This window comes from Cervus canadensis, chromosome 4 (genome assembly GCF_019320065.1).
Source record: "Cervus canadensis isolate Bull #8, Minnesota chromosome 4, ASM1932006v1, whole genome shotgun sequence".
Classification (NCBI taxonomy): domain Eukaryota; kingdom Metazoa; phylum Chordata; class Mammalia; order Artiodactyla; family Cervidae; genus Cervus; species Cervus canadensis.
The window spans coordinates 98,276,436-98,402,789 of NC_057389.1; the positions used below are offsets into that span (position 1 = coordinate 98,276,436).

The 126,354-nt window shown below is 51.2% G+C and overlaps 1 protein-coding gene and 1 long non-coding RNA gene across 2 annotated transcripts; one reads left to right on the forward strand and one right to left on the reverse strand.

The window, feature by feature from the left end:
* Positions 1 to 10,601: 10,601 nt before the first annotated feature.
* Positions 10,602 to 72,636, reverse strand: LOC122440964 (obscurin-like). The gene is made up of 65 exons (XM_043467611.1): positions 72,604 to 72,636; positions 72,177 to 72,567; positions 71,760 to 72,026; positions 71,246 to 71,518; positions 70,393 to 70,662; positions 69,885 to 70,081; positions 69,626 to 69,701; positions 67,105 to 67,377; positions 65,791 to 66,057; positions 63,439 to 63,711; positions 62,429 to 62,704; positions 61,843 to 62,130; positions 61,450 to 61,725; positions 60,567 to 60,940; positions 59,178 to 60,042; positions 58,141 to 58,419; positions 49,653 to 49,731; positions 49,286 to 49,410; positions 48,936 to 49,133; positions 48,028 to 48,060; positions 47,791 to 47,889; positions 47,461 to 47,679; positions 47,011 to 47,083; positions 46,670 to 46,737; positions 45,541 to 45,657; positions 45,250 to 45,389; positions 44,618 to 44,818; positions 44,432 to 44,514; positions 44,034 to 44,207; positions 43,193 to 43,349; positions 42,728 to 42,844; positions 42,481 to 42,645; positions 42,231 to 42,389; positions 41,901 to 42,078; positions 41,253 to 41,366; positions 35,272 to 35,439; positions 34,769 to 34,871; positions 34,319 to 34,448; positions 33,556 to 33,664; positions 24,123 to 24,335; positions 23,337 to 23,433; positions 22,907 to 23,022; positions 22,273 to 22,385; positions 21,948 to 22,116; positions 21,695 to 21,782; positions 20,792 to 20,992; positions 20,049 to 20,109; positions 19,502 to 19,579; positions 18,963 to 19,135; positions 18,848 to 18,874; positions 18,007 to 18,159; positions 17,877 to 17,922; positions 17,659 to 17,736; positions 15,318 to 17,328; positions 14,681 to 14,761; positions 14,254 to 14,364; positions 13,916 to 14,083; positions 13,089 to 13,211; positions 12,709 to 12,879; positions 12,358 to 12,442; positions 11,897 to 12,136; positions 11,439 to 11,662; positions 11,240 to 11,315; positions 10,965 to 11,114; positions 10,602 to 10,865 (listed from the first exon to the last, which is right to left on the reverse strand). The coding sequence occupies exons 1-65, from the start codon at positions 72,634 to 72,636 to the stop codon at positions 10,688 to 10,690; spliced, it is 12,918 nt and encodes a 4,305-aa protein (XP_043323546.1). The 3' UTR covers positions 10,602 to 10,687.
* A 1,499-nt stretch (positions 72,637 to 74,135) lies between these two features.
* Positions 74,136 to 97,516, forward strand: LOC122440605. The gene is made up of 4 exons (XR_006269132.1): positions 74,136 to 74,741; positions 88,048 to 88,131; positions 90,431 to 90,675; positions 97,285 to 97,516. It is a non-coding gene; the product is annotated as an uncharacterized LOC122440605 (long non-coding RNA).
* Positions 97,517 to 126,354: the final 28,838 nt, after the last annotated feature.

Consider the following 126,354-nt stretch of genomic DNA (forward strand, 5'->3'; position numbering starts at 1 on the left):
TTATCAGAGCTGATAAAAAGATAAGCAAGGTTTTGCAGAATATAGTGGGGGAGAATTATTCATTCTAAATATATTAGTGGTAGAATTTGCTTTAAAAATAGTCTTCTGAGTTCACATAAATTATTCATGTAGCATTGCATTGCCATCTGCCTTAAGTCAATACGTTTGTGGGTCATTTTTCCCCAGTGTCTGTGTTGTACTGATATTTTTGTTTTTTTGCTGCCAGTTTCTTTACTATTCCTATTGACTATTCAGCCCTTCAGGAATCACTAAATTCTTTTAGAACTATGATTCTTTTCATTCCTTTAACCATATATCCTCCAGACTTCCTGATGTTCATAAAAGTTCTCAGTTTCTGTACTTGGGAAAGTATTTTCATTTTGTGTTTATTCATTAATGATATTTCATTAGGTTTACATGTATAGCTAGTTTGCCCTCTTTTTTTGTTTTGTTTTGTTTTCTGAATCTGAGAATTATTTTCACTTTTAGAAAATTTAGAATTCATTATTTTATTCATGATTGCTTTAAAAAAAATCTCTGTTCTCCCTTTAGTTATCACTTGTATGTAACTGTATTTATATTTTCTAGTCTCTTGTTTCTTTGCTGCAGTTTGGCTAAGTTTGTGCATCTTAATTTTCTAGTTCACTAATTCTTTTTTTAGCCCAGTCTAATTTAATGTTTAATTCACACCACACTTTGAGTTTTAATTTCAGCTATTATGGCTTTCTATTTTAGAATTACTTATTGGCTATTTCCAAAATTTTCTGGTCAGATTCATAGTATCTTCCTGTCTACACACGATTTTTACTTATCTTTTGTTCTACTTTTTATGTATTGGCACAACTTACAGTCCCAACATCAGGAGTGCAAAGATCTGTGGTTTCTGCCCTTTACTCAGTGGCCACCTTCCTTTGGTACCTCACGATTTCAGATTGGATGCTCCTGTTTGTCTGGTCTTGGTTTGTGGCTGCCCAACCCTCTGCAGACAGGGCAAAACTGAGTGTTCCCATTTCAGTGGAAGATCTCTGTCTCACTGCCCACTTGCCCTGCCTCAAGTTGTGACCATTGTTGAAACACAGATGTCCAGATGCTGTGTTCAGCCCTGGTCTCCTCTGTCTTTGCTTCTGCCCTGGGAATCCCCTGACTTCCTTGGGAACTGTGATAGAGTGGGCCTGCTATAATTTGCTTCAGGATTTCAATTTTCTGAATCAGAAGGAGTTTTCAGGTTATCTATTGACTGATCAATCAATCTAATCTATTGATAAACAGATTTAGTCTATCTGTAATCTTTCTACCATCTATCATATCTACCTATCTTTCATCTATCTATATATCCCTAATATCATCTCATTCATCTACCCACTCATTCATCTATCCTCCATCTATCTAATCAATGTACATATGTATCCATCTATCTATAGTTTCATTTTTCTATTTATCTATAATTTCATTATCATCTATATATGATAGATTAATTATCATCTATACACCTATCTACTTAATATACTAACCCATCAATCAATATAATCTATCTATTGATAGATATATCTAATCTTGTTGTTGTTCAGTTGCCAAGTCATGTCCAACTCTTTGTGACCCCATGGGCCTCCCTATACCACACCATCCATCTCCCGGAGTTCACGTCCATTGAATTGTAATGCCGTCCAACCATCTCATCCTCTGTCACCCTCTTCTCCTTCTGCCTTCAATCTTTGCCAGCATCAGGTTCTTTTCCAATGAGTTAGCTCTTTGCATCAGGTGGCCAAAGTATTCTGCATCAGTCCTTCCAATGAGTATTCAGGGTTGATTTTCCTTTAGGATTGACTGGTTTGATCTCCTTGCTGTCCAAGGGACTCTCAAGAGTCTTCTCCAGCAACACAGTTTGAAAGGATCAATTCTTCAGCGCTCTGCTTTCTTTAGGGTCCAACTCTCACCTCTGTACCTGACTACTGGAAAGACCATAGCCTTGACTATACAGACCTTTGTTGGCAAAGTGATGTCTCTGCTTTTTAATACACTGTCTAGGTTTGTCATAGCTTTCTTGCCAAGAAGCAATTTGTCTTCTAATTTCATGACAGCAAGCACCATCCGCTAGCTAGCTATCATATCTGTTGACCAAGCTGCCCAAGGGGTCAGCAAATTTACATGCACAGGAGCATGGGAAAACCTGTATTGAAGGTACATTGACTCACAGCTGCAGAGAGTGGTGTCTTAGAAGAAGCCCCCAAGAGTGTGTATTCTGAGTGCTATTTTTTTCCAAGGTACCATCTGGTAACAACAGTTTGTATAGTGTGAGCATATGAAAAGTTAAGTTCTCATTTAAAATTTTGAGTTCTGCAGTAATATCACCCCCATTTTAGTGAAGAGAACCTGAATATGACCAGAACGGATTATTTTCCCCAGTGTTTGCCTGAGAATTCCAAGAGTTGGGGGAACAAAGGGGCATCCTTTCCTGCTAGCTTCATGCCTCAATCATCATTTCAGCTTTCCATTTAATGCAGAAATTATTTAGGATGGTTTATAAGAGTTCCAGGTGGTTATCTATAATTTGTTTATCCTTTCACCAACAGTCAGCAATGTCATTTTACAGTGGTCAGAAAATATGGCCTGTATCATTTCTGCTTTGAGGGGTTTGTGAACCAAAGTCTTCTCATTTTTGAGGATGGCATCTAGGTATCTGAAAATAATATGGCTTCTCCATTTCATGAATACAAAATACCACTTATCTTTCTATCTTTCTAACTCATAAATATTTCCAGTTGTGATATCAAAACTTCCACAAATTTAAGTATTTTTATACATCTGATCTATGGCTTCTAAACATAGTGTATTAAAATCTTCTACCATGATTACCAATGCATCATATGAAGTTATGATATATCACATTTATATGAGTAATTTGCTTGCAATAGTACTTAACTATATGAGATGCTGTAAAGGTGTAAATCACCATCTTTAAGGTTATTTGCTATCACTTATCAACATTTTGGTCCACTGGTGCCCAGATAATGTTATATTGATTCTTACTGAAAAGTTACTGGGGACAGGAGTCTGGACCTACTCCATTCTCTAAACATAGCAAATGTTTTGTGATCACTGAGAGCCTTCAGATTCAGATCTCATATATTTCAGCAGGAATTCCTGTGGCAGCCCACTCTCATACCTATGATCTCTGCTCTGGTTCAGGCAGGTAATTTCTTTCCACTTTAGTAGTCACCAGCCAGATGGAAGCGATGCGCAGGACAAGGTGCATAACTCTCCCTACATGCTGGCCGCATGCACCTTGTCCTGCATATCAATGTGGCACCAGGAAGCTCCGTCTAGCCCTGGGGTCGAGTGTTTTTATTGGGGTTTCATCAAATAGACATAATTGATTAAATCACTGCCTCATCATTAAACTGTCTCCAGCCTCCTCCCCTCCCAAGACGTTGGGGTTGGGGGATCAAAGTTCCAAGCCTCTAGTCACATTCCTGTCATTCTGGAAACCAGCCCCCATCCTAAGTTATTCAGGGACCTCAGGGGTCATTCATTAGCATCGCAAAATGCTTCTGTCAGTTGGAAAATTTCAAGTTTTGAAACTTTGTGCCAGGAACTGAGGACAAGAACTGTATACATTTACAATACCACAGGCATGAAGCCCCAGGCAGATGCAGAAAGCTCAATGCTGTGCAGATACTTCCTTCCTCCCTTCCTCAATTCCTCCACATTTGAGTCACTCTCTCTAGGAAGAGATAAGTGCCCAGCTGGCAACTATTCTTGGAAACTTATTTTCCACATCTCCAAATCCATCTGCCCAGAGGCCAAGTCCTCCTCCTTTTGATTTCACCTCTCGCCTACCCACCTGGGTGCTGCTTACTTGATGCAGCCAACCATTTCCACCTTTCTCATGAGAAATGCCCAGCATTCTTACTCAGGTCAAAGAAAAACCACATCAGTCTCTCCGGGTCTCAACCTTTGTATCTTTCAATGACAGAAAACAAAACTAAATTTAAAAGAAAAAGGAAATAAAACACTACGAAGTTAGTGGTTTGGGGTAGATATTCTTATCTCTGTAGCTCTACTGCCTTGAACAGTTCTTAGCATTGTAGGCTATATTTTCATACTTAATACACATATATGTATATTACATATATATTGCCCATTATGCTAATGAGGTGACCTACAGTGGGCCCTACATAGCTTCAGGATGGGGGCTGGTCACCATAAAGACTGCAGAAGCGGAGGTGGAGCGGGTGGCCGTGCGTCGCGAGAGATCCAGATGCGAGTGGGCCGCCAAGGAGTGACGCGGGGGGGTCTCACCAGAGGCCGCCAGCACAGGTCTTCTTCGGCCGGGGAGGGCGCCTCTCGGGGCCAGTGAGAATACCCTCCTGCACGTGCGCCTGCGCCCTCGCGCCGGTCACGCGCATGCGCGGCGCCAGGCTCCCGGCTCAGGTCGGGACCGCGGGGCAGAGCCAGTTAGGTCCCAGACAGGGGACGATGGCTGGTCGCCTGTGCAGGCAGGCGAGGGGTGGCGGCGACCGGGAAGGGCAGCGCGCACACACCGGGAGGGCCGCGGGGCAGGGGCTCAGGCGCCGCCCCCCCCCCCCCCCACACCCCGGGAGACAAGCGCGCGGCCCCATCTCACACGGGGGCCTCCTGCGACCTGGCCCTGCCACCCGGGCCATCCATCATCCATCCATCCATCCTCGGCAGGTGGCTCTTCATCTAGTCCGGTCCTGGGGCTCACGTCCGGGGAGACGCTCCCCAGCGAGGCGGCCCAACCTGAACCTACCTGCACTCTGCCATCAGCTAAAACCCGGGAGGAGGGCACGCCTGACTGGCTCCTGGCGGCTGCTGGACTGGGGAGTTGGGACCAGGCGCCCAAGCGCCACCTCCACCTGCAGCGGGGTCACTGCAGCAGACATAGACACGCAGGGCCCCAGCTGAGGCCGACAACCCCCACCCTCCAAGCCCTCCTTAAGTCGGACAGTACTTAGACGATGAACAGTAACAACAACTGAGTTAAATTGCCGATTCCCACCCAATACTTTGGCCATCTGATGGGAAGAGCTGATTCATTAGAAAAGTCCCTGTTGGTGGAAAAGATTGAAGGCAAGAGGAGAAGGGGATAACAAAGGACAAGATGGTTGGATGGCATCACCACCTCAATGGACATGAGTTTAAGCAAGCTCCAGGAGATGGTGAAGGACAGGGAAGCCTGGTATGCTGCAGTCCATGGGGTTGCAAAGAGTTGGATGCAACTGAGAACTGAACAACAATCCATTTTAGTTCATTGATTCCCAAAATGTGGGTGTTTAATCTTCCCATCTTCTGCTTGACCACATCCAATTTACCTTGGTTCAAGAGCCTGAGGTAGTAGGCAGATGGGCACCCTCAGGGTAGAGCAATTGGAGATTTATTCCCTATTGACCAAAATTCGAAGACAAGAATAGCAGGGCAATTGAGGAGGTTAGACTCTGCAGAGACCACATATTTCTCATTGGGGAAGTCAGGAGACCTCTCTGACCACACATATACAGAAAAGACTCCTTGAAGGCCAAAGGGGAGTCACATCCAGGTGTCTTTTTGGTAGAATCCATTTTGGCTAAGCAATGCGTACACACACAGAGGAAGATACTGAGATATGGACTGTAAACCAGGCAAATCATAATGATTGGCCAAAGGAAAGCTGGAAGGAACACTCCAAAAAAGTAATTCAAACTACCACTTGGGCATGACTCAGCAACTCAGGGACTCTCCTGTTGAGTCTGCCCATGTGTCTATCCACATGTACTGTACTCTTTTCCCTCCTAATACTTTACTTGTTTCACTACTTTCTGTCTTTGTGGAAATTCTTTTCTGCAAAGCTGAATGACCAGGGCCCTTGTCACTGACCAGTGGTCTACTGGTTAGGATCTGGTGCTTTCACTGCCGTGACCCAGCCCAGTCTCTGGTTGGGAACCCAGGCCCCACTTCAAGTCATTGCAGGCTGAGGCCACTTGAGATCATAACTAACATTTCTATAACATCAGATTTTACTTTCACCTCCAGATACATCACAACTGAGTGTCCTTTTGGTTTTGGCCCATGTATAGCTCTTCATCCTGTTCATGATGCCAATTGTCTTGCTGTTCACAGTCCGCATTTTTCGCCGAACCCAGGGTAGGCAAGGCTCAAGCTAAGAGGCTGGAATGAGATGTGAGGAGCTGTAGGAACTGCAGACACGTTTATTCTCTGCTGGCTGGTGCAGCAGCCGTAGCATGCTGCTGCTGCTAAGACACTTCAGTCGTGTCTGACTCTGTGCGACCCCATAGATGGCAGCCCACCAGGCTCCCCCGTCCCTGGGATTTTCCAGGCAAGAACACTGGAGTGGGTTGCCATTTCCTTCTCCAATGCATGAAAGTGAAAAGTGAAAGTGAAGTCGCTCAGTCGTGTCTGACTCTTTGTGACCCCATGGACTGCAGCCTCCCAGGCTCCTCCGTCCATGGAATTCTCCAGGCAAGAGTGCTGGAGTGGGGTGCCATTGCTTTCTCCGCTATAGCATAGCCTAACACAATACAACCTCTCTCCTGGCTGATGCAGCAGCCATATCACAACTCTCTCCTCTGTGGCTTACCCAATGGACACAGCCATGACACAATAGTAAATGCTGCTGCTTGTCCAGGTGAAGCTTATATATGCGAACTGCACACATCCTGTGACCAAATGAGCGCCTTGTAAGTCTCATGCACAGGGATGCACATGATCTCAGCTGTTACATAGACGTTATTTACAAAACATGGTGTGAGAGAGCCTGAACACACCGTCTTGCCCAATTTGCTGTCTCTCACAGCCCAGCTGCTTCCTTCTTTCTGGAGCTGTTAGTAATTGCCCTCTGCTCTTCCCCAGGAGCATATTGGAGACCTTCTGACCTGGGGGCTCATCTTCCAGTGTCAAATTTTTTTGCCTTTTCGTACTGTCCATGGGGTTCTCCAGGCAAGAATATTAGAGTAGGTTGCTGGTTCTTCCTCCAGTGGAGCATGTTGTCTCAGGAGTCTTCACTGTGACCCGTGCATCCTGGGTGGCCCTGCACAGCATGGCCCAGAGGTTTATTGAGTTACGAAAGCCCCTTCCCCAGAACAAAGCTGTGATCCATAAAGGGGAAGATCTTATACGTAAGAAGCCCTAAAGATTCCACCAAAAAATCTGTTAGAGCTAATACATGAATTCAGCAAAGTATCAGTATACAAAGTCAACACACAAATATCAGTTGCATTTCTATACAGTAACAATGAAAAGGAAATAATGGAAGCATTCAATTTACAATGGCATCAAAAAGAATACAATACTTTGGTATAAACTTTACAAGGGTTTCCCTGGTGGCTCAGCTGGTAAAGAATCTGCCTGCAATGCGGGAGACCTGGGTTTGATCCCTGGGTTGGGAAGATCCCCTGAAGAATGGAAAGGCTGCCCACTCCAGTATTCTGGCCTGGAGAAGTCCATGGACTGTACGTATAGTCCATGGGGTCACAAAGAGTCAGACACGACTGAGTGACTTTCACTTTCACTTTCATAAACTTTACAAAGGAGGTGGAAGACTTTACAGTGAAAACTCAAAAATCTTGTTGAAATAAACTAAAGAAGACATAAATAAATGGAAACATATCCCATGTTCATTGATTGAAAGATCTAATATTTTTTAAATGTCAATAATACCCAAAGCAATCCACAGATCCTATTGAATCCCTATCAGTATTCTAATGACTTTTCTTTTTGCAAAAAATAGAAAAACCTATCCTAAAATCCAGTGACGTCTTAAAGGACCCCAATAGGTAAAGCAATCTGGAAAAAGAACAAAACTAGAGGATTCAAATTTCCTGGTTTCTAAACTTCCTGAAAATCTACAGTAATCAGAACAGTGTAGTACTTGCATAAAGGCAGACACACCAGCGGAAAAGGCTAGAAATCCCAGAAACAGACTCTTGCATATATAGTCAAATGATTTTTGACCCCAAGACCATTCAATGGGAAAAGAACAGACTTTTCAACAATGATGCTGGGAAAACTGGATATCCTCATGGAAAAGAATGAAGTAGGACCCTTACTTAACACCATAAACAAAAATTAACTCAAAATGGACCTACGACTGAAGGATAAAACTTGAAACTATTAAACTCTTAGGAGAAAATATTTAGGGTAAAATCTTCTGTCATTGAACTTGGTAATGATTTATTGAACATGGTACAAAAGGTGTAAGCAACAAAAGATGATACAGACAAATTGGACTTTATGAAAAACCTTAAAGAATTGTGCATCAAATGGCAATATCAACAAAGTAAACTGGCAACTCATAAAAGGAAGAGAATATTTGCAAATCATATATCTAAAGAATCAATAGCCAAAAAATATTAAAAACTCCTAAAACTCAACAACAATACAAACATGGGCAAAGGATTTGCATAGACATTTCTGCAAAGAAGATATTTAAACAGCCAACAAATTCATGAAAAGGTTCTCAATATCACTGATCACTGCTGCTGCTGCTGCTGCTAAGTCACTTCAGTCGTGTCTGACTCTGTGCGACCCCATAGACGGCACCCCAACAGGCTCCCCCGTCCCTGGGATTCTCCAGGCAAGAACACTGGAGTGGGTTGCCATTTCCTTCTCCAATGAGTGAAAGTGAAAAGTGAAAGTGAAGTCGCTCAGTCCTGTCTGACTCTTAGCGACCCCATGGACTGTAGCCTACCAGGCTCCTCTGCAAATCAAAGCTACGAGACACCACCTCATACCCATTAGAATGACTTACTATTGAAAACAAAAAACAAAACAAACAAATAAGAAACAGAAAACAACAGAGGTTGATGAGGATGTAAAGACGCTGAAAAATTCTGTGGTGTTTGAAGGAAGGTAAAATGGTACAGCCAATGTAGAAAATCAAGGGAATTTCCTCAAAAAATTAAAAATGTAATAAGCATATGACTCGGAAATTCTCCTTCTGGATATGTAATCAAAAAGATTGAAAGCAAGGTCTGGAAGAGGTAGTACACCCATGTTCATAGCAGCAACATCCACACTAGCTGAAGCATGGAAGCAACTGAAGTGTACATCGATGGATGAATAGATAGATAAGTGAAAGGTGATATGCACATGCAGTGAAGTATCATTCACCCTTTAAAAGCAAAGAAATTCTGCAATATGCTATAACATGGATGAATCTTGAGGACATCATGCTAAGTGACCAAGCCTGTTACAAAAGGACAGATAATGTATGATTCCACTTAGATGGAATATACGGGACTTCCCTGGTGGCTCAGACAGTAAAGCACCTGCCTACAATGTGGGAGACCCAGGTTTGATCCCTGGGTCAGGAAGGTCCTCTGGAGAAGGAAATGGCAACCTACTCCCATACTCTTGCCTGGAAAATCCCATGGACAGAGGAGCCTGGTAGTCTACAGTCCATGGGGTCGCAAAGAGTCGGACACAACTGAGCGACTAAACTTTCACTTTCACTTTCCACTTACATGAGGCATCTAGAGGAGTCAAGGGCCTTCCCAAGTGGCTCAGTGCAGGAGATGCGGGTTCAATTCCTGGGTCAGGAAGATACTCTGGAGAAGGAAGTAGCAACCCACTCCAGTATTCTTGCCTGGGAAGTCCCATGGATAAAGAAGCCTGGCAGGGTTACAGTCCATGGGGTCACAAGAGTCGGACATGACTTAAGTGACCAAATGACAACAACAAAGAATAGTCAAATTCATAGATATAGAAAGTAGAATGGCAGGGGCCAGGGACTGAGGAGAGGGAAGACTGAGGAGTTAGTGATTAATGGTTATAGACTTTCAGTTTTATGAGATGAAAAGAGTTCGGGGGATGAATGGTGGTGATGATTGTAAACCTTACAAATCTATAACTACTGAACTATACTCTTAAAATACTTAAAATGATTAATTTTTATTACTACAAAAATAAAGTTGAAGGAAAATTTTCCACGAAGCCACAAAATGACATGGAGGATACTTAAATTATTACTAAGTGAAAAAGCCAATCTGAAAAGTCTATATACCATATCATTCCAACAATTTGATATTCTGGAAAAGGCAAAACTATGGAGACAGTAAAAAAATAAAAATCCTGTCGGTGGTTTCCAGGAGTTGAGAGAGAAGGAGGGATAATAGGGAGAGCACAGAGGACTTTTCTGGCAGTGGTACCGCTCCACGTGACAGGAGACTGGTATGACAAGAGGTGGGTGCGGGCCAGCGGAGGGCCGCGCTGGGGGGCGAGGGAGGACCGCGATGGGAAAAGCTGAGGCCGCAGCCTCTCTGGCCACACCAGAACCCTGCCGTTTGGCTCCCTTCCCACCTTGCCAGGTGAGCCGGTGAGGGGGAGGGGTGGGGGAAGCAGCCCACGGTCAGTTTTTCTCTGAACATTTCCTGGGCGCGTGTCCATGTCCGAAGCAACCCTGACACAGAAAAAAACCCACCCACCCGTGAGAGCATGGAGCTGCCTCCACACCGCGCGGGCTCAGAGCTCCAGTCCTCACGCTGCCTTTGCCCGCCCGTAGCCCAGGACAGCCCTGCCCGCCCCCCGAACACCAGGAAGGCGGCAGGGCCCTCACCCTCTCCCCAGAACAAAACAGTGAGACAGAGGACAGCTCATCGGCGCTGCTTTTATTGCTGCGTGTGCACATGCAGGGCGTCCTGAGAGGCGGAGGCGCGGCCCCGAGGCCGGGGATTCAGCGCACGCGGGTCGGGCTCTGTTTCTTGAACAGCAGTGCCCGCCTCTTCTCGCGCTCTCGCACAAACACGCGCAGACCCGTGGTTGGGAAGGCCACCGCCGCAGGCTGGGAGCTGGCTGGGCCCTCCTCCGTCAGCCACGGGCTCTGCAGGCAGCTGGACGCACACGGCCGGACCCTGGAGACACGGAAGGGTGGCGTTTACCGCCCTCCCCCCGGCCACGGGCAGGTCAGCGCACAGGGGCATGGGCCGGGCCGAGTTGGTGGAGGTGCTTACCAGGGGTGCACACACAGCGTGCTTCGGAGGAAGGCCACAGCGCCCCCAGACAGGCCGGCATAGCAGCGGCTCAGCTGGATGAGCCCCTTGCGCAGGCCCTTCTGCGTGTCTCGCGTTCCCTCACCGCTCACCGGGTACTCAGCGCTCAACCTGTGTAAGTGGTGGTCACGTGGCTGACGTTACCCTCAGTGGATGGGAGTCACAGAGACCTGGGGTCACCATCAACAGACTTCCTTCCCGCCTGCCCACCCCGCAGAGCACGCGCGGAGACTCACATGATGAAGGCTGTAACGCCTATGGCCCAGATGTCAGTCTGCGGGACAGCACCCTGGCCCTCCAGGAGCTCCGGAGCTGGGGACGGCACAGGTGGGGGTCACAGGCTGTTTGCGGTGGAGGGGGCAGGGGGACAGGACTGGGGCTTGCTCCCAGCACCCCCCTCCCCCAGATCAGGCCTGGTGTCTGCGCCCTGCGCACCCATGGTCTCCATGTAGTCCTTGAATCTCTCTGAGGGCAGGACCCTCTCCTGGGCCAAGCTCTGGGCGTTTCCGAAGTCGATGACCTTGAGCAGGTTATACTCTGTGACAATCATGTTCTCCGACCTGAGGTCTAGATGCAGGATACCCTGGGCATGCAGGTACTGGGTGGCACTTAGTATCTGCCACAGGTAGTCCTTCACCTCTGATTCCGAGTAGGAGGCCCTGGGGGCAGAGGGCCAGTTAGGGGGCGCACGGGGAGGGGCACCCAGGCTCTGTCCACAGCCAGCCCCAGGGCGATCAGGAGGCACCAGCCTTCCCTGTGGGCTTAGGAAGGAGGTCCCAGATCTACTGAGCAACTGGTGGGCTGACGGGCGGAGGCCGGGCAAGGAGGTGGGTGAGGAGGCAGACCACAGTGCTCCAGCCAGGGCCTGGAGTCCAGGCCAGGGCGCCCCTCACCTCTCGGCCAGACAGGGGAGCAGCTCAGGCCCGGAGCACAGCTCCAGGATGAGGACCAGGTGCCTGGGGCTGAGGTAGGCAGCCTGCAGCTGCGCCAGGTGTGGGTGGCGTAGGCCCTTGAGGGCCTCGTACTCCCGCAGCACGGCAGTCCTGTCCGCGGGGTGGTAGGGCACGATCTTGGCAGCCAGCACGCGCCCACTGGCCTTCTCCCGGCACTGCCGCACCACGCTGAAGCGGCCCCTAGGGGGGAGCGCAGGCCAGGCTGGTGGCTCAGGCCAGACCCCGCCCTCCCTCCCAGTCTGGAGAAGCGCGCCCAGCAGGGAGGTCCGGGAGAGGGTGGCAGGTGATGTGGACACAAGTGATCAGAGGGGCAAACGCACGGGGCTGGGGTAGGAGCAGAAAGAGCCAGCGGGGTGGAGGAGGCCCTGCCCCCGCCGCCTGCCCTCCCGGAGGCCCTGCACCTTCTCATCTGCGTCTGGAAGGCGAAGGTCTGCATGCTGGGGAGGGGCCGGGCTGGCCCCGCAGCACCGCTCTCCTCTTCAGAGTCTGTAGGAAGAGGACAACCCTGCATAGCCATCTCCCCATGACTGGGGGCGGGCAACCCTGCACCGCCATCTCCCCCCAACCTCTTCTCCCATCACCCTTTCCCAACACGACAGGAAGACCCTCTTTGAACCCTCAACACTCTGCCCTCTCATGCCTCAGGCTGTTGTGGGTGAGGGGCCTAGTGGGCAGAACGAACCACCCCAAGTGAGTGTGGGACCGGCTGCAGTGGCGGGCGCATTCCCACAGAGGCCTGCCCAGGGGCTCACCCAGGCGGCTGGGCCCTCCCAGGAGGACCTGCTCCGAGGGGCTGCTGTAGGGGCCCATGCCCGCCTTGCTGACGCAGGCCGTCCGGAAGGTGTACGCCCCACCCCGGGACAGCTTGCCGGTGAGGTAGCAGCAGTCAAAGACGTCCGAGGCCAGCGTGTTCCAGCTGCCGCCTGGGCCACACAGGAGTGAGTGAGAGGCAGCCCAGCCGCGGCCGCCCACTGCCTGTCAGGGTGGAGAGGCCCAAGAGGGGCGCAGAGCGGCCAGGCGGGTCCCCAGCCCCCTGCTTCCGCCCACAGCGACTCTGGGACCCCCAGGAGTGGCGGGTTCAGGAGGGCCCCACACTTCCCCCAGGAGCAGCGGGTTCGGGAGGGTCCCACACCTTCCAAGCTGCACTGCACAATGTAGGTCACAGGGCCATATGACTCCACAGGCTTCCAGACCAGCAGCACCCCATCCGCGTGCACCTCCCCGATGTCCGGCCGTGGCGAGGAAGAGGGGCGCTCTGCGGGGCCCACAGTCAGCAGTCCGGGGTGGGCTTGCATGAGCTCTCTATGGAAGCCCTGAGCCCCAGCCGGCCCGCCTCATCCTCCTGCACCCTACTGTCAGGCCCCTGAGCCTACCCGCACCTGGTCCAGTTCACTCGGGGTCCTTTCCAAGGCTGACTAGTAGGAAGAGCCCAGTGCCTCTCCTTCGAGGGGCCTCGGGAGGTGTCTGCCCTGCCCAACCCCACCAGGCTCCCCTCCCACCGGTGCCCACCTAGGAGCCTCATGGAATGGCCTTTGCTCACAGGCCCCCACCAACCCCAGGCTCTAGTCAGGGGGGCCTCGGCTTTGCTGGGCTGTGGTGCAGGGCAGGTGGGGGCTGGCCCCCTCCGGGGATCAGGTCAGAGGTCTGAGAGCAAGGCTTGCAGCCTCTGTTTTGGATCCCCCAGAAACGCACCCTGGCGCTATGTTTTGAGAGCATGGTTGGACTGTAATAGCAATACAAGATGGGAAGCCGCTGCCTCCTGCACTACTGGAGAGACAGGGAGGTACCGTGGGAATGCAAGAAGAAGAGTCCCCAAAGAGGCGTCAGGGAGGGGGCCTGGCCAGCTGTGTCACCCTGCTCCCACGTCCCCTCCCAGGGCCTCCAGCCCCTGGCAGGGCCAGGCTGTGGGTGCCCGGGTGGTGAGCCGCACGTTCCCTGGGCCCTTCACAGCCGACCCACCTGCCCTGCGGAGGATGGCCGTGGTGGCTGCTGTCCCCAGCGCATTGCTCACACTGCACGTGTACACGCCCAGGTCCTCAGCAGTCACCACCAGGATGGTCAGAAGCTGGAAGTTCTTGAGCGTAGAGGAGATGAGGAGGCGGCTGCTGCTCTCAAGAAGAGCCCCGTCTGCAGCAGGAGAGAGTGAGCCTCAAGGTAAGCTCCCAACAGGTCCCTGGCTGGTGGTCACGCCCAGGGCCCACACCTTCTTCGAGCCCCAGTTTTGCTCTCCACAGTGAGAGTAGCGCCCGAAAGGAGGACCCTGCCTCCCTGCCCTCAGCCTCAGGAGAGCTCTTTACCTTTGCTCCAGGTGGCCTTTGCAGCTGGCTGGGCCAACACCTGGCAGGCCAGAGTCACAGACTGGCCCAGGACCACCGTCTCATCCGAGAGCTCCCTTAGGAACGACGGTGCTGGGGAACAGAGGGAAGGTGAGCCTTCAGAGGCGACCCTGGGTCTGAGTGCAAGGCCTGACCCCCACTGCAGGGATATAGGAGATGAGCCCCATCCCCAGCCGGCTCGTCTCCAACACCAGCGCCTGCTCCAGGAAGGCTTCCAGGACTGCCGGCTCATGACTGCTAGGGCACCAGAGTCCCCCTCTGTGCACTTGAGCTCCTGTCGATGTGAGCTGCCCCTCGCCACGTGCATTGGTCTTGACAGGGTTCCCCTTCCCCACAGTAAGGTCCCTTGGGCTGCAGGCGGGGCCTCGCCTCTGGGCAGTGTACCCACCTCGGTCCTTGCTCTTCAGGCCTGACAGGCGGAAGGAAGCGAAACCTGCCTTCTTCCGGGGAGGACCCTCCTTCTCCAGACCTGCAGTAAGGAAGTGGCCACAGGAGGGAAGTCACACTCTGGGGGCCCAGCTCCTCTGGGAGCATGAAAGGAAGGTTCTGGGGATCCCCATGTGGCAGAAAACCCCAGTCCCAAGGGGTCTTATTGGCAATGAGCTAAATCCACGGCAGAGGCACCACCCCTCCCTACCCCATGCGTCAGCCCGTTATGGGCAGGGCACCGCGGGCAGCTGAAGCCAGCAGTTCAGGGGCCCCCCGGCCATTGGCTGAGGGCTCTGGGATCAGGATCAGGGAGGGCCGGTCCAGTTCAATCTCCACGGGGGTGTAACTGCACTTGCATTACGCTGGGCTTCAGGGGCTCATGGGGAGGGACCGGAGGCCGCAAAGGTGACCTCAGAAACGAGCCAGTGTGTCCCGGGAGGGGTGGGCAGCATGGGGTCAGGGGAAGGAGCATAGGCTGGGGGGCTTCCTGCATCACTCAGGCAAGCTCCAGAGCTATCCTTTTGGCCAAGGAGCCCCAAAGTGCAGAGCGGGAAACGTGGATGTGCCCAGTTCCGGGGCAGGGTAGGGGTAGTAACCTTCAGGCCTGCCCCTCAGGAGGCGGGAGATGTGGGCTACCGAGGCCTTCACCCTCTGGCGTAGCCCCAGCTCTGTGGGTTCCTCCAGCAGCGAATGCCTTCCGGGGAAGTGGAAGAGACTGCCGGAAGGGGGTGACCACTTGCGCTTCCTGCCGCCAGCAGCTTTCCCGAGCAGGGCCTCCATGTCCTCTGGCTCCTCTGTGATCTCCAGGCTGGCTGGCCAGGGCCACGCAGCCTCCGGGAGCTCAGCCAGCTCCTCCCCAGCCTCAGACTCAGGGGAGGATGGACGCTCTGGCTCCACTGGCTTGGGGATCTTCCTAAAGATCATGAACTCAAATGGGAGATATTTGATGTCATACAGATCGGACAGGTTGAGGTAGGCAGGATCCACCTCTGAGATGTCCAGGGACACGGTGTCTGCTGCTTCTGAGTCCCCAGACAGGTCCCGGATCTGTACGAGCGACACTTGAGAGCCCTCGCCAAAGTCTTCCCACGAGCTCAACTCCTGGGCAGCCCCCAGGAGGGCTCTATCGCCCTCGGGTACAGGCGATGTGCTGGCCTGGGGCGGTGGGCTCTCAGTCCCTGCCTCGTCCTGCTCCTCCGAGGACTGAGAGACGGCCCAGGTCATCTTGGCCCACATGGGGCCCTGCCCCAGCATGCCACCGGCGTCCCCCCCAAAGGCAAAGGTGCCATAGCCCGCCACCCCTGCGTATCCCCCACGGGACCCCAGGGAGAACTTCCGCGTGGTCGCCTGCTCCTGAGGCCGCTGTAGGCTGGGTGAAGACTGGGACAGGTCCTCCGTCTCCTGGACCAGGCCTTCAGCATCCAGGGAGGGGCTAGGCTCTGTGCCCATCTGGGAGGCTGGCTCTGGGGGCCTGGGTGGTCCAGGCCTCTTGGTGAGAGGGACAGCCTTCAGCCCACTCTGAGAGTCTGTCTGGGGGCTTGCTTGGGCAGGGGGCAGAGAGGCCTGAGGCTTTCCTGGGAAGGAAGGGCTGGGGGATGACAAGAGGGCCTCTGTGCAGGGCTCTGAAGGGAAGGAGCCAGGAGGCTGTGGTGTCAAGGCCGCAGGGGGGCCACTGTCCTGGGGGGCCGAGACCCACTGGGGCTGAGAGAAAGGGGCAGCCTGCCCTCCACAGAGGTCCTGGGACGACCCCTCTGGCTGAGTGGAACACGCATCACCACTGGCGGACGGTAGTCTCAGCCCCTGCGGGGTCCCCTCTGGATGCTCCTTCTCCCCGGCACGTGCACCCCCTCCAGGCACGCCCTCTTCTCTGGCATCCTGAGGGCTCAGGGGAGCCGGAGCGGGACACTGCCCCTTGCTGCAGGCCTTGGTGGAGGAACTGGCAGTGTTCGGTGGGTCAAGGTCCAGGGAGCGGCTGGAGCCAGAGGCCTCCTGGGTGCTTGCTCTGGGCATCTGCACGGCCGTCTCCAAGGAGGCTGCTGTGGCCTGCAGGGCAGCCTGCTCCTCCATGGCAGCCGCCTCCTCCAGTGCACGATGCTCCAGCAGTGGCTCTCGAAGTCCCGGCAGGACGCCCGAGAAGTAGCCACCCTTGAGAAGGTGCCGCCGCCGGGCGGGGTGCCGCCGGCCCCCTGTGGACGGGCCCCCTAGCTCTGGGCCCTCGCCCACCTGCTGGTAGAACAGGCTTCGGATGACACTCTGCCGGGGCACACAGCCCAGGGCAGCTGCTGGCTCCTCACCCTGCAGCGATGCGGGCAGAGCCGAGGCGGAGGCAGGTGGACAGGCCTCGGCCTCCTCAGGCAGGCTGGCCGAAGGCCTCAGGAAGCCCCGGGGGTGCAGCAGCGGGGAGTGGGTCACCGGGGAGGATGGCAGCGACTTGGCCCGGGCGAACGGGGCCAACTCGTTGTCGGAGGAGGAGGAGCTGCTGGAGGAGGCGCTGGCGTCGCCACGCAGGTGCCGGGCAATCCCGAGGGACGGGCTGTCGGGCGGGCCCTGGAGCAGCTCCGGGATGGAACGCATCACCAGGATGGACTTGTAGCTCATCAGGGAGCGCTGGGGGCGTGGAGGACAGGGGGCTGTCAGCAGGGGACCGGCTGCTTCCCAGGCCAGAGGGGAACTCAGGAAACGGTGGGCCGTAAAACACGTGGCCCCCAGGGCTGTGTCATCTTGTCCCCACCGTGGCAGAGATGTTGCGTGTTGCCCCGCTTCACCGCAGTGACTCAGGGGGCAAAGACTTGAAATGAAGGGTGCCTGGCCCCACTCCCTTGCTCTGCAGACCCAGAAGGGACACAGAGCCAGCCTTCTGGGCCTCATTTCCCTCTCTGGCCTCCGACCACTTCTGCACCCCGCCCCCTCAGCCCTCCACAAGGCAGCACAGCTCACCTGCCAGCGACTGCGGGCCAGGAGGAACTTCAGCTGCTTGGTGTTGATGAAGTGGGCCTCCTCTGCGGGCACAGACTTCTGGGGGAGCCCAGGTGAGAGAGCCACGTTGGGGGTGGGGAGAGCCCCTGGGGCATCCTGCAGTCCTGGCAGGCCCCCACTCCTCTTGGCCTCACTTTCCCCCACTGTGAGCCAGGCCAGCCCACGTTCAGCCTACTCACCTGGAACCAGGGGTGGGCGAGGCACTTGGCAGCACTGGGCCGAGCCCTGGGGGAGGAAAGGAAGGTCCAGGTCAGGCCGAGGTCAGCTGGTCACTGAGGCAAGCCCGGGACCTCAGATGTGTGTACTCACCCCACGGCCTTCTGCAGAGCAGCCTTGATAAAGTCCTGGGCATCCTCACTGAGGTGGGTGGCCATGGGGCTACTCCAGGACACCCGCCCTTCCAGGACATTCAGAAGGGTTGCTCGGTCACTCTCTCCAGCAAATGGGGATGAGCAGGTCAGGCTGGAAGCAGAGACATGGCTAGCCTTCAGCTGTGATGTGAATTTCTGAGTCCATCAGAGGCAGGTTGCCAGGACAGGGGTCTTACGGGGATGGTAGTGACTGGGGGCCCCCAGCCCTGACTGGCGATGCCTCCTGACACCTCTCTCCTTCAGCCCTGAGAATCCCAGCATGTGTCTCAGATTTGCCCAGAGATCCAGCTTGGAGCTGGGATCCAGGCTAAGCCTGCAGTGGGTATCTAGTCTTAGGCTGGGGTGAGGATCCAGGCTTGGCCTGGGATAAGGGATCAAGTGTCATCTTGAGTTGGCACCTGGACTTAGCCTGAGGTGGTGATCAGGGGTCCACCTGCAGAGTAAATCCAGGCTCAGTCTGCACCACTAATGCCCTCGGGGCAGCAATAGCTGTTAAAAGGGACCTCTGGACAAACTACCCGGACCCTTTAGGGAAAGAGCTCCATGCTCTGCCCATGACCTAGCAGAGGTCCTCTATGACAGGGTGTGAGTGAGAAGCGCTTGGCAGAAAGCCCATATCAGAACTGGCGGACGGCATGTTCCCAAGATAGCTGCCCCTTGGGTCTTGCGTCTCTGAGCCAAGGAGCAGTTAGCAGTTCAACAGCTTCCCATTGGCCTGCTGAGGAGGGGTCTGGGCTGGCTTTGGAGGAGAGAGCTGACAGGAGCAGGGGTCTGCTCACCTGAGGTAGGTGATGACCCCCATGGCCCTGCAGAACAAAATCACAGCTGTGAGTCTCTCCAGACCTGGTCCGATGGGGAGGTGGAGGCCTGCCCCCCCGCCCCCCCCCCACTCACCAGATGTCAGAAGCCTCGTTCACGGGGGTCTGCTCGATGATCTCGGGGGCCACAAACTCGGGGGAGCCATATTTGCTGTACTGTGGCTCTCCCGGGGTGATTTTTTGGGCAAAGCCAAAATCACAGATTTTAATGTCTTCCCGGGCAGGATGCACCATCAGGATGTTGGGAGGCTGTCAGGCAGAGTCGGGAGTGGGTGAGCACACCCTGAGGAAGGAACCCCCAGGGCTCCCAGGCCTGGGGACACTCAGGGGTCTCTGAGGGGCTGCCCCCGCAGGAGGGTGAGGCCAGCATGAGACCATAGGCAGCCCCGGGAGCAGGTTTCAGCGCCCTCGGGGATGGCTTCTGCTCCATCAGAACTGCCCCCCACCTGAAGGTGAAGGGGCTGCTGTGAGGCGGTGAGCTCCCTGTCCCCAGAGGTGAGGAAGTCCTCAGAGGGAACTGGAAGTGTTGGGCCTTCACCCCCTCAGCCTATAGGCCCCAGGCTCCCAGCAGCTCTTGGGAGCCTGGGGGGTTGGGGGCAGCAGGGAGCCGCGTACCTTTATGTCCAGGTGAAGGATGCCTTGACTATGCAGGAAGTGCAGCCCCTCCACCAGCTGCTGGATGTAGACCTTGACCTGCGGCAGAGCTGGTGCTCAGGTGAGCTGGCCAGCCTCCAGCACCCCTCTCCTCACCTCCCTGCCTGCTCCCACCAATCTTCCCTCCAGATCTGAGCCTGGGGTTCGGGGGGGCTCCTGCAGGACAGGTTCTGTGCAAAGCCCCAGGGAGCCCTATAGCTGGGAGATTCCTCTGGGCCCCCAGGTGGATGGGTTTGGGTGTATGGAGCAGCTTGAGGAAAGCAGGAGGGGGCCGGGGGAGCAGGCAAGGGCTGGGCAGCTTGGTTAGTCCCATCGGGGGTGGAAAAGCAGGGAGCCCCGGCCACCGGAGGGCTTTGAGAGCCGACAGGAGCTGCAGCAGCCTGTGAGGGTCTCTGAGGGGGAGTGCTCTGTTGGGAGCTGGTCTGGTCTGGGCTGGGGCAGCGGGAGGCCTGCCCAGGCCCACACGCAGCCCTGCAGCTGGGTGGGCAGCCGGGCAGCAGTCAGTCACCTCGGCCTCGGTCACCACACTCTTCTTGAACAGGCGGTCCAGCAGCTCCTCCGACGAGCACCTGGGAGTCTCTGTCAAGGAAAGCTGTAGGCTCTGGAACCCTCGCAGCCTTGCGCTGCCTGGGGGGAGTCTTATCTCCAGGCGGGGGTGGGGCTATGCTGGGGAGGCTGGTGCTCGTGGTTGAGGAGGATGGGCAGGACAAAGCCCCCCAAGTAGAAGGACCGAGGACAGTGGGAGGCAGCAGAGTGGGAGTGGCACGCCACCCCGACTCCTGCAGGCGATGCTGAAAGGGGAGGTGGGGGTGTGGCGAGACCCCCAGCTGGGCCACACGCAGGGATGGGTGGGTGGGGGCGTGTGCCCTTCTCTGGAGCATGGGTTGGCAAAGATGCATCAGTGCCTGGGGCATGCCGAAGACAGGTAAGAAGCCCAGGTTTCCTGCTGGAGGCCAATGCGGGGAGCAGGAGGAGACAGACTTCTCAATGAAGCCATGCCTTACCCAGGGGACTGGGAGCTGGGAGCTCTGGGCAGTGGCAGTACGTGCGGGGGCGTGGGGGGGGGGCCGGGGGGGCGGACAGATAGTCAGGCAGCATCGCACTGCCAGCAGCACAGGCTGCCCCCATCAGGCAGTTGGGCCTGGGATCACCAGCACCACAGACCCCACCCAGCCCTGCAGACCCGTCTGCTGGGGCACTCCCCCCCACCTCCCGCCCCGCCACCTGGCGCCCTCAGGGTGAGGTGGATACAGCTCCAGGATGAGGATCAGGGTCTTCCGGGTCTCAAACTGGTCCAGCAGTGCAGTGACCAGCGGGTGGCTCAGGCCTGCTAGGATGTCCCGTTCTCGATAAGCCTGGGCACGCGTCCTGCTTCGCAGCGGAATGAACTTGGCAGCGCAGGCCATCTGGTTGCCCTTGTGCTGCACCCTCTTCACGAAGCCGAACACACCCCTGGGGGAGGGCACAGCGCGCTGGGGGCCCTGGGGGCAGAGCTTGGGGGCGAGGCTTCTGGGGGCAGAGCTTGGGGGCGGGGCTCCTGGGGGGCAGGGCTTGGGGGCGGGGCTCCTGGGGGGCAGAGCTTGGGGGCGGGGCTCCTGGGGGCAGAGCTTGGGGCGGGGCTCCTGGGGGGCAGAGCTTGGGGGCGGGGCTCCTGGGGGCAGGGCTTGGGGACAGGGCCCCGGGGGCAGAGCTTGGGGGCGGGGCTCCTGGGGGCAGGGCTTGGGGGCGGGGCCCCGGGGGCAGAGCTTGGGGGCGGGGCTCCTGGGGGCAGGGCTTGGGCGCGGGGCTCCTGGGGGGCAGGGCTTGGGGCGGGGCTCCTGGGGTAGGCGGTTTCCTGAGAGGAGAGGTGCCGGGAGAGTAGGGGCTGCGGCAGTGGGCACTGGAGGAGGCCAAGTTGGCATGGGCAGCGGGTACTCTGTGGACGGGCGTTTGCAGGAGGCAGGGGCTGCAGAGGGTGAGGGCTGGGGAGGCAGGGCTCTGGGTTGAGGGAGTTCAGTGAGCTCTAAGGGGGGTGGTAGGGGTGCAGTGGGCGGGAGGGCTGGGGGCTCCTGGTCGGAAACTGGCACAAAGGAACTCTGGGAGGCTGGGCCTGCGGGTCTTAGGGGGGTGGGGCTCCAGCAGACGAGGCTCCTGGAGCTGGGATAGGGACGGTACCTTCCAATTTCCTCCATGACCTCATAAAAGGAGTGCAGTTTCCTCCTAGAGCTGCGCTCACTGTCCCGCGTAGCCAGGGAAGGGGAGGCTGTAAGAGTGAGTAAAGATGATCACCCAGCCCCTCTGTCCCCCAACTTCATGCTGGAGCAGCTTCCCGTGCCTGAACCTGTGAGAGCTCAGGGGACCCCCATACCCATGGCCCCCACACCGGCATGGAGCCAAGACAAGGCCTGGGAAGGGGTCCCGCACTCACCCCCGTGGATCAGCAGCTCTGCCTTGCACAGCACCTGGCCGCCAGGGTTGTGGGCCAGGCACGTGTAGACACCTGCGTCGTGCTGGGCCACGTCCCTGAGTACCAGGGAGTAGGTGGTCCCTTCCTGCTGTTGGCTGAGCCGGGGGTCAGCTCCCAGCTGGGTGCCGTCCTGGAGACACGGGAGGGTGGGGAGGCCATCAGTTCACCCTGGGGGACCCCAGCACCGCGGCCCAGCCTGACCTTCCGTGAGCGCCGTGCCCAGTCCAGCGGGGGCGTCACACCTTGCCCCTCCCGCAGGCAGGCCCTCACCCAGGCCTGGCCCTACCTTGTACCAGGTCACTGTGGGCTGCGGGTTGCCCTCAATGACAGCCTGGAACTGCGCCGTACCGCCACTCTGGGCCTGCACGTCCTCAATGGTGACCTGCATGGACGGGGGGCCTGGGGTGGGGGAAGCAGCCGGTGGGCAGGAGCCAGGCTGTGTCCGCCACAGCCTATCCTGGGCTGAAATCTTCTGATGCCTGGCCTCCATTCACAGAGACCCAGACATGGGTGGACTGGCAGCAACCCCAGGTGTGTCTTGCTGCCTGAGCTGGGCAGGAAGGCCCTGAGACATACTCCAGGGTGAAAGAGCCCAGCTGCCTCCAAGGGAAGGGACCCATCCCTGACGGTCCAGAAATGCAGCCCCTGTCTTTCCTGCTTCAGCCTCAGCTCTCTGAGGGCGGGCCACAAGACTATGCCAGCTCTGCATGGGGTAAAGGCCCTGACGTCCCGGTCACTGCTGCCTCCTCTCCCCTCCCAGTGATGCCCCCTCAGAAGGGGACCCAAGCAGAGAGGCAGCAGGGGCCCTGGCCACAGTAAGGCTGGGATGTGCCAGGCAGCTTTGCCGGCCTTTCCATGGAAATCTCTCCTTAGCCTGGGGCATGGAAAGCACACATGTGACCTGCCAGGCCCCCACCTACTTGCAGCAGGCGTGTCGCTGGTCTGGTACACGTACGTCCTGTGTGTGGTCTCCGTGAACACGTGGCTGTGGACGTCCCAGAGCTCACCTGCTCCTGGCCAGGCAGGGCCCTCCATCCTGGGGCATGGAGTGGAATTAGCTGTCTGCCTCGCCCTTCCACTCTTGGGGCGTGGGAGGCCGAGATGGCGTTCTTGCCCCTTGCCTACTCAGGGGGCTGCAGGAGACTCTCTGGGAGGGGATATACAGCCCGTGGCCCCAGTCCGAGGTAAAGAAGCGAGCTCCCCCCACTTTCCTTGCCCCAGGGGTGGCCTCCCCCTGCCCTGGTAAGGAGAGTGCAGGGGTGCTGTGATCCCACCCCTTGCTCTCCTTTTCCCACGCCCCACCCTGCCCCCAGGACGTCCCCCCACCCCCCAGCCAGCTTGGGAGGTTACCGGATGGGCACCGTACGTTCCGGGACCTCAGCGTGTGCCTGAGCCGTCTGCTCCAGGCCCTCGTGGGAGTGAGGCTGAGGCGGCTTCGGAGGCTCGCCTGGTGGGAGGCAAGGGGCCCGGTGAGATGGAGCCCAGGACAGGGCCGGGGACAATTCCCCAGGACAGGCCTCTGCATCACCTCCAGGGCCCAGCATACAGGAGCACAGGCAGAGCAGGGGCTCCAAGAGCACTGGGTCCTTGAGCACAGACTCAGCGCCCTAACCGCGCAGGGGCACCTCAGCCCCTGGGCCGGGGGTAGGGCCCCGCAGCACACCCGGGGGTCTGGTCTACCGGGGCTGCGCTCACTTCTGCCCCTTCCTGTCCTCCTCCTTGCCCTTCACTCCCTCCCCTCTTCCCCCTCCTCCTCCTCCCCCCCATTCCTCCCCCTGCTCTTCCCTAGTCTCTCCCCTTCCCCTCCCCCTCCTCCCCATTCCCACGCCCTTCCTCTCCTCCTCTCCCTTCCTCCCCAGGAGCACCAGGAACCCAGGCTGAGGGCTGACCACAGGGTGCCACATGCTGAGAGTGGGCAGGACCTCCCGGAGCCCATCCCAGCATCCAGTTCCATAGGCTGAGCGAGGGGCAGGCCTTGTCCAGGACCCCCGACATGTAGAGCCAACAGAATGTTGGGGGTCCTCAGGCTCTGCCAGTTCACCCCCAGGGGAGGGCACCCAAAGTAACCAAGGTGGGGTCAGAAAGGAGGGGCTGTTATGGGTGGGGGCAGGGGTCCCGGAAGCAAGGGTACTTTGCCTTCACCCTGCTGCCAGGCCTCACTGGATGCAGCCCCAGCCTCCGCAGCTGGGGGCTCCGGGCTGGCCTCCTGGAGTGCAGGCGGCCCCCCAGGGCTGGGGCTGGGGCTGCCGTGATCCCCTGTGGAAGGTCCTGGAGCCTCAGGGCACGTCTGTGTCCTCTGGATGGGCGTGCTCTCCTGCCCCGGGGCAGCGGGGGCTGGGACGGCGGCGTCTGTAGGAGAGGCAGGTCGACGCACAGGAGTGAGGGGGGCCGGGGCCCGAGGGGGACACTGCTGAGATGAGGGCAACCCTTCCCACCCGCTGGGTTCAGGAAGCGTGGAAGGTGGAGGCCCCTGAGAAGGGGTCTGTGCCAGAGATGGCACTCCAGGCAGCAAGTGCTAGACTGGTCCACCCCCAGAGTGTCGCCCAGATGCCCTCATGAGAACGTCAGTTCCCACAGGGACAGCTGGGCCTGGATCCCCACCGTCCACTTTGGGCAGCCCCTCGGTCTCAGTCCCATCCAGTCATCCTGGGCTGGCCTTGCTCTGTATCCCACTCTGGATCCGAGGGTACTAGGTCACCCAGGCCCAGGTGGGTCCAGCCCCACGTTCCAGGAAAGTAAGCACAGCCTGATGCCAGATCAGGAGCCGAGAGCTCCTTACAGGGCTGGCTGCCTTCCTGCCTCCCAGGGCAGCCCCCATTCCCCACCCAGCAGCCCAACCCAGACCACCACACTCTCAGCTGGTCGCTGCCCAGCCCCCCACATAACTCCCCAAGGGAAGCTTCAGACCCTCCAGGAGCTTGGCTTCCTGCCCTCAGCCCCCAATTCAGCTCCTCCTCCACCTGACTGCCAGTCCCCCTGTGGCTGTTCTGGGACGCCCACCACTCCATTTCCAGAAAGGCCCCCTCTATGGAGCACTCTCCCATGCTCCAGAGCCTCCCTCCTGTTGATCTGCTACATTCTTGGGCCTCCCCAGGCTGAAGAGGCCACTGGGCAGGCTGCTGTCTGTCTGCAGTCTGTGGTGCTGGGGCGACCATCCTGTGCTTCCCCATCCCGAGGAGGTTGTCAGGACCCCTGACCCATCATGCCTGCATGGCTCTGACAAAGGACCCAGGCTCATGGGACGCAGGATGACCTGCTTGACCCCCAGCAGACTGAGGGCAACTACTATGGACACTGCAGCCACACTGTGTGCACCTGTGACCAGCCCTGTAGCCCACATGTGGGCAAGCTGGATAGGCGAGCTGTCACGCCTCCACCCAGGACCCGTAGGACTGACCAGGACCCACAGGTTGACGCTGGGTGTCCACCCAGGGCTGCCAGTGGAAAGGGCCTGGGCTGTCCATTGGTTGGTCTCCAGGGTCTCCTGGGCCAGGAAGGTCCCTCCCTCCTGAGACGCCGGAACCACCAGGTGGAGAAGCAAAAATAAGAAAAGCAGAGGCAATGCAAGGAACCGGTTTATTAGCATCATCAGGGTTGACTGATGGGACTGCTTCCCATGCACAGACCCTGGTCCACCCTGCTGAGAAGGCCCAGGAGGGCCTGTAGAGCTGGGCCCCACACAGGCCTCCTGGAGGCCAAGAAAGGTATCCAGGTTAGATGGGGTTTGACGGGACCCACAGCCTGGGTGAGAGCCAGGGCTGGACTAGGCCTGGACACTGGGACTGCAGCCTAAGCTGGCACACGCAGGGCCCATGTGGCCCCTGCCTGGTGAACAGAGCAGGAAGGATGCCCGAGCGCCTTCCCTGTGTCTGCAGCCCTGAGCCCAGAGCGGCAGCCTGCAAGTCAGTCCGGTCCATGCTCTCAGAGCAGCTTAAGGAGCCTCTGAGATCACGGATGCGTGCACCGTCCTCAGGTGACAACCAAGTCCTGTGAGGTAGGAATCGCCTGGTTTGGAAGGGGAGGGCAGGCTGGAGTCCTGAGTTGGTGGACAGCCAGGGGAGGTCAGAGCACCCGTGTCTGAGGCATGCCAGCTTTGGGACTCTCTCCTGATTGGAAACCCAAGGCGGCTGTGAGGTGAGTTGATGCTGGTGCCGGGCAGGTCCCAACGCCGCTTTCCTCTTCCTGCCACCCCGTGCAAGCAGGGCAGCTTTGTCAGCGGGATCCCAGGTCCAAGAGTCTCTCATCTCAGCCCCAGCCACCCCGTCCCTGCGGGTCTTGGCCTCAGCCCTGGGAGGGGCTGGGGTCCATGTCCCGGTCTGGGCGAATGTGTAGGGTGACAGTCTCCCCCACGGTCCCAAAGCTGACCGTCTGGGTTGAAACCTCGGTTTTGAAGCTGCTCTGGCCGCTGTCCGCAGAGCGCTGAACCTGAGTGCAGAAGGAAGGCTTCTGGGTTGCGGTGCCTCCAGCCCGGGCCTCCCGAAAGCAGAAGGAGACGCCCGTGGGGCCCCGGCCCTGCGGCCCCGATGGAAACGCCTCCCGGGGCCTGGGCACGCGGCCAAAGCAGCCGGGGGGGGCCCGGGAGTCTGGGGGGCGCCCCACACTCAGCAGGACGGGCTGCCCAACGGTGGGCTCACTGATCTCTCTCTGCAGCACCGAGATTTCGCAGGGCGGGTCATCAGCAGCACTCGGCCTGGGGCCACTGCAGCCGAAGGTCTCCCCTTCCTGGGGCACGTAATCCTCCAGGTCGGCCAGGGTGAGGGCACGGCCATGGTGCATGAGGATCTTGGGGTCACGGCCCTGCAGACCATCAGTACCCAGAGGCTCCTCCCCCTGGGAGGCATCTCTCTCCTCCTCCAGGGGGGCTTCCTCTTCATCACCCCAGGGAGGGGACGGCTCAGGGCTCTCTGGCCCCGTTTCCACGCAGAAGATTAGGGGCTCTCCAGCAGTGACCGTGGCCGGGGGCCCCTGGGTCAGCAGCTTGTTGTTGGAGTTGTTTGTATTTGGGTCTCCTCCAGACACCCTTCCAGGCAGCGTGAAGCGAAGCTCCTCAGAGCTGCCAGGCGTCTCTCTGGCCAGAGACGCACCCTTTGAGCCGGCCTTCTTCACCCGGACTTCAATGGTCTCCTCAACCTCCACCCATTTGGGCTGGGGCCTGGTGCCCCCCGGCAGGCCTGCCGTGTGGGTCTCAGGCTCCGTCACGAACAGAGTGGGCACAGCGGGCCGCCGGCCTGGCTCTGCCTCGGGCCTGGAGGGTCTGCTGGCCTCTGGCGAGGGCGGCAGCTCAGGAGCCAGCGGGCCTGGCCTGGGCAGGCTGGCGGGGTGACCGTAGCGGGAGGGAGACTTGCTGGGGGACTGGCGTCGGCCACGGGGGCTCTTCACCACAGTGGTAATGGTCTCCTCTCTGTGGGGAGAGGGCCGAGAGGAGATGGGCACAGAGACCCACAGCCTCGCCCGGCGCTCTTGCCGTCAGCACATTCGGGGGCCAGCAAGGGAGGTCAGGTTAGTGTCCAAGCAGGCAAGTGGTGAAATTGCATAAACAGACTCCTACGCATGCGCCAGTGCCCAGTCTCCAGATCCCCACCCAAAGAACCAAAGAACCAAAGCACAGTTTCATCTGGCCATCTGCGTACACCTGGGCTCTAGTGAGATCTCAAAATGAGAGGTGAGGCATGGGGGGAGGCGCATGCAGTCACTCAGGTCTCTTCCACCTGAGATGGGTCTGTAACGCCGCGTGCCAATCTCCCTTCCTATGTGTGACTGTCTCGTTCTGGAGACACCAGCCCTCCTTACAGAGCTGAGGGACGGGGTGCAGGGACAAGCCACACCGCCTTCCTCGTCAGTCCCACGCTTGCTCCGTGCTCTGTATCATGGCAGGAGGGCAGCGGGGGTTTGGGGCACTTCTCAGAGGGCAGGTGCCTTAGAGATCCTCGTCAGGGACTGCGGAGCCAGGGGAGCGCCAGAGTTTGGACTTGCAGCCCGTGCTTTGGGCCTCTGGGTCTGGGATGTGAGGCCTGGCAAAGACACCTGCCTCTGGGCATGGCCTTGCCGTCATGGGCGGTGTGAGCTCAGCCCGTGAGGTCAGATGGGGATGCAAGGGGATGAGGGGAGAGAACTCAAGTCCATGTGCATGTGAGTGTGCATGGGGCTCTGGCCAGGGACCTCGCAGCAATTCTGGGCGGTGCGTCTGATCCCCTTTGACAGGTGCAGACAAGGTTGAAAAAGGGCTTGAGACTTTCCCAGAGCCAAGAGTCAGAAGTCCACCCATCAGCCCAGACCCTCCTCTGCCAACAAGTACCCTAGTGTGCCAGGTACTGAGGGTGAAATGAGTAACAGGCAGGGAGCAGGAACACGTTCAGTAACACAGCTCTCCTGGGCCCTAGGACCTGCATTTCCCCTTGGGCTCAGGAAGAGGGATCTGGCATGCATGTGGTGACAACTCAGTGCTGCTACCAGCTGCCGGCAATGACTAGGACTCTGTCTCTCTCTTGTTGAGCTTTACTTCTGGCTAACTCGTGGGTACGGGCACAGAGCTGTGTGGCCACGCCTCGGGGTGCAGAGCGATGACAGATCCTGCCTCCACCGGCCCTCCCCTGGTCAAGGGGAAGTGCGGTGCCCCCTTCACTGGTGGGGAAGCTGAGGCATGGAGACGCAGCCTATTCAGGGCCACAGGCCCGCCTTCCTGCTTCACACGAGGCTTGTTCCTGAGTCAGAGACTGCCCAAATGTCAGGGCAACCTGGGCAAGGACCCACCTTCTGGCCTCAAGTGGCCTGATTTACTGAGGCAAGACAGTGAGCCCACGCCTCCTAAACGCTCCCCCGAGCTCGGCTCACTGCTGCCCCCATGAGGACGCGGAGGCCTCCAGCCCCGAGCCCCGCAGCACAGCACTGGAGGCCGCCAGGTGGCAGGAGCCTCTCTCCAAGCCCTGTCTCCTTCTGGTACCCGTGGCTCCTCACTGTGTGCTGTGCCCTTGGGGGGTGCGGTGCCAGGCAGTTGCCGCTCTCCACTCCTCAGGTGAGGGGGTACATGTCCTTGCAGGGTGACGGCTACTACCTCCCTAAGCCTGGAAAAGACTGGACGTGAGGACGCCTTGTGAGTTACCTAGTCCAGCCTCCCATATGCATGAGTCCCCAGTGGGGCTGCCTGGCCCCATCTCTGCTCCTTCATGTTTTTATTCATAAAACGTAGATGACAACGCTCCCCTCACAGATGAAATGTAGAGCTGATCTGCAGGAGCTCTGGCATGGCTGCAGACCTCCAGGGATGGGACTTCTTTCTGCCCCAGGCAGTCCCATCTACTGTGAGGTCGCACTCTGCTCTGGGGGAGAAGGGAGAAAGTCAGGGAAGGACTGACCCAGGACCTACCCAATGTCTGAAGATGGGTTCTGCAGCAACATTACCAGCTGCAGGCCCCTACAGGAGGTCTTCTGCCTAGGGGGAATTAAGAGGTTCCCCATCTTACAGCCTCCCTGACATCTGGCTTTAGGAAATCATAGTTTCTATCACCTCCTGGCTTTTGCAAGCTCTTCCACCCTTCCACTTCATACATTTCCGACTGCAAATCTTTCCAGATCATCCAGGTCAAAACCAGTCCTGCCTTCTGCGCATTCACCTAGCTCTGGACTGCTTTGCACCTCTTGTATTATTTAATTATCAACGATATGTATGGCTTTTCCTCAGCCTTGAAGGCACTGGAGAATGGAGAAGGGGACAGTGGCTGTGGCATCAAGGAAAGGAGTTCTCAGCCAGCTTCCGATCATGAGCCCCCCTGAGCAAGGCTTGTCTCTCCCCTGAACCTCAGTTTCCCCACCTTCTCAGTGTGAGGGCTGTTTGGAGACCTCTAAGGACCCTAGAGCTGTACTGTTCATTAAGGTTACACTATTTTAATTACAATCAAATTAACTAAAATTAAATAAATTTTAAAATCCAATTCTTCAGCCACACTAGACAAAGGCTCAGTAGCCACATGCAGCTAGTGGCTGCTGGAGTGGGGTGTAAAATAGAGATCACTTCCATCATCACAGAAAGTTCCCCTGGACAATGCTCTAGGTCCTAGGATACCAGATGGCAGCATTCTGCCTCCAGCACACTGGAGAGGAAACTTTCAGGCCTTGCTCTTCCCTGACTAGTATGACTGAGTCCACGCCCTGGGTGAGCCCTGGGACGTGCAGAATAAGTCAACCCTGCTGAGACAACAGAGCCATGAGAGGGTACCTGGACCCTGGAAGGGACAGCTTTGAAATGTGGTAGCCAAGGTCTCAAGGGGAGGTGAATGCCCTGGGAGTGTCTGCAAAGTGCTGGCGGTCTGTGTGGTGGACAAAGGCCATGGGAGCAAGCAGTCACGCAAGCCAGGGGCCAGGCTGCACAGGCAAGATCCGGGAAGGTTAGCGGGCATGCAGGGAGCACTGCAGTCAGATGGAAGGTTAGGAACACGCCTGCACTTACATGATGACGGTTTTCTTGGGGACCTTAGTCTCCTGCTCAGTGACTACAAAGAAAACAGTCGGAATAGCGAGGGTTACAGATCAGCCAGTGCTGGGGGCTGAGCTATCCGAGTGGACCGGCAGTGTGGTAACTCGTTCCGCTTAGGACACTGGCTCCAAACCCTGCTTGACTCTGCACCCCCTGGGAGGAATGTCTCGGCTTAGAGCCCCAGGCCCTTCACCCTTGAAACAGTGACAGTGCCTCCTCCAGGGGTCTGGGGAATGAGGCGTGGTGGTGACCATGTGTCCCCCATGAGGCAGGAAGCCCTGTCCCCCTCGAGGGGTCTTGCGGGAACTTCATGGAGAATAAGTGCCTAGTTCAGGCTGCCCACACAGAAATCCAAGCTCTTCCTTTAGTCCATGTACCCAGGGAGCCCTGGGTATTTGTCAGGCCCTGAAGTTCCTCTTTTCATAGAAACTGAGGTCTACAAAGGGGAAAGGAATGGCCTGTGTCTGGCAGCCAAACTGGGATGTGGAGGGCTGGTGCCTAGTTCACAAAAAATTCTAAGACCAAAGGACCTCTCTCCAGGGCAGAGATACTCTGGAGTCTTAGAGATAGCCCGTCTGAAAGCTGGGTGTCAGGCCACAGCAGGCCCTCCGGGAGCAACCTGAGGATGTCTGAGCAGGGTGCTGGGCTCTGAGCGAGCCAGGAGCATCCCACACACTCAACTGTTCTTGATTGTGCTAGCTGTCCTCCTCCCTGGAGCCAGCAGGGTAAGCCCTGTGGTTCCTGACAGGGACCCACACCCCAGAGACAGCCCGGGACTCATCCAGGACCCGGCAGCACCTACTCCCCACCATCTGGAAGCCTCTTCCTCTGTAGCTTCTGGGCAGGGTCAAGCTTGCCACAGATATGCCCCTCCCAGCCTCATCAGCGGGCGAGCAGGCAGCCCACCAGCTTCCAGCACCCATACATCTCAACAGTCCCTCTCACCAGACTGGGGGAAAGCTGAGGGGGAGGCTCAGAAAAGTCAAGTGACGTGGCCCAGGGCACACAGCCCCCTAGTCTGTGGGATTTTGTGCCACATAGAAAAGGACTTCTTTAGATGACCAGATGACCGTGACTATTTTAGCCTTGTTTCCAACTAGACAAACATGAATTAAATGTCCCAGCTGCGTCTGTGTGGCACTTGGGTGCCACATTTCCTATGCATGCGTGTGTGTGCGCGTGCATGCACATGTGTGTCCGTAATGTATGTGTGTGCACGCACATGTGTGTGACTATGTGTGTGCCTGCATGTGCTTCTGCAGGCAGCCTCCTGGGCAGAGGGGAGCCTACTGGGAGAGAAGATGGGATGCTGCCACAATGCCCTGTGTTTTTAGACGAAGTTGGGCCCAGAGAACACCAACCCGTTTCTGGCCTGTGGGCCACCCCCTGCGTACAGAACAGTGAACGATCCAGGGCCCTGATCCTCCCTGATGGGGGTCTCATTCTGTTGCTCCTGGGGGTGGTGGCCAGGGCCCCTGTGGGCTGCTACACTCCTGGCACCTTTGTTCACCATCTGACCTGCCACCAGAGCGGCTCTGGGATCCAGTGAGTACTGGCAACTATGGAAGGGTTACAGCCATGCCAAGCTGGGCGCTCGGCCCTGCGCAGTTTCACAAGCAAGGGGGCAGCGCCCCACCCCACGGGGCGAGCCAGGGCCCATTCTGGCTGCAGAGCCACTGGGTTAATGATGAAGCAGCAGGACAGGATTAGGAAGCAGGAGGCGGCGGGCTCCAGTCTCAGGGGCTGTGAAGACTGGCCTCGCCTTGTGAGGCACCAAGGCCATTTCCGACATAGGTGCGCCGCCCCCGCTCCAGACCCTGCGTCCACGGGGCCCAGACAGAGGCCCATCCTGACGGTGGAGTGAGAGTTCCGTGGGACGCGCTTGTTGCCGCCGAGACAGGGTGCTGAGTCCTGCCGTGCACCACGTAAGACCACCAGGGGCACGGCAGAGGTGCTGGCAGATGCCGTGGGGGCCTCCAGTGGGAGCCGGCTCGACCAGTGCCCTTTGGGGCTTGACGAATAGGACCCCTGCCCACGAGGGAGGAAGGGTCTCTGGGCAGGCCCTACAGAGTGGGAAAGGACCCAGGCCTGCGATTCTGGCACCGGATGGCTGACTCAGTGAGAGTCCAGACAGACAGCAGACCCCGCACGCTGGACCCTGGGAGGGACTGGATCTGGGGGCTCAAGGCATCCGAGGAGCCAACTTTCAGGACTTGGGAAGACACAGATCCCAACCCACCCCCTACTGTGAGAGCTAGAGCTCCCCCAGGTGTTTTTGTGTAGCTTCTGCTTGCATGCCCCCGAGGATGGGAGGCTCAGTCCCTGTCCTGGCAGCCCCTTCCAGGTAAGTGCGTTCAGACCAGGAGAAACTCTCCCAGAGGCTGTCACCCGCCCTGCAAGCCCTGAAGGCCACTCTCTGAACTGAACAGACACCAACTGCCCTTCTCCCCATCCCAGCCATCCTGGTTGGGACCCTGGAGCCACGCAGGGAGGCATCCCGTCACCCTTCACCTCCTGCCTGGGAGCATGCTGCTCCCTAGTGAGGCCCATTCTGCAGCCCAGACCCCTCCCAGCCTGGCGCAGGCCAAGCCACAGCACCCTGTCCTTTCCTCAGCCAGGGCCGCCCTCTGCGGAAGGATCGTGCTGCTGACACTGCTCCTTCTCCCAGGAGCCAAGCTGGGACCCGGCAGCCTGCTTCTGTGGAGCTGCCCCTGCCACCCATCCTGTAAGACCTCTCTGAACGCTGCCTGGCAGGCAGCTCCAGGCCCAGGTCTGGCCTGCATATGCACTTGTTATTCCCCCCAGGAATGGTTATTAGCAGGGCTTAGGAGGTCCCCCTGACCCTTCAGACAACCCCGTCAGCCCTTCCCAGGCTCTGGTTCACAGCCCACCCTTCTCTGGCCCCCACATACACTGCTCCAGTCAGGGATGGGCCGCCAGTGCTGGTCCCCCATCCCCTGAGTCCCCTCCTCTGAACGTGCTTCCCTTCCTGCAGGAAGTGTGCTCTGCTGAGAAGGGCTAAGGGTTCTACCCCTCCCGGGCCTGCCTGGGCCTGGGGGAGGGTCCAGCTCAGGCTGAACTGCCTGTGGAAGCACTCACCTTCCACGGCCGCGAGCCGCTCCACGCGGTGCTGTTCCCGGGCCTGCAGCATGGGGCTCTGCATGAGCAGCTCCGCACGGCTCCGTTTGGAGCCCAGCCGGTTCACCAACTGCGGGGCACAGAGCAGGGGCTCACCTCCAGCCCGTGGCTCCCCAGGGCCCCGGACAGTCTCTTTGAGGCCGTACAGGCCAGCGGTGGCGTGGAGGGCCCACCGCAGCTATTTCAAGAGCCGCAGAGCCTGGCCACATGGGTGAGGGTGCCGTGTCCCTTGACCAGAGCTCCTTGGGACGGGGGGACACTCTCCACCCGCCCTGTTTAGCGCAGTGGCCACGTGGGCTCTGAGTACGTGAATTAGAAGTGAATCTTTACTTAAGCGTTAGCTTTAACTGATTTACATTTAAATCACTGTGTGGCCAGCACAGGTCCAGAGCTGACTGGGGTCTGCCTCCGTCTCTGAGAATTGCCTTTGGGAGCAGGCACCACAATGTCCCCTGCAGGCTGCCAGCAGCAACAGCACGAAGGAGGCTGGGGGTCGGGAAGAGCCATGGCTGGCCCATGCCCTGCCCCGCCCTGCCCTCCACCAGTGCCCCCAGGTCACAAGGACCAAGGGGGCTCTGCCCGGGGCCTGCTCCTCTGCCCCTGTCTTCTCCACACGGACAGTGGGCAACAGTGGCCTGGGGTCTCCTCTCTCACGGTGGTCATGGATGGTAGTGACCAGGCAGGATTCCCCAAGACAAGGCCCCCCCCCCGCCCCCCACCTCACCTCACACTCATAGACGCCCAGGTCCTCTGTGCCTGCCGCCCGGATCTCCAGCACCAGCAGGCCGCTGCGGGGCTCACTCAGGGTCTGGTATTTGCCCCCAGGGGTCAGCAGGGCACCATCCTTGTACCACCTACAGCCAGCCACAAGCGCAGTCAGGTGGGTCTCCTGCCCAGCTTAAGACTCTCTCCTCACCCATCCCCTAGTTCCAAGTATCCTTACGGCCACCCACCCAAAGAACAGGCGGTCCTGTGTCCTCGTCACGGCAGCTAGAGCCGTGTTCGGAACTGCAGCCTGCTCACACCCACTCCTCAGCGGACAGGCGGCGGTCCTGTGAGTAGCTGGCCCTGACCCAGCTAACAGGCTGCCCACCCGCACCTCTCAGGCAGGCAGGACAGCCCCAGGGCAGGCCCATGCGTCCCTGCTGCCCCACCCCCAAGCCACCTGGCCCACCTGATCTGAGGATATGGGGCACCTTCGATGGTGCAGGTGATCTGGGCATCTTCTCCATCCACAAAGGGCACTGCCCGGACCTTGTTCACAAACCGAGGCGGGACTGCGGGGCCCAGGGAACGTGGGGAGACGAAAGGGAGATTTGAGAGACGGAGGGAAAGAAACGGAGAGACACAGAGACAGAGACAGACACACAGAAAGAAAAACAGAGACAGAGAGATGGAGACAGAGACAAAAAGAGAGAGAGAGACAGAAGCAGATAAACAGAGATGGACACAGAGAAAGAAACAGAGAAGGAGGTGGAGGCAGAGATGTAGACAGACAGAGGCACAGAGACTCAGAGGGAGACACCATGATGGACCGGACCCCACCCCCGCCAGTCAGTCTCCCAGACTTGTCAGGTATTCACAGCCACCCCTGCAGCTCCATCCATATGCCCCCAAGCAGGGCTTATACCTTCACAACGCCCAGGGTGGGGCCTGGGCCTTCCCCTCAGGGCTCACCTTGCACCAGGACTTTGCCCAGCGTGCTAGCATTGCCAGCAGCGCTGGCTGCAAAGCACATGTACTGGCCGGAGTCAGCACCAGTCAGGTTGTCCAGGATGAGTGCGCACGAGCCGTCGGGGTCTTCAATGAGGATGTGGTGAGGGTCCACCTCCACTGGCTTCCCATCTGGAAAGGGGGGGAGGGCCATCACAGGGGGAACACCATCGGGGACAAAAGGCTGGACCTGTCTGGGGGTCACAGTCACAGGGTCTGGCGGAGGAAGCGACCCCTGTCACACAACAGCCAGTGGACTCCCTGCCAAGGGTCTAGCCGGCCAGGCTGACCTGGAGCCCTGGATGGAGCGGTGGTACTGACCTGCACCACCTTCTTCCCCAGACCTCACTGTGCACAGTGTGGCCTCTAAAAGGCCAGCTCTTAGCTGGAGGCGGGGGCCAGGCTGGGGGACCCAAACCCACCAGAGGACGTCTCCTTCTGATAATAAGACCCTCAACTTATGAGTGGTTCTGCAACTCCCCCAAGGTACTGACCCCACCTAGCAGACAGACAGCATCATCTCTTTAATCATCCTCATCCAAACTCCCATCTGACTAACATCTCCACATTTCCTTCCTGCGAGAGGGGTGGGGAGATATGCATCTTTCACTAAAGAAATCTTTCCTCCATAAATATGTAAAATTTCATAGATGAACACTTTCCAATAGCTCTGTACATTCTGAACAGGGTTGTTTAAGTTAAAACATCTTGACATCTGATTCACAGAGAAACGTAACAATTTAAAAACATACCCCCCCCCCCCAAAAGCTTCCAGCTGCCACCCTATTTCCCTGCGTGGTAATTCCAAGAAAGAGTTCTTCTCATTCTCTGTCTCCAGGAGCTTTCCTTTCCATCTTTTCCCAAACCACACCTCTTGGCTTTCATCTCACACAACATAGCCCTTGGCAAGGACACCAGTGACACTGTCAAAGTGAAAGTCGCTCAGTCATGGGCGACTCTTTGCAACTCCATGGACTATACAGTCCATGGAATTCTCCAGGCCAGAATATTGGAGTAGGTAGCCTTTCCCTTCTCCAGGTGATCTTCCCAACGCAGGGATCAAACCCAGGTTTCCCGAATTGCAGGTGAACTCTTTACCAGCTGAGCCACAAGGGAAGCCCAAGAATACTGGAGTGGGTAGCCTATCCCTTCTCCAGCGGATCTTCTTGACCCAGGAATTGAACCAGGGTCTCGTGCATTGCAGGTAGATTCTTTCTTTACCAACTGAGCTGTCAGGGAAGCCCACTGTCAATCTGTGGTCAACTCTCAGCCTTCATCTTGCTGTCAGAAAACAATTCTCCTTGGACTTCAGGCATTCCTGCACAGTCAGACTCTTTGGGCAAAGACACCCACAGACAGGTGTTCCCTGTCACCTACTCCCTGACACAGACACACCCCTAAGGGGGACTGTCAACAGCTGGCACGTGGGCTTGTGGCACTTGGATGGTGTCTAGGAGCTGGTGACACGCTGGAGAAAGTGATCCAGAGAGATGTAGGTGCTTCCTGACAGGTGGTCCTGCCTCCTTGGAAACCTCCCCCAGGAGCCATCGACGTCAGCAGAGACAAAGGCCTCAGCTTCCTTCCCTGTGAGACATGTGACTGCCTTCTTGGGCCGTACGTCACTTTTCTCTTTGGAGGGAAGGAGGGGAAGATGCACCAGCAGCCCCCTAACAGTTCAGTATCTCCTAAAACTCGGGGTTCCTCTCTTGTGGAACAGTTCACTGCATGAAGCTGACATCTGGTGCCTGGATGTGGAGATCAAGGCATGGGAAGCCCATGCAAAATGCTGCTGCTTTTGCTGTGACAAACAAGCTTGGTCTCTTGTATTTGTAATCTGGCTGGCTGACTGGCTTGCCGACTGGCTTGCTGGCTTGCAAGCCAAGACATATCTCAGGTCCTTCAGTTTCTGATTTGCAGTTTTGGCAGCAAGGAAGGGACACTGTAAGAGACACACCATTCCAAGAGAGAAAGGTGGCGGCCCGCGGACCAGTTAATAGACCTGAGGGAAGGGGTGTCCATGGGAATCAGTGGTGGACGTACTGCCCAAACATCATGGTCATCATGCAAGAAACAGCTATTTCCTGTGAATGGAGAGACTGAGCAGGCAGCTCCAAGCCGAGCACTGAGAAGTGGGTTCAAAGTCTCCCGGATGGTGCCTCAGCTGATGCATTCTCTCTCCCTACAGTGGGGACGTTGCTGGTTCACCTCGGGTCAGCCCCACTTCCCAACAAACATTAGAACCCACGCTGAATCCCAGGAAGTCTCTGTGCCCTTCTGAGTCCAGTCACAGAAATACACACCCACACTGGGTTCAAAGGAGAAGCCATCGCCAATCCTGGGGGCAGAAGGCAGGCAGGAGCAGGGCTAGAACTCAGGGATGAGAGGCCTGGGCACCAAATACATGAAGGATTCCTTTAGAGATAACAGGAAAGGACCCTGGTGTTTGCTGCGAACCCTGGCTTGGGACAACTCCCTGACATAGACAAACCACTATGGGGAGCGGTCAACAGCTGGCACATGGACTCATGGCACCTGGACGGTGTCTAGAATGCTGGTGACACGCTGGAGAAGGTGATCCAAAGAGATATGAATGCCTCCTGACAGGTGGTCCTGCCTCCTTGGACACCTCACTCAGCCCTCATGGGAAGACCCAGAAAGGGGATAGGAGATGTTGCCACGGCTCTGGGCCGGTGGAAACCTCTGCTAAGTGGACCCCATCCAAAATGTCACCATCATGCCAGGCTAGGGACACAGAGCCCCTGAGAACACCGCAATGTGGCTGGTAAGTCAAGGGGTCCCTGAAGCTAAAACAGATAGGATCTGTAGGGACAATCTTGCCGCCTCACCTGAGTGAGTCCAAAACACTAGGTATTACTGAGCTGCAGAAGTGTGTCTTCTTCCATCCCTGCGCCCTTCCACCTCTTCCACCCTTACTGCTGCTTTAAGAGAAAAATCATCAGAAGTGGGCCTCGGTCTCCCTGGGCTCAGAGGGACTGGAGGCCCAGCATGCCCCTCTGATACGCCAGGCATGCAGGCATGGGGAGAGCTTAGATTTTCATGGCTCTGCTGGATACAGGTGTCTGGATTCCACTGATGGGATTTGAGCAAGGTTCCCACAGAGCAAGAAGAAAACTGTCCCCTTGGGGCCAAGTCAGGGTGCTGTGACCATGGCTTCCATCTCTGGACCCTGGTGTCTGCTGCTTGGAACACCCTGCTCCACACGAGGGGGGCGAGGCCCTACATGTGGACAGGCTACGGAGCATGTAACCAGTTCCAGCCCAGCAACATGTCACTTGCCAAGACTGCCAGCAGAACCCCAGCAGGAGAAAGGAAGCTGCCGGCCTCCTGGGAGATGTGAAAGCAGCCCAGCTAACAGGAGAGGCCGACTCCAGAATCAGCAGCCCTGGAGAGCCACAGAGAGTGGAAGCGGGCAGTCACTGCTCCTGTGGCCCCAGCTGGTAAGCACAGGACAGCCGTAATGGGGTCTCCTGTGCTGGCGAACAGCTCCTGGCAGGAGTCCTGGGCACTGCGGCCAACTGCTTTTCCTTCCTGCTGGCATGCAGGGACCAAGACCATCACCGGGGCTCCCTGCCCCAGGGGTGAATTAGAAGGTGGCCTTCTGCCCCCGACACTTAAACTTCCACCAAATGAACGATGTTTTGCTGGTGGGTGAGTCTGACTTCTCCTGCCAGATGCTATTTTTCCTGGCAAAGGTTATGTGAGATGTTGTGAACACCCTGGCTATTTAGTTTGACATTTAACAGACTACAGATGGGTGGGCTGAAGACACGCCTCCTTGGGTCCATGAACCATGGAGACAAGATGCGAGCATGACAGGGCTCCCACCCAGACCCCCGGGGTCCTGTGCAGAGCAGCTGCGCTGTGCGTGGGGCCGAGTTCCGGTGCATGCCAGACGGGACTGCCCAGGGTGACGCTCTCACCTGGCACATGGGTGTTTCTCACCATTTGGGTGTCTCCAACTGTGAGGGTGCTTAAGGTCAGTGAACCGCCAGCTCTGGCCACACCACATGGCTGTGTGTGCCGCCTGGCCCACCAGCAGTCTGAGAACCTGTCGTTCGCGGGGGCTGCCCAACGTGAACTGACCACCTGCTGGCCCTTGCTTCCTCTACTCCCCAGACACAGCTGTCCTCAGAGGAGTCTAAGCCTGTAAGCTGCTCACCGGGCAAAGGTCCAGATGAAAAAGACAGTGATGGTCTGGATACAGTTGGGATCCCGCCCTGACTGTCCTTGGGCATGGTGCAACCCCCCTTTCCCTCAGACACAGCCCAGCTGGCACACGCTCCTGAGGGCAGCCTAGCTGAAGGGTGGTGGCTGAGGGGCCTGTTTTCAATTACTTCTGTTGACTGGGTTTGTCGCTCTGAACCCACTGTCACAGATGAGAGGTCTGGTATGAGAAGGGATGGCGGGGAAGTGGGGTTGCACTGCATGGGTTCTGTGAGACAGCAGGGAACTCCGCAGACTTCAGGACCCCACAGGCTCCGGAAGGAAGACCCCCAGGGTGCTAGGGGAACCAGTCACTTCATCCACCAACTCTGCTCTGAAGCCCTACCCATGGGCCGGGGATGGCCCTCCTTTCATGTCCCAGCAAAATGGCCTGCGTATCTTCTCCAGCCCCATTCTCAGCCATCCGTGGTGGACACATGCACCTGACTGGTTGTGGACAAGCAGGACGGGAGGATGGACTTCTCTGGGACCATGCCCCAAAACCCGGAGTGGACTCGGCTATTGGGACCAGACTAGAGCGCAGGACTTACCTTTCAGCCCAGATGAGACCTAGTGAGAGTATCACGGTTTACCTGAGACTTTGAGACTCACCAGATGGTCTAGGCTACACTGTGAGGTGGTGGGGGTGGGGGGCTTTAGGCCATACGGCATCAGCTTGACCTCAGAGGGGCCACAGACTGAGGTCAGTCGTGCAGGGGGGCAGTCTGTGTGAGGGCCCCGACCGAAAGCTGACGCAATGAGGCTCAGCAGAGGAGTGTCCCTGGTGGGCCACGCTACCTGTGCTGGGACACATCAGAGGTGACAGACACAGGCATGTCCACACGACTCTACTGTGGGGACATCTGGGCCACGCCTGGACCCTCACATGGACCCCACCCCATGGACTGCTTCCCTCTTACTGCGGTGAACCAGAACCCTGACTGGCATGGTTGTGCTGAGTTCCGTGGAGCCCCTGAGATTCGATCGCTGAACCTGAAGGTGGCTGTGGGACACCCCCGTGTGCAGTTGGTACCCAGTGAGAATGGTCTTGGGGTCCTGAAGTTGATGTCATAAGTGAAGCTGTTCCTGGGGGCCCCCAGAGTTTGCAGCTCCCATCACACAGGGGAGTCACACCTGAGAACCACACGGCGGCCCTCAAAGCCCAGCATTCTCCAGCCTCATTCCCCACTACGCCCGCCTCAGCTCCCCTCTGCCTCCTGTTCCCCTGGAGCCTCGCTGCCCACTGGGAGTTCCTCCAAGCTGTCTGCCCTTCATTCTTCCGTATTTTTCTGGCTGGTCATGCCACTTCTGACTTCATATCGCATATCTGTCTATGTCCTTGTCATCTGTCTCCTCCCTGAGAAGGCCAGCCTCTATCCATGGACAAGGATGACCTGCCTGGTCACTGCTATTTCCCATGCACCTGGAATGGTCCTGGGCACTCAGCACAAACATGATCAAATGAGGGAACGAATGAGCGAGATTCAGGGGTGGGCAGAGTCACTGTGTCAAAAGCATGACGCACACGGGAGCAAGCTCCACCTCTGTCTCACCTCACCCCGTGCCTGGCTTTGATTCAGGGGCAGGTAACCAGAACAGGAGGCCTGTCTCTTGTGCCCAGGCCCTCCGTCAGACCCCACCCTGGATCCCTGGCCCCCTGCCCAGCCTGATTCCCTCTGGGTGGCTCTTGCCTGTTGCAGGATTAGCACCCAAAGGCTTACCTTTGTACCAGCTGACAATGGGCTTGGGTGTGCCTGTCACACGGCAGGCCAGCTTGACTGTCTCGCCCAGCTCAGCTGTGCAGTCGGCCAGTTCTTCTTCAAAATCGGGGGGGCCTGGGGACACAAACACAGGGCCTTGATCACTCACGCATTCCCTCAGGTGTCCACCTGGCAGGACCAGAGCCCCCTGACCAACAAATGGTTGTGGCAGACACCACCCCTTAGGAGCCTTTATCCGCAATACCACACTAGGAGATGGACAGGACTCAGGGGAAGGGACAGAGGCCCAGGATACGTCGGGGAGCATGGTAGGGACTGTGGGAAAGGAGGGCGTGTTGAAACAGGATCCTCTCTCCCATTCTAAGTGAAGAAGCAAAACCAAGACTGCTGGGCCCTTCACATCCCTAACACAGCCTGCCTGCCCTGTGCTGGGCAGCCAAGCGCGGACCCCGAGGCCCCCACCACATCTGGCTAACCAAGGGTGGAGCGCGCCACTTGCCCTAGAATTGAGTATCTTCCCTTGTGCTTGCCCAGGTGGGGACAAGGGCCCAGAGCTCAGGACCTGCCGACTCGGGTGCTCTCAAGCCAGGCGCCCAGGTGAAGGTTCGGCCTCCCTCCCAGCCTTGCCCCCGGAGCCCAGGCACTCACGCCAGATGGGCAAGGACAGGCGCTGCTGGATGCCACAGATCTCCTTCACCCAGGAGTTCTTGGTGATGACCGTCCGTGCCTGCAGCAGGTACTTGCGCACGGAGTCCTCCCGCTCGTGCCAGATCTCAAAGGCTCGGTCATCGCCCTCCACCTGGTCGTTCAGGTCGATGCTGCTCAGCTGTGGGAGGAGGGCACAGCTGACTGCCGGGACGCAGGGCAGGCCGTGGTCACCGAGGCCAGGCTTGCAGGACTGACCCCTGGCCTTCCCCTGCCGGCACAGCCTGCACGGCCTCCCTCTGCCCACCCAGGCTCCGCCGGCACCCTGCCAACCTTCATCATGTTCCGGAAGACGTAGCTGAAGGTGTCGGTGCGCGAGTCCCGCCGGGGCTTGCAGACCACCAGGTGGTGGCGGAACAGGAAGACGTGCCGATGGTGGCCCTTCCAGGGCATCCGCGCGCCCGGCGCCCCCTCCCACACGATGAAGTGGCCCTGGGTGAGCAGTCAGCCGAGGTCAGCCAGGCCCAGCCTGGCGTCCACCCTCCCCTGCCCAGGGCCCGCCTCTGCACCCTCAGCCCCAGACCTGGCGGATGGGCTCGCCCAGGGCCTCCAGGGTGCCGGGGTAGTTCTCCATGAGCGACACGTGCAACTGGTTCTCCGCTCGCTGCGGCAGGGCCGACACCACCGCGTAGGCTTGCTCGAGCAGCGCGCAGTTCTGGCCGTTCCGCGCCTTGTTGCGGATCAGCTCCTGCGGAAGACTGCAGGTCAAGGCAAGGCCTGGGGTGGCTGGGCACGAGGCGGCCCCACAGCCCCTGGACCGGACGGCCTACCTTGAGCAGGGCCTGGTACTGCTGGACCCGCTCTACCGGCTGCTCCAGGAAGTGCTGCAGCGGTGGGGGCGGTGGCTGCGAGGGGTCCGCGGCTGACAGCACCTCCTCGGTGTATTTCTGTGGGGACCACAGTGCTGGGCTCAGGGCAGGAGGGTGCAGCCCCCAGAGGGCCTGTGCCCCCGGAGTCTGAAGGCCGGTGGACTGGGGGCCCAGGGGAGCTGGCATGCTCACACACAGACCCTCCTCCCCGGGTGGGTCCCACTGCTGACCCAGGGGGTGGCCAGTGTCACCGCCTAACACGTGAGCAGGGTTGGTGGGGGGACCCTGTCTGCTTTTCTAACCTGGGGGTCAGGGGTCCTGGGAAGGTGAAGCGGAGCCTGAGCAGGGTCAGGGGAGATGATCTAAAAGCCAGGAGCCAGCATGAGGCCTGGGGAGTGGAGGCAGGGCTGGGGGGCAGAGGGTCACCTTGTAGAACTCCTGCACAGCTGTGCTGACCATCACCGACTCCGCCTGCACTCGGCCCACCAGGAACTCCAGATACTTCTCGAAGGCTGCCTGGTTCTTGATGAAGCACATGGCCACGTCGTCATCTGTGTCACAGCTACGCAACTCCTGTAAGAAGCTGCCACAGAGCGGAACTGTGGTCAGGTGAGGGCTGACATCAGGACCCCCACCCGGGACCCACAATCCAGCCCCAAACTGAGGGTTTGGGAAGGAACAGGCTGCTACCCAGGCCCGAGCGCCTATGGGTAAAAGCCAGTGCTCTGGGCTGTGAGGGACACACACGTTTTCACGTGTGCCGCAAGTACACGTGTTTGTGGGCGTGTAAATATGTAAGGGCCAATATGTCTGAGGGTGAACATGTATACGTGTGTGTACCATGCATATGCATGCCTACACATGAAAGGGTGTGTGTGTGCGCAGGTATGCACATGTACTTGTATGTGTGCACACTTCTGGGGCATGCCTGTGTCCTTGGGTGGCAGTGGGTAGGTGAGCTGCAGGCACTTCTGGGCATAAGTGAGGCACACGTGCCTGAGTTCCTGGGGACACGTGTGTCCTTGTACAGGGCTGCGGTGCACCAATGGGTCAATCAAGTCATCCAAGGGTCTGTCTCTTTTCAACCCCTGCCCACTCCCCTGAGGCCCAAGCCTGCCAGGACACACGTGTGCAAGTGTGAGCATTCACGTGCGTGTGTCCTGTGCACGTGTGACTGGTGTGTGCACACATGTATCTGTGTCTGAGCACGCACACACATACATGCATGCACACACATACAGACCAAAGGAAACGCCTCAAGGCCCACCTGCTGTGGAAGTGGCCAATGTCCTGCACGTTTCGGAAGATGACCGCCTTCTGGCTGGCCACGGCTGTGGGCACGTGGGGGCAGCGGTCCAGGTACTGCATGTGGTGGCTCTGCAGGAACTGCAGCGCGCCCACGAAGGACTGCTCTGAGCTCAGCAGGTCCCGGATGATGGCACTGGCAGGGCGGCAGCCGTGAGGGGAGACCCAGGAGCTGAGCTGCTCACCGGGGCACTTCTAGGCCACATGCACTGTGCTGACCACTTTCAGAATGGGCCGGGCAAGATGACGGAGGGAAGGGCGCCCCCACACCCACCAGGCAGCCCCGCCACAGGAAACTAGTGTCTCAGAGCTCCCCAAGAGAAAGCCACCTTCCCACAGCACCTGTGTGGGGGCCCTCACCTCAGCCTCGTCTTGTACTCGTCCTCTGACAAGGCCTCCCCGGGGAACTCAGGGGCCTCGGCTGGCCCCCACTCGGGAGACAGCTGGTGAGAGATGGAGGCACAGGCAGCCTGAGCACTGGCCTGCCCCTCGAGGGTCAGGCTCCCACCTGCGACCCCAGGACCACCCCCCCAGCCACCTAGTTACCTTGAGCCGCCTGTCCAGGTAGGCAGGGGACACCCAGCCCTGCCGAGAGGGGCTGTTTTTAGTAGGTTTGGTGCGCACGAGCCAGCGCAGGGGGTGGGCAGAGTCCAGGACCTCCACGTACTGGCCCTCCCGCAGCAAGATGGCATCCTGCTCAGCCCCCAGGGGCAGGTAGTCAGCTGTGACCACGTAGATGTCAAAGATCTGCGGGTGAGACGGAGGAGCTGCTGTGTCGGACCTGGGCTGGGGCCAGCCCGGTCTCCCAAGGCCCCAGGGACCCCGTGCAGACACCAGAGGGGAGCAGGGCTGGGAGAAGGCCAGTGGGCCTCCCAAGGCCTCAGGTCACAAGGTCCCCAGGAGTCAGTGGAGAAGACACAGCCATTCTGACATTCTCTGAGGCTCTAAAAGAGGCCTTACCCAGCTCCGGGTAGGGAACTCATTTCAGGAGAGCAGGTGGCCCCCTCCAAAGGGACCAGGAGGAGTCTCGGGACGCTGGGCGTGTCCTGAGTCAGGGTGGTGATGCTGGCCACGCAGGGGTGTTCCCCACACCTCCTTCTCCCCCATACCAGCTTGACCTGTGCCCTGCCCCGACGGCTCTCACCTCCCCTTCCCCCACCCCTCGCCTGCCCACGCACCTCTCCCCGGGAGTCCCCGTCCTCGGACTCCGAGGACGACTCCTGGACGCTGGAAGAGGGGCGTGAACGGCCATGCCGGGGGGACGCGGACGGCGTCTTTGACTCCTCGTCACTGTCAACTCCAGGCACCTGCAGCTTCGCTGAGGGACAGAGGACACAGGAGGCCCTCAAAGGGCCTGCCCCACTGGCCGTCTCCCCACGGGTCTCCAGGGCATGCAGGTGGGGAAGGTCCAGGCCTGGGGCTCGGTCTCAGCCTTCCCTGGAGCTTGCTCCATCATCAGCCAGCCTTACCCTGTGTGATCTTGGCCGACACCATCTCTGTGATCTGCGAAGTGAGCTTCTTCAGGAACTCCTCCGTGCCCACCTCGGCCAAGGACAGATGGCCACGGGCCTCTGCTGCCAGGAGCTCTGTTGGGGCCAGAGCCTGGCTCAGCCAGCTGTGTGTGCCACAGACGTGCCTGAACACAGGCACCCAGGCCATCCCGGGCTTGGGGTCAGAGGTGCCGACACACACAGAGCTGGGCCAGCACTGCCAGAAGCAGGACATACTGACCACGACTGGGGTCTCTTTGGCTCAAAGGCATCCGAGCCAAGGTGTGATTTAGGGGACCATGAACTTGGGGAAGCAGGGTCTGGGCAGTGGAGGCGGTAGGTGGCTGGAGGGAGAGCAGACAGTTGGGGGCAGCGGGCAGCCTGCAAAGGTGTAGGGCGGTGGGTGAAGGGGAGCTGAGGGCAAAGCTGAGCAAGTGGTCAGGCTAGGCTTGGAGCTTGGAGCTCTGGGGGTCCCCGGGTGGGGGGAGGTCTGTGCCACTTTCATTCCTGTTGTCCACTTGGCCTTTGGTCTGGGAAGGGGCTCGGGAGGGACAGAGATCAGAGGGAGCCCCGCCAGGCAGTGTAATATGAGGACAGGTTCTGGACACCGAAGGCAGTGGGCAGGACCCCAAACTGTGGCTCAAGGGCTGGGAGGCCAGAACCCTGGCAGCTTCAGGTTGACCTTGATGGACGTGGGATCCTTTGCAGGGGCGATGGGTCAGGGAGGTGTTGGGGTTAAGGGGCAATGAGGATGACCCATGGTGGGCAGCACAGGAGAGGGAGGAGTGGGCATATTAACAAAGCAGGTCGGTGAAGAATGATCCCACAGGCAGTGGGCACATGGATGTATGGCTTCTTCCTCCTGACTTCTGTGCAGACTCAGTATTTTCCATAAAAAACGAGTTTAAAGCACACCAAGGTGCTGGGGCCCTGTGCAGGCCAGAATTGGGTCCACAAGAGGCCAGGGATCCCTGGCCCGAGCAGGGCCAGCTGTGTTCCTAGGGCCACACAGCCCAGAGCAGCCCCACAGTCCTGGGGCGGTCCGCCGAGCAGCCTCCTGCACGCCCCCATCCCTCCCTGCACAGACGTGTGCCCACACGGCCCGTACCTTTCTTCTGCCCAGAAAGGTCCATGAAAGCTGCAGGTTCTGACATCTGTGCAGCAACAGCTTGGGTCCTAGAGGGGGAGGAGATACCCTGAGGAGCCTGACAGAAAGGAGGGTCTGGGGGCCGTGGGGCTAGACGCCACAGTCACGGTCCTGGGGATGGACTCCTCTCCAGTGGGGAGCTGAGCCCCATGACCCAAGCAGAGCAGAGCTGGGCCGGGGTGCAGGACGGGGCTCCACCCCAGTGGCAGCACCGCCCCCACTCCCAGGACCTGCACCCCCAGGGCCCACATTCTAGGGCCCTCTCTGCTGGCCCCCCGGCTCCTGAGCAGCCCCTCACTCACCCCTGCAGGAAGGTGGAGATGAGGGCCTCCTTCACCTCGGGCTGCTCCTCCGCGGCCCCCGCCTCCTTAGGCACTGTCGGGAGAACAGGGTGGACCACCAGAGTGATACCACACACCCTTGAGCGCGGATTCTGGCCAGCACCCCTGCCAGTGATGCCTGGCCCACCCACCGGGGCCCTGGCCCTGTCCCCTGGAGCCCCGAGGAAGCCTGTGCCCACTGCCCCAACTTGTCCACAGTCACTCCACCAGTGGCAGGAAATGGAAGGAGCGTGCACTTGATTCACCAGCCCTCCGAGGAGCTGAGAGGGCCCGGGAAGAAACCACTCAGGGTGGTGGGGGCTTCTAGGAGGGTCTAGCTGAGTGGAGCCCACAGGGTAGCGGGTGGGGACTGGCCCAGGAGCTCGGAGGCTGCACACGGCCCACTCTGCCCCCGCTCCCATGCCCACTCACGGCCAGAGACGTGCAAGCCTGCGGAGCAGAGGGCCTGGCCGGCAGCGTTGGAGGCGATGCAGGTGTAGGTGCCCTGGTGCTGTCGGCCCACGTCCAGCAGGACCAGGCTGTGCTGCTGGGCAGAGCTGGCCACCGTGTAGCCCGGCGTGTGGCGGCCGATCCACAGCACACCCTGCTCCGCTTCCTCCCGCAACCAGTGCACAGCCGGCGGCGGGCTTCCTGTGGGCAGGAGTGCATGCTGGACGGTCCTTCCCCACACCAGGAGGGCGGCTCACCCCCGAGCCTCTCAGGAAGTGTCCTGATCAGGGGCGGGGAGGCAGGACCGCCTACCTTCCACCTTCACGGAGAAAGTGATGCTAGAACCCTTTTTCACCTTCTTGGAGGAGAATTTCTCCAGGAACCGGGGTGGCACCAGCTGCTGCTGTGAATCTGGAAAGACACAGGGCATTTGGCGGTAAACAACACGGATCCCCAACTCCACATGGGAATTCCACAATTCCCCCTCACACTCCCTCACTGAATCTATGCCCAGGGCCTCCCTCTCTCTGCCCTCTGGATTCAGCTCACCTAATGCTGGCTTCTCTTCTGGTTCATTGGGGCCTGAAAAAAGCATACAAGTCAGATCTACAGCACCAAGGTGCCCCCTCCCCAAACAGGTCTGCCTACCAGGGTGGGAGTCTCAGGGGGTCCCACCCACTCCCACACACCACACACAGCACCGTTCCTAAGCCTGGCTGGCCATGCAGACCTGGGATTTGCACTCAGGCCCCAGGACCAGATGCAATGCTACCCCATGTCAGCCCAGGGGTCTGGGGCACTGCACTGACACCAACACAGGGAACAGGTCTGCTCAAAAAGTCACACTGAAGGCAAGCCACAGGCCCTGTTGGCTCCCCAGACCAGCGCAGACTTGGGTAAGACTTGCAATCACCTTGCTGTGCTCAGGACTTGGAAAAGTAAGCAAGTTCAGACTTCTGCTTCTAAAATGACTATGTGCCTCTTCCTCTCCAGAGTCTCCCGAAGGCCCCATGCCTGCCTGGGACTACTCCACCAGCTAGCGAGCCTTCTAGCTAGTCAGTTTTCATGGGCCCCTTGCCCCCTCAGCTTCCCTGGTGGTTCAGATTGTAAAGAATCTGCCTGCAATGCAGGAGACCTGGGTTCAATCCCTGGGTTGAGAAGATCCCCTGGAGAAGGGAAAGGCTACCCCCTCCGGTATTCTTGAATGGAAAATTCCACGGCCAGAGGAGCCTGGTGGACTTCAGTCCATGGGGTCACAAAGAGTCAGACGTGACTGAGCGACTAACACTTTCACACGCACACTTCACCCCTTAGGGGCACACGTTCTCTGGGAAGCAGTCTCTGGCCACCTGTGGCTTCAGTACACAGGGGCAGTGACCCACTGGGTCCTGGCTTCCAGGCCTGCCACAGCAACCCTGGTGTGGACGCCAGGCCCTGCCACCTTGCTGGGCACCCACCTCGGACCAGGAGCCGAGCAGACGAGTAAGCAGCACCCACGGCATTGCTGATGTACGCCGAGTACTGGCCGGCATCCTCGCTGGTGACCGAGACAACCTCCAGGGTGTGCAGCATCTTCCTGTCCGACATACGTATGTGCGCGGATGCAGTCAGGGGCTGCCCGTCTTTGAACCAGTAGAGTCGGGGTGTGGGGTAGCCTGAGGCCACAGAGGGAGCAGTGAGCACAGGGCCCCAGCCCAGTGGGCACCATGCCTGCCACAGGCCCTCAGAGAGCCCGGGGTCACAGGTGATCATGCAACCGTGGCTTGGCAGGGGACAGCGCCTTGCCCTCCGTCCCTCTCCCGCTTACCTTTCACCTTGAGCTGGAACTTGGCCAGCCGTGTGCCAGGGGCCACCTGCAGGTCTTTCAACTCCTCCACGACCTGGGGCAGCTGCCCCTCCTCTGAGGTGGACTCTGTGCCCTCCTGCTCCCGGCTGGCAGGGAGAACAAAGAAACGGCAGCCGTGAGGAGGACCAGTGAGGGCTCCAGGACAGGAGGGGCCCGGGGTTGGGGTGGGTGATTCCTGAGCTCTCCTCTGTGCTGGGTGGAGGGTACTGTGGGCTGGCTGAAGCCACCACGGTTGGGATGCTGTCAGTCCAAGCCAGCACTGCCACCCCCGCGAGGACCTGGGACCACCAGCCCAGCGGGCGCTGCCCACCTCCGCCTGGCCCTCTACCTGGACAGATAGCCCTGGGCGCTGAAGTAGGATGAGGTCTCTGTGGCGTCCGCGGCAGTCTCATAGTCGGTGCTGGTCACTGCGGATGAAGGGAGGGGCTGAAGTGACCTGCACCTCATCTTCTTCCCAGGCACGAGCCCCACCCCAGAGGGTACCCGACGCTCACTGCATCCCTTCCCAGGGACACTCACACTTCTGCACTTCTGAGTCAGAAGGAACGGGGGACGCGGCTACCCCATGACCCCTCCCTGTCCCCAGGCTATTTACCAGCCCATGTTTCCAGGCCTGTAACTGACATCAAGACCCAACAAATTATCAATACTGGGCTTCATAATAGTAGACAGTGGCAATTAACTTAGCTCCTTGGTTCCACCTAAGTAAGGAACAAGGGTGACACAGGTCTCAAAACCAGCAGCTGGGGTTTCCTCTTAGAGCCACAATGAAGAGTAAGGACTAAATTTATCCTCTGCTGTGGTCTGAGTGCTGTATCCCCCCAAAATTCATATGTTCAAGTCCTTACTCCTAACATGACGGTGTCTGAAGGTGGGACCTTTTCACAGTGATCAGGTTTAGATGACTTCATAAGGGTGGAGCCTCATGAATGGGATTAGTGCCCTTCTAAGGAGGGGCCCCTTCTCCCTTCCCCTATGTGAGAACACCATGAGAAGACAGCTGTTGGCAACTTGGAAGAGGACTCTCACCAGCACCCTTCTGTCTCCATGACTTCAGGCAGTGTGCTTCTATTATTTAAGTGGCCCAGCCCATGGGACTGTAATAACAGCCTGAAATAAGATACCCACCCCCAAAACAACCAAAGGAAAACAAACACAATAAAGAAAATAATGGCTGTGATGTAGTGATTTATAATAAGAAATAGAAGTTTGGTCTTCCTCCTGTTCCTGACTCAGAGTTCCTACATGCTTGGAATTTCCTTACTGGACAGGCGTAGAGACTGGGATTTTTTAAAAATTTATTTTAATTGGAGGTTAATTACAATATTGTGGTGGTTTTGCCATACATTCACATGAATCACCCATGGGTGTTCCCGATCCTGAACCCCCCTCCCCCCTCCCTCCCCATCCCATCCCTTTGAGTCATCCCATTGCACCAGCCCTGAGCACCCTGTCTTATGCATCAAACCTGGACTGGCGATCTATTTCACATATGATAATTACATGTTTCAATGCTATTCTCTCAGATCATCCCACCCTTGCCTTCTCCCACAGAGTCCAGAGTCCAAAAGTCTGTTCTTTACATCTGTGTCTCTTTTGCTATCTCACATATAGGGTCATCATTACCATCTTTGTAATTCCATATATATGCATTAATATACTTTATTGGTGTTTTTCTTTCTGATTTACTTCACTCTGGATAATAGGCTCCAGTTTCATCCACCTCATTAGAATGGATTCAAATGTATTCTTTTTAATAGCTGAGTAACATTCCATTGTGTATATGTACCACAGCTTTCTTATCCATTCATCTGCCGATGGACATCTAGGTTGCTTCCATGTCCTGGCTATTGTAAACAGTTCTGTGATAAACATTGGGGTACACGTGTCTCTTTCAATTCTGGTTTCCTGGGTGTGTACGCCCAGCAGTGGGATTGCTGGGTCGTATGGCAGTTCTATTTCCAGTTTTTTAAGGAATCTCCACACTGTTCTCTATAGCGGCTGTACTAGTTTGCATTCCCACCAACAGTGTAAGGTTCCTTTTTCTCCACACCCTCTCCAGGATTTATTGTTTGTAGACTTTTTGATAGCAGCCATTCTGACCAGCATGAGATGGTACCTCACTATGGGATTGATTTGCATTTCTCTGATAATGAGTGATGTTGAGCATCTTTTCATGTGTTCATTAGCCATCTGTGTCTTCTTTGGAGAAATGTCTGTTTAGTTCTTTGGCCCATTTTTTGATCAGGTCATTTATTTTTCTGGAATTGAGCTCCAGGAGCTGCTTGTATATTTTTGAGATTAACTGTCAGTTGCTTCATTTGCTATTATTTTCTCCCATTCTGAAGGCTGTCTTTTCACTTTGCTTACAGTTTCCTTTGTTGTGCAAAAGCTTTTAAGTTTCATTAGGTCCCATTTGTTTATTTTTGCTTTTATTTCCAATATTCTGGGAGGTGGGTCATAGAGGATCCTGCTGTGATTTATGTCGGAGAGTGTTTTGCCTATGTTTTCCTCTAGGAGTTTTATAGCTTCTGGTCTTACATTTAGATCTTTAATCCTTTTTGAGTTTATTTTTGTGTATGGTGTTAGAAAGGGTTCTAGTTTCATTCTTTTACAAGTGGATGACCAGTTTTCCCAGCACCACTTGTTAAAGAGATTGTCTTTTCTCCATTGTATATTCTTGCCTCCTTTGTCAAAGATAAGGTGTCCATAGGTGTGTGGATTTATCTCTGGGCTTTCTGTTCTGTTCCATTGATCTATATTTCTGTCTTTGTGCCAGTACCATACTATCTTGATGACTGTGGCTTTGTAGTATAGTCTGAAGTCAGGCAGCTTGATTCCTCCAGTTCCATTCTTCTTTCTCAAGATTGCTTTGGCTATTCAAGGTTTTTTGTATTTCCATACAAATTGTGAAATTATTTGTTCTAGTTCTGTGAAAAATACCATTGGTAGCTTGATAGGGATTGCATTGAATCTATAGATTGCTTTGGGTAGTATAGTTATTTTCACTATATTGATTCTTCCAATCCATGAACATGGTGTATTTCTCCATCTATTTGTGTCATCTTTGATTTCTTTCATCAGTGTTTTATAGTTTTCTATACATAGGTCTTTTGTTTCTTTAGCTAGATTTGGATTTTACATTAATGACATGATATTTTTTTGAAAGCCCCTAAGGATGTGGTGATTTTTCCATAAGCTAGGGTAACCAACCACAGGATTAGGTTGGGAACCCCCTGACCTCCAGGAAGGAGAGAAGGGCTGGAGATTTACTTCAGTCACCAATGGCCAATGATTTAATCAGTTGTGTTTGTATAATGAAACCTCCATAAAAACCCCAAAGAATAGGGCTCAGAGAGCTTTCCTGTTGGTGAGCACATGATCAGGGGAGAGTGGCAAGCTCAATCTGGGCCCTTCCCACCTGCCTGGCCTATACATCTCTTCCATCTGGCTGTTTCTAAGTTATATCCTTTTATAATAAACTGCTGACATAGTAAGTAAAATGTTTCTCTGAGTTCTGTGAACCACTTTAGCAAATTAATCAAAACCAAGGAAAGAATCACTGGAACCTCTAATTTATAGCATATTGGCCAGAAGCACAGGTGACAATCTGGACTTGCAGGTGATATTTGAAGTGGCGGTGGGGGGGGGGGCAGCTTTGTGGGACTGAGCCCTTAACCTACGGGATCTGATGCTATCTCCAGGAAGATGGGATCAGAATTGACTTAAACTATAGGACACTCAGCTGGTGTCTCAGAGAATTTCTTTTTGTGGGAGAAAAAATACCCACACATTACAACTGGGTACAGAATCAGCAGAATGGTTTTCATGTCACAGGCATTACACAAGTGAAGGACAGTGATCTGTTAGAGACAGGAATGCAGGTGGATTCTTTATGAACTGAGGGAAGCCTCAGGAAACAACAGTGGGCCCTATAATTGCCCCAGCTTCCTGCCTGAAGTTTACATGAAGGGGAAACTGAAGCAGAGCCAGGCAGATTCTGAGTAGAGGAAACAAGAGCTGATGTCCTGAGGGACAAAGGCAGTCTTTGTCTAGGGAACAGAAAATCCGAGAAGAGAAAGCTGTGCAGAGAGGGCCCCCTCTCTTGAGGATTCAGCAGAGCACCAACTGGTACATGCAGACAGGAGAGCCATCTGAAAGGCCCAGAGGAGACACTGCCAGAGGAGCACAAGGGCTGCAACAGTGTCTGTTTACAGGCAGACCGGGCACTTTCAGAATTCATGGGGCATCAGGTAGAGTGCTCAGGAACACTCTTACTTCAGCAGACAAAGGCGACCAGCCTTGGACTGAGCACTGCCTTGGCCCCACCTAACAAATCACACAAGGCAGATCCAAAAGGATCCAGCTGCTTCCAAGTAACTCACTGTATTACTCAAGACGACGTGCAGAAACACAAAATACCCACCTCCCAATGGGGTTAAATTCACACTTTCAGGCATTCAGCCAAGACTGTCAAGACATGCAAGAGGTCAGAAAACACACAACACATAACATGCAGAATAACCTGTCAGTGGAAACCAACTCAGACTTGACACAGATGTTAGAACTGAGAGAGAAGGACATTCACACAAGCATTAGAACTGTATTCCATGTGTTCAAAAAGTTAAGATGAGATCGAGAACATATCAGAAAGATTCAAGTAGGGGGGCTTCCACAGTGGTCTAGTGCTTAAGAATTTACCCACCAACGCAGCAGACATGGGTTTGATTCCTGATACAGGAAGCTCCCACATGCTGCAGAGCAACTGAACTATGCATCACAACTACTGAGCCAGCCCTCTCGAGCCTGCGAGCCACAACAAGAGAAGCCACCACACCAAAACAAAGAGTAGCTCCCACTCCACGCAACCGGAGAAAGCTCATATGCAGTGACAGCCCAGTGCAGTCAAAAATTAAAAAGCAAAAAAAAAATCACTTTTAAGAAAAATGATTCAAGTAGAACTTCTAGGGATAAACAATACAATGGATGGGATTGATAGCAAATTAGATACTATAGAAAAAAAGGACAGTGAATGTAAAAGCATAGCAATAGAAACTATGCAAAATGAAATGCACAGAAAACAAGAATTTTAAAATTTAAAAGGATTATGAATAAGCTGTAGTACAACTTCAGTTGTGCTCAGTTCTCAGTCATGTTTGACTCTTTGTGAACCCATGGACTGTAGCCTGCCAAGCTCCCCTGTCCATAGTATTTCCGCGGCAAGAAAGCTAGGGCGGGTTGCCATTTCCTTCTCCAGGGGATTGTCCCGACCCAGGGACTGAACCTGCATCTCTTGCATTTCCTGCATTGCCAGGCTGATTCTTCACAAGATTCTGCAAGATAATTACAGAAAAACATCTACTGCTGCCTCACTGACTAGGTCAAAGCCTTTGACTGTGTGGATCACAGCATATGGTGGAAAATTCTTACAAAGATGGGAATACCAGACCACCTTACCTGTCTTCTGACAAATCTGTACGTATGTCAAGAAGCAATAGTTAGAACTGGACATGGAACAATGGAGTGATCCAAAATCAGGAAAGGAGTACGTCAAGGCTGTATACTGTCACCCTGCTTTTTTAACGTATATGCAGAGCACATCATGAAGAATGCCAGGCTGGATGACTCACAAACTGGAATCAAGATTGCCAGGAAAAATATCAATAACCTTCGATATGCAGAAAGCAAAGAGGAACTAAAGAGCCTCTTGATGAAGGTGAAAGAGGAGAGTGAAAAAGCTGGCTTAAAACTCAACATTCAAAACCTCAGATCATGGCATCTGGTCCCATCATCCCATGGCAAATAGATGGGGAAAAAATGGAAACAGTGATAGACCTTATTTTCTTGGGCTCCAAAATCACTGCAGACAGTGACTGCAGCCATGAAATTAAAAGACACTTGCTCCTTTGAAGAAAAGCTATGACAAACCTAGACAGCATATTAAAAAGCAGAGACATCATTTTGCCAACAAAGGTCCATATAGTCAAAGGTGTAGTTTCTCCAGTAGTCATGTATGGGTGTGAGTGTTGGACCATAAAGAAGGCTGAGCACCAAAGAATTGATGTTTTCCAACTGTGGTGCTGGAGAAGATTCTTCAGAGTCCCCTGGACTGCAAGGAGATCAAATAAGTCAATCCTAAAAGAAATCAACCCTGAATATTCATTGGAAGGACTGATGCTGGAGCTGAAGCTCCAATACTTTGGCCACCTGATGCGAAGGGCCAACTGATTGGAAAAGACCCTGATGCTGGAAAAGACTGATGGCAGGAGGAGAGGGGGGAGACAGAGGTTGAGATGGTTGGATGGCATCACTGACTCAATGGACATGAGTCTGAGCAAGCTCCAGGATTTGGTGATGGACAGGGAAGCCTGGCATGTTACAGTCCATGGGGTTGCAAAGAGTCAGACACAACTGAGAGACTGAACAACAAGTGCAACTTCAAGTGGCTCGATTATGTATAAGTCCCCAAATGAAGGGGAAAGGAAAAATATTTCAAGAAATAATGCCTCACAAATTTTAAACAATGAAAAATATTAAAATATAAATATTAAAAATATTACAAGTATTAGTTGCTAAGTTGTGTCCAACTCTTTTGCAAACCCATGGATTATATAGCCCACCAGGCTCCTCTGTTCATGGAATTCTCCAGGCAAGAATAGTGAGTGAGTCAGCCCTTCCATTCTCTAGGAGATCATCCTGACCCAGGGATCAAACCTGGGTTTCCTGCATTGTAGGCAGATTCTTTACCATCTGAGCTACCAGGGAAGCCCCATTAACTCAAGAAACTCAATGAACTGCAAGACAAGGAACATAAAGACAAGTGCACCAAGAAATATGATTAAATTACTCAAAAACCATTGATAAAAAAGAAATAATAAGTATCCAGAGATTATGTTTGCAGGAATTGACAAGCTGACCCTAATATTCCTTAAAAAAAATGCAAGAGACTCGGGATGTTCAAAACAATCTTGACCAAGAACCAAGTTGGCAGACTCACACTCATAGTTTCAAAACTGAATACAAAGCTATGATAGTCAAAACAGTGTAGTAATGGCATAATGACAGACATCTGGATGAATGGAAGAGAACTGAGAGTCAGAAATAAATCTATATATTTAATGGAAATTCATTTCTGGCAAGAAGAGTTCCAACACAATGTTATGAGGGAAAATATTCTTTTCAACAAATAATACAGGTACTTTTCCCCAGCCCATAGCTTTTCATCCTCAACACTTGATTTTTCACAGAGCAAAAGGTTCTAAGTCTGAGGAGGTCCAGTTTACCAGTTTTTCGTTTTAGAGTCAAGTCTAAGTAGTCTTTTCTTAGCCCTTAATCCTGAGGATTTCTTCCTACTTTTTCTCTAAAAGTTTGATAGGTTCATATTTTACATTTAAGTATGTAATCCTGCTGCTGCTGCTAAGTCACTGCAGTCGTGTCCGACTCTGTGTGACCGCATATAAGGCAGCCCACCAGGCTCCCCCGTCCCTGGGATTCTCCAGGCAAGAACACTGGAGTGGGTTGCCATTTCCTTCTCCAATGCATGAAAGTGAAGGGTGAAAGTAAAGTCACTAAGTCGTGTCCGACTCGTAGCGACCCCACGGACTACAGCCTACCAGGCTCCTCCGTCCATGGGATTTTCCAGGCAAGAGTACTGGAGTGGGGCGCCATTGCCTTCTTCAAAGTATGTAATCCATTTTGAGGTAATTTTCATACAAGGTTGACGTTCCTATTTTTGGTTTCTTTTTTTAATTAATAAATTTTAATTGGAGGATACTTACTTTACAATATTGTGATGGTTTTTGCCATACATCAACATGAATCAGCCATGGGTACACACTGTCCCCCCATTCTGAACCTCCCTCCCACGTCCCTCCCCACCCCATCCCTCTGGGTTGTCCCAGAGCACTGGTTTTGAGTGCCCTGCTTCATGCACTGAACTTGCACTAATCATCTATTTTACATAAGGTAATATACATGTTTCAATGCTATTCTCTCAGCTCATCCCACCCTCGCCTTCCCCCCCAGAGTCCAAAGCTGTTCTTCACATCTGTCTCTTTTGCTGCCCTGCATACAGGATCATCATTACCGTCTTTCTAAATTCCGTATGTATGTGTTAATACACAGTATTGGTGTTTCTCTTCCTGACTTACTTCACTCTGTATAATAGGCTCCAGTTTCATCCACCTCATTAGAACTGACTCAAATGCGTTCCTTTTTATAGCTGAGTAATATCCTATTGTGTATATATACTACAATGTCCTTATCTATTCATCTGCCGATGGACATCTAGGTTGCATCCATGTCCTAGCTATTGTAAACAGTGCTGCAATGAACATTGGGGTACATGTGTCTCTTTCGATTCTGGTTTCCTTGGTGTGTTTATATTTTTGCCTACAATTGTTCAAATTACTCCAGCACTATTTGAAATTCCATCCTTGAATCTGCAATTCTGTGTTTCCTCTAATTGTTGTTGGATTTTTGTCAAAAATCAGATGGATTTATTTGTACTGAAGCTATCTAGGGGCCCACCAGGAATCAGGAACAAAGATCAAACATATATATTTCTTATTATGCCACAATGCCATTAACACCCACTGTGCCCATGGGGTACCTCCAAATTTTCCCAGGTTCTTCCCCATCCCATTTTCCTCTCAAGGATGCTCCAAGAGAACTCTCCACCTGCCACAAGACATTCCAGCCCCAAATTCCACCTGGCCTGGGACCAATGCTGGGTTGGCAATCCTCCAATCCAGCACTGCCTCTCACTGGCAGGATCCCTGCCCTGCCTGAATCTTCACACCCACATGTGCACTCACGGTCCACTCGGAGCTCTGCCTTTGTAGAGGACACACCCACGCTGTTCTCAGCCAGGCAGCGGTAGACGCCCATGTCTGCTGGCACCACAGCCGTGATGATGAGCTGGTGGCCACCCTGCTGGTCCTCACTGATCATGTAGTGGTCATCCTCCTCCAGCATCCTCCCATCCTTGAACCAGCGCACGGTGGGCACAGGCTGGCCTGTCACCACACAGTCAAAGCTCACAGGGTACCCATCCAGCACCTCCTGATTCTGTAGCTCGGTCAGGAACACCGGGGCTAGAAGAGAAGGGCAGGGCATACAGCACGTCAGCCCTGGGTTCCCCTCAGCTACTCCCGCTGCCAGTTCAATGCTGCATGGCGCCCATCCACGTGAGTGCTCATAGACTGGCGGCCAAACAGAATTCTGTCTCTGTCAACAGAGCTATCCCCTCCTCCCCATGCTCTAGAAGAATCCTCTTTGCCAGCCTGGTTCCCAAGCTCCCATGAGGTCAGAGAGATAGCAGACAGGAAATGGGGAGGAAGGGGAAGTAAAGGTAAGGCCAGTCTGGGATTGGAAGCACCCAGGCAGCTGAGAACTAAAGGGAGGAATGATGCTGGGGTATCATTATGATGGTAATCATTATGAGGGTGATGATGTTCCCTGTGAGGGAGACAGAAGTAAACAGCGAAATGACTTTTCAATTAACTTTAGTTGCCAGAGTGGGAAATGGGGTTCAGACTGGACTATGTGGGACCCTACCTTTTATACAGATTACATCTCAAACCCTCATGGGGGAAAAAATAAATCCCTAAACTCTAGGAAGTCAGTATCCCCGAACATATTTCATAGAACAGGACTCTGAGGCTCAAAGAGGCAGAGCTGGAATTTAAACTGAGCTTTGTCTCACCCCAAAGTCAGGGCTCTTTGAAGCTCAGTGGGCCACATATGTGCACAACCGGAAGCTAAAGCCCAGCCACCTCCTTGAGTCTTCAGCTGACGCTGGATCGCCAGCCTGGCCTTGCTCATCCTCCCCGCGTACAGCGTGCAGACTCACCAGCCTCTGCCGTCAGCGCTGGCTCCAGCGGGGCTGAAGGGGCGGATGCCACCTTGCCGATGTGCATCTCCACCCTGCGCGGTCCCTGCTCGGACAGGCTGATGTCCACGCGGATGCCCAACACGCCGAACATCTCCTGGAAGCGGCTGGCTGCCCGGCGGGCCTCCGCCAGCGTCTCAAAGCAGATGCAGATGGAGTGCTCATCTTCGTGGTACGTCTGCCAGTCCCCGGGCTCCTCAGGCTCTGCCTTGCCCTCGTCAGCGCTGAAGAAGATCTCCTCGTCCGAGACCTCCGCTGGGCCCTTAGTGCGGAAGAGGCGGTGCAGCCGCCGGGCGGCCCGGCGGAAGGTGTCATCCAGCTCACCCCCGGAGGAGCTCTCGTTCTCACTCTCCGTGCCGCTGACCGCCACGCTGGCGCTGTGGGCCACGTGGCCAAACTTGTTGCTCACCTGACAGGTGTAACGGCCGGCGTCGACCCGGCCCAGGCTGGTGACCAGCAGAGAACAGGTGCCATCCGCAAGCTGGTCGATGTGGTGGTGCCGGCTGTCCGTCAGCTCCACGCCATCCTTCAGCCAGCGGGCGCGCACATCGGTCTTGCTGGACACGACACACTCCAGATGCAGGACGTCTCCCACCTGGGCCACGGTGTCCCCAAATGTGCAGCGGAGCACGGGCCCCTCCTGCTGCTGCATCTCCTTCCGGACCTTGTAACCCTTGAAGGCCGCCTGGATCTTCACGGCAGCCTGGTCCAAGGTCGGGTCGCCCAGGTCCCCAGCGCTCAGGTCTCCTGGCGGTGGGTGTACTGCAGGTGGCTTCTCCTGCTGCTTCTCCTGTGGCTTCCCGGAGGGGGCTGCTGGGGCCCCAACCTGTGTGCACAGGTAAGGTAGGGTGCCTGAGGCCCAGGGCAGGCGAAGGATGCGGAGGGGCACACACAGGGCAGGGGGATGCAGAGCCTGGGTCTCCTGCCCCAGCTCCACGCCTCGCTCCAGCATGCCTCCTGCCTGCTGCCTGCTGGCAGCTGCAACACCTTCACTGAGGCCGAGTGCCTGAGGGCTTCTGCTGCGGCCGAAAAGCAGGTCTACCCTCCCTGAAACTGCTTTCCCCAGAGGGGGACAGCACTCTGAGGAATACCACAGAGAGACTGGTTCCAGCTCTTCAGAAAAAGCGTTTTAACAGCCACGTGGATGGATGGATGGGTAGGTGACTCATAACCAGGTCGGTAGCTGGATGACCGATAGATGGGCTGATGATGAGTGGGAAAATGACTGGATAGATGAGTGCTGGGCGGACCGATGGACAGACAGTGGACAGACAACGTGTGGAGGAATGATGGAGTGGCAACAATCTAAGAAACGCGCGCCGCTCCTTGCAGGTCGAGCGGGAGACTCACCTTGCTGGCCAGTGGCGAGGCACTGGGCCTCCCGGCCTTCTTGAGGTAGGTAACCAGCGAAGGCGTGCCTGCTCGGGACTCGTCGTCAGAGCTGGTGTGCGAGAGGTCAGCCTCGCCGGTGCGCGCCAGCTCATCGGCCGTGGAGTACTCCTCTGAGAGGTCAGGCGCGGCCTCCTCGACCTCCGGCCGCGGGCCCGGCGGGCGGCCATCCTCCTCGGGCAGCTCACTGATGGAGTCCAGCGTGGGCTCGCGGCTCATGCGGCGCTTCCGGGCCAGCGCCTCCCACAGCAGGTGCAGGTCGCCCTCCTGAGCGGCCTCAGGGGGCAGGCTGGGCTGAGCGGGGGCCTCCTCCCCAGACTCTGGGGTCAGCACCACTGAGGAGGGCAGGAGACCGGCCAGTCAGACAAGGACAGCGACCCCAGGCCAGCCCTGGCTCCTGACCACAGCTCCCTTTAGAGGCCTCTGCTGCCTGCCTGGGCCCCGAGAGCTCCGATGCACAATCTTGACAAGGTTTTAGAGGCTCTGAACAGCCCTCTCTAGGCCTCATTCTCCCTCCTGCACAAGAGCGGGTGAACACAGGAGACCCCAGGCCAGGGTCAGAGCAGGTGCAGGGGGCTCAGACGGCAGGCATGCAAGGATTCGGAGCCAGCGGTGGGCACCAAGGCGGGGCATCGGCCAGGGGACAATGTGACCTCAGATGTCAGTGATACGGGTTCTGACAGGAGGCTGAGCCACACTGATTGATGCATTGCCCCACCCCAGGCCTCAGTCCTTAATGTGAGCTATGTTCCTCCTGCAGTTTCTCAGGAGAGAAGCATGTTGGCCCACTCCACACCCCAGGGCTCCTTCCTCCCCTCTGCACAGCGGGCCCTGGGAGACATACCCTGGAAAGCAGCAGCTGACCCAGAGGCTGACTCCCGTGCAGGGGCACAGCGGTACTCGCCCTGGTCCTCCGCGGAGAAGCCCCGGATCAACAGCATCTGCCGCTGACCCTGGCAGAGGACCTGGACGCGCCCGCTTGGCTGGATGCGCTCTGTTCCCTTCAGCCAGACGACCTCACCCGCCTCGGCCACTTCGCACTCCAGACACAAGTCCTCCCCGGCCACCACCTGCTGGCTCTCGGGGGCGGGGGCTGCAGGCCTGGGTTCCAGGGGCTCTGCTGGGAACAGGGATCAGGGTCAGCAAGGATGCGGTGGGGACCCTCAGCTGAGAGAGGCTTTGAGGGCTGCAAGCTGGACTCCCGCCCTCATCAACCAAGACCAAGGCAGCCTCTCACCAAGCTTCACCGTCTGGGGCAGGTACACGGGCTCCCCAGCGCCCGCCGGGCCTACTGCAGCCACGCGGAAGCGGTAGGTCTCCCCGGGGGCCAGGCCGGCCACCACACACTCGGGCCCGGGCACCAGGTCGTGGCACAGCCGCCACTCCCCCGTGGCTGCCGCCTTCATCTCCACCCGGTAGCCACGGAGACCCCCTCCGCCGTCGCTCGCGGGGGCCACCCAGGACAGCGTCATGGAGCTGCCGCTGCGCCCCACCACCTCTGCGTCCTCTGGGGGGTCGGGGAGGCCTGTGGGGCGGGGAGGAGGCGGTCAGGGCAGCAGCGGGCCGCCGGCACCCGCAGACCTGCCCACGCTGCTGTCTGCTCCCCTGAGTCCTGTGGGCAGCTGTGCCCCTCAGCCCCGTCTTTCTGCGGGGCTGACCAAGGTGCGCTGGAGTCACAGGAAGACTGGGTGCCCCGAGTCCACTCCACGTGGGGGAACATGGACAGCCCCCAGCAGCTTCTGAAGCGGAAACCCCTCGTCCCCCGACCCACCTCCCCCAGAGCCCTGGACCCAGGCTGCGGCAGGCAGGCCCAAGCCACCCACCCAGCACAGTGAGCCTCGCGGAGACAACAGCGTCGCGAGCAGCAAAGGTGACCTCGCCGGCGTGGTGCGGCTGGGCCCGGCGCAGCAGCAGGGCGTGGTGGCTGCCGTCGGCGGTCACGGTCCAGTCTGTGTCATCGGGCTGCACGGAGGCTCCATTTATGTACCAGGTCACCTCGCCCACGGGCACCGTCTCGCTAAGGGTGCAGCTGAAGCTGGCCTGCCCCCCGGCGCGCACGGTCACATCCTGGGGCGCCTCCAAGACCTCCAGGCGCCAGCCTGTGGGGCGGGGTAGGGTGGCAGTGTGAGCACAGAGGCCTGGGGGCACTCAGAGACATCCATGCCACCCCCTTCCCACAGCCCCAGAGCAGAGGAGGGCGCCTAGCCTCCCGCTCCTCCCGCCTCTGGGAGCAGCCTCAGAGATCAACAGCCCCAGCAAGGCCACCCCGCACTCTCGTCTCAGAGGTCACCGCCCTTCCCAGACGCCCCAGCTCCCCCACCTCCCTCCACCCCTGACCAAGCAGCCAGGTGCCCAGTGGAGAAATCCCCATGACTGCTGCTTCCCCAGCCCTCGCCTATAACCCCCAGCCAAATACCCAGCGGGGGGGGTGGTGGTGTCTCAGGAACCTAGGCCCTCTCCTGTGACCCCAGCCCCCATGCCCCCACAAAGTGACATCTGGGAGGGCTCTGAGAGCCTCATGTCCCCAGCCTCATTGCCAGCCCCTGCGCCCGAGCAGCGTGGGATCTGGTGAGAGAGGTGAAGAGTCCCGAGTCCTCACACAGGGGCTCTAGCCCACCCCGTCCCACCCCACTGCAGCACGAGGTATTTAGGGGGACGGGTCTGAGAGAGACATACCCCTGTGGTCCCAGCATCAGCCCCAGCATCCCTGATGTGGGTTAGCCTGCAGGAGGGGCCTCAGACCAACCCCCCACCCCTACCTTCCCGTACTTCCGCAGGGGGACAGCGGCTGGGGGGACCACAGAGAAGCGCCCTCCCGACCCACAAGTCTAACCTCTGACGGTGAGGAAGGCAGACGTCACCATGTCCCCCACCAGGAAGGTCACGCGGCAGCTGTCCTGAGGCCGCAGGTTTTTGAGCAGCAGCAGGTGCCGCAGGCCGTTCTCGAAGTAGACCACCTCGGCGTTCTCCGAGGTGTGCACGGGCTCATCATCCAGGAGCCAGGTGTGGGCGGCCACCTCCGGCTGGGACAGGACGCACTCGAAGAGCGCCTCGCCGCCCTCGGGCGCCTCCACGTTCTCCAGGCCCCTCACCACCGTGTTCTTGGCTGTAGAAAGAGGGTGGCCCCAGGCATGCTCAGGGCTTTTCCTACCCAGCACCCCGAGTCATGTGGGAGAGCCCCTCTCAGGACAAAGGGACTCAGAGGATGCGACTGGGGGGAGGGTGTCTGGGTGTCCATCAGGAGCGGCCGCACAGGGCCGCCCTGTGTCCTAAGGCCCTGACCAGCACCAGGCCTTGGTTAGGAAGGAGAGTCCGCTCCACCTAACAGGCGAGAAGCCTCAAAAACATTCACGGACTGAAAACTCATCCGAGGCTGCCGCCAGGCTCAAACGCAGACAGAGGCTTCTGCCTCTCAGCTCTGCTGCAGCACGGGCCTCCGGGAAACTGTTCCCTTCCTTTCCTCCCCCAGCCAGGGCTAACAGACCCACTGGGCTGCTCCCCTCACTCACTCGGACCAGACATATCTCTGCCCTCACTCGCAGCCTGCCCAAATTCTCCTGTACAGAGCACAGGAGTCCGTGACGAGCGTCTCTGCGTGTTCTGTGGAAGCCAGGGTGTCAGGCCTGGGCATGCCAGGCCCCAGATCCAGCTCAGCGCCTGGGCCCCAAGTGCTTGCCACCTCCAAGAGCCCATTCCCATGACGGGCCCCTGGTTCCGACACCAGTGGCCTCTGAGCTCCGGGGGGCTTCTTGGAGGAGGCAGATCTCTGACGATGGGCGTGACGGAGCCAGGGAGGGGAGGTGTCCAGGAAGCGGAAGCACCTCGAGGGGACCCTGTGCGGGGAATGAAGAGGGGTGGGTGGGCGGCAGCAGGGAGCCAGGCCGGTGGAGTGAAGGACACAGAACAAGCTGAGGGGCGACAGCCGGGGGTGGAGTCAGGCAGGAAAGGAGCGCGACGTCACCCAAGGCTCACAGGCCTCCCCAGAGCAGAGGACCCACGGGGCCCATCCGTATCCGTCTCCCTGCCGCCCTCCCGGCCCCGGTCTGCTCACATCTCAGAGCAGACTCCCCCGTGGCCCTGGCTCCTTCATTCCCCGAGTCAGAACCGACAGGACCAATGCACGTGCCCCACGTCTGCACTGCGCTTGGATGGCTGCGCCCAGCCAGATCAAGGCTGCGGCTGCTCTTGGTGGCGATGATGGTGGGGGTGGGGGTGGGGGCAGGGGGAAGGTTGGGTCTACAGTCTCTGTTGGAGCTCACCCTCCTTAACTCCTATTTCTATACAATCCCAGATTTTACAGCAGCAGTGGCTAGCCTGAGGCCTCCCTCCTGCATTTCCTTCTCTACTCCCGGCCTGAGGCCCAAAGGCTCCGCCCCAGATGTCCACAAGCCCCAGCTGCCTCCTTCAGACCAGCTTACCCTGCAGCTCCTTCCCACAGCTCCTATCACATTCCTTCACCTCCCACAGGGGAGCCACCAGTGAAGGGAGGGAGCTCTGTCTGTTTACTGTTGGGCCCCCAGGGGCCGAACAAAAAAGTGTTTAAAGACATAGCTGTTGAAGTCGTCTGTGAATGGAATCCGAGTGACCTCAGAGGGACCGTGGCCCAGACCGGGCCCCACCTGCTCTTCCTGTTTTGGATGCCCCCTGACACTGCCACCTCTCACCACTGGGAACATTTCAGGTTTTCCAAATCGAATGCAGCTTTGGCCAAATGACACCCCCTCCCCAGCAGAGCTGCTCCGTGTCCCCCATGGGGCATCCCTGCTGTGCTTCAAGTGGGGAAGCGGGGCTCAGAGTATCCTCTGAGTGACCAGCCCAGGAAGGGGCAGCGCTGGGGTCTGAACCCGGGACTCAGGGAGCTCAGCCCAGCGGCCCCCCCCTGCTCTAGGACCCAGCCCCGGCTACGGTCCCAAAGGCCCAGGACCCGCTCATCTACCTGCCGGCCTCGGCCCCCACCCCTCCCCGACAGGGCGTTTGGGGGGCAGATCCTTCGAGCAGCCTCTGCCCTTGTTTTCCAGCTGTTCTGTCCGACTGCCTGGGGACAAGAAGGGGTCTGGGTGGGTGGGCTCAGGGCCTGCGATCTGCTTCCTGGGAGCCCCTCTTTCCCGCATCCTGTCACTGCCTGCCACTCTGCCAGCAGGGCGCGGCTGTCCTGGGCCCGGGGCTGCCCGCCAGGCGGCCTCACCTTGCACTTGCAGCAGGGCCACCACACGGGTGCCCGCGGCCTCGCAAGAATAGATGCCGCTGTCACAGGGCAAGGCCGGCCTGAAGGACAGCCGGGCCACGGTCCAGTCCTGCTCTATGACGACGCGGTGCCCGTCCGCACACACCTCCTGCTCGTCCATCTTCCACGTGGCCTGCACGGGCCGTGAGTACTGGCAGAGGAGCTCGGCCGGGCCGCCCTCCTGCACTGCCAAGTCCCGCATGGCACTGACCACTTCCACTGTGGGATCTGTCGGCCGACAGGCCAGGCACGTGTCAGCCGGAGCCGCTGACTGCCACCCTCCCCCCTCTGCAGTCAGCGTCAGCGACTCAGAGGCAAGCAGAAGCAGGGCTGCGGCCGAAGGGGGACCCAGCACAGTGACCCAGGGCCCTCTGCGTGGGGCCAGCCTTGCCCCCACACCCCAGCTCACAACAGTCTCTATCTGCTGGGTCCCTCCTACCGCTGGTCCCTCTGAGCCTGCACTTTCTCTAGGCCGGGACACATGTCGCCCCAGCAGGACACAAAACCCACATCTGAAAGCCCTCGGGCCTGTTCAGGGTCCAAAGGTCTGCTGGGCACGGGGCATCCCAAGTCCAACTCACCCCTTCTCCAGCGGCCTTGTCACCCACCCCACAGGGGATCCCACCCCACCTCCATTTGCTGACATCCCATTCAACAAATGGGCTGCCCCTGGGATCTGCACAAGTGCCCACATTTACTACGCAAGAGTATAGAGGAGGCCAGTTGACAAGCTGGCCAGCATGGTTGAAACCACACTGGGGCTGTTGTGCCAAGAATTCCCAATACCTCTACTGAGAGCGGGCTGAGGGAGTTCCCTAGAAGTCCGCTACCCTCTCAAATGGCTAGCGCTTTCCCAGAAGGGCCCAAGAAAGACCCTGACCAAACCCGCGGCAGCAGAAGCAGCTATAAGCAAGGACAGTGCAGGCCAAGCCCGGGGCTGGGAAGGCTGCCTTCACCTCCAGGCTGCTCTCTGGATGTATGCCTGAGAAAGGGGCAGCCAGGGAGTGGTGGCCAGGTGGGCAGTCACGCCCAGGGCCCTGTGAGCAGGTGGGAACGGGGTTGGCCTCCAGCATGACTGCTGAGTCCGACCTTCTTTCTCGTCCACCAGCTAGGACTGCTGCCTGCCCCCAGCGCCCACCCTTGGCACACGTGGAAAGGTGCCCGGCCTGCGTCCTGGGGGTCGGGCCCCAAACCCCCACCCAGGAAGCCCGCGGGAAGCGTGCAGGGGCAGCACAGCAGAAGCTCCAGCCCAGGGCAGCTTCCATCGGCTGGTACCTTTGACCAACAACTTGGCCCTGGAGACCAGGGGCCCTGCTCGGTAGGTGACGGTGCCTGAGTCAGCCACCCCCAGGCCTGAGAGCGTGAGGGAGTGGACAGTCCCATCACGCACGGAGATGGCACTCTGGGGGCCGTCCTGCAGCAGGGTCCCATCCAGCCACCAGTGGGCCTCCGGCCCACCCACACGGGACACCTCGCAGGAGAACGTGGCCACCTCCCCCGCAAAGACGTCCACATTCTGTAAGCCACGTACCAGGCACGGCGCTGCCTCTGTGCGAGAGGGCAAAAGGAGGGAGATGGGCTGCCCTGGGTCTGCGGGACCACACCGGGGTCTACCACTGGGGGCTGACCTGGGTCCACCATGCTGCAGGCAGCCTGGGGATGGGGTCTAGACAGCGACTCTGGCCAGCTGGCACCCCCTGCCCACAGAAGGAGACAAGGAGACCACCCACAGTGAGCCTGCACCCCTGCACCCCACGGCACCCTTCACCGTATGTTTGACTTCATCAAATGAGACCAATGCCCTGCATCTACACCCTGTTCAGTAAGACAGAACTGACGAGCCTCAAGTCCCTTGGATGCGATCCTTAAGGGGTCTGGGGCAGGACAGAAAGGTCAAGTCATGGGGCCCACCTCTCTGAGAGGGACAGGGGCTGCTACGAAGTGAGCCCACTTCCTGGGGCTTTGGAAGCAGATGCATCTCCCATCCCCAGAGGGCCATGTGTCCAGATGTCCCCTAAGGCACCCTGGCCTTTAGGTTCTGGGGCCCTAATGCAGAATGGCAACCTTCCTGACCTGCTGCACAGTAGGGTGAATCCAGGGGGCTGCCCAGACCCTGCTCTGTGCTGGCACACCCACCCCAGCCAGGCCCTCCCCCAGAGCCCTCCACGTCCCTCCCAGACACGCACATCGACACGCCTGTCTCAGGCCCACACCAGTCACTCCATGTTCTCACAGGAGTGCACATCTAACTAACCATACCCCCAGCCTGTCCACCAGCTCCCTATTCCATCTCCAGCACGGTTCCCGAGTTGGCCCATCCTCGCCACCCTAGGCTCACAGCTCTGTCTGAAGCCGCAGCTCGTGTCTGTATGTGAGCCAGCTTACCACAAATGGGGACCTGATTGAGAAGGGCCAAGGTGCAACTCTTAGTGAGGTCTGCAAGATCCAACCCCACTGCATGCTGCCACTCACAGAGGCCCACGCTGATGACACACGAGGTCCTTCCCACCCAGCTCTGCTCAGGGCACCCAGGACACGGCCCTCTCCCGGCGTCCAGCTTGAGGACGCTGCACTCGAGAGCCTTTCCCAGCCCTACAGGCTACAGAGCCGGCACGTGAAGACTCAAGGTGGGGACACCTGGGACTCAGGGCACACTGTCTTCCTGCCCCACCCCCCAGCAGACTGGGGACTCCCTGAGGGCAGAGCTGCATCTGGCCCCTCTCAAGGTAGATAATAAATATATGATGGACAGATAATGGGTGGATGATGGATGGAGGAATGGATAGTGGATGGACAGGTGGATGAATGGGTAGATGGTAGACATATGGATGGGTGGACAGGCCCATAAGGAAGGATGGTAGCAGAATGATGGTTAGCGGGATGGACCGATGACTGACGGTGGATGGATGGTGGATAGATGGGTAGATCCTGAATGCATGGGTAGATGGTGCATGGATGGATGGATAATGATGAATAGATGATGGCGGGTGGATAAACGCATGCATGATAGATAATAAATGGTGGCTGGATAGATGGACAGAGAATGGATGGTGGATGAATGGATGGGTAGTTGAACAGATGGGTGCGGGATAAATGGATGGACAGATAGAATAGAGGGAGGGATGGATGGATGCATGGATGCATGCACAGATAGATGAATGGATAAATGGTGGATGGGCTGATGGTCAAGGGATGGCAGATGGATGGGACCAATACAAAAACCAGGAGTGGGACAGCAGATGAGGATGAGGCATACAGAGATGACCAATTCTGGGGACAAAGTATAACAAGTTGAAGGTCCTTAAATCTTATTTTCATGTCTGGTTTCATGAAACTATTTCTGGTTTCATGTCATGGTTTCACCATCTTTCAAACCATTCATGTGTCACAGGTGTGCTACTGTACCAACATCTGAGAGTGTGTCAGGCATGCAGGTGTGTATAAATAAAAGCACATGAACCTAAATCACAGGAGTAGCTATATGGAGGGAAGAAGCCCAGAAGGCCCTGCCTCGACCTCAGGGCCCAAGTCCCCAGCAGCCAGCCTCCCCACCTTCCCCCTACACACAGCCCTGATCCTACGTAAGGACTCCCTCACACACCGGAACTTCTCAAGCTATCTTCACTAGCCCACTTCCAGGGGCTTCAGCGGTCAAGGGTGCAAAATTGCCAACCCACAGCAGGATCACTGCTGGCAGGCTCAGATCCCTGGCCTCAGCACCTGCCAACAGTTCCTCGAGAAGGGACATGTGGACACCCACAAGTGGGGAGGCTAGCTGTGAGAGGGGGCTGCCCACCTGTGACCTTCAGCTGGGCCTCCGAGCGACACGAGCCCACTTGGAAACTGATGGTTCCAGCATCCTCAAGGGTCACCTGATGGAACAGAGAGGCAGGTGTCAGGCTGGCAGTGCCATTTCAACCACTTGCAACTTACTTTGCAAGTCCGCAGCCCAGTTCCACTGGAGCTGGAAACGTCCCCCTCTCCCACCCTTGCGGGGAGCAGGTGGGAAGGCCCCTGGACGCACTCCAGGGCACAGGCGGTCTGGGGAACAGCACCTTGTGCAGGGTGAGCGAGTGGAGTGTGCCGTGCTCCACCGTGATGTCGTTCATCTCGTTGGCCTGCAGGGGCACCCCTCCCAGGGCCCAGTGGGCCTCCTGGCCCAAAGCCCTCGACAGGCGGCACCGGAAGTGAGCGTCCTGGCCCTCACTGAGCTCAGCGTCCTGCAGGGGCTCCAGGATGGTCACCTCAGGAACTGCACGGGGTGGGGACGGGGAAGAGGCATGGCATCAGCCATCTCCGTGCCAGAGATGCCCCTCCCCGCACCATCAGGACCACCTCCCAGTCCCCTGCGTCTGCCCCCAGCATCCCAGCCCCAATTCCTGAAGACAGGCACACTGGGGACCGCTCTACTGCACACCTAGGGTCACCCCAGAATCAGTCATTCAGCGCCAGTTCCCCACCCTCAAAGGCAGGAAACCGAGCCATCTATCACTGTCCCCCGACAAGGCCTTCACCGAGGCGGGGTTCTGGCCCGCAAGTGCAGGGACGCCCGGCTCCTGCTACCTCGGACGGTGAGTTGGGCAGAGGACGTGTGGCCGCCCGCGTGGAAGGAGACAGTGCCAGCGTCCTCCGGGGTCACGCTCTTCAGCCGCAGTGTGTGGGTGCGGCCACCCTGGACTGCGACCTCGGTCACCTCGTTGCTCTGCAGCGGCAGGCCCTGGAGGCGCCACTCCACATCCACGCCAGCCCGTGACACCTCGCAGCTGAACTCTGCTTCCCCATCAGCCTGCACCTCGGTGTCAGCCAGGCCCCGCACGATGGTCACCTCGGGCTCTGGAGTGTGGGCCAAGGGGGCCTTCACCAGCCAGGTCAGAGCACCCAAGCCAAGCTCCCATGCCCCCCACCCCAGCTCCTCCCCAGGAACCCTCCCAGGCACTCTCACACTCGTGTCCTGCCACAGCCCCTGCCTGCCCTGTGGGGATTCAGCACCCACTGCGCTCACAAACACAGCTCCCTCTCGTGGGGCTGAGCTCCTGGGGACAGGGGCTGGGCTGGGGGCACCTCTGCTGGGAGGAAGCAGGCGATTGTGGGGTGGTGGGCTGCTCGTGCCTGCGGCCAGCCCTGCCCCGGCTGGGACATCAGGGAAGCAAGACCTTCAGGACAGACAGGAGCTCAGAGAGAGCAGCCCAGGCCTGCTGCCCCACCTGCAGGCGGCAGGGTGGGGGTGGGAGGCCGGGCAGTGATCGGGGGCTACAATCTCCTCTCTAGGGACACCAATACAGGGTGGTACAGACGTGAGCACAGAGAGCCTGTACCCCCAAAGGTCTGAGCGCCACCCCGGAACTGCACCTGGCGAGGCAGCCGGGGGGCCCGCGAGGCAGCTGTGAGGGCAGCGGGTGCGGCAGGGGGCGCTCACCTTTGACTTTGAGGAAGGCCAAGGTTTTCTGGCTGCCCGCCACGCAGCTGTACTCGCCCACGTCCTTGGCCTCAAGCCCATGGATCAGCAGCTCACACGTGGCCCCCTGGCGCCGCATCTCATACTTGGGGCTCACATGCAGCTCCACCCCCTCCTTGAGCCACAGCACAGGGGCCCCAGCCTCCGCATCACTCAGCTGGCAGCACAGCCGGGCCACGCCGCCCGCCTCCTGCTCCGCACTCTGCAGCTCCGTCTTAAACACGGGCCTGGGGGCTGGGGGGAGCAGGCAGGGGCGCTCAGAGCTGCTGATCAAGGGGCCTGCCGGTTTCAGGGGGGCCCAGGGGATGGGGGGGGCAGGGAGGGGCGTTCAGAGCTGCTGATCAAGGGGCCTGCTGGTTTCAGGGGGGTCCAGGGGCTGGGGGGGGCAGGGAGGGGTGCTCAGAGCTGCGGATCAAGGGGCCGGTTTCAGGGGAGCCTGGGGCTGGGGGAGGGCAGGGCCCAGCGGGAGGCTCACCCCGCACAGAGAGGTAGGCGGTGCTCTGCGCGTGGCCTGTGTCACAGGTGTAGAGGCCAGCATCCTCCGGCTCGGCGCCGTGCAGCAGCAGCTCAGCGGCTGTGCCCTCCAGCACCATCTGGTACTTGGCACATGGGAAGAGCTGCAGGGAGCCCTTGCGCCACTCCACGCTGCTGCCCGCCCGGCTCAGCTCGCAGCGCAGGCGTGCCGTCGCGCCCTCGTCTACCTCCTGGGCCTGCAGCTCTCGCAGGAACCTCACGGGCGCAGCTACAGGGGGAGGCAGCACGTGAGGGCGGGAGCAGCTATGGGGGCAGGGGGCCACGGGATGGCAGCGGGCGGGGGGAGCGCCACCCCGGGTCTGCCCACCCCATAGGAGCCGGGTCACCTCCCCCGGGTGGGGCCGGCCTGGGTGCCCACCTGTGACGGACAGGGTGGCGCTGGTGGCCTGGGAGCCGCAGCTGCAGGTGTACTCGCCAGTGTCCTCCCGGCGCAAGCCCCTCAGCACCAGCTCCGCCACGCGGCCCCGCTGCCGCAGCTCCCGGCGCTCATCAGCCTGCACCTCCAGGCCACCCTTGCTCCAGACGACGGCGGCCCCGGGCTCGGAGAGCTCACACTGCAGGCTGGCCGAGGCACCCTCCTCAGCCTGCAGGCTCTGCAGCGGCTTCCGGAACACCACCTGTGGGGCTGCAGAGCGGGGATCAGGGGTGGAGGGGAGAGGGAAGGGCAGCCCCAAGACTGGGGCCCAGTCACCCAGACAGGCGGCTGGCACCCCAAATCCAGTCAGACCCACTGAGGGCCTTGGCCAGGCCTGCCTCACCCGCCCACAGGACCCACTGCCTCAGGCTCCTCTGGAGGATCGGGGTGGGAGTGGGGTCATGGGCCAGGGTCTACTCGAAGGGAAGGCAGACCCTATGAGGTAGGTATGGTTGTTATTCTCATTCTACAGCTGAGGAAACTGAGGCAGAGAGAGATGCAGATACCTAAGGCCTATAAATGGCAACAGAAGATATGGGTTCAAACCTGGTTCTCTGGCTTGAGAGCCCCACTTCTAATTGTATACCCTGTATACCTTGACTCTCCACTACTGATATCCCACAAAATCCTCCCTGCCACTTCCTGAGGAGTCTTCTCCCTGCTCTTGAAGTCAAGAGACCTCTCCATTTATGTTCCCTCTAACATGGTTAACCTGGATGGGGGCCCCACCGTCATTTCCACAGAATGAAGATCAAAATAGTAGGTCAAGATCAGCTTTCAAGAGAGTGATAGAAGCGAGATACATGATCCAGAAAGTTAAAAGGGAGAAAAAAACCGAACAACTATGGATTGGGAAAAACCTGGGAAAGATAGCATGAGGATTCTCAGGGATGGAAAGAAAAAGAAAAGCATTCTGGCCAAGGGCAGGGAGAGGGACAGGAATGAGCAAAGGGGCCAGGCCAGAAAGCAACTCTGCCAAGTGTGCACGTTTCTTTGTTCTGACCTCAAGTGACACAAGACGTGTGTCATCTTACCTGTCTAATTAGTAATCACATGGTGAGCTGAGATTAACGAATAAAAGAGTGTCTACCAGGGAAACAAAAGAGAAACACTAGATATGGATTGCAAGGTTCGAAGTGAACATTCCCTATGGAATCCACCATCCACCACTGTGGGCCAGCTCTTCAAAGAGAAAAGGATATGGGCTCCAAATCCTGGTGAAGATGGTATTAGGGGGAGAACTCCAGTTTCCAGATAAAAAAACAAATCTATTTGTCTGTAAGACTTGAGAGGGCAATGAACTCACCTGAGACCTTGTTTCCCTCTGTTCGGCAGCCATATCCTCTTTCTGAGCAGTTTCCCTTGAGGATGGGTGAAGTCTCTGGAAGTCAGATCTGAGAGAAGAAGAAGGGAGCCAGGAGGAAGCCCTTTCTCTTTCCACCCCTCAGAATCAGCAGCTCTGAAACCTTTACATTCCCTGAGAATGATAGTATGTGCCCTCAGAGATGGAAGTCAGGACCTCGGAACAGACAGCACCAGAGAAAAGGGTTGGGTCATCCTGTTCCAGGCCCAGCTCTCTCCCTGACTCAGAGGAAAAGGTCCTAGGACTCTATCAGCGGTAGTAGCAGCTCCTTGAGCCTCACCAAGTGTCAGGCGCTACCTGCATCACTGAGCACAGTTGGCACTGTCAGCCCCCCCACCCCCCCATTTTATAGATCAGGAAACTGAGGGCAGAGTGGGAGCAACTCACCCCAGTCCACACAGCCAAAGGAGGGTGGTACCAGGATTCCAACCACAGCTGGCTCCAGAGCACAGGCTTTAACCTCCCTGCATGCACGTGACAACTTTTCTCCATCCAAGTCTTCCCACCCAACTCCTCCCCCTCCTGTTAAGGAAACAATTTCCAGATTTTTCTAGAAAACCTGCTTCCGGAAGGGAACACATCAGCTCTCCTAAAGCGGGGAGCAGGCTTGAGGGAGGAGGCACAGACAACCAAAGACCGGGATTCCAGTCCTGATTCTGCCACTGGGGGAAACCAGTGACTCACTTCTCACGCGAAACAAGCCTTTCACTGAGGAGGGCAGTGGCGATGTGAGGGGGAGGAAATAATCTTCTCATTCACTGCCGGCCCGGAGCAAATTAAAACGCCCCAGGAGCCGGGCAGGCAGCTCGCTGGGAACAGGTCGGGAGAAAGCAGCAGGGTGGCAGAACCCGGCGAATGGGGAGGAAGTGCCCGACTTGCAGCGTTCAAGGCACATCTGTGGGAGGCAGTGGCGCCAAGAAAACATAGGCGGTGGTGCCCCGCCCACGGCCCGCCGGCACCCACGAAGAACCTGATCTCGCCTCTTGGGCCTCTGCCGCGCGCCCCGACGCAGCATCCTCCCGAGGCCCGGTCCTCCCTCCTGCATCCCGCCGACCCTCCGCCGCTCACCTCGCCCAGGCCTCCGGGGGTTCCGCGGGCAGCAAGTGGTATGCTCCGGAACTGCCACGGCCAGACAGCTGCTTCAGGTAGGGACTTGTCCGAGGTGCTGCTTGGGTCGACCTCACGCCGGGAGGCCTTTCACGCCAGCGGCAAAACCCACGCAGGTCCGGGACCCTCAGGGGCTATCGCTATCCCCTCTGGGAAATGTAGTCCGCACCAGTGCTCAAGGATTCTGGGAAGTGTAGTTCTTCCTAACTGTCTGCCAGGAGAGGCCCGGCTGAGTCTGTCCCATGCCCAGAGGTATTCTGAGCTAGTGCTGGTGCTTCCTGGGCCGCTGGGTCGTGGGTTCCTGGTTCTTCCGAGAGGAAACCGTTTTGCCAGGATAGTATCCTGTAGCTCTGCATCTTTGTAAATGATAGTAAGGCAAGTAGACAACTGACAAGAGCAAACCTATTTTCTCTTAAGTCTTTCAACAAGTATATTGAGCACCTGTTGGAGATAAACCCTATCTTGGTGAGCAAAACAGAGATCATTGCTCTGGAGAACTTTTTTCTGGGTCAGGGGTTGGGGAAGGAGGTGTTGGAGGAAGGAAACCCCCTCCAGGGCCCAAAAGAGGGTTCTTGTCTAACACTTGGAAATGATATGTCCAAGGAGACACACATGCTGACAAAGCAAGAGACTTTATTGGAAAAAGTACCCTGACCCCATCCCTCAACCCCCCAGAGAGCAGTAGGGTAAGGGAACCCAGGAGAACTGATCTGCCACATGGCTCACAGTCTCAGGCATTATGGTGATGGGGGATTACTTTCCAGGTTATCTTTGGCCAATTATTCTGACTCAAGAGTCCTTCCTGGTGGTGCATACGTTGCTCAGCCAAGATGGATACCAGGGAGAAGGATTCTGGGAGATGATTGGACATGTGGTGTTTCCTTTTGACCTTTCCCGAACTCTTCTGGTTGGTGGTGGCTTATTAGTTCCTGTTCTTTACTAGGACCTCCTCCTGTCATGAAATAACTCATGCAAATGGTTACTATGGTGCCTGGCCAAGGTGGGCGATTTCAGTCAGTGTGCTTTCCCTAACAGAGAGATTGAGCAGACAAGAAGTCATGAACAAAAATATACAGCATTTTAGAAAGTAAACATTATGGGGAAAAGCAAAAGAAAAGAAAGGTAGGAAGAATCTGCAACAGGTATGGAGGCAGGTTGCAGCAAGGAATAGGGTCACAAATACAACCATTTGTTAATACAGCAGGAAACAATCTTGATAAGGTAGAATAAGCATCCTTCCATAAGTTCTTTTTTAAATTTATTTTTTTATTGAAGGATAATTGCTTTACAAAACCTCGTTGTTTTCTGTCAAACCTCAACATGAATCAGTCATAAGTATATGTATATCCCCTCCCTTTTGAACCTCCCTCCCATCTCCCTCCCCACCCCACCCCTTTAGGTTGATACAGAGCCCCTATTTGAGTTTCCTGAGCCATACAGCAAATTCTCATTGGCTATCTATTTTACATATGGTAATGTAAGTTTCCATGTTACTCTTTCCATACCCTCTCTTCCCCTCTCACCATGTCCATAAGTCTATTCTCTGTGTTTGTTTCTCCACTGCTGCCCTGTAAGTAAATTCTTCAGAACGATTTTTCTAGATTCGATATATGTGCATTAGAATATGATATTTATCTTTCTCTTTCTGACTCACTTCACTGTGTATAATAGGTTCTAGGGTCATCCACCTCATCAGAACTGACTCAAATGCGTTCCTTTTTATGGCTGAGTAATATGCCATTGTGTATATGTACCACTACTTCTTTATCCATTCATCTGTTGATGGGCATCTAGGTTGCTTCCATGTTTGAGCTATTGTAAATAGTGCTGCAAGGAACAATGGGATACATGTGTCTTTTTCAACCCTGGTTTCCTCAGGGTATATGCCTAGGAGTGGGATTGCTGCATCATATGGTGGTTTTATTCCTAGTTTTAAAAAGAATCTCCATACCATCTTCCATAGTAGCTTCTGTAAGTTCCTGTTCAACTGTCTTGGCTATGCTCAACTCAAATAAATAATAGTCATCATGACAACTTATAAATAAAAATGCTGAGACTTTGATGGGATTCTTTGAATCCTTAAATCTACTTGGGAAAAAATATTATCTAACATTATTGATTGTAATAGCCAATTACCATGGTATAGCTCTTCTTTTACTTTGGTCTTATTTAGGTCTCCCTATATTTAGGTCTCCATGTATTTTCTCCACGGCAGTATTGCATATTTTTGTGAGTTTTATCTGAGGGTGTTACATACTTTTTGACCCATTCATGGATGACAGCCTTGTCATAGTGAAGGGGTTTGGATAACTCAATGAAGCTATGAGCCATGCTGGGCAGGGCCACTCAAGACGGATGGGTCACAGTGGAAAGTTCTGACAAAACATGGTCCACTGGAGGAGGACATGACAACCCACTCCAGTACTCTTGCCAAGAGAACCCTATGAACAGTATGAAAAGGAAAAAAGATTTAACACAAGAAAATGGGCCCCACAGGTCAGAAGGTGTCCTGTATACTACTGGGAAAGAGCAGAGGGCAGTTACTAATAACTCCAGAAAGAATGAAGCAGCAGGGCCAGAGAGGAAACAAGACTCAGCTGTGGATGTGATGAAAGTAAAGTCCAATGCAGTAAAGAACAATATTGCATAGAAACCTGGATTGTTAGGTCCATGAATCAAGATAAATTGGACATAGTCAAGCAGGATATGGCAAGAGTGAACATTGACATCTTAGGAATCACTGAACTGAAATGTACAGGAATGGGTGAATTTAATTCAGATGACCATTATATGTACTACTGTGGGCAAGAATCCTTCACAGGAAGTGGAGTAGCCCTCATATTCAACAAAAGAGTCCACAATGCAGTACTTGGGTGCAATCTCAAAACTGAGAGAATGATCTTGGTTCATTTCCAAGGCAAACCAATCAACATCAGAGTAATCCAAATCTATGTCCCGATCACTAATGCTAAAGAAGCTGAGGTTGAACGGTTCTATGAAGACCTATAAGACCTTCTAGAACTAACACCCAAAAAAGATGTCATTTTCTTCACAGAGGATTCGAATGCAAAAGTAGGAAGTCAAGAGATACCTGAAGTAACAGGAAAATTTGCCCTTAGAGTACAAAATGATACAGGGCAAAGGCTAACAGAGTTTGCCAAGAGAACATGCTGGTCATAGGAAACACTTTCTTCCAACAACACAAGAGATGATGCTACATATGGACCTAATCAGATGGTCAACACCAAAATCAGAATAATTATATTCTTTGCAGCCAAAAAGGAGCTCCTTATTTGAAAATTCAGACTTAAATGGAAGAAAGTAGAGAAAACCTCTAGGTCATTCAGATATGACCTAAATCAAGCCCCTTATGACTGTACAGTGGAGCTGATGAATAATTTCAAAGGATTAGATATGGTAGAGTGCCTGAAGAAATATGAACAGGGGTTTCTAACATTGTAAAGGAGGCAGTGCCCAAAACCATCTCCAAGAAAAAGAAAGGCAAAGTGGTTGTTTGAGGAGTCTTTACAAATAGATGAGGAAAGAAGAGAAGCAAAAGGCAAGGGAGAAAGGTAATGCCAGAATTCCAGAGAATACCAAGGAGAGACATGAAGGCTTCTTAAGTGAACAATGCAAAGAAATAAAGGAAAAAAATAGAATGGGAAAGACTAGAAATCTCAAGAAAATAGAAACAGTAAGGACGAAACAGAAGCAGAAGAGATTAATAAGAGGTGGCAAGAATACACAAAAGAACTATACAAGAAAGGTCTTCTTGACCTGGATAACCACGATGGTGTGTCACTCACTTAGAGCCAGATATCCTAGAGGGTGAAGTCAAGTGGGCCTTAGGAAGAATCACTACAAACAAAACTAGTGGAGGTGATGGAATTCCAGCTGAGCTAAAAGATGATGCTGTGAAATTGCTGCTGTCAATATTTGTCAGCAAATTTGGAAAACTCAGGAGTGGTTACAGGGCTGGAAAGGTCAGTTTCCATTCCAGTTTTCCAAAGAAGAACCTCTTGGTGAAAGTGAAAGAGGAGAGTGAAAGAGCTGGCTTAAAACTCAACATTAAAAAAACTAAGATCTGTGAAAAATACCGTTGGTAGCTTGATAGGGATTGTGTTGAATCTATAGATTGCTTTGGGTAGTATAGCCATTTTGACAATATTGATTCTTCCAATCCATGAACACGGTATGTATCTCCATCTGTTTGTGTCCTCTTTGATTTCTTTCATCAGTGTTTTATAGTTTTCTATGTATAGGTCTTTTGTTTCTTTAGGTAGATATACTCCTAAGTATTTTATTCTTTTTGTTGCAATGGTGAATGGTATTGTTTCCTTAATTTTTCTTTCTGTTTTCTCATTGTTAGTGTATAGGAATGCAAGGGATTTCTAGAACAAATAATTTCACAATTTGTAGGGAAATACAAAAAACCTCGAATAGCCAGAGTAATCTTGAGAAAGAAGAATGAAACTGGAGGAATCAACCTGCCTGACTTCAGACTCTACTACAAAGCCACAGTCATCAAGACAGTATGGTACTGGCACAAAGACAGAAATATAGATCAATGGAACAGAATAGAAAGCCCAGAGATAAATCCACGAACCTATGGACACCTTATCTTTGACAAAGGAGGCAAGGATATACAATGGAAAAAAGACAACCTCTTTAACAAGTGGTGCTGGGAAAACTGGTCAACCACTTGTAAAAGAATGAAACTAGAACACTTTCTAACACCATACACAAAAATAAACTCAAAATGGATTAAAGATCTAAATGTAAGACCAGAAACTATAAAACTCCTAGAGGAGAACATAGGCAAAACACTCTCCGACATAAATCACAGCAGGATCCTCTATGACCCACCTCCCAGAATATTGGAAATAAAAGCAAAATAAACAAATGGGACCTAATGAAACTTAAAAGCTTTTGCACTACAAAGGAAACTATAAGCAAGGTGAAAAGACAGCCGTCAGATTGGGAGAAAATAATAGCAAATGAAGCAACAGACAAAGGATTAATCTCAAAAATATACAAGCAACTCCTGCAGCTCAATTCCAGAAAAATAAATGACCCAATCAAAAAATGGGCCAAAGAACTAAACAGACATTTCTCCAAAGAAGACATAACAGATGGCTAACAAACACATGAAAAGATGCTCAACATCACTCATTATCAGAGAAATGCAAATCAAAACCACAATGAGGTACCATTACACGCCAGTCAGGATGGCTGCTATCCAAAAGTCTACAAGCAATAAATGCTGGAGAGGGTGGGAGAAAAGGGAACCCTCTTACACTGTTGGTGGGAATGCAAACTAGTACAGCCACTATGGAAAACAGTGTGGAGATTTCTTAAAAAACTGGAAATAGAACTGCCATATGACCCAGCAATCCCACTTCTGGGCATACACACTGAGGAAACCAGATCTGAAAGAGACACGTGCACCCCAATGTTCATCGCAGCACTGTTTATAATAGTCAGGACATGGAAGCAACCTAGATGCCCATCAGCAGGGACGAATGGATAAGGAAGCTGTGGTACATATACACCATGGAATATTACTCAGCCATTAAAAAGAATTCATTTGAATCAGTTCTAATGAGATGGATGAAACTGGAGCCCATTATACAGAGTGAAGTAAGCCAGAAAGATTAAAGACAATACAGCATATAACACATATATATGGAATTTAGAAAGATGTAATGATAACCCTATATGGAAACAGAAAAGAGACAAGATGTCACGTACAGACTTTTGACTCGTGGAGAAGGTGAGGGTGGGATGTTTCGAGAGAACAGCATGTATATTATCTATGGTGAAACAGATCACCAGCCCAGGTGGGATGCATGAGACAAGTGCTCGGGCCTGGTGCACTGGGAAGACCCAGAGGAATCAGGTGGAGAGGGAGGTGGGAGGGGGGATTGGGATGGGGGATACATGTAACTCCATGACTGATTCATGTCAATGTATGACAAAACCCACTGCAACGTTGTGAAGTAATTAGCCTCCAACTAATAAAAATAAATGAAAAAAAAAAAAACAAAACAAAACAAAACTAAGATCATGGCATCTGTGGTGACCCAAGGATGAAAGAGCAGATAAAACCAGGGAGGGTCTTGAAATGCAGAAACAGAAAAACCAGACCCTTATCATCCTTCCTTCCCCCATGTTGTAACTGTTAACAGATTTCAGGTCCTCCTGAGCATTATAACCTGTCTCCCCTCTTACCCCCTAGGGAGAAGGTATTTCCTTACTCTACCCTCAACACAGTATACGTGCCTCATCCAATCAGCAAATAACCTGCAAGGCCCCATCCCACTCCTTGTACCCTGAGTATAAAAGTGAACTAAGGAATCCTGTTCAAGGTCGGTTCTCCCTTGAGCTGGCCCACTGTTCTAAGAGCGTCTCCCACTCTAATAAACTTTGTTTCCTTCTCATTCTGTCTCATGTCTGGAAATTCTTTTCTGACTCATGTCCAGACTACAACATTTTTGGTGGCCCATTTTTGGTGGCCGACATTTTGGGGGACCTTGGGGCCTCTTCCCCCACCTCCTCGCTTCTCCTTTCTCATAGGGACCCTCAGCAAGCAGACAAGTGCTGTGGAAGCGACTGAGGAACTCTGGCCAGGGTTACCCCCGTGTGTTCCAAAGGCCCCACTGCTCACTGCACCCCAGTAGCTGCTGCCTGAATGGGTGGGGGTCTCTCCTGTGTCTTCTTTCCAACTGAGGACTAGGCCAACAAATATTGTGTGGGCACAGGTCAGGCACTTAAAAGCCATTAGGATGCCTGACACATGAAGACTCCCGTGTGAGGATAAGGGGGACACGGGACGGATCAGGCCACAGGGGCATCCGCCTGCAGCAAGACAACTTCCGTGCACCGTGTCAGGCACATAGTGGTTGAAGCAAAACAGAGGCCATTGTCCCCTGGCCACTGCCTCCCCAATAGGATTGTAAGGCAGACTCCTCAGCTTTCTTCCCTGTCACTTTCACTTCTTTCCCTTTCAGTCCAGATTGATTTACAGGAGCCTAGCTGTTGCCTCAGAGCCATCCTAAGAATGGCTTCCATGTTTCAGGGAATGGCCAAACAGTGAGTCACCCGGTTGCTCCCGGGAATCTCTATCTGTTTCTGCCCGGGCCACAGGTGCTGTCTTTCTCTGCCCAGGTCACATGGTACCATAGCCACATGTTTCTCAGGGGTCACCTCCCACTGTCAGACGCGACTTGGGACGGTTGGCCATTTTTGTGCCATTAGTCACACAGAGAGATCACTGGGACAAAAAGGACGCCTTTCTGTCAGCTGGTGTCTCTCAGTGCCCACATTCTACGGCAGAGGCTAAGAGTGGATTCTGGTACGTCCTGGGAGCCTCTCTCAGACTCACCCCTTGCTACCTTCTCAGAAACTGAAAAATTTTGATCGTGCAAATGGCCTGGCCCCATTACAAACTGGGGGACCTCAAAAAAATGGCCTCTGAGTGGCCCACTATCTTTTGCCAAAAGCAGAGAAAGGACTCAGAATTTCCTTACATTCAGTCCTTCATGGTCCTCAGTCAGAATCCAGATTTGAGGGACTCATGTTGCATGTGTCTTTCTGTTGCCTTCCTATCACCTGTCCCCCTCTGTCTCTCTCCATCAGATTTCCTAGATGACCCCTACTTGACCTTGCATATCCACATGATCTCTAGGAAAGGATTCTGAGGTTCCCTTTTGGTCCAGGTTTTTCTCCTATATTCAAAAGCCTGAAGGATCAAAAACTCTCCTGTATGTATGCTTATCTCTCAGGTGGGGAGGGAACCAAGTTTCCCCCACTCCTGACCATCCTAAAGAATTCCCTTCTAACTACACCTAAGAGTGGGGAAGGACCAAGCCTCCCCCTGCAAATTTCCTTAATCGTTCAGATTCTTCTGATGGGACAAAGACCTCACTTCCCACCAGAGGGACAATCCAAGATTTTTATCAGCTGATCTGCCCCTGACATCAGAGTCAATTTGAGCACTATTTGGTCTATAATTTAGGTATAAAACTATGACCATAGAAAGGAAAGATGACTTTTTGACACAAGTTGGCCATGATATTCTTTAGACTCTGGAGAAAACTGGTTAAAGTGAAATTTTTTTTCTTCAAAACTGCAAAACCGGTCTTTTTGCATACGCAGTTAAAAACAACTAACTTGTTAAAAGGCTTGTCTAGGGAAAAGCTTAAAGTTAACCCTTTCCATGTCCTTGAAATACACAGCCCATTTTACCTGAGACCTCAGCCTTGGGCAAATTAGCACTTCAAGCCAAAACAAACAAACAAACAAACAAAAAAAACACAAGGGGTCAAAGAGACATTTTAAATCTCAGGCGGAAAACTATGCTATCTCTGTCTGTCTGTCTGGGTTTATGTTTGTCTCAGTGGGTGTCTTTTTGTTTGTTTGTTTGTTTTTTAATAATATTGCTGAAGTTGTAAATGAGTTCTAATTTAATTGGCCTAAAGAAAAGCAAACGCTTACAAATCAGACAATCCTAAATACAAGAGAAATTAACCTAAATGAATTTCAGATTTACGTGAACTGGGGAATTTTCAGTATTAAATATCTAGTATTATTGTTTGTTTGCTAATCTAATATAGACATGTCTAAGAGTCATTAAGCATAGTATTTTCATTGTGCCTTGGTTTATTATAAGTTAAATATTGTTATATCTGTTACAAGTTTGTCAGCAAGGAAAGTAACTCGAGTGAAGAAACTTTTAAAAAAGAAAAATATAAATGAGACAAGAGCTTTTAGTTAAATTATTAAGAATAATTATACTTTAGGAATGTCTGTCTAAAATAGTGTCTGCAGACTGGGGTAACTTGAATTTCTAGGGTTGTGCTAAACTAAGTGATGGAAGTTTATTGAATAACTAGGTCATTTCCAAATAAAATAAGATTCTGAAACATTCATTACTGAACACTAACTTCCTCTTACAAAGAAACTAGTAATTTTGGACTATTATTGAATAATGTTTGATGCCATCCTGAGATGTTCTCTAGAATTTTTTTTTAGAATTTATCACTAGTATTTATGTTCACCAATCTATAGAGTGCTAATATAAAGATCATTTCTTCGTTGCTTAAGGAAAGTAGGATGTCTGTTTTCAGTAAAGAAGGTATGAGGAATGAAATTACATTTTATGAAGGGAAAAGGAAGTAGGTCTGGCTTACAGATGGCAGTTTTAGGATGGGAGAACAGAATAATGGGTACAGAAAGTGATAAGAAGGTTTTATGGAAAGGGAAGAATTTTGGGCATAAATACAAGTTTATTGAGATGTTGAACTGCCTTTGATAATGGATTTTAAGTTTCTTTACCTTTGTAGTGATCTGTTCTATGTTTACCTTTGAAATCTTCTTTGTTACTTTGGCTAAGTGAATATATTTTTTCACAGTGATCTATATGATTCTATCTGACTGAGTGTTATAAACCCTTTCGATATTTATCGACAAAACTTCCTAAATAACTTGATTTCTAGCTAACTTTGGGGTGCTTCAGAGGGCCCCTGAGATATCTCAAAGAGCTATTAAACTACCTGGGTTCATTGGACATGTTGAATTACATGGGAAGTACTATTGAAGGGGTGGTAAATCTTCTCAGATTATATTGTATGATTGATGTTACTAATATAGATATCCTAGAAATTATGTGAAATTCATGAAAATCTGATATGTCCTGGTAAAATACTGTCAGTTATAATTCTAGTTATCATGTTAAAGTGTTACAAGTCACAGCAATGACCAGGTTACTTTGTCAATTACAATTTAATCAGATTTTAAACCTGCCTTCTATGGTTTCACTCTGATGTCTTTGCAAGAATACTGCTATTTCAAGATTTATGGAAAATACTTCTAAGATTAAGCAATAAACAAATTTTGTTTGTTATCTGGTAAACTGGTAACAGACTGGAATTTAGTCTACTCTCTATGTTAAGAGAACAAAGTTTTCTTAGTATGCAGCTTTTGATAACAGATTATGAATTTCTTTGCCTTTAAGTGGTTTATGTTTGTTTTTAAAATCTTTCGCTACTTTGGTAAACTAAATAAACATTATTTAAGATTATGGTACATGTAGGCAAAGCTTATTCTGCTTCTACAAAAAATAAGCCCTGACAGTTAGACTTTTGCTATCCTGATGTCCTTAAAACATGGCAACAGTCTATTCTTGAATCGGGGAATTAAAAATGGGTGAACAATAGCCGTAAATCAAAGCGTTAGGGCTACGGGAAATCCAAGACGGCCGCTTGGCTTTTCCTGACTCCCTGACAAACCTGATTTTTATTTGATGGGTTAAATAAAGCCTTCCCTGGCTACAGGGTTAATGCCCTCATAATGAAAAATTATGTTTCACTGATGTTAAGTTTTGTTAATTGTTAAACTAAGTTTATAGTTTTGTTAATTAAAGTTTAGTGTTTACTGAGACTCACTTCTGAAATAGTTCCCTGTTGTTATGTTATATTGATAAAAGATTTAATTAAGTTATGAAGAAGGACACTCTAAGTTTGTTTCTAAAGCTTATCTCAGTAACCAATCTTCAGATAAAGATCAGATGCTCCATGATGTACAACCAGGAGATTAACGCCAGGCTATAGTCATTTAATATGCCAGCAAATTTGGAAAAATCAACAGTGGCCACAGGACTGGAAAAGATCAGTTTTCATTCTAATCCCAGGGAAAGGCAATGTCAAAGAATGTTCAAACTACCACACAATTTCACTCATCTCACATGCTAGCAAACTAATGCTCAAAATTCTCCAAGCCAGGCTTCAGCAATATGTGAACTGTGAACTTCCAGATGTTCAAGATGGATTTAGAAAAGGCAGAGGAACCAGAGATCAAATTTCCAACATCCGTTGGATCATCAAAAAAGCAAGAGAGTTCCAGGAAAACATCTACTTCTGCTTTATTGACTATGCCAAAGCCTTTGACTGTGTGGATCACAACAAACTGTGGAAAATTCTTCAAGAAATGAGAATACCAGACCATCTGACCTGCCTCCTGAGAAATCTGTATGCAGGTCAAGAAGCAACAGTTAGAACTGGACATGGAACAACTAACTGGCTCCAAAATTGGGAAAGAAGTATGTCAAGGCTGTGTATTGTCACCCTGCTTATTTAACTTATATGCAGAGTACATCAGGAGAAACACTGGACTGGATGAAGCACAAGCTGGAATCAAGATTTCCAGGAGAAATGTCAATAACCTCAGATATGCAGATGACACCACCTTTATGGCAGAAAGTGAAGAAGAACTAAAGAGCCTCTTGATGAAAGTGAAAGAGGATCATTGTTACCATCTTTCTAAGTTCCATATATATGCATCAGTATACTGTATTGGTGTTTTTCTTTCTGACTTACTTCACTCTGTATGATAGGCTCCAGTTTCATCCACCTCATTAGAACTGATTCAAATGCATTCTTTTCAACGGTGATTCATGTCAGTATATGTGGCAAAAACCACTACAACATTGTAAAGTAATTAGCCTCCAATTAAAATAAATAAATTAATTAAAAAATAAAAAACTAAAAAAAAGAAAAAGGAGAGCAAAAAAGTTGACTTAAAGCTCAACATTCAGAAAACTAAGATCATGGCATCTGGTCCCATCACTTCATGGCAAATAGATGGGGAAACGGTGGAAACAGTGGCTGACGTTATTTTTCTGGGCTCCAAAATCACTGCAGATGGTGACTGCAGCCATGAAATTAAAAGACGCTTACTCCTTGGAAGGAAAGTTATGACCAACCTAGACAGCATATTAAAAAGCAGAGACATTACTTTGCCAACAAAGGTCCGTCTAGTCAAGGCTATGGTTTTTCCAGTGGTCATGTATGGATGTGAGAGTGGGACCATAAAGAAAGCTGAGAGCCAAAGAATTGATGCTTTTGAACTGTGGTGTTGGAGAAGACTCTTGAGAGTCCCTTGGACTGCAAGGAGATCCAACCAGTCAATCCTAAAGGAAATCAGTCCTGAATATTCATTGGAAGGACAGATGCTGAAGTTGAAACTCCAATACTTTGGCCACCTGATGTGAAAAACTGACTCAATGGAAAAGACCCTGATCCTGGACAAGATTGGAGGTGGGAGGAGAAGGCAGAAGATGAGATAGTTGAATGGCATCACTGACACAATGGACATGAGTTTGAGTAGCCTCTGGGAGTTGGTAATGGACAGGGAAGCCTGGCGTGCTGCTGTCCATGGGGTCGCAAAGAGTCAGATACAACTGAGGGACTGAACTGAACTGATGTGAGATTTCTATCATATTTCATTGATCCCTTCTTTCATTAAGATGATGCTATATTGGTTACTGTAGTTTACACATGCATGTCTTGTTTTATTGTGCTTTAGTTTATTGCACTTTGCAGATATTTTTATTTTTTACAAATTGAAGGTTTGTGGCAGCCCTGACTGAAACAAGTCTATCAGTGGCATTTTTCCAACAGCATTTGCTCACTTTGGATCTCTCTGTCACATTTTGGTAATTCTCACAATATTTCAATTCATTATTAATTCACATATTCATTATGATTATATTTGTTATGGAGATCCCTGATTAGTGATATTTAATATTACCATTGCAAAATGATTATGAATTATTGGAGGCCCAGATGATAGTTAGCATTTTTTTTTAGCAATAAAGTATTTTTTACTTACATTATTTACAATTTTTAGACACAATGTTATTACACATTTGATACACAAAAGTATAATGTAAACACAACTTTTATGTACACTAGGAAACAATAAAAGTTCATGTGACTTCCCTTAGTGTAGTATTCAGTTTATTGCTAGGGTCTGTAATATCTCTGAGATATGCCTGTAGTAAGTCTTGAAGTCAGGTAGCATCAAATTCAAACTATTCTTCTCCTTCAATAGTCTGTTAGCTATTCTGGATCTTAAGCCTTTCCATATAAAGTTAATAATCAGCTTATCAATAATCACAAAATAATTTGCAGTGATTTTGACTGAGATTGCATTGTATCTATAGATCAATCTGGGGAGAACTGACAGCTTGACAGTATCCAGTCTTTCTATCAATGAACTGAACAAGAAATATTTCTCCATTTATTTAGTTCTTCCCTTATTTTGTTCATGACGGTTTTATAGTTTTTTTTTTTTTTCACACAGATATTACACATATTTTGTTAGATTTTTACCTTGTTATTTCATTTTGGGGATGTTAATATAAATGGTATTATATCTTTAATCTCAACATCCATGAGTTCATTGCTGGTATAGAGGCAAGCAATTGACTTTTGTATATTAACCACGCATCCTGCAATCTTGCTGTAGTTGCTTATTCTACGAGTTGTTTGTTATTTCCTCCAGATTTCCTACATAGATGGTCATGTCATTGTTGGGGGAGATCATCAAGAGGATGTGACTGCTAATTGACCCATGAACAGGAATCAGGTGATCAGAGGCTCCTTAACCTCTCCCCTGTCCTTAGAATGTATGTTCCACCTACTATTTCTACACCAGCAGCCACTTCAGGGATGCAGTCTTGAGAGAGTAATGTGTTGTTGAGACCATCTGAACTGGATGTGTGACTAGACCCTATTGTAGGACTTCTCTGGTGGTCCAGTGGTTAAAAATCCACCTGTCAATGAAGGGGACACTGGTTTGATTTCTGGTCCAGGAAGATTCTACATGCCATGGCACAACTAAGCCATAACACCACAACTACTGAGGCCAGACCATGTTAGAGCCTGTGCTCTGCAACAAGAGAAGCTGCCTTAATGAGAAGCCTACCCATCACAACTAGAGAGTAGCTCCCAATTGCCACAACTATAGAAAGCCGTCGAAGAGCAACAAAGACCCAGCACAGCCAGAAAACAAAATAAATAAATAAATAAAATTTAAAAGGCCTCTCTATTAAATTTTAAGGTTGTGGCAGGAGGATGGATAGATCTACTTGTCTTGAGACTGACAAAGACAAACCTTGTATGTAAGCTCCCTTATTTATTAAAACTGCCTCCTACCAGCCATCCAGCTACTCAACATAGCTGGATGACATGCCTGGTGCCCTGGTTGTCCCAATGCCGGCCCTTGTTGAGCATGTAAACCTTCACTGGCCATGGGATGTCAGTCAATGTGTGGCCGGGGGATCAAGGAAAAGACCCTGCTGGAGTGGCTGGGAAAGGGGTCTGGGGAAGGCAGGAGCTGATGTTGGAGGATGCCCAGGAGTGGAAGGCACCCTGGCCTTACCTCTGCCCACCCTGGAGCCTATCCACCACCCAGGAGTCGCTGTCTGCCTATGGAGCCTTTCTGCCACCAAGGAGTCGATGTCTGCCCATGGAGTCGATCCACCAGTGGTGGTGGCAGATCCACCCCAGGGAGGCCAATGCAGAGGAGAGGCTGGGATACCGTCCACTCCTGGGTGGCAGATTGGCTCCAGGGTGGGCAGTGGTAAGGCCAGGGTGCCCCCGCTCCTGGGCATCATCCAACGCTGGCTTCAGCCTTCCCCAGACTTGCTTCCCAGCCACTCCAGGAGGGCCTTTTCTTGACACCCAGCCATACATTGATCAACACCCTTCAGCCAGTGAAGGTTTTCACACTCAACAAGGACCATCACTGGGACAACCAGGGCACTGGGCATGTCATCCAGCTACAATGAGTGGCTGAAAGGTATGTCCCTGTTAGTAACAGACAGAATGTGGTCCACTGGAGAAGGCAATGGCAAACCACTTCAGTATTCTTGCCTTGAAACCCTATGAACGGTGTGAAAAGGCAAAAAGATAAGGTACTGAAGGATGAACCTCCCAGGTCGGTAGATGTGCAATATACTACTGGGGAAAAGTGGATAAACAGCTACAGAAAGAATGAAGAGGCTGAGCCAAAGCAGAAGTGATGCCCAGTTGTGGTTGCGACTGGTGGTGAAAGTAAAGTCAGATGCTGTAAAGAACAATACTGCATAGTAATCAGGAACATTAGGTCCATGAATCAAGATAAACTGTCTGTGGTCAAACAGGAGATGGCAAGAGTGAACATTGATATTTTAGAAATCAGTGAACTAAAATGGACGGGAATCAGCAAATTGAATTCAGATGATCATTATATCTACTACTGTGGGCAAGAATGCCTTAGAAGGAATGGAGTAGTTTGTTTCCAAGGCAAACTGTTAGGTAGTTAGAATAGGGGAAAGGAGGGAAAAGCCTGCGAAAATAGAACGAAGAAAGGTCAAAGGAAGGTCCGAGGACCGGAGTGAAGACCTCAGGTAGAACAAACAGAATTCCTGGCTAAGCCTAATTTGCATAGGGCAGGCCCAGGGGGAGGAAAAACCTATAAAAGGAAGAGCCAAAGCGCTTTCTCTCTCTCTCTCTCTCTCTCTTTCTCTTCCTCTCTTCCACATGCATGCACTCTTACTCTTTCTCTTTCTCTCTCTTTCTCTCTCTGTGTCTCTCTCTCTCCCCCAGGTGCATGCGCTCTTTCTCTTTCTCTCTCTTTCCCACGCGGTGGTGCGCTCCTCCACTCTCTTCTCTTCATGTCTTTGGGTTGGCATGCCCTCATGATTCGAGGATGGATTCTCCTACTATCTTCTAAATAAAATAGAGCTGTAACCCTGATTTGTCTGAGTTATAACACGGTCTGTTCAAGACCCGAGAGCTGTGACGCGCCGAGGGCTTTAATGTCCGTCACTCCAAATCTTTGTTGTGAGGAGACAGAACCGAGGAGCATACACTCACCTGGCGTCTATGGTGCCGTGACTCAGGTTTAACCTGGCTGAAACCACCTCGGCGCGGCCCCCGCAAGGAGGAGACCACACACAGCAGGAGCCCAACTCAGCGAAAGCTCCCACGGTAGAAGTGGAACATGAAGAAAACTCAGTGCAAGAGGCCCAGTGCAAGAAAACCCAGTGCAAGAGGCCCATCATGCTGGAGACCAGGACAGCAAAAAACGAACTCAGCAGAAACCTCATGAGGCTCAACCTCGGGTTCCAGAAGACCTCCGGTTAAGGTAGGAGGTCCTTGCTCCTATGGCTGGAGGGATATGCCTAACAAAATCTTAATTCCTTTACAATCTCTCGTTTCTTGTTTCCTTGAACTCCCTGCGAACAGATGGGTGGCAGTGGGCGCAATTGAGGGACTCTGGAGAAGCTTCTCTTTGGTATGTCCCAAAGGCACTATCTGCTGGGCCCCAGTAGCTGTTACCCAAGCCGGTGGGGGTTCTTTTGTCCTTACTCTTCTCTGTGCCAAGAATCAGGCCAATGAAAACTGTGAACACAGGTCAGGAATTTAGCAGGTTTTCCAGCAGGCTATGAAGGGGATCCCTTGGCAAGTTTTACCCACTGCTTTTTCCTCCTGTCCTTTAGCTCTCTCCTAGGACTCAAGCCCAGCCAAAACTAATGGAGCCCAGGCTCTGACGTCTCATTGCAAAAATTCATTGAGTGACAAAGAGATAAGTAAGAGGTGGATTTGTTAAGATTCAGAGAGAAGCCACTCTTCAGGGTGTGGGCCATTGCTGAGGGCAAGGGCTCGGGCCATGGAATGTGGCCTGGCTAGGTTTTGGGGTGAATTTATATGCTAATGAGTGGGAGGATCATCCCAATCATTGGGGAACCATCCACTCCTCCCTCTTTTGACAGTGCCTTAGAGCTGTTCTGCCACCTCTGGGTGTGTCTGTTGGCTTATAGATTGGGGATTAAGGTTTACTTGAATTTGACTTGTCATCTTGGACCTAATTGATTTTAATCGGTTTATGTTATGCCCTTGTGCTTTGTCATTCTTTCAAAGGTTGTGCTCTGCCTCCTTCCCTCCTGTTTCATGCTCCTTTCCTCAGCCCCATCCGGGCCCACAATGTTGCCTCTACAGTCTTCTGGAGGGACAACCAGAAAATAGCTGGCTTTAGGAGGGAAATACTGTATACAGCACTGGTCATGCTGGAGATCTTGGTGACACCCAAGTCCAGTCCGGGGGTCCCAGGAGGTCAACCTGTCTTGACCTGCCTATGGATCTGGTCCTCAAAAGGTTGTCACGCCTCAACCTGCTCGGGGATCCACCAGTCCCAGGGGTCCCAGGAGGTTGTCACGCCTCGACCTGCCCAGGGACCCAATTCTCAGGAGGCCGTCATGCCTCAACTTGCCCGGGGATTCTATCTCTAGGAGGCTGTCACACCTCAGCCTGCCTGGGGATCTGCACCCTGACCCGGGGACGCCTGGCTCTCAAGTTGCAACAGTTCTGGGTAGGATAAGCTTCAGAAAGACTCACCTCTAAGGAAGTCCACCCATGAAAATTGAAGGAGGCCTATTAGTTTTCTTCTTTTTCTTTGCCTCCCTGTCATGACTGTCTTTCAGATGGGAAATAACCAATCCACTTCCTGGCAGATGCCCTTGAGATGCATCCTTGATAACTGGAAGCTGTTTGATCCTCTAACTCTGAGGAGGAGTCGCTTAAAATTCTTTTGTGCCACTGCGTGGCCACAATATCCACTGGGGGACAAGGAACACTGGCCTGAGGATGGGAGTTTAAATTACAGTACCATCCTGCAACTAGAATTATTCTGCAAAAGACAAGGGAAATGGACAGAGATCCCTTATGTCCAAATTTTCTTTTGACTAAGAGATATGAAGGAACTATGTCTTAAGTATGGGATTGTTGTACGCCCTAAAAGTGAGTCTACTAGGCAGATGGTGTTAGGCACAGGCAACCAAGAGGAGGAACCCCCCCCCCCCATAAAGGCTCAACTCCCATGCCCCCGAAGAGACTGGAGCCTCCCACAACTCCCGAGTTGTCTGGTATCCAAACGTGCCCCTATGTCCGGGAGCACCCCCTCTACAAAAGCCAGCTTGAGTTGGCTGGAGGAGAATTCGGACCAAGCCAGGTCCATAAGCCCTTCTCCCTCTTAGAACTAAGACAGATCAAACAAGAGCTATACAGATGACCCAGGCAAATATATAGATACATTCCAACATATTACCTTGGTCTTTGACTTGACGTGGAAGGACATCATGGTCACATTTAGTCAAACTTTATCTGACCCTGAACATACTAGGGTCTTAAAGGAAGCCTGAAGGTATGCAACGGGGCTTCACATGTCAAGTGATAGATACCCAGTAGGGGAAACTGCAGTCCCCTCTTCCAATTCTAATTGGAATTATAATGACCCTGAGCACATCTGGAAAAGAGATGATTTTCTAATCTGTGTGAAGACAGGACTGAAAGCAGCCCAACAAGAAGTAATCAGCTATGCCTGGGTCTCAACAATAACTCAGGAGCCCGACGAGAACCCCATTGCCTTTCTAGAAAGGCTAAAAGAGGCCCTCCAAAAGTTTACCAATCTGGACTTAGACTCTTAGGAGGGACAGGTGATTTTAAAGGACAAATTCCTGTCCCAATGTGCATCAGATATCAGAATTAAGTTACAACAGCTACAGCAGCAGGACCCTGCTACCTCTTTAGATGAGATGATCCAGACAGCCACCGATACCTTTTATAACAGAGAACAGGAGAAGGAGGCCAAGGCCAAGGAGAGGGAGAGAAGGAAAGAGACAAGGCATGCCCAGATGCTGGCCGCCCTCCAGGGAAGTCCTATGGCACACCCCGAGACCTTGAATGACAAGGCACAAGGCAAATGCCTAATCTGTAGACAGGAGGGGCATTGGGCCAAAGAGTGTCCTAACCATAGCAAGTCTCCTAAAATGGCTTGCCACAAATGCCATCAACTGGGACATTGGGCGGCACTCCGCCCTGGGGACCCAAGAGCCTCAAGGTCAAGCGCCAAGCCTTCCCTCATGATGGTTCAACAGGACTGAAGTGGCCCGCTCCAGCCAGCCTGTCTGTCACAGATAACCATCATGGGGCTGGAGCCAAGGGTGCAACTGGATGTGGCAGTTAGGCCTGAGAATTTCTTGGTTGACACAGGGGCTACCTACTCTGTCTTGATCTCCTACTCCGGGGCCTTCTCCTCTTAAACCTGTACCATTTTGGGTGCTACAGAAAAAACAACTACTAAGAGATTCACCCAAGCATTTCTTTGTTTCTGGGATGGACAAATATTTTCCCACCAGTTTCTGGTGGTCCCTGAGTGTCCTACTTCCTTATTGGGAAGAGAAATACTCACTAAACTGGGGACCACCCGTGTAATGGGAAGCTTTTCAGCCACTAGAGCCCCACAGCTCCTGGTTACTACTGAAGAACCCATTACACCTTCTCCAATAGGAAGGGATCAAAAACTATGGGAGGACAAAATTAATCCCCAGGGAATTCCTGGACGAGCCCACCAAGCTGAACCGGTCATCATTGTCCTTCGAGATCCCACTCGGTTTCCTAACCGGAAACAATATCCTCTCAAAAGAGAGGGTCGGGAGGGACTACAGCCTTTAATAAATAAATTTCTTGCTTGTGGGCTATTGGTCCCCACCAGTTTGCCATGTAACATCCCAATCCTCTCAGTAAAGAAAAAGGACGGAACCTGGCGAGTGGTTCAACATCTCTGGATCATAAATGAAACTCTAGTCCCCCTCCATCTCACAGTGCCCAATCCCTATGTAATCTTGGGAGAAATCCCACCCAGTGCCAAGTGGTTTACAGTCTTGGATCTCAAAGATGCATTTTTTTTTTGCATACCACTGGCTAAAGAAGCCCAATATCTTTTTGCCTTTGAGTGGGAGGCCCCAGGAGAAAAACACCAACAGATGACTTGGACAGTATTACCTCAGGGGTTCAGAGATAGCCCCCACCTGTTTGGACAGGCCCTTAGCCAGGATCTCCTAGATCCAGACCTGGGACCTAATGGGAAAATATTACAATACATAGATGACCTACTAATCTGCTCTGGAGATGAGGAAAATGCCCAACAACATGCAATTCAGGTTCTAAACTTTTTGGCAGAAAGGAGATATAAAGTCTTCCGTGCTAAGGTACAAATGGTTGAGACAAAAATCACTTACCTGGGAGTTCAGATGACACATGGGTCCAAGAGGCTGTCCTCTGATCGGGTACAAGGAATCCTCCAGTTGCCCTCCCCCACGACTCGAAAACAATTGCGAGCTTTCCTGAGGCTAACAGGGTATTGTAGAATCTGGATACCCAACTATGGTCTAATTGCCCAGCCCTTACATGAAAGCTTAAAGGGACGAGATGATCCAATCCCAGTGATGTGGGGAGCTCCTCAAAAGAAGGCAGAGGCTACACTAAAACAGGCCTTAACTCAGGCACCTGTCTTGAGGTTGCCAGACCCAGAAAAAGCATTCCAACTTTGTGTCCATGAAAGAGAGGGAATAGCCTTGGGAGTGTTAACTCAAAGGTTAGGATCTGAGCCCCAGCCTGGAGCTTACTTATCCAAAAGACTCGATCCAACCACCCAAGGCTGGCCCCCTGCCTTTGAAATCTTGCAGCTATTGCAATTATGATAGAAGATGCTTTAAAACTCTCCTTTGGGGGCAAATTAACTATTTTTACCAGCCACCAAGTAAAATAACTCCTAAATGGGAAAGGCCATTTATGGATATCTGATTAAAGAATCCTCAGATATCAAGTAATGCTGATGGAAAATCCAGGCCTCACTTTATCCCCTTGTGAGGTTCTTAACCCAGCCACCCTCCTGCCCACCCCCGAGGGCTCTCTCCCCTTTCACTCTTGCCTAGAAACCTTGGACCACTGGACAAAACCCTGAGACGAATTGTCAGAAGATCCTCTGGCCAATCCTAAGGAAATCTGGTACACTGATGGAAGCAGCTTTGTCTTAGATGGAAAAAGAAGAGCCGGGTATGCAGTAGTCTCCAATTTTGAGATCTGGTGGCTAAGCCTCTGCCACCAGCCCAATTAGCTGAGCTCATAGCCCTGACTCGAGATTTAGAGCTGGGAAAAGGAAAAAGAATAGCCATTTACACTGACTCCAAGTATGCCTTTCTGGTGCTACATGCACATGTGGCTATTTGGAAAGAAAGGGGCCACTTGACCACCCGAGGGTCCCCAATCGAATATGGTGATCAAATTCTTAGACTCTTGGAGGCAGTCCATCTGCCAACTGAGATTTCAGTCTCCCACAGTAAAGGACACCAGAAAGGGAGCACAGAAGTGGCATGAGGGAGCCAAGCAGCAGATCAGGCAGCGAAGAGAGCAGCATTACAGAACCATGACCTAATAGGGGTTGCCACCTTAGTTCCACAGACTAATTTGCCAGAAACTCCTTCATATACTGAAAGTGAGACTCTTAAAGCTAAAAGTGAGGGCTTTCAAGAAGATCATACGGGGTGTGCAAAAGGAGCGACTACTTTTTCTGCCTGGGAACCTCCAATGCAAGTTGGTTAACTCCTTACATGCCACTACTCATTTAGGGGAAAAGGCCTTCCAAAGATTACTAGAAAGGTCCTTCAAAGGAACAGGCCTACAAACAACTATAAGGCAAGTGGTCTCCTCTTGTCCCACTTGCCAATTAAACAACCCCCAAGGAGCTTGAAGACCCCAGCTGGCCTAGCCTGTCCAATGATGTGGGACCTATCCAGGAGAGGCCTGGCAGATGGACTTCACCCAGATGCCAGTTTCTCAAGGTATAAGTACCTATTAATCATGATAGGTATTGAAAACTTTCCCACCTGACTGAGAAGGCTGAGGAGGTGGTAAAAATAACTACTCCATGAAATCATTCCAAGATTTGATCTGCCCAGGTCATTACAAAGTGACAATGGGACATCATTTACTTCTAAGGTCACCCAAGGGGTCTCTAAAGCATTGGGCATTACTTATTATCTCCATTGTGCCTGAAGGCCTCAGTCTTCAGGAAAAGTAGAAAGAGCCAACCAATTCTTAAAATCAGCAGTAAAAAAGATTAAAAAAGATAAAAAAATAACCCAGAAGACCTCCCTGGGATGGAAGGAGACTTTATCAATAACCCTCCTCTGCACCCATATTGCTTGCCCCTAAGGAACAGGTTGGTCTTAGTCCTTATGAGATGCTATATGGGAGACCTTTTGTTTATGTCAATGACCTCTTCCTAGATCCAGAGATTCAGACCCTCCAGTCTTATACCATGGCCATTGGGCAATTCCATCAGGATATATGCTTGTGGGGTATGAACCAGGACCCAAAAGACTCTAAGGAGTCACCACTATATCCTCCAGGGACACAAGTCCTAATTAAAGTCTGGAAAGATGGGTCCCCAAAGACTCAACTCCAGCCCACATGGAAGGGCCCCTACCCTGTAATACTTTCTACCCCCACATCAGTCAAGGTACCAGGACATGACTCCTGGATTCACTCATGAGTCAAGCCATGGAAGAAAACAGAAGAGGACACTCAATACACCTGTGAGCCCCTAGGAGATCTCAGATACCTATTCAGAACTACAAATGAGTGCCATTCTAATGAGCACCCCCAAAATCTGGTTTCTGGGGACAAGATTTCTCAGGATAGCTCTAAAGAGCCAACACAGCTTGGTAGAGTTTGTACTCCAAAACAGGCAGGAGATAAATCTTCTGATCCCTGAACAAGGAGGGACTTGAGCCATCCTGGCGATGGGAATTTGGAGTTGGCTAATGCCCCTACTAGTCCTTGTTACACCATACTGATGCTGCTTATGATTGTTCCATGCATTATCAATTGTCTAAACTGTTTTGTCTCTGCTCAGGTCAACAAGCTACAACATGCGTGCCAGTTCAACAAAGATACAAAACTACAGCCGATCATGGAAAATATCACTCACCCTTAGACGGACACTGCTATGAGGACTCTGAGGCCTGAGACTAACAAGAGTGGGAGACCTCGCCATCCCAGTTCAGCAGGAAGTAGCCAGAAAGACCTTGACGCCCCTATTCCCAAAGAACTGGGCCTCCCATCTCTTGAGGGGGGAATGTTAGGTAGTTAGAGTAGGGAAACGGAGTCCAAAATGGTGGTGGCTAAAAGACAAGGAAGGGAAAAGCCCGCAAAAATAGAACAAAGAAAGGTCAAAGGAAGGTCGGAGGACCAGAGTGAAGACTTCAGGTAGAACAAACAGCACTCCTGGCTAAACCCAATTTGCATAGGGCAGGCCCAGGGGGAGGAAAAACATAAAAGGTGAAGCCAAAGCGCTTTCTCTCTCTCTCTCTCTCTCCCATGTGCGTGCGCTCTCTCTCTCTCTCTCTTTCTTTCTCTCTCTCTCTCCCTCTCTCTTGCTCTCTCCCCTGTGCGCCGGAGCGCTCCTCCACTGTTCTCTTTGCGTCTTTGATTTGGCATGCCCTCACGCTTTGAGGATGGATTCTCCTGCTATCTTCTAAATAAAATAGAGCTGTAACACTGATTTGTCTAAGAGCTATAACACGGTTTGTCCAAGACCCAAGAGCTGTGACGCGCTGAGGGCTTTATTGTCCGCCACTCCAAATCTTTGTTGTGACGAGACAGAACCGAGGAGCATACACTCGCCTGACAAAACCATTCAACATCACAGGAATCCAAGTCTATGCCCAAACCACTAATGCTGAAAAACTTGAAGTTGCATAATTCTATGAAGACCTATTTCAAATCCTAAAAGATGATGCTGTGAAAGTGCCACACTCAATATGCCAACAACTTTGGAAAACTCCACAGTGGCCACAGAGCTGGGAAAGGTCAATTTTCATTCCAGTCCCAAAGAAGGGCAATGCCAAAGAATGTTCGATCTACTGCACTATCTCAATCATCTCACACACTAGCAAAGTAGTGCTCAAAATTCTCCAAGCCATGCTTCAGCAATATGTGAACCGTGAACTTCCAGATGTTCAAGCTGGATTCAGAAAAGGCAGAGGAACCAGACATCAAATTGTGAACATCCGTTGGATCATCAAAAAAGCAAGAGAGTTCCAGAAAAACATCTACTTTTGCTTTATTGACTATGCCAAATCCTTTGACTCTGTGGATCACAACAAACTGTGGAAAATTCTTCAAGAGATGGGAATACCAGACCACCTGACCTGCCTCCTGAGAAACCAGTATGCAGGTCAAGAAGCAACAGTTAGAACTGGACATGGAACAGCAGATTGGTTCCAAATGGGGAAAGGAGTATGTCAAGTTTGCATATTGTCACCCAACTTATTTAATTTATATTCAGAGTACATCATGCGAAATACCAGGCTCGATGAAGCATAAGCTGGAATCAAGATTCCCGGAGAAGTATCAATAACCTCAGATACACATGAAAGGTTGTTGTTGACCCATGAAAAGACACCAGGATTCTTGACCTCCAGAGGAGAAGAATTCAATCTGGGGCCAGAGACGAGGCTGGATCGCTCAGAGCTTTTGTGTAATAAAGTTTTATTAAAGTATAAAGGAGGTAGAGAAAGCTTCTGACATAGGCATCAGAAGGGGGCAGAAAGAGTACCCCTCCTGCTAGTCTTCAGCTGGATGTTATATAGTCACTAGCAGTCTGTTAATGAAAAGAAAGGAATGTCTTAAAACTCAGAATGCCACCAGGCCCCTCATCCATAAGATGTATTTGGGGATAATCTCGGCACCAGACGATTCATCCCGGGCAATAAAACGATTGACTTGAATCTTGTAGAAGGGCAGATTACCATACAAATAGTTTTATTTACATAGATTAGGGGAACAATATCTGAGTATAACATACTGATTTGTCAAGTAGGTTCTGAGCCATTAGCCGAAACTGACTTGAAGACAGAGTCTGGGGTAAATGCATAGCACATTAACATAGCTTAAGACAAACATTTCCATAAGAAAAATGCATCGGTTAACTCAAGGTTTGAGAACAGTTAACTTCAGGTGAAACCAGGTGTCATTATGGCAACACAGTATTTTAAGAGAAACCTCCTTTTAAATTTGTATAGAGAAGGAAAAAATATCGCTAGTTTGTTTCTTCCTGCTGCTTAAGAGAGATAAAAAGGTCTGACACTTGCAGCCTATTTCCTCCATTTGGAGGCCCCTGGCCTTCCTGCCTGTTACCCTCTCACACAGATGACACCACCCTTATGGTGGAAAGCAAAGAAGAACTAAATAGCCTCTTGATGAAAATGAAAGAGAAGAGTGAAAAAGTTGGCTTAAAACTTAACATTCAGAAAACTAAGACCATGGCATCTGGTCCCAACACTTCATGGCAAATAGATGGGGAAACAATGGAAACAGTGACAGACCTTATTTTTGAGGGCTCCAAAATCACTGCAGATGGTGACTGCAGCCATGGAATTAAAAGATGCTTGCTCCTTGGAAGAAAAGCTGTGACCAACCTAGGCAGCATATTAAAAATCAGAGATATTACTTTGCTGACAAGATCCATCTAGTCAAAGCTATGGCTTTTCCAATAGTCATATAAGGATGTGAAAATTGGACTGTAAAGAAAGCTGAGTGCCAAAGAATTGATGCTTTTGAACTGTGGTGTTGGAGAAGACTCTTGAGTCCCTTGGACTGCAAGGAGATCAACCAGTCAACCCTAAAGGAAATCAGTCCTGAATATTCATTGGAAGGACTGATGCTGAAGTTGAAACTCCAATCCTTTGGCCACCTGATGCAAAGAACTGACTTATTGGAAAAGACCTTGATCCTGGACAAGATTGGAGGTGGAAGGAGAAAGGGATGACAGAGGATGAGATGGTTGGATGGCATCACTGACACGATGGACATGCATTTGAGTAAACTCTGGGAGTTGGTGACGGACAGGAAAGCCTGGCATGCTGCAGTCCATGGGGTTGCAAAGAGTCAAACACTACTGAGTGACTGAACTGATGAAGACCTACAATGCCTTCTAGAACTAACACCAAAAAAGGTCCTTTTCATCATAGGGGACTGGAATGAAAAAGTAGGAAGTTAAGACATACCTGGAATAACAGGCGAGTTTGGCCTTGGAGTACAAAATGAAGCAGGGCAAAGCTAACAGTTTTGCCAAGAGAACGCACTGATCATAGCAAACAGTCTCATCCAACAACACAAGAGACGACTCTACACGTGGATATCACCAGATGGTCAGTATTGAAATCAGATTGATTAAATTCTTTGCAGCCAAATATGGAGAAGCTCTATATAGTCAGCAAAAACAAGACCTGGAGCTGACTATGGCTCAGATCTTGATATCCTTATTGCAAAAGTCAGGCTCAAATTGAAGAAAGTAGGGAAAACCACTAGACCATTCAGGTATGACCTAAATTAAATCCCTTATAGTTATACAGTGGAGGTGATGAATAAATTGAAGGGATTAGATTTGATAGACAGTGTGCCTGAAGAACTATGGACAGTGGTTCATAGCATTTTACAGGAGTTAGTGACCAAAATCATCTTCAAGAAAAGGAAATGCAAGATGGAAAAGTGGTCGTCTGAGGAGGCCTTACAAATAGCTGAGAAAAGAAGAGAAGTGAAGGGCAAAGGAGAAAGGGAAAGATATAACCAACTGAATGCAGAGAATAGCAAAGATTTTTTAAAAAACTCTCTTAAGTGAACAATGCAAAGAAATAAAGGAACACAATAGAATGGAAAAGACTAGCAATCTTTTTAAGATAATTGGAGATACCAAGGGAATATTTCATGCAATGATAAGCACAATAAAGGACAAAAACTGCAAGGACATAACAGAGCAGAAGAGATTAAGAAAAGGTGGTGAGAATACGCAGATGAACTGTATAAAAAAAAGCTCTTAATGACGTAGATAACCATGATGGTGTGGTCACTCACCTAGAGCCAAACATCCTGGGCTGTGAAGTCAAGTGGGCCTTAGAAAGCACTACTACAATCAAAACTAGTGGAGGTGATGGAGTTCCTGCTGAGTTATTTCATATCCTAAAAGATGATGCTGTGAAAGTGCTACACTCAACATGCCAGCAGACTTGGAAAACTCAGCAGTGGCCACAGGACTGAAGAAGGTCAGTTTTCATTCCAATCTCAAAGAAGGGCAATGCCAAACAATGTTGAACTTACCATACAATTGCACCCGTTTCACACACTAGCAAGATTATTTTCAAAATCTTTCAAGCTAGGTTTCAGCAGTATGTGAACCAAGAACTTCCAAATGTACAAGCTGGATTTAGAAAAGACAAAATTTAGAAATTGCCAATATCCTCTGGATCATGGAAGAAGCAAGGGAATTAAAAAAAAAAATATATATATATATATATGCTATTGCTTCACTAACTACACTAAAGCCTTTGGCTGTGGATCATAACAAACTATGGAATATTCTTAATGAGTTGTGAATACCAGCCTCTTGAGAGTTGCTTGCACAGCAAGGAGCTCAAACCAGTCAATCCAAAAGGAAATCAACCCTGAATATTCATTGGAAGGACTGATGCTGAAGTTTAAGATCCAATATTTTGGCCACCTGATGTGACGAGCCAACTCATTGGGAAAGACCCTGATGCCGGGAAACACTGAAGGTAAGAGGAGAAATGGATGACAGAGGATGAGGCAGTTGGATGTCATCACTGATTCAATGGACATGAGTTTGAACAAACTCTGGGAGACAGTGAAAGACAGGGAAGCCTGGAATGCTGCAGCTCATGGGGTCTCAGACAAACGGACATGACTTAGCAACTGAAAAATAACAACAACAATCCTTCTTCAGTGCTTTTTATTTCTTTATGTAGATCTGAGTTTTTGCCTTGTGTTATTTTCCTTCTCTCTAAAGAAGTTCTTTTAATATTCCTTGAAAGACAAGTGTCCTGGCAGCAACTTTCCTTAATTCTGTTTGTCTGATTAAGCCTTTGTTTCTCTTTCACTTCTAAAATATATATATGCATTATGTATATAATACGTACTATTTATATATATATATATATGTATAGAAAACTTTTCTAGTGCACTTGAGAAAGAACATTTAAAAAAAGAGAGATGGAGAAACTGGAAAACATAAACTAAGTGAAATGGGAGCACTGAATATGAAATAGAAAAAGTGAAACAAACTAGATAAAAGTGAAAAATAATCATATAGTCCAGTTGTTTTTAAACATGGCTGCTCATTAGAAACATATCTGGAGGTTTGGAGTGAAAAGCAATACCTGGGCATTTATATTTTCCAAAAGCTTCCAAGATAATTCTGAGATGCATCCTGGATCTTAAAAACTGATTACAGGTTTTTCTATTAAATGGTAATTTTTGTGATATGGAATTATATTATGTTTCTATTGACCAATCATGATACAGTGGTATTAACTGAGTAATCGTTACATAATCACAACAGTAAAAGATGTTTATCAGTTTGCACAATCAACTGTTGTTCAGTTGTTCAGTCATGTCTGATGCTAGCCACCCAGTGGACTGCAGCATGCCAGGCTTCCCTGTCCTTCACCATCTCCTGGAGCTTGCTCAAACTCATGTCCATTGAGTCAGTGATGCCATCCAGCCATCTCATCCTCTGTCTTCTCTTTCTCCTCCTGCTGTCAATCTTTCCCAGCATCAGGGGCTTTTCTAATGAGTTGGTTCTTCGCATCAGGTGGTCAAAGTACTGGAACTTCAGTTTCAGTCCTTCCAATGAATATTCAGGGTTGATTTCCTTTAAGATTGACTGGTTTGATCTCCTTGCAGCCCAAGAAACTCTCAAGAGTCTTCTTCAACACCACAATTCAAAAGCATCAATCTTCAGTGCTCAGCTTTCTTTATGTTCCAACTCTCACATCCATACATAACTACTTGGAAAAACCATAGCTTTGACTTTGTCAGCAAAGTAATGTCTCTACTTTTTAATTTGCTATCTAGGTTGGTCAGAGTTTTTCTTCCAAGGAGCAAGCATATTTTAATTTCATGGCTGCAGTCACCATCTGCAGTGATTTTGGAGCCCAAGAAAATAAAATCTGTCACTGTTTCCATTGTTTCTCCATCTATTCACCAGGACGTGATGGGACCAGATGCCATGATCTTCATTTTGAATATTGAGTTTTGAGCCAGCTTTTTCACTCTCCTCTTTCACTTTCATTAAGAGGCTCTTTAGTTCTCCTTTGCTTTCTGCCATAAGGGTGGTATCATCTGCATATCTGAGGTTATTGATATTTCTCCTGGCAATCTTGGTTCCAGTCATGCTTCATCCACCCTGTCATTTTGCATGATATACTCTGCATAGAAGTTAAATTAGCAGAGTGACAATATACATCCTTTTCATTATAGGGGACTGGAATGCAAAAGTAGGAAGTCAAGAAACACCTGGAGTAACAGGCAAATTTGGCCTTGGAGTACCAAATGAAGCAGGGCAAAGGCTAATAGAGTTCAGCCAAGAGAACACACTGGTCTTAGCAAACACCCTCTTCCAACAACACAAGAGAAGACTCTACACATGGACATCACCACATGGTTGACACTGAAATCAGATTGATTATATTCTTTGCAGCCAAAGATGGAGAAGCTCTATACAGTCAGCCAAAACAAGACCGCGAGCTGACTGTGGCTCAGATCGTGGACTCCTTATTGCCAAATTCAGACTGAAATTGAAGAAAGTGGGGAAAACCACTAGACCATTCAGGTATGACCTAAATCAAATCTCTTATGATTATACAGTGGAAGTGAGAAATAGATTTAAGGGACTAGATCTGATAGACAGAGTGCCTGATGGATGTTCATGACACTGTACAGGAGACAGGAATCAAGACCATCCCCAAGAAAAAGAAATGCAAAAAAAGCAAAATGGCTGCCTGAGGAGGCCTTATGAATAGCTGTGAAAAGAAGGGAAGCGAAAAGCAAAGGAGAAAAGGAAAGATATACCCATTGGAATGCAGAGTTCCAAAGAATAGCAAGGAGAAATAAGAAAGCCTTCCTCAGTGATCAGTGCAAAGAAATAGAGGAAAACAATAGAATGGGAAAGACTAGAGATCCAGAGAACCAGATATCAAATTGCCAACATCTTCTGGATCATTGAAAAAGCAAGAGAGTTCCAGAAAAACATCTATTTCTGCTTTATAGACAATGCCAAAGCCTTTGACTGTGTGGATCACAATAAACTGTGGGAAATTCTGAAAGAGATGGGAATACCAGACCACCTGACCTGCCTCTTTAGAAACCTGTATGCAGGTCAGGAAGCAACAGTTAGAACTGGACATGGAACAACAGACTGGTTCCAAATAGGAAAAGGAGTACGTCAAGGCTGTATATTGTCCCCCTGCTTATTTAACTTATATGCAGGGTATATCATGAGAAATGCTGGGCTGGAAGATTCACAAGCTGGAATCAAGATTCCTGGGAGAAATATCAATAACTTCAGATACGCAGATGACACCACCCTTATGGCAGAAAGTGAAGAACTAAAGAGCCTCTTGATGAAACTGAAAGAGGAGAGTGAAAAAGCTGGCTTAAAGCTCAACATTCAGAAAACTAAGATCATGGCATCCGGTCCCATCACTTCATGGCAAATAGATGGGGAAACAGTGGAAATAGTGGCTGACTCTATTTTTCTGGGCTCCAATATCACTGCAGAGGGTGACTGCAGCCATGAAATTAAAAGACACTTACCCCTTGGAAGGAAAGTTGTGACCAACCTAGACAGCATATTAAAAAGCAGAGACATTACTTTGTCAACAAAGGTCTGTCTAGTCAAGGCTATGGTTGTTCCAGTAGTCACTTATGGATGTGAGAGTTGGACTATAAAAAAAAGCTAAGTGCAGAAGAATTGATGCTTTTGAACTGTGGTGTTGGAGAAGACTCTTGAGAGTCCCTTGGACTGCAAGAAGATCCAACCAGTCCATCCTAAAGGAGATCAGTCCTGAATGTTCATTGGAAGGACTGATGTTCAAGCTGAAACTCCAATCCTTTGGCCACCTGATGCGAAGAGCTGACTCATTTGAAAAGACCCTGATGCTAGGAAAGATTAAGCGTAGGAGGAGAAGGGGACGACAGAGGATGAGATGGTTGAATGGCATCACTGACTCAATGGATCAATGGACATGGGTTTGGGTGGACTCCGGGAGTTGGTGATGGACAGAGAGGCCTGACATGCTGCAGTTCACGTGGTCGCAAGGAGTCGGACAGGACTGAGCGACTGAACTGAACTGAATATACATCCTCGACATACTCCTCTCCCAATTTGGAACCAGCTCATTGTTCCATGTTCAGTTCTAACTGTTGCTTCTTGACTTGTATACAGGTTTTTCAGGAGACAAGTAAGGTGGTCTTGTACCTATCTCTTGAAGAATTTTCAACAATTTTTTGTGATCCACACAGTCAAAGGCTTTAGCATAGTCAATGAGGCAGAAGTAGATGTTTTTTTTGAAAATCTCTTGCTTTTTCTATGTTCCAGCAGATGTTGGCAATTTGATATCTGGATCCTCTGCCTTTTCTAAATCCAGGGTGAACATCTGGAAGTTCTTGGTTTACTTACTGTTGAAGCCTCACTTGGAGAATTTTGAGCATTACTTTGCTAACATGTGAAATGAGTGCAATTGTGTGGTAGTTTGAGCATTCTTTGGTATTGCCTTTTTTCGGGACTAGAATGAAAACTGACCTTTTCCAATCCTATGGTCACTGCTGAGTTTTTTAAATTTGCTGGCATATTGAGTGCAGCACTTCCACAGCATCATCTTTTAGGATTTGAAATATCTCGGCTGGAATTCCATCACCTCCACTAGCTTTGCTCCTAGTGATGCTTCTTAAGGGTTACTTGACTTCACACTCCAAGATGTCTGGCTCTAGGTGAGTGATCACATCATCGTGGTTATCTAGGTTATTAAGATCTTTTTTCATAGTTTTTCCATGTTTTCTTGCCACCTCTTCTTAATTTCTTCTGCTTCTCTTAAGTCCATACCATTGTTGTCCTTTATTGTGCCTGTCTTTGCATGAAATGTTCTCTTGGTATCTCTAATTTTCATGAAGAGATCTCTGGTCTTTACTATTCTATTGTTTCCCTCTATATCACAATCAATAGCCAAATGAAAAATAAAATATAATAACAACGGCAAGTCATAATGGGAACATGATTAACCTAACAATATAAAATAATGACATATAATTTGGGGGGTCAAGCAGAGTGATGTGGAAAGTGGACGTGCCCACATGCACTTGTTTTCTTCTCTCCAGCCAGTATATGTCTTTTGTTGATGTATTTAATCTACTTAGATTTAAAGTGATTATCAATATATATGATCCTATTACCGTTTTCTTAGTTGTTTTGTCCTCATAGTGGTGAGTATCCTCACCTGTCATGCAGGAGACCGGGGTTCGAGTCCCTGATGGGAAGGCAACACACCCTTTTGAACTTCCCTGGTGGCTCAGACAGTAAAGCGTCTTTCTATAATGCTGAAGACCCAGGTTCAATCCCCAGGTTGGGAAGATCCCCTGGAGAAGGAAATGGCAACCCACTCCAGTACTTTTGCCTGGAAAATCCCATGGACAGAGGAGCCTGGTAGGCTATAGTCCATGGGGTCGCAAAGAGTTGGACACGACTGAGTGACTTCACACTGCAGTGATAAACAAACCAAACCAAAAACCTAGTTGTTTTGGGTTTATTTCCTGTAGGTCTTTTCCTTCTTTTGTGTTTCTTGCCTAGATATGTTCGTTTTTTAATCGTTGTAAAGCTGGTTTGTGAAGGTATTAATCAGTCAGCCGTGTCCTACTCTTTGTGACCCCCTGGACTGTAGCCCACCAGGCTCTGCTGTCCATGGAACTCTGCAGGCAGAAATAGTGGAGTGGGTTGCCCTACCCTGGAGAATGGAATTCCCATCTGCAGGAAATTTTCCCAACCCAGGGATTGAATCCAGTTCTCCTGCATTGCAGGAAAATTACAGTCTGAGCCTGTAAAACTACAGGGAGGCCTGTAAAGCTGATTTCTTGGTGCTGAATTCTCTTAATTTTTGCTTGTCTGAATAGCTTTTAATTTGTCCATCAAATATGAATAGTCTACTTGCTGGATAGAGCATTCTTGGTTGTAGGTTCTTCCCTTTCATCACTTTAAATATATCTTGCCATTCCCTTCTGGCTTGTAGAGTTTCTGTTGAGAAACCAGTTGATAACCTGATGGGAGTTTCCTTGTGTTATTTGTTGTTTTTCCTTTGTGGCTCTTAATATTTTATCTTTGGGTTTAATTGTTGTCAGTTTGATTACTATGCGTCTTGGTGTGTTCCTCCTTGTGTCTATCCTGCCTGGGACTCTCTGGGCTTACTGGACTTGATTGACTATTTTCTTTCCCATGTTAGGGAAGTTTTCAGCTACTACCTCTTCAAAACTAAGATCATGGCATCCGATCCCATCACTTAATGGTAAATAGATGGGGAAACAGTGGAAACAGTGGCTGACTTTATTTTTGGGTGCTCCAAAATCACTGCAGATGGTGACTGCAGCCATGAAATTAAAAGGTGCTTACTCCTTGGAAGGAAAGTTATGACCAACCTAGACAGCATATTAAAAAGCAGAGACATTACTTTGCCAATAAAGGTCCATCTAGTCAAGGCTATGGCTTTTCCAGTGATCATGTATGGATGTGAGAGTTGGACTGTGAAGAAAGCTGAGCACTGAAAAATTGATGCTTTTGAACTGTGGTGTTGGAGAAGACTCTTGAGAGTCCCTTGGACTGCAAGGAGATCCAACCAGTCCATCCTAAAGGAGATCAGTCCTGAATGTTCATTGGAAGGACTGATGTTGAAGCTGAAACTCCAATCCTTTGGCTACCTGACTCATTTGAAAAGACCCTGATGCTGGGAAAGATTGAAGGCAGGAAGAGAAAGGGTTGACAGAGGGTAAGATGGTTGGATGGCATCACCGACTCAATGAACATGAGTCTGGGTAAACTCTGGGAGTTGGTGATAGACAGGGAGACCTGGTGTGCTGCAGTCCATGGGGTCGCAAAGAGTCAGAAACGACTGAGCGACTGAACTGAACGGAACTGAACCTCTTCAAATATTTTCTTGGGTCCTTTCTATCTTTCTTCTCCTTCTGGGACCCCTATAATGCGAATGTTGGTGCATTTAATGTCATCCCAGAGGTCTCTTATGCTGTCTTAATTTATTTTTTCATTCTTTTTTCTATATTCTGTTCTGTGACAGTGATTTCCTCCATTCTGTCCTCCAGGTCACTTTTCCATTCTTCTGCCTCAGTTATTCAATTGATCCCTTCTACTGTATTGTTCATCTTCATTGTTTGTTCTTCAGTTCTTCTAGGTCTTTAGTAAACATTTCTTGCATCTCCTCCATTCTGTTTCCAAGATCCTGGGTCATCTTCACTATCATTATTCTGAATTCTTTTTCTGAAAGATTGCCTATCTCCGCTTCATTTAGTTGTTCTTCTGGGATTTTGTGTTGGCCCTTCATCTGGGATATAACTCTCTGCTTTTCCATCCTGATTAACTTTCTGTAATGTGCGTTTTTGTTCTAGCTGCTGTAGGATTGTGGTTCTCCTTGCTTCTTTTGTCATCTGCCCACTGGTGGACGAAGCTAAGAGGCTTCTGTAAGCTTCTTGATGGGAGGGACAGGGTGTGGAAAACTAAGTCTTGCTCTGGTGGGTAGAGCCTTGCTCAGTAAAGCTTTAATCCAATTATCTGCTGTTGGGTAGGTTTGCACTCCCGCCCTGTTTTTGGCCTGAGGTCACCCAGCCCTGGGGTCTATGGGTTATATGGTAGGGTTAGTGGCAACCTCCAAGAGCACTTATGCCAAGGGGCCCCTTCCAGTGGGTGCTACCAGTGCACCCACCTCCACTGCTGACCCATGCCTCCACAGGAGACTCTCCAATACTAGCAGGTTGTTTTGGTTCAGTCTCCCGTGGGGTTACTGTTTCTTTACCCTGCATCTTAGTGGATGCAAGATTTTCTCTGTTCCCTCCAAGACTGGAGTCTGTACCTCTCCCAGTCGTGTGGAATTCCTATAATCAAGTCCTGCTGGCCTACAAGGTCATATTCCCTTGGGATTCCCACTCCCTTTGACATAACCCCAGGCTGGGAAGCCTGACATGGAGCTCAGAACCTTTACAACACTGGTAAAACTTCTTTGGTATTATTGTTTTCCAGTTTGTGGGTCACCCACTTGGCAGGTATGGTATTTGATTTTATCATGATCGCACGCCTCCAACCATCTCACTGCAGTTTCTTCATCTTTGGATGGACGATACCTTTTTTGGTGGGTCCAGCATCCTCCTGTTGATGGTCAACAGCTAGTTGCAGTTTTGGTGCTCTCACAGGAGGGGATGAGTGCATCTTCTACTCTGCCGTCTTGAACCAGAGCTTCTACTTCTTTTTCACTTCTTAAGGATAGTTTTCAGGGCACAGAATTCTAGGTTGGTGGGTTTGTTTTTAACACTCGAAATATTTCACTCCTTTCTCTTTTTGTGTGCACGGTTTCTGAAAATATGTTGGGCGTATTCTTTGTCCCTCTACAGGTGAGATATTTTTCACCATAAAAGTTGCAGTGGTAATCCTGAAAATTGTGGAGGTAATCCTGAAGTGGCCATCCACTAGCATGTGGGGCCCTATGGCTTTTAACTACCATAAGAGATGTCTTAAATCTCTTATATTTCATCCCTAACCTGAACAGAGGGTACCTGTTTGCAGACTGGGTGACAGTGTTGACCTCACTTTTTAATGAGTCTGATTACTGGATCTGCAGTGAGATGCCATGGAAAATTGATCCGGTTAATGTGACCATGTGGGGAAAACTGAAGAAGTGCCTTCTTCCAGTCTTGCATGACAAGTACCTGGCTCAAAACTTGCCCACTTAATGAATCACAATTTTTGGCACACTAAGTAACTTAGTCTTGATGCCCTTTGGGTGCTGTTGTTATGTTGCATCCATGGCACTTGGTTGCAGTGCTTCTCTACATACCTGGCCCCAGAGATATTGCAGAGGAGACCAAGATAGTAAGAGTCGTGCAGGGTTTGTAGGGGTGGAGTGAGTGAATGGTCAAATCATTCAAGATGTCTCTTCTCTTGCTCTCTCTAATTCCCTGTTTGACCAGTACCTGCTTCACTCACATGACTATCCAACCCTATTAATTATAGGGCTTAATCAGTAACTGTCTACATGCTTGTCCCCTGCCCAAATGCTGCTTTCCCTGGTAACTGATGAACCAACTTGACGCAATTCCACCTAAAAATTGTAGCCTCCTTCTCTTCCACTAGTAAAGATTGCTGCTATCTGCTGTATACAGTGAGGTTTTGCTCCAGGACCTTTTGCCTCAGACTTATATGATTTCCTATTATGTAAAATACTGATGTCTCTGTCAGTGTTTCCAGGCTGTTTCTTCTGTCTCAAGGCTGGGCAGCTACAAGGCTTGCAGGCCTGCAGGGTGCAGTGCAGCAATATTATTAATCAAAGTTGTTTTAAATACCTGGTTTTATATTTCTAACATCCCTGACACATCTGGTTCTGATGCTTTTTCTCACTCTTCAAATTGTTTTTTTGCCTTTTGGCATGCCTCATATTTTAAAATTGATAGCCAGAAGTTAAGTAAGTACTGTAAAAGGCTGTATAGGGCCTATATAATGTGTGGTGAATTGTGCATGAAGGAGAAGTATTCTATAATCCTATAATTAGGTGTCAGTCTCAGTAAGCCTATGGCTTTTGACTGTAAACTTCACAAGTAGTGTTCAATCTTTTTCTTTCACTACTTATGTGGGACAGGATGGCTAGGGTTTGCTAGAACTGGGTATTTTCTTTCTCCCATCTGGAAGACTAGGGCTGAGAAGAGTTAGGTATGTCCCTTCCTCTAGATCAGTTAGGTTCTAATAATATTACTCTTTTGGTCTCTGGTTGACTATTTTCCACTAAAGGCAGACCTTGTTTAGAAGAACAATTGCTCTGGTATATTTCAGAATGGATCTTTCCCACCACCCTCTTTGGAATCATGAAAAGATTTCCTCCAGTATTTATTGAGGGAACTTTGTGGAGCTCTTGAAGATAAGTCTCACAGAATTTTGGCATCACTTTTATAATTGGGTCTCCCTGGAGTTTTCAACTGTCTCTACTGAGCCTCTGTTGTCAATTACAGCTGTGGTTTTCCTGCCCCAGTATTGGTTCCTGCAGAAGTTTCCACCAGTGAGTCTCTGCTCCAATAAATTATTTTCTGTAATTGCCTGTTGGTCTCTCTAATCTTGGGGGCAGTGGTTGCCCTGTATTCTTACCTTTCTTAAACATTCTAGCAGAACTGTTTGTTTTTATGTCTGTTCAGCTTTTTACTTGTTGTTAGGATGCAGGGGTGACTCCCAAGATCTTTTCATGTAGAACTGAAAACCGTATGTCCAGGTGACTGTTTTGACAAATTCCCAATTTTTTCAGTAACAACATAAAATCACAAGGGATATAAAGAAATAGGAAAACATGGACTTTTCAAAAGAAAAAAATAAACTGGCAGTGTTATTGGACTGAATATTGTGTGCCCCCCACCCCCAAATTTATGTGCTGAAGCACTAACACTCAATGTGAAGGTGATGGACCATTTGGGCATCAGGTGTATATGAGTTTATGTGTATATGAGTGTGTATTAGGTGTATACTCATAATTAGGTGTATATGAGTTCATGAATTAGTGTCTTTATAAGAAAAAAACAGAGTTCAGAGCTCTCTCTTTACCGTATAAAGATGCAGTGAGAAGGTAATTGTCTGCAAATCATAAGGAGGGCCCTCACCAGTAACTGAATCTGCTGGCACCTTGACCTGGGACTTTCCAGCCTCCACAAATATGAGAAACACATGTTTGTTGTTTAAGCCACCCAGGCTATGGACTTTTGTTAGAATATCCTGAGCAGACTAAGACTGAAGAAACCAATCTAGAAGAAACAGACATCAGACAAAGGCTTTTAAAAAATTGTCTTAAATATGGTAATGGAAAATATGGGTGAAAATTAAAGGACATATGGAAAATGATATAGGGAAAATTAGAATATCAACATATTCAAATAGAATATCAAATAGAAATTACATTATTTAAAATTTTATTTTTCATTTTAATTTATTTTAAATAAATTTAATTTAAATTTATTATTTTCATTTTTTGAGTTGTATAATTGACATATAACATTATATTAGTCTCAGATGTACAATATGATGATTTAATATTTGCTGTACACTGCAAAGTGATCACCACGGTAAGTCTAATTATCATCTGTCACCATACAAAGTTATGAAATATCCTCAGATTTTTTTTTTTTAAGCCATGCCATGTGGTTTTTGGGATCTTAGTTTCCCAAAAGGTTCAAACCCAGGCCCTCAGAAGTGAAATAATTGAGTCTTAACGTTGGACCCCCAGAGAATTCCCCATCCTCAGATTTCTAGCAACTTTGTTTTTTAAACAATTGTTCCTTTTTGGTTATCCATTTTACATATAGCAGTGATTTGGGGTTTTGAAAATAACTGAATTGAAAAATTCTCTAGAGGGTTTCAACACCATATCTCAGCAGGCAGAAGAAAGTATTAGTAAACTTGAAGATGGGACACTTGAAATTGAATCTGTGGTGCAAAAAGGAAAAAGAATGAAGTGGACAAAACCTGAAGGATTTAGTAAGTGGGCCAGTATATGCATTATGGGAGTCTTAGAAGGACAAGAAAGAGACAGAGAGATTATACCCTAACTCTAACCCTAAATAATGGCTGAAAATATCTCCAATTCAGTAAAAGACATGAATTTGCAAATCCATGAAACTCAGAAAACTCCAAGCAGAACAAACACAAGTTGATCCAAGTCAATATACATTATAATCACTGCACATCAGAATCTTGAAAGCAGCAAGAGTGAAGAGATGTGTCAAATAAGAGGGATTGTCAATAAGATCATAAGCTGATTACTCAGTAGAAATCTTGGAGGCCAGAAGGCAGGGATGAGATATTTAAAGTGCTGAAAGAAAAAAAAAAAAAAAACCAAAATCAAACAACCCTACCTATTGAGATTTTTATATGCTGCAAAACAGTCCTTCAAAAATGGAAACATCAAGACATTCCCAGATAAACAAAAGGTGACATAGTTCATTACCACCAGACTTGCTCTACAAGAAATGCTAGATGCTCAGAGAAACTGTGGCTACAAATGGTTATATTCAAAACAAAGAAAAAAATGGGAATATAAAGACCACAAATCAGCAACCTAACTTTTCCTTTTAAGGAAAACTCCTCTGTGCATGGGATTTTTCAGGCAAGAATACTGGAGTTGGGTTGCCATTTCCTCCTCCAAGTGATTTTCCCAATCCAGGAATGAAACCTGCATTGCAGGTGGATTCTTTACCATCTGAGCCATCTGGGAAGCCCCTTAATGAAAGCAGAACAATAAATCCACAGTTAACACAGATGGCACTAGTGGTAAAGAATCTGCCTACCAATGCAGAAGACATAAGAGATGCAGGTTTGACCCCAGGGTTGGGAAGATCCCCTGGAGGAGAGCATGGCAACTCACTCCAGTATTCCTCCTTGGAGAATCCCATGGACAGAGGAGCCTGGTGGGCTATAGTCCATAGGGTCCAAAGGGTCGGACACGACTGAAGCACATGAGCACACACAGAGTGGAGAGAAATGAAAGAGGATAGAAAAACAATAGAGAAAATAAATGCAGCCAAAAGTCGGTTTTTTGAAAAGATCAACAAAATTGACAAACCTTTAGCTAGATTGATTATAAAAAAAAAAGAAGACACAAATTATTAAAATCAGAAGTGAGAGTGAGGCCATTACTACTGACTTTATTGAAATAAAAAGGATTATAAGAGAATACTATGAAAAATTGTTCACCATTAAGTTGGATAACTTAGTGAAATGAACCAATCCTTAGAAAAATACAACTACCAACACTGAATCTCATAAGAATAAAAAATCTGAAGAGACCTATAACTAAGAAGGATATTGAATTGGTAATCAAAAATCCCAAACAAAGAAAAGGCTTGGACCAAATGGCTTCACTGGTGAATACTACCAGTAATAAAAAGGAATTAACACCAATCCTTCTCAAACTCTTAACAAATGAAAAGAAGGAATACTTCCAAGCTCATGTTATAAAGACAGCATCCCCCTGACACTATAAGAAAAGAAAGTTATAAGCCAATAGCCCTTATGAGAATAGAAGCATAACCTCAATAAAATACTAGTAGACCAAATTCAGCAGCATATTAAGTGGATTAGACCATGACCGAGTGGGACTAATTTGTCAGGATGATTTGTCATATGAAAATCATTCACTGTAGAAAAGGGAACCCTCTTACACTGTTGGTGGGAATGCAAACTAGTACAGCCACTATGGAAAACAGTGTGGAGATTTCTTAAAAAACTGGAAATAGAACTGCCATATGACCCAGCAATCCCACTTCTGGGCATACACACTGAGGAAACCAGATCTGAAAGAGACACGTGCTCCCCAATGTTCATCGCAGCACTATTTATAATAGCCAGGACATGGAAGCAACCTAGATGCCCATCAGCAGATGAATGGATAAGGAAGCTGTGGTACATATACACCATGGAATATTACTCAGCCGTTAAAAAGAATTCATTTGAATCAGTTCTAATGAGATGGATGAAACTAGAGCCCATTATACAGAGTGAAGTAAGCCAGAAAGATAAAGAACATTACAGCATAGTAACACATATATATGGAATTTAGAAAGATGGTAATGATAACCCTATATGCAAAACAGAAAAAGAGACACAGATGTACAGAACAGACTTTTGAACTCTGTGGGAGAAGGTGAGGGTGGGATGTTTCGAAAGAACAGCATGTATATTATCTATAGTGAAACAGATCACCAGCCCAGGTGGGATGCATGAGACAAGTGCTTGGGCCTGGTGCACTGGGAAGACCCAGAGGAATCGGGTGGAGAGGGAGGTGGGAGGGGGGATCGGGATGGGGGATGCATGTAACCCCATGACTGATTCATGTCAATGTATGACAAAACCCACTGAAATGTTGTGAAGTAATTAGCCTGCCTCCAACTAATAAAAAAAAAAAGAAAATCATTCACTGTACTACATTACACTAGTAGAACAAGTTTAAAATTCCACATGATCATCACAATTGATAAAGATAAAGCATTTAACAAAATTCAATACCCATTCATAGTGCAAAAAAAAAAAAAAAAGAAAGAAAGAAATGAAAAACAAATAGTGAAGAAAGCAGAAATAGAAGAAAACTCCTGTGATGAAATAAAGACTGTATATGAAAACCCCAGAGATAATATGCTCAATGGTGGGAGACTGAGAGTTTTTCTCCTGTGACTAGAAACAAGACAAGAATGACCACTTTTGCCACTTCTGTTCAACATAGTACTAAAATTCCAAGCCAGAGCAATTAGGTAAGAAAAAGAAATAAAAGATACCTAAACTGGAAAGCAAGAAGTAAACTTTTCTTTGTTCACAGATGAGACTATCTTAAATGTAGAAAAACCCTAATGATTCCACTAGAACTGTTAGAACTAACTTTAAAAGTTAAGCAGCATTGCAGTGCACAAAATCAACATGCAAAAATCAGTTGAATTTCTATACACTAACAATGAACAATCCACAAATAAAATTAAAAACCAATCTATGGACTTCCCTGATAGTCCAGTGACTAAGACTCCATGCTCCCAATGCAGGGGACCCAAGTTTTATCCCTGGTCTGGGAACTAGATCCCACATGCTGAAACAAAGACCCAGTACAGCCAAACAAATAAAATTTTAAAATACTCATTTATAATATGATAAAAAATGATAAACTAATTAGAAATAAATTTAGTCAAGGAGGCAGAAGACTTTTTAAATGAAAGCCACAAAATATTAGTGAAAGTAATTAGTTGTTCAGTTGCTCAGCCCTGTCCAACTCTTTGCATGATCCCATGGACTACATGCAGCACACCAGGCTTCTCTGTCCTTCACTATCTCCCGGAGTTTGCTCAAACTCATGTCCGTTGAGTTGGTGATGCCATCCAACCATCTCATCCTCTATCATCCCCTTCTCCTCCTGCCTTCAATCTTTTCCAGGATCAGGGTCTTTTACAATGAGTCAGTTCTTCACATCAGGTGACCAAAGTATTTATTGGAGCTTCAGCACCAGTCCTTTCAATGAATATTCAGGGTCGATTTCCTTTGGAGTTGACTGGTTTGATATCTTTGCTGTCCAAGAGACTCTCAAGAGTCTTCTCCAGCACCACACTTCGAAACCATCAATTATTAAGCACTCAGCCTTCTTTATGGTCCAACTCTCATATCCATACATTTCTACTGGAAAAACCATAGCTTTGACCTGTTGGACCTTTGTTGGCAAAGTAATGTCCCTGTTTTTAACATGTTGTCTAGGTTTGTCATAGCTTTTCTTCCAAGGAGCATCTTTTTAATTTCATGGCTGCAGTCAGCATCTGCAGTGATTTTGGAGCGCAAGAAAATAAAGACTCGCTGTTTCCATTGTTTCCCCATCTATTTGCCATAAAGTGATGGGACCGGATGCCATGATCTTAGTTTTTTGAATGATGAATTTTAAGCCATCTTTTTCCACTCTCCTCTTTTATCTTCATCAAGAGGCTCTTTAGTTCCTCTTAGCTTTCTGCCATTAGGGTGGTGTCATCTATATATCTGAGGTTGTTGATATTTCTCCCTGCAATATTGATCCCAGCTTGAGCTTCATCCAACCTGGCATTTCACATGATGTACTCTGCATAGAAGTTAAATAAGCAGGGTGACAATATACATCCTTGACATACTCCTTTCCCAATTTGGAACCAATCAATTGTTCCATGTCCGGTTCTAACTGTTGCTTCTTGACCGGCACACAGATTTCTCAGGAGGCAGGTAAGGTGGTCTGGTATTCCTATCTCTTTAAAGAATTTTCCACAATTTGTTGTGATCTACACAGCCAAAGGCTTAGTCCTCTTGGAGGTGGTCACCATTGACCCTACCATAGAGCCTATAGCCCTACCTTAGCGCTGCTGGGTGGGCAATCCACAGACTGGACAGTAATGCCAAAGAAGTTAACCTCCCTACCAGCATTTTAAGTGATTGGTTTACTACATTTACCTTTACCAATGCTCTTTTTCCTTTCATAATTTTTATGTTTCTAGTTGTGCCCTTTCTTTTTCACTTAGAGGAATTTCTTTAACATTTTTAAAAGCTGGTTTGGTGGTGCTTTTGTGTGTAGAACATTTGGTTTCTCTTTAAATCTGAATGAGAGCCTTGATAGGTAGAGCATTCTTATTTTTAAGTTTCCCCCTTTCATAATTTTAATTGTATCATGCCACTTCTTTTTGGCCTGGAGAATTTCTGCTGAGAAATCAGCTGACAGCTTTATGGGAGTTCCCTTGTATGTGATTTGTTCCTTTTTCCCTTGTTGCTTTTAATATTCTCTTTTTATTTAATATTTTGCCATTTTAATTACAGTGTGTCTTGGTGTGATCCTCTTTGAGATGATCCTGTTTTGGATTTTCTGTATCTCCTGGACCAGATATCTGTTTCCTTTCCCAGATTACAGAAGTTTTCAGCTATTATGTCTTTAAATATGCTGTTTACCCCTTTTGCTCTCTCTCTTCTCCTTCTAGGACCCTTATCATGTGAATGTTAGTATGCTTGATGTTGTCTTAGTGGTCTCTTTAAACTGTCCTCATTTCTTTTTTATTTTCTCTGTTCAGTTTCAGTGATTTCCATTACCCTGTCTCCAAGCTTACTCATCTATTCCTCTGTATTGCCTGTTCTCCTGTTGATAACTTTAGTTATTGTGTTTTTTCAGCTCTACTTGATTCTTTTTATATCTTCCGTGTCTTTTTAACTTCTGTGTTTATCCATTCTTCTCTTGAGTTCTTTGATCATGTTTACAATCATTACTGGCTTTCATCTTGTTAGTGGTGCCACTAGTGGTAAAGAACCCACCTGCCAATGCAGGAGACATTAGAGAGGTGGGTTCAATCCCTGGGTCAGGAAGATCCCCTGGAGGTAGATATGGAAACCCACATAGAATTCTTGCCTGGAGAATCCCATACAGAGGAGCCTGGCAGGCTATGGTCCATAGGGTCACAAAGAATTGAACACGACCAATGCGACTTAGCACAGAACACACCTCCGTCACCCTTCCCCCTAATTTGCAGTTTATTTCTTTATGTTTGGTAGTTTGATACATTTCCCAACCACAGAGAAGTGGCCTATTGTAGGAGATATCTTGTGTGGGCAAACAGCTCACTCTCTTCTTATCATTAAAGCTAATGCCCTATGTGGGCTGCATGAGTCCTTCTATTGTGGTGGGCAGATTACGTGGGTCATCTGGTAGGCGTGATTGGCCTCTGCTCCAATTGGTTGCCAGGACTTGCTTTGTGTGGATGTTGCTTGCTGCTGGTTGGTGTCCTGAAGCAGGTGGGTGTGGAACCCCAAGGAATTCTAGGGCTAGGGCTGACCCACTGGTGGACAGAACTGGGTTCTGGAATGGTAGTCAGGGATGGATTCCTGTATCTAGCCTTGGCCTGCTGGTGGGTGAGGCCGGTTCCTGACACAGTTGGCTGTGGCTTCTGGGTGCCTTAAAGCTAGTGCTGATCCACTGGTGAGTGGAGCTCTATCCAATATTGGCTGGATGAGGGGTCTTGGTCTAGGAGCTGGTATTGGCCTGCTCATGGACTAAACCCAGGGCTCAATGGGTCCCCAGGCTAGTGCTGGCTCACTGGTGGGTAGAGCTAGGCCCTAGAGTCACTGGCTTCAGGTTCCTAGGGGTCTCAAAGTTGGTCTTAGCTGACTGGTTGGGTGGGGCTGGATTCTGGGCTACTGTTTGAGGGGTCCAAGGTGTTTTGGAGCTGTTCTTGGCCTGCCGTGTGGGTAGATCCAGGGCTTAGGGGTTTCCAGGCCTCTTGTCAGCCTGCTGGTAAACAGGACCAGGGCACAGGAATACCAAGGTTGGTGCTGCCCTGCTAGAGGTTTGTCTGTGTCCTGACATGGCAAGCTGTGAATTGCAGTAGCCTTGGGCTGGTTTTCACCTGCCGGCTGACAGGGTTAGTGGCTTAGGAATTTCTTTTTTAAAACTTTTGGCCAAGCTGCATAGCATGCAGGATCTTAGTTACCTGACCAGAGATCAAACCTGTGTCCTCTGCAGTGGAATCATGGGGTCTTAACCCACTCCACCAGAGAAGTCCCAGTGTTCAGGGATTCTGGGGCTGGTGCCAACTCACCAGTGGGTGAAACTGGGTCCTGGGGCTGGTGCTGGCCTACTGACGCCAAGAGTGGGGTTCTGGGCTCTTTGCCTGCATCTCAGAGGTGGTGCTGGACTTCTGGTTTGTTGGGCCTAGACCCATAGTGTCCTGAGGTTAGTACTAGCTCATCCTTTGTTGAATTGGTTGGGACAGTGCTTCCATGGCAAGACAATGCCAATGACAAATGCTTAATGGTAAAAGAGACCAATCCAGTCAAGAATGGCTGCAAAGAGAGAGCTCTAGGCCATTTAGTGAATTACCCCTATGTGGGTGGGAGGTCTGAGGTCTCTGCCACACCCTTTCTCAGGACAATAAAGCCCCTCCCTGGGCTGAACACAATTTGGGGAAGTGAGTGTGTTCACAGAGGGGCAGAGGTTAGAATGGTCATCAAGACATCCACTGAGTACCGGAAGAAAAGCTGAGGGGGAAACAAAGACAGTAAAGGTTTTCTGATGAGCAGAGCTGGAATTTGGAATCTCTGGCTGTAACTCTGCCCCTCTTGCTTGTATTGTTGTGATTCCTTTGTTATATATTTAGTTGTAGAAAATCTTTTCTGCTAAATTTCAAGCTTTATCATCAATAGTTGCTTGGTAATGAGTTGTAATTTTGGTGTGCCTATGGGAGGAGTTGAGCTTAGGCTCTTTCTACTTTGCCATCTTGGCCAAACTTTTGCTAATAATTTTATTAGGATTGTTGTATCTGTGTTCATGAATAAAATTGGCCTATATTTTTCCTTTGTCACATTGTCTTGATAGGATTTTGATACCATATTTTTGTAATCATAAAATTAATTGGGATATGCCCTCTTTTTCTATTCCCTAGAAAAATTTTTGTTGGTAAGATTTATATTTTTTCCTGAAGTGTTTAGATAGTTTACAGTTTAAACTCTCTAGACCTGGGGTTTTCTTTATGGTAAAATTTTAAATTAAGGAATTTTTAAAAAATTCATTATTCAGTCAGTTCAGTTTAGTTGCTCAGTTGCATCTGACTCTTTGTGACCCCATGGACTGCAGCACGCCAAGCTTCCGTGTCCATCACCAACTCCTGGAGCTTGCTCAAACTCATGTCCATTGAGTCAGTGATGCCATCCAGCCATCTCATCCTCTGTTGTCCCCTTCTCCTCCTGCATTCAATCTTTCCTAGGATCTGGGTCTTTTCCAATGAGTCAGTTCTTCACATCAGTTGGCCAAAGCATTGGAGCTTCAGCTTCAGCATCAGTCCTCCCAGTGAATATTCAGGACTGATTTCCTTTAGGATTGACTGGTTGGATCTCCTTGCAGTCCAAGGGACTCTCAAGAGTCTTTTCTAACACCACAGTTCAAAAGCATCAATTCTTTGGCACTCAGCTTTCTTTATGGTCCAGCTCTCACATCCATACATGACTACTAGAAAAACAACAGCTTTGACTAGATGGACCATTGCCAGCAAAGTAATGTCTCTGCTTTTTAATATGCTTTCTAGGTGGAGCTGCTGTTGGGCTTCCCTTGTAGCTTAGTTGGTAAAGAATTGGCCTGCAATGCAGGAGACCCAGGTTTGATCCCTGGATCAGGAAAATCCCCTAGAGATGGAAATGGCAACCCACTCCATTATTCTTGCCTGGAAAATCCCATGGACAGAGGAGCCTGGTGGGCTACAGTCCATGGGGTTGCAAGAGTTGGACACGACTTAGCTACATAGACTAGACTAGGCTAGGTTGGTCATAGCTTTTCTTCCAAGGAGCAACGTCTTTTAATTTCATGGCTGTAGTCAGCATCTGCAGTGATTTTGGAGCCTGAGAAAATAAAGTCTGTCATTGTTTCCATTATTTCTCCTTCTAGTTGCCATGACGTGATGGGACCAGATGCCATGATGAAAAAAAATTCATTTTTTTCTTTTTGCAACAACTTTGATAAATTTTTAAAATAATGTGCCCATTTATAATCATTTCCACAATTTTAGTAAGTTGTTTATAGTCCTCATATTTTAAGGACTACTGGATCTTTAATGGTTTTCCTTTCTGATTTCCTTTATTGATTAGTTGCTCTCTTTTTCTTTGGCCTTGTTTCCTATAACCAAATTTGTTATCCTTTTCAAAGCCCTATTTATAGTTTTATTTATTCTTTCAATGAGGTGTTTGCTTCAGTAATTTCTAATTTGTTACTAGAATCATCTTCCTTCTTTTTCCCCCTCAAAATCAGAATGCTATACAAGGAGACAAGACTGAGGGAACAGGGAGATTGAGACTGAGAAAGTATGAAGGCAATGAAGCATGTACTATTTTGCTATTTACTTCTGTGGTCACTATGGGTTAAGTGCTACTGAGGACCCTCTAATATGTGGAATACACCTCAGAATTGTCCCCTCAAAGAAAGGAAAGTATTTGCCTACTCCTACCCATTGCTTGCTACAGCCCATGGGGTCACAAAGAGTCAGACACGACTGACTGACTAAGCACAGCACAGCACCCATGGCTTGACGGTTGTCCCTTGGGCATTAACTCTCCTGCCGTACAGGAGTTGTAGTTTGGTTAGGTCTTGGGGGCTCAGAAAGAGTCCTAAATTAGGAAAACTAAAAGATGCAGCAGATGTTTGAAGTAGAAAGCCCCTAAGATAGGTAGAAACTATCACAGCTGTAGCTGCAGTGAAAGATGGACCAATGAATTTAGAAGTGGTCATGGATAGCACCTGCTGTTGTTACTGAAGCCAAGCTTGCTGTGCTGACCAACAGTAGGCCAATAAATGTGAGAGACATAGAGTTGAAGCAAGGAAAACGCCTTTATTCGGAAAGCTGACAGACTGAAAAGATGACAGACTAATGTCTCAAAATAACCATCTTATCGGGGTCTGGAGGCCAGGTTCTTTTATAGAACAGAAAAGGGGGGAGGGGAGGAAATAAAGTAAAAAAGACCATTAATCTTTAAATATTTCCTGGAATGGCCAGGTTTGGGCAGGAGATGTGTTAATTTCTTCCTTTCTGGAGCCATCCACATGTGGACAGGGTCCTAAACAAATGGCTTAACATTCAGGCAGAGGGGCAGGGTTCCCTGACGCAGACAGTTATGTATGGACAGTATCCTTGTAGTGAACAAAAGCAATGGGAAGCAAACATTAAAGTAAAAGAAATGGATCCCACAAGGAGTCAAAATTGTCTCTTCCCTATAAGAAACCCACCATTCTTCTGGGGTATCCTTGTCATGGTCTCCAGTATTAGGCTACCAGACCTAGCTGTTCACACTGGGTATTGTGAGTGTTCTGAAGTTAGTCTTGGGTGCCAGACTACTTGGTTGACAAGCTGCCTGTCCTTTCTGATCCAAAAGTGGCCTCAGGTATTGAGCTGCTGAATTGAGCAATTGTCCATCCCAGGCTTCTTGGGTTTCTTGGACTTGGTCTTGGGCACCTGGATGTTGGGTTGAGAAGCTTCTGTTCCAAGCACCCCAGATATGATCTCATCCACTAGGGTGCTGGGACCTGGACTTGGTTTCCAGTATCATGCTGCCAGGTTGGCTGGCTGTCCATCCCATGCTACTGGGCCTCCCAAGTCAACCATCTGTGACACTCATAGTGCCCTAAACTTTGTCTCCAGTGTTAGGCTACTGCAACCAGCTGTGCATCCTATAGCATCTCTGACTTGGCTTCAGGCATAAGGCTTCCAGGTTGACCAACTGTCCATCCCAGGGTTCCCAGGCTTAACCTTTGGAGTTGGGCTTCTGGGTCAACCAGATATTAGTCTAGGGTGTCCCAATTTCCCAGATTTGGCCTTGGTTGCTTAGATTTCAGGTTGACCATTTACCAGTCTTGGGGTATCATGAAACTTGGCCTTGTCCACCAGGTCTTGGGGTTCACCAGCTGTCAATCTCTGGCATCCTAGACTTGGCTTTGGGTGGCAAGAGTATTGAGTTGACTAGCTTACTCTCCAAGGCATCCAAGAATTGGCTACCAGCATTGAGCTACTGAATCTATCTGCTGTCCATCCCAAACAGTCCATTCTTTTTTTCTCCAGACTTTTTATATATGTTTTCCAGTGTAAGCTTGCTGTGTCAACTAACACTGTCCTAGGCATTTTGGATGTCTCAGACTTGGCCATGAAGAGTGGGTTGCCTGGTTAACCAGCTATCTTTTCAGAGGATCCTGGATTTGGTTTCTCACTGGGCTACCAGGTCAACCAGCTGTCCATTTGGGGGTTCCCAAACGTGGCATTTGGCATCTGTCTGCCAGGTCAACCAATTGTCTATCCCTAGATGACTTGGCCTCTGGCACTGGCTGTCAGGCTGACCAACTGTCCTTCCAGGGATCCCAGACTTGGCCTCTAGCATTGGCCTGCCACATCATCCACCTATCTGACCCAGGGTGTCATAGACCTAGCCTCATACATCAGGCTTCTGGGTCTACCAGCTGTTAATTTGTGGCCTCCCAGACACGGTCGCTGGATCAAACAGCTGTCTGTCCAGGGTTTCCCAGTCTTGGTCTTGAATGTCAGGGTGCTGGGGTGACCAACTGTTCATCTCAGGCATCCTTGACTTGGCCTTTAGCATCAAGCTTGTGGGTTGAACATCTGTCCAACTTAGTGATGTCCATGCCTCACTAACTGGCCTCAAACATTGAGCTGCCAAGTCAACCTGCTGTCTATTTGTAAGGTCCCAGCCTTGGCCAATATTTTGGTCACCTAATGGGAACAGCCATCTTATTGGAAAAAACTCTGATGCTGGGAAAGATTGAAGAAAGAAGAGGGCATCAGAGGATGAGATGGCTGGATGGCATCACCAATGTAATGGACATGAACTTGGGCAAACTAGGAGATGGTGAGGGACACGGAGTGCTGCATCCATGGAGTCATGAAGAGTTTGACTTAACTGGGCAACTGAACAACAAGCTTTGGCTTAGGGTGTTGACCTACTATTGGTTAGCTGTCCATTACAGAGTTTCCTGATTTGATCTCCATGGTTGCAATGCTTGGTCAACCAACTGTCAGTCCAAGGTTTTCTGGACTATACCTCAAGCATGGAGCTTCTGGGTTGACCAGCTGTCTGTTTGGGGGTGGTCCAGAGTTGGCTTTGGTTGTCAGACAGCCTGACCAAGTTGTTTATTTCAGGCATTCCAGATGTCCCAGATTTAGTCTTAAGGCTCCAGGTTGCAGAGACAATCAGCTGTCCTTTTCAGACATCCCAGATTTTGCCTTGGGTGCTGGGGTGACCAAATACTCATCCTAAAAGAGCCAGGTTTGACCTTGGGGGGTGGTAGCCAAGTCAACTAGCTGTTCATTCAGGAACTTGGCACCAGGCTATTGAACTGTCCAATTATTCATCCCAGGTGTCCTGAACTTGGCCTTGGGTTCCAAGCTCCCAGGTCAATCAAGTGTCCATTTTAGACTTCCCAGATTGACCTCTGGTGCCAGGCTGGCAGGCCCACCAACTCTTTGACCCAGGTATCCCATAATTGGTTTCGGGTACCACTCTGTCAAGTAACTAGCTGTCTTGTCATACATCCTGGATTTGGCCTCAAGTGTCAAGTTTCTGGATCAACCACATATGAATCCCAGGCATCCCATGTCAGAGATCCCATATCAGACTTGGCCTAGCATGCTAGACTGTCAAGTAAACCAGCTGACAATCCTAGGAATCCCAGACTTGACATCAGGCACTGGGCTGCTGGGTTGACTTGTTATTCATCTTGGATGTCCCAAGTGTCTTGGAGGGTCCCAGACTTTGCCTTGGGCACTGAGCTGCCAGGTCAAGCTATCACTGGTATCTCAGGTTTCCTGAACTTACCCTTGGACATTGTACTGTTGGTCAACCAGTGTCCTGGACTTGGCCTCTAGTGCCAGATTTTAGTTGATCATCTGTATGTCTTAGGCCTCTCAGACTTGACCTTGGGTGCTGGATCATCCAGCTCTTTGTCCTAGGTGTTCTAGACTTGGCCTCAGGCACTGAGCTGCTGTGTCTACCAGTTGTTTTCCCCAGGCCTCCCAGACTTGGATTTGGGAGTTAGTCTTCTGGTTTGAAGAGCTGTTCATCCTGGGCATCCCAAACTTAGCCTTGGCCACCAGGTTGCTGGGGTGGCTATCCCTTTCCAGGGTGTCCCAGACTTAGTCTTTTGTGTCAGGCTGCCATGTCAACAACCTATCTATAGTCTCGGGCATCCTGAACTTGACCTCTAATACTAATGTGCCAGACCAGTTGTCCTTCACAGGAGTCCTGGAGTTGGCCTCGGGCATTAAGCTGCCGTGTTGACCTGGTTATTCTAGACTTGGCCTGAAGCACCCGGCTACTAGCTCAGTCACCTGTCTTTTTATTTTTTTAATTAGTTGGAGGCTAATTACTTTACAATATTGTAGTGGTTTTTGCCATACATTGACATGAATCAGCCACGGATTTACATGTGTTCCCCATCCTGAACCCCCCTCCCATATCCCTCCCCATCCCATCCCTCTGGGTCATCCCAGTGCACCAGCCCTGAGCACTTGTCTCATGCATCCAACCTGGACTGGCGATCTGTTTCTCACTTGATAATATACATGTTTCGACGCTGTTCTCTCAGATCACCCCACCCTTGCCTTCTCCCATAGAGTCCAAAAGTCTGTTCTATACCTCTGTGTCTCTTTTTCTGTCTTGCATATAGGGTTATCGTTACTATCTTTCTAAATTCCATATGTATGCATTAGTATACTGTATTGGTGTTTATCTTTCTGGCTTACTTCACTCTGTAAAATGGGCCCCAGTTTCATCCATCTCATTAGAACTGATTCATATGTATTCTTTTTAATGGCT

What these genes read in the sequence shown, in the direction of transcription:
- LOC122440964 (XM_043467611.1), bottom strand. Translation starts at nt 72,636, where the DNA reads ATGACCCCACTCCCACCCCGATCCTCCAGAGGA. An exon ending in CTGTGCAGGAGTTCTACAAG is followed by an intron (nt 42,845 to 43,192) that starts GTGACCCTCTGC and finishes TGGTCCCCACAG; the next exon opens with AAATACACCGAGGAGGTGCT. An exon ending in ACGCTGTGTGTGCACCCCTG is followed by an intron (nt 10,866 to 10,964) that starts GTAAGCACCTCC and finishes CCGTGTCTCCAG; the next exon opens with GGTCCGGCCGTGTGCGTCCA.